Source organism: Hyperoodon ampullatus, assembly GCF_949752795.1.
Source record: "Hyperoodon ampullatus genome assembly, chromosome: 14".
NCBI classification, from domain to species: domain Eukaryota; kingdom Metazoa; phylum Chordata; class Mammalia; order Artiodactyla; family Ziphiidae; genus Hyperoodon; species Hyperoodon ampullatus.
The window spans coordinates 50,692,306-50,832,064 of NC_136927.1; the positions used below are offsets into that span (position 1 = coordinate 50,692,306).

General features: G+C 52.8%; 8 protein-coding genes across 13 annotated transcripts in view; 5 read left to right on the forward strand and 3 right to left on the reverse strand.

The window, feature by feature from the left end:
- Positions 1–23,908: 23,908 nt before the first annotated feature.
- On the forward strand, positions 23,909–24,571 carry CLDN3 (claudin 3; the record flags this gene model as incomplete). Its single annotated transcript, XM_079719393.1, has 1 exon — positions 23,909–24,571. One exon carries the CDS (start codon positions 23,909–23,911, stop codon positions 24,569–24,571), a length of 663 nt encoding a protein of 220 aa, XP_079575519.1.
- A 19,378-nt stretch (positions 24,572–43,949) lies between these two features.
- On the forward strand, positions 43,950–46,356 carry ABHD11 (abhydrolase domain containing 11; the record flags this gene model as incomplete). 4 transcript variants are annotated; one of them, XM_079719537.1, is made up of 6 exons in its annotated part: positions 43,950–44,065; positions 44,219–44,354; positions 45,035–45,208; positions 45,377–45,547; positions 45,651–45,832; positions 46,055–46,356. In XM_079719537.1, 6 exons carry the CDS (start codon positions 43,950–43,952, stop codon positions 46,185–46,187), a joined length of 912 nt encoding a protein of 303 aa, XP_079575663.1. In that variant the 3' UTR covers positions 46,188–46,356. The 4 variants fall into 4 exon arrangements, with proteins under 4 accessions (XP_079575663.1, XP_079575664.1, XP_079575665.1 ...); XM_079719538.1 differs by having other exon boundaries at positions 46,139–46,356; XM_079719539.1 differs by lacking the exon at positions 45,651–45,832 and having other exon boundaries at positions 46,139–46,356.
- On the reverse strand, positions 46,312–47,731 carry LOC307063068 (BICD family-like cargo adapter 1; the record flags this gene model as incomplete). The annotated part of the gene is made up of 5 exons (XM_079719053.1): positions 46,312–46,522; positions 46,607–46,727; positions 46,967–47,061; positions 47,381–47,447; positions 47,646–47,731. 5 exons carry the CDS (start codon positions 47,729–47,731, stop codon positions 46,376–46,378), a joined length of 516 nt encoding a protein of 171 aa, XP_079575179.1. The 3' UTR covers positions 46,312–46,375.
- Positions 47,732–58,284: 10,553 nt separating this feature from the next.
- Positions 58,285–73,847, forward strand: STX1A (syntaxin 1A; the record flags this gene model as incomplete). 2 transcript variants are annotated; one of them, XM_079720059.1, is made up of 10 exons in its annotated part: positions 58,285–58,314; positions 66,102–66,179; positions 66,557–66,656; positions 69,478–69,552; positions 70,337–70,410; positions 70,509–70,617; positions 70,708–70,781; positions 71,628–71,765; positions 73,346–73,456; positions 73,770–73,847. In XM_079720059.1, 10 exons carry the CDS (start codon positions 58,285–58,287, stop codon positions 73,845–73,847), a joined length of 867 nt encoding a protein of 288 aa, XP_079576185.1. The 2 variants fall into 2 exon arrangements, with proteins under 2 accessions (XP_079576185.1, XP_079576186.1); XM_079720060.1 differs by lacking the exon at positions 69,478–69,552.
- Positions 73,848–75,855: 2,008 nt separating this feature from the next.
- Positions 75,856–86,649, reverse strand: BUD23 (BUD23 rRNA methyltransferase and ribosome maturation factor). The gene is made up of 12 exons (XM_079720158.1): positions 86,562–86,649; positions 86,419–86,456; positions 84,974–85,069; positions 84,796–84,878; positions 84,604–84,700; positions 82,548–82,644; positions 81,725–81,775; positions 80,896–80,981; positions 80,618–80,663; positions 80,393–80,451; positions 76,296–76,385; positions 75,856–76,149 (listed from the first exon to the last, which is right to left on the reverse strand). The coding sequence occupies exons 1-12, from the start codon at positions 86,607–86,609 to the stop codon at positions 76,095–76,097; spliced, it is 846 nt and encodes a 281-aa protein (XP_079576284.1). The 5' UTR covers positions 86,610–86,649; the 3' UTR covers positions 75,856–76,094.
- Positions 86,650–86,804: 155 nt separating this feature from the next.
- DNAJC30 (DnaJ heat shock protein family (Hsp40) member C30) lies at positions 86,805–87,934 on the forward strand. Its single transcript, XM_079720159.1, has one exon. It carries the CDS (start codon positions 86,820–86,822, stop codon positions 87,498–87,500), a length of 681 nt encoding a protein of 226 aa, XP_079576285.1. The 5' UTR covers positions 86,805–86,819; the 3' UTR covers positions 87,501–87,934.
- A 7,488-nt stretch (positions 87,935–95,422) lies between these two features.
- On the reverse strand, positions 95,423–98,560 carry VPS37D (VPS37D subunit of ESCRT-I; the record flags this gene model as incomplete). 2 transcript variants are annotated; one of them, XM_079718388.1, is made up of 4 exons in its annotated part: positions 95,423–95,785; positions 96,398–96,480; positions 96,932–97,103; positions 98,423–98,560. In XM_079718388.1, the coding sequence occupies 4 exons, from the start codon at positions 98,558–98,560 to the stop codon at positions 95,423–95,425; spliced, it is 756 nt and encodes a 251-aa protein (XP_079574514.1). The 2 variants fall into 2 exon arrangements, with proteins under 2 accessions (XP_079574514.1, XP_079574515.1); XM_079718389.1 differs by lacking the exons at positions 96,398–96,480; positions 96,932–97,103.
- Positions 98,561–131,557: 32,997 nt separating this feature from the next.
- MLXIPL (MLX interacting protein like) overlaps positions 131,558–139,759 on the forward strand; it is a 9,046-nt gene continuing 844 nt past the window's right edge. Inside the window, 12 exon segments of the mRNA XM_079718888.1 lie at positions 131,558–131,614; positions 131,913–131,957; positions 132,489–132,690; positions 132,815–132,895; positions 135,924–136,093; positions 137,400–137,928; positions 138,152–138,219; positions 138,295–138,475; positions 138,478–138,713; positions 138,804–138,923; positions 139,065–139,192; positions 139,272–139,395. Coding sequence (XP_079575014.1) covers positions 131,573–131,614; positions 131,913–131,957; positions 132,489–132,690; positions 132,815–132,895; positions 135,924–136,093; positions 137,400–137,928; positions 138,152–138,219; positions 138,295–138,475; positions 138,478–138,713; positions 138,804–138,923; positions 139,065–139,192; positions 139,272–139,395 — 1,926 coding nt within the window. The 5' untranslated portion in view covers positions 131,558–131,572.

Below are 139,759 nucleotides of genomic sequence, written 5' to 3' on the forward strand. Positions count from 1 at the left end.
AGCCTTGGCTCTCTTTCCACCCCACCCCAGTCCCAAGCCTGACCAGCTGCTGCTGGGAACGGGGAAGGCGAGAGAGCAGAGGCAAACTGATATGGCAATAACCACCGCCCCCCCCACACACACACCAGCCATGGTTTCCTCAGCCTCCTTGCTGGCCTCCCACCGGCCTCACCCTCCACGCCCACTCACCCCCAAGCCCAACTCACCCACAGAAGTCTTCCCCAGGCGCCACCACCCCTACCCACCCCATACTAAAGTTGGCCGTAATCTGGCCCAGCCTTCCTCTCCTGCTTCATATCCTGAATCATATCCATACACACTGGGCTTCCCTGCTGATGGGGAGATGGATCCCCCATCCCATGTAACTCTGATACCCGGGCCTCCCTTTGGGATGAATCTGGTACAAAACAGCCCTCCCGGCTTTTTCCCTTCTTTGTGCTCTGGACAGTCTGGGGCACTCAGGCCTAGTTATCTTGGAAGACAAGGGCAGTGACATTAATAATAGCTACCTGAATGTTCATAGCAGCACAATTCCAACAGTCAAAAGGGAAACAACCCAAGTGGCCATCAGAGGATGAACTGATCGACTATGTGGGCTATATTCATACACCGGAATTATTTTTCAGCCATAAAAAGGAATGAAGTGCTGATCCGTGCTACAACATGGGTGAACGTTGAAAACATGCTAAATGCAAGTGTCAGACAAAAAGGTCACATATCGTATAATTCTGTTTACATGAAATGTCTAGAACAGGCAAATCTATAGAGACAGAAAGTAGATGAGTGGCTTAGGGCTGGAGGGGATGTGGCATAGGGTGGTAGAGGGTACAGGGTTTCTCTTTGGTGTGATGAAAATGTTCTAAAATTGGCTGTGATGATGGTTGCATACTCTGAATAGACTAAAAAACACTTTGTTATACACTTTAAATGGGTGAATTGCATGGTATGTGAATTATAGCTCAACAGAGCTTCTTTGAAAAGAATAATAATTAGCACTTGTCAAATGCCTATCAGGTGCCAGGCAGGCCCCACACAGCTTCTGTTACCCCTCAGGACCTTGTGATGGATAATAGGAGTGGATTTCTGCCCCTAAAGAAACCGCATTCATGTGAAGGGTTTTTTTTTTTTAATTAACTAATTAATTAATTTTTAAAATTAGAGTATAATTGCTTTACAATGTTGTGTTAGTTTCTGCTGTAGAACAAAGTGAATCAGCTCTATGTATACAAATTTCCCCTCCCTCTTGAGCCTCCCTCCCACCCTCCTTTCCCACCCCTCTAGGTCATCACAGAGCACCAAGCTGAGCTCCCTGTGCTATGCAGCAAGTTCCCACGAACTATCTATTTTACACATGCTCGTGCGAGTTTTTTTTTTTTAATTCAACTTAATTGGCTATTCCAAAGATTTTTCTTTTCTATTTCTGACAATTGGAGCCCTTAAGATGCACAGTGGAATTGCATTTTGCATTTTTATTTTTATTTATTTATTTGGTAAAAGGAGCAAAGCAAGGACCTGGAGATATATACTGGAACAATCTCCTTAGAAGAATTCAGCAAAGTAGAAGATAAATATTTAAAGAGGAAAGGTGGGGGGCATGGGAGGGGTGGTTAATATAGTGAATCAGTAAGTCACTTCTAAATTAAACAAAACTGGAGTTGAAGAATAAATAGGTTTCCAACTGGCTGTTGCTGTTTTCCTTTGAAAAAAAATAAACATTAAAAAAAAAGGGCTGTGACATTGAGATTTACTGAAATAGCCAACTGGCCTGTTTTTCAACTATTGTGCAGCAAGCCTAAAAGTTAGTAGAGAATAGCTTCCTGCTAGCAGGAAATCTTCATCTTGAGGACCTTACCCAGGCTCAAAGTGTCCTCTGAGGGTAACCAGGATTGAAGTTTTTTATTTCTCAGGAAGAGCTCTTCTGCATGGCAAGGGCTCAGTAGTACGAAGTAAAATGACAGTTCCTTTAGTGCTACAGGATATCCACTATAACTTATTGAGAGACCACCCCAGTTCTTTGTTTTGTTTTCTGGGTTTCTTTTGCCTTTGTAGGAATCAGACACCTTGTGTAGAAAAAATGGTTTATGCCAAGTAGAGGTGACTTTAGACAGCAGCTCCCAGGCAATTTTGAAACCCATGCCGAAGTCCCTCCCCTTGTTACAGATGGCATAGAAGTCACAAGTCTGTTAACTGGACTGTTTCGTCTCCTACCTGTTGTTCCTGCTTTCTCGATTTCTGTCTGGATAGTCAGGAAAAGATTTAATGTTTAATATTTAAACAAAATATTTAATGTCTATGCAGTAAAATTATTCAAACTTCAAACCAGTATTGAAACCAGTTAGAAACCAGCTGATAGTTTCTTAATCTCAGATTTAGAGATGAATGTAAACTGTATTCTGTTGAAACGTGCAAGTGTTTGATTCATGCTGTTTAAAAAACTCCTGCCTCCAGGTCATTGTTAATGGAACCAACTTGTAAAGTTTGTAGCCTTAAAGAAATCTCCATGCATTTGTTCTACTACAGCTCAAAAACATGAAGTGACTGCCTGGAATTTGGGGTTAGTCCCAGTGTTCAGGTGAAAGAGAGGTGACAGCTTTCCAAAGAAGGACCCAAACACACTAACACTGTCTTCTATAGGGATTGTTGGGCAGGCCTGGGATCCAGGTCTGTACAGTGAACAGAAGGAAGGAAGAGCTCTGAAACAAGGCTCTGATACCATGGGTATATGTAGGAGAGAACTAATAAGATTCTGTTAATTAAGATCCAAAAAAAAAAAAAAAAAAAGGGCTATCATCCCAGTCTACTAATGTAGATACCAAAGCTCAGAGCATTTAAGTGACTTCCCCGAGGTGACACAGCTTGTGGAGGCAGGATTTGAACCCAGAACTGTCTGAAACCACAGCCAGTGTGTAACCACCACACCAAACATCAAGTCTACTCAAGTCTGTTTTCAAGACAGCGCGAGCTTGCTCGAGCTGGGGAGAAACTCAGAAACCTTCAGGCCCTGTCTTCAAGGGTTGCTGGTCGGGCTGTGGACACGCAGGAGCAGTGAGACCTGCCCGAGATGGTATGGGGCTGGGATAAAGGGCGCAGGGACCTAGCAGAGTGGTGGAAATTCAGGGTGCCTGTCCTAGGCAACACCCCCTCTCCCCCGCTACAACCCCCTGTCCAGAATGAGCTGGGACGCCCAGCAAGGAGACAGAGGCCCCGGCAGTGGCGCTGCATCCCGGGGTACAATGGCTGCGTGTCCACCTCCCCGCCAAGGCTGGGCCCGTCCGGGCCTCTCAGGTGTCGCCCCCGTGTATTTGCTTATGGTCGCTGCAGCCTCCGCCATGTACTCCAGCCAGTGGATGGGAATTTCGAAAATCGCTCCTGCTAAAGGCGGGTGGAGGAGTGAACAGGGAGTGTTGTGACCGTCAGAAAAGTGATAGGGCCGCCCAAGGTACCCCTAAGGTGGGGTTCAGCGAAGGGAGGGGGTTCAGGGTAAATGGTGAACCATAGGGTGTACAGATTTTTTTCATCATGATGAAAAATAAAGGCTGACCAGTGCTGTGTGCATGGCAGATGCCGTCCTCCCCAGGGTGGGTCCAGCGGGGCAGGCCTGAGGTGGGCACCCTTGGGTGTCTGCGGAGGGCACAGCCAGTGTGGCCGAGGCCTTGATGCACAGGCGGAGGAGGTGGGCATGCGGGCAGGACTGTGAGGTCCACGGGAAGGGAGTAACCCATGGGGTTGGGGTGGCTGTGGCCCCGGCAGTAGAGGAGCGCCCCCCAGTGGAGGCGAGCGTCACTGCAGCCCTCCTCTAAGTACCCCCCGAGGAAAGCCCTGACACCCCATCCTGGGTCTGTCGGGTCGGATGGGGTGAGGGCGCCTAGACCAAGGGCTCCGACCTGAGAACCAAGAGCCTAGGAATGAGGAGGGGGTAGGCAGATCAGTGTGCGCCTCTGTGAGGAGAGAGAAAGAAGGGCGGCAGAGGTAGGGGCTGTCCAGGAGCCCCTGGGGTGACTCAATTCCAGAGTCACAGCCCCCTACTCTTCCCTCCTCCACATCATGCCCCTGGGCCTGGGAAGATGGCAGGAACCCTGGCCCCCATGTTCGGGATGAAATGGAGAGCCAGCCAGGCCAAAGGCAGGCTGGCTCAGACGCAGCCCGACCCTGCCCTGGGCCTCCTGCCCTCTGCATCAGCCCGCTCACCCAGTCGCGCTTCCGAGCTCACGCCCTCCCGTGCCCCCGCCCCCAGAAAATCTTAATGAAGAGACTCAGAGAGTGGAAGGGGACTCAAAGAGGGGTCCTCAGTGAGGGGAGGGGGCTCAGTGAGGGGATGGGGCTCAGTGAGGGAGGGGCTCAGCAATGGGAGGGGCCATGGGAGGAGCGGCTGTGAGCGGGCAGAATATTCAGCGCACAGAATAGACCAGGGAGGCTTCCCTGGTGGCGCAGTGGTTGGGAGTCCGCTTGCCGATGCAGGGGACACGGGTTTCGTGCCCCGGTCCGGGAGGATCCCACATGCCACGGAGCGGCTGGGTCCGTGAGCCATGGCCGCTGAGCCTGCGCGTCCGGAGCCTGTGCTCCGCAACGGGAGAGGCCACAACAGTGAGAGGCTCGCGTACCGAAAAAGAAAAAAAAAAAAAGAATAGACCAGGGAAAGCCCTGAGGGGTGGGTCCAGGCCGCCTTGTGCCATCTGGGCAGCGCTTGGCTCCGAGGCAGCCCCCGGGCTGGGTTTCGCCCGCCTGCCTGAAAGCGGAAGAGGCTTGGGCAGGGCCTCTTTATGGCTCCTGGCGAAACCTGGCCCCCGGGACAGGGAATAAGTTTCGGGGGGGGGGGAGTGACTCATTCTCCCTCCCAGGCTCCTGACACCCCAGAGCCTGGGAATTACTCCCAAACAGCCAACCAGGCCCCCGGCCGAGAGAAAACAGCTCCACCCCACCCCGGCTACTCTCACCTCAGGCCTCCCACCCTCACCCACAGGGAGGGACAGACCATGCCCGGAACAGTGGACACCCTGGAGGAGAAACACACCCTCTCACACAAACACAAACTCAGGCAGACACGCACCCACAGGCTAAACGCAGTCCCAAACCTCCGCACCCAGAAACAAACACCCACCATCCGCGACAGCCCCCAGAGCCCCCAGAGGACAGCCCACCAAGAGGCCACCGTCACTCACTCACAGCAAAGCACAGCACCCAGTGAGCCCGAAGCCCAGCTCCCAGACTCAGCCAGACCCAGGTGTGGGCCCTCTCTGCTGGCCCAGAACCAATCTGGCTTCTCAGTCGGCCAGTTTAAGAGGCTCATGAGGGAAAGAGAGGGAAGGAGCTGGGGCAGCAGAGGTGGAGGGAATGCCAAATCGGGGTGGGGGGGACCCGAGCCTCCTGCTGAGGAGAGACAGCACACACTGGGTTTTAACCACCCCAGGAACAAGCACTGTCTTATCGCAAGAATCTGAGGTGCCCCCCCCACCGCCTTCACTGCCTCCTGTCCCCCACCTTAGGCTCCATCTCAGAGAACACACATAATCTTGATGTCTCAGCACAGGTGTCCATGTAACAAGAGCCGGCTGCAAAATCACCTCTCCAAGGAGTCCCTGGAATCCCCAGCATCTGAACACATTGGCCATTTCTGCCCCCAGCTGCAGCATCTACTCCCAGTATATGTGATTACCCACCTCAGACTGAGACTTCCCAGGGCAGGGCCTGTCTCTTCTCGGCAATGTCTCCCCAAAGGCAAGGCCATGTCTCTCCAATCAGACCAGGGCCTCAGTGTTAGAGATAGCAGGTGTGCCAGACACGATTATTTTTATTGAAAGTTACAAAAACTGCCAGTGTTTACTGTAAGTCCCAAAAAAAAGGTATGGGAATTGGAGGGAATAGTTATAGGGTGAATACTGAGGTTTCTCTCCAGAGCAAAATGAGTCACCAAATTCCAGAAAAGGCATAAGGTGGAACAGCATGGGGATCAGCATATAAATATATAAATTCTCGGACCTCCCTGGTGGTCCAGTAGTTAAGAATCTGCCTTCCAATGCTAGAGACATGGGTCCAATCCCTGGTCGGGGAACTAAAATCCCACATGCCGCAGGGCAACTAAGCCCATGTGCCACAACTACTGAGCCCGCGTGCCACAACTACTGAGCCCATGTGACACAACTACTGAAGCCTGCGTGCCTAGAGCCCGTGCTCTGCAACAAGAAAAGCCACCGCAATGAGAAGCCCATGCACCACAATGAAGAGCAGCCCCTGCTCGCCGCAACTATAGAAAGCCCGTGAGCAGCAACGAAGACCCAATGCAGCCAAAAAATAATTAATTAATTAAAAAAAAAAAGAAACTCCAACGTGCTGGAGGAAGTGTTGGTTAGTACAACAATTTTAGAGAATCATTTCGCAATATCTGGTAAGGTGGATGACGTATATACATTATGACCCAGCATTTCCACTTCTAGAGAAACTCTCAGGTATGTGTACCTGGAGGACTAGGACATGTGTCACATCTTGTTTGTAATAGAAAAACAATTGGAAGCCATTCAAATGCTCACAAGAGAAGAATGGATAGGAATTGTGACATAGTCACACAATGGAATGCTCTACAACAATGAAAAAAGAATAAACTACTGACATGCACAACAACATGAGTGGACCTCACACACACTGTATTGAGTGAAACCAGGTACAGATGAGTATACACTGTGATTCCACCTATACCAAGGTCAAAAATAAACAAAAGTAATCAATGGTGACAGGAGTTAGAAAGTGGGGAGAAGGATGGGGGTGGGACACCAGGAAACCTTCTGGGGTTATAGAAATGCTCTGTATCTTGATTTGGGTGGTAGGCGCATGATGTGTTCAAATGTAAAAATTTCAAGCTGTACCTTTAAGATGTGTTCATTTCAAGGACCTCAGTGAATGTATTTTATGCCTCAAAAAAAAGAAACTGTGGACTTCCTTGGTGGTCCAGTGGTTAAGAATCTGCCTTCCAATTCAGGGGACGTGGGTTCGATCCCTGGTCGGGGAACTAAGATCCCACATACCGTGGGGCAACTAAGCCTATGTGCCGCAACTACTGAGCCCTCATGCCACAACTAGAGAGAAGCATGTGCGTCGCAACACAGAGCCTGCGCACTACAACTGAGACCCGACGCAGCCACAACTAAATAGATAAATATTTTTAAAAACTAAGCAGGATTATAATTAAAAATAATAATAATGAGATGCAACTTGACACCCACGGAATGACAAAAAGTCTGATGCTACCAAGTGTTGGCAGAGATGTGTAGCAATAGGAACTCTCTAATGTGCTGGAAGGAGTGTATAATACTAACAGGCAACAATTTTCGGGAATCATTTGGCAATATCTGGTAAGGTGGAAAGTGCATATACTCTATGATTCAGCAATTCCACTTCCAGAGAAACTCTCACACATATGCACCTGGAGGCATTTACAAGGATGTATGTCACATCTTTGTAATAGCAAAACAGTTGGAAATAATCCAAATGCTCATCAAGAGGAGAATGGATATAAACTGTGACATACTCATACCATGGAATATACACAGCAGTTTCAATGAATGAACTAAAGCTTCCTGTATACGTTTCAAAGACATAACACCATTGAATAAAGCAAATTGCAGAATGATGTGTACAATATAAGACCATCCATGTAAAAATGTTTAATATGCAAGAAGTTCTATGTATTGTGGATGAATATATACCTAAGTAGCAAAACTATGCAAATCTGAACAGGAAGATGCCATGTCAGCTTCAGGATTGTGTTACCCAGAAGAAGAGAAGTGAGTGGGATAGGGAAGGGGTACAAAAGGTCTCCAGCAGAATGTAACAACTTGCTAACTCTGAGTGGTGGGGTCCCATGGGTATTTTTTATATTATTCTTTGTACTTTCCAGGGGTTTTTTTGGGTTTTTTTTTGGGGGGGGGGGTTGGCCACACCGCACAGCTTGCAAGACAGTTCCCCAGGCAGGGGTTGAACCTGGGCCATGGCAGTGAAAGCGTCAAATCCTAACCACTAGACCACCAGGGAATTCCCCTCGTAATTTTAAAAAACATATTCAAAGGGAAGAGGGCAATTTTACAGTCTGGCTGCAAGCTGGTGGGCTTCCATCTTGGTTTCTGCAGCTGATCCCGGACTGTGCCTTCCCTCCTTCACTCCACATTTCAGCTTTGGCAGCACCAGCTGGGCCAGCATTCTTCTCCCACAGAGATGACCAGCCCTTGGTGGTCCTGCTTGGGGTGGTGGTGGTCTTCTGTGAACATTTATCACTGGTGATAGCAGAATGCAGACATCCAGGAGGGTCCCTGAGTTCTACACAAATTGCCCATGCTCCCCTCCAGTAACTGGGACTTGATTTACCCTCCGTGGTCAGAGTCAATCATCTCAGCCATTGTAGTGATTCCCTTTTGCCTGTTCTTATAGGGGGACAAGGAACACAAAACAGTCAGGGGGCTTCCTCCCTTCCAGCGCAGTGGGCCTGTTATCATGCAACACCCCAGGGGAGCAATTAACTCCACAGAGTTCAGGAAACAAAACTCTTGACAGTGGGTCATTGGGTGTACTTCAGGGTGATGCCTCCCCCATTTTTGCCCCTCAGTTCCTGGATCCTCAAATAACACTGAGATTCCGGAGATTTAATGCCACACAGGCTTGGTGTCCCATTTACAAAGCATGATCTAGAAGTACATAGGAACCCCCTAACCCCCACCCCACCGTTGAATTTTTTTTTGCTGTGTTGGGTCTTCGTTTCTGTGCGAGGGCTTTTTCTAGTTGTGGCAAGCGGGGGCCACTCTTCATCACGGTGTGTGGGCCTCTCACTATCGCGGCCTCTCTTGTTGCGGAGCACAGGCTCCAGACGCGCAGGCTCAGTAGTTGTGGCTCAGGGGCCCAGTTGCTCCACGGCATGTAGGATCCTCCCAGACCAGGGCTCGAACCCGTGTCCCCTGCATTAGCAGGCAGACTCTCAACCACTGCGCCACCAGGGAAGCCCCCACTGTTGACTTTTTTTTAACATATTTTAAATTTTTTATTTATCAATTTATTTATTTTTGGCTGCATTGGGTCTTTGTTGCCGTGTGCGGGCTTTTCTTTAATTGCAGGGAGCAGGGGGCTACTCTTCGTTGTGGTGCAAGGGCTTCTCATTGTGGTGGCTTCTCTTGTTGTGGAGCACGGGCTCTAGAGCGCAGGCTCAGTAGTTATGGCTCACGGGCTTAGTTGCTCCGCGGCATGTGGGATCTTCCCGGACCAGGGCTTGAACCCGTGTCCCCTGCATTGGCAGGCGGATTCTTAACCACTGCACCACCAGGGAAATCCCCACCATTGACTTTTTTTTTTTTTTTTTTTTGAGGCACGCCGGCCTCTCACCGTTGCGGCCTCTCCCATTGCGGAGCACAGGCTCCAGACGCGCAGGCTCAGTGGCCATGGCTCACAGGCCCAGCCGCTCTGCGGCACGTGGGATCTTCCCGGACCGGGGCACGAACCCTCATCCCCTGCATCAGCAGGCGGACTCTCAACCACTGCGCCACCAGGGAAGCCCCCCACCACTGACTTTTGAAAGATGTCAAAGTTATCAAAATATGTGGTCTACCACAAGTCAGGTGAAAACCACGTTCCCTCTCCTCTCCTCACACCCCACAATTGGTCCTAAGCAAATCTTCTAGAAGCTGCACCCCCCAAACCACTCTTTCACTCCCAGTCTAACGATCTCTGTTCCTCTTCTGCCCATCGCAACACTTTATCATGTGTATCTGCATTGCCTTTCTTCCAGCAAGCAACTCTTCCTACTTATATTCAATAAGGTGGGAGCGGGTGGGGCAAACTTGGTGCAATTATTGAATCCTCTTTAGCAGGCCAGGGGAGGAGGAAGTCTGATTACACACGTGTTCTGTCGGCAGGAGAAACAGCACGAGGTGTAAGAGCATTTGCAAGATGGCCGTCCGAGCTGCCACGCTGTTGTCTCCCAGGTGGAACCACAGCTGTCTTCAAAGGGCCATTTCATCCCCCCTGCAAGGTCAGATGCTTCTAGATGATGGGGTTCATGATAAGAGCAGGACTCCCAGGACATCACCCCATACTTCTTTTGCTGTAAGGCAACTTCTAGATCAGAAACAATATTGCAAGATTCACTAGAACAGCAAGTGAGGCATGAGTAAGTTCATGAATAGTAGTACTGGCAGAAGCATGATGCTCAAGTAAAACAAATCCACATCTCAAATGGGCATCTATCGATGTATGGACACACTGCTGATATCCTCACAACAGGAGTCTGGAGTGATGGCAGTCACATTAGGTTGGCTGGCCCCTAAGGAAGGACAGTGCCATATTGGATTCAGGATTGGTGCTACTTTGCGGCCAGAGGCCACTGGGGTCGACCTTGGTGAGAGAAAGCCCTACGTGGACTCCCTCCCTGCCGCAGTGGCCGCCACAGTCACAAGGCCATTGAGCAGGGACTGGGCTGTCTGGGGAAGAGGTTGCCTGGTACCCATAGGGCTGCTCATCAGCCAACAAAGATATTTGAGCTCCTTCAGCAGCAAGACTCTTCTTTCGGTTGGAGCTCAGAGTCGGGGCACAGAGTGCCACGGGACTGCCCTGGCTGGGGAACGTGGCCTCTGTCAGTGATAACACAGGAGGCACTAAGGGTTGAATAACCTCTGATAGAGCCCTATCTTAAATCAACTACGCTCTCCTTGGGCCTCAGAAACTGCTTTGTTTAACTTTGTGCTGTTTGCATGAAGATATGATAAGGTTCCCCAAGGTTTAAATAAACTTAGAAGTCAACAGAGTCCATTACCCTCCGTTCCGGGGAAGGGAGGCTTAGTGAGGTAAAGACACAGCACAGTGCAGGGGCTGGGGGCTGGGGTCTCACATGCCTCTCTCCTGCAGTGCCCCCAGCCCCACCCTATCCCAGCTGAGCTTCCCTGGGGTTTCTTTCTTTTCCTTTTCCTTTTTTCTCATTCTGGTTGCCAGTAGGAGACCCAGGGCCAAAACACTAAACTACAAAGGCTAAGCCAGGGGTCTCAAACTCAAGTGGTTACAGGGGCCGAGCAGGTAATGAATATGTGTACAGAGAACCAGGTGAAAGAAAACAGGTGTGTGTGTCGGGGGAATTCCCTGGTGGTCCAGTGGTTGGGACTCCACGCTTCCACTGCAGGGGGTACAGGTTCGATCCCTGGTCCGGGAACTAAGATCCTGCATGGTGTGACCAAAAGAAAAAGAAAGAAAGGAAGGAAGGGAGGAAGGGAGGAAGGAAGAAGGAAAGAAAGACAACAGTTGGGGGACTGACTCCTGAGAAGATGAAATAGACATACGTGTTCCTATTCCTTCTGCCAAGTACAGCTGAAACCCCTGGACTTTATAGATAAAACAGGCATGAGAAGATTGAAAGGTGGAGGGAAGGCAGACCAACTCGGGACCTCTGGACCCAAGGACACATGATGCCCTCATCGTTGTCACCAACCTGCTGCCCGCCCTCAGACTCCTCGTAGCTCATGGTGAGTGCCACAGCTTTTCTTTTTCTTTTTTCTCCCAGTTTTATTAAGTTATCATTGATATAGGCACTGTACAAGTTTAAGGCGTACAGCATAATGATCTGACTTACATACATCGTGAAATGATTATCACAATAAGTTTAGTGAACATCCATTATCTCATATAGACACAAAATTAAAGAGATAGAAAAGAAATATATTTTTGCTTGTGATGAGAACTCTTAGGATTTATTCTCTTAACAACTTTCATATATAACATACAGCAGTGTTCATTATATTTATCATGTACCTTACATCCCTAGTACTTATTTATCTTATAACTGGAAGTCTGTACTTTTGACTGCCTTCTTCCAATTCCCCTTCCCCCAATCCTGCTCTGATAACCACAAATCTGATCTCTTTTTCAGTGAGTTTGGTTTTGAAATATAATTGACCTACAACACTATATTGCTTCCTGTTACACAACATAGTGATATTGCTTCTTGTTACACAACATACCGATTCAATATTTCTATACAATGGGAAATGACTACCATAATAACTATAGTTAGAATATATCACCATATAAAGATATTACAAAGTTATTGACTATATTCCCCACACTGTACATTTCATACCCATGACTAATCTATTTTGCAACTGGAAGTTTGTACCTCATAATCTTCCTCACCTATTTCTTTCCTCCCCCCAACCCCTTCCCCTCTGGCAACCACCTGTTTGTTCTCTGTATCTATAACTGTTTCTGTTCTGTTACGTTTGTTCATCTTTCATTTTTTAGATTCCACATATACATGAAATCATACAGTATTTGTCTTTCTCTGTCTGACTTATTTCACTTAGCATAATACCCTCTAGGTCTATCCGTGTTGTCTCAAATGGCAAGATTTCATTCTTTTTAATGGCTAACGTTCCATTGTATGTATATACTATATCTTCTTTATCCATTCATCTATCGATGGGCATTTAGGTTGCTTCCACATCTTGGCTATTGTAAATAATGCTGCAATGAATGTAGGGGTGCATCTATCCTTTCTAATTAGTGTTTTTGTTTTCTTCAGATAAATATCCAGGAGTGGAATTGCTGGATCATATGGTAGTTCTATTTTAAAATTTTGAGGAAATTTTTTGAGGAATCTCCATACTGTTTTCCATAGTGGCTGCACCAATCTACATTCTCACGAACAGCGTGTGAGGGTTCACTTTTTCCACATCCTCACCAAAACTTGGCATTTGTTATCTTTTTAATAATATCTATTCTGACAGGTGAGAGGTGCTATCTCACTATGGGTTTTGTCTTGTTTTGCTTTTTGTTTGTTTGTTTGTTTTTAAGATTTTTTTGATGTGGACCACTTTTAAAGTCTTTATTGAATTTGTTACAATATTTCTTCTGTTTTATGTTTTGCGATCTTGGCCACAAGGCATGTGGGATCTTAGTTCCCCGACGAGGGATCGAACCCACACCCCCTGCATTGGAAGGCAAAGTCTTAACCACTGGACTGCCAGGGAAGTCCCCTCACTATGGTTTTGATTTGTATTTCCCTGATGATTAATGATGCTGAGCATCTTTTCATGTGCCTGTTGCCCATCTGTATGTCTTCTTTGGAAAAATGTCTACTCAGATACTCTGACCATTTTTTAGTCAGGTTTTGTTTGTTTGTTTGTTTTTTATGTTGAGTTGTATGAGTTCTTAGTACATTTTGGACATTACCCTCTTATCAGATATATTGTTTGCAAATATCTTCTCCCATTAATTGGCAACCTTTTCGTTTCCCTTTAGTTTCCCTCACTGTGCAAACTTTTTAGTTTGATGTAGTCCCATTTGTTTATTTTTGCTTTTGTTTCCCGTGCCTGAGGAGACATATCCAAAAAAATATTACTAAGACCTATGTCAAAGAGCTTACTGTCTATGTTTTCTCTAGAAGTTTTATTTATTTATTTACTTACTTACTTATTTATTTATGGCTGCATCGGGTCTTTGTTGCTGCCCACAGGCTTTCTCTAGTTGCGGCGAGCCGGGGCTACTCTTTGTTGTGATTCGTGGGCTTCTCACTGCAGTGGCTTCTCGTTGCGGAGCACGGGCTCTAGGCGCGCAGGCTTCAGTAGTTGTGGCTCGTGGGCTCTAGAGCGCAGGCTCAGTAGGTGTGGCGGACGGGCTTAGTTGCTCAGCGGCATGTGGGAACTTCCCGGACCAGGGCTCGAACCCATGTCCCCTGCATTGGCAGACGATTTTTTTTTTTTTTTTTTTTTTGCAGTACGCGGGCCTCTCACTGTTGTGGCCTCTCCCGTTGCGGAGCACAGGCTCCAGACGCGCAGGCTCAGCGGCCATGGCTCACGGGCCTAGCCGTTCCGCGGCATGTGGGATCTTCCCGAACCGGGGCACGAACCCGTGTCCCCTGCATCGGCAGGCAGACTCTCAACCACTGCGCCACGAGGGAAGCCCTGGCAGGCGATTCTTAACCACTGCACCACCAGGGAAGCCCACTCTAGAAGTTTTATGGTTTCAGGTCCTACATTTAAGTCTTTAATCCATTTCGAATTTATTTTTGTGTATGGTGTGAGAAAGTATTCCAGTCTGATTCTTTTGCATATAGCTGTCCAGTTTTCCCAACACCATTTATTGAAGAGGCTGTCTTTTCCCCGCTGTATATTCTTGCCTCCTTTGTCATAGGTTCATTGTCCATATAAGTGTGCATTCATTTCTGGGCTCTCTATTCTTTTCTATTGATCTAGGTGTCTGTTTTTGTGCCAGTGCCCTGGGTTTTCTTTCTCCCTCATGTATCCCAAACATGGAACTGAAGATGTAGGCAAGTGGGAGATACCACTGGACAAAGACCAAAAAACTCCAATAAAAGTCTGCTTTCTCCAGTCAAAAGACCAAGAAAGAGTCAGCCAAAAAGACAGAAAACTTTTGGACAATAACCATTCTAGGGGAATTTCCTGGCAGTCCCTCCAAACGACAGTAACACTTCAAATCAGCCTTATTATGGGGTGACAGATTTGGGGCTCTTAGAGATAGTGGTAGCTAGAAGAGTGATACTTCATCCCTGCAGTGGTTTGTTTGGGGGCGGGGTGAGGTGGGCAGAATGCAAGGAGTCATCAGCTGGAATGACCCTTGACCCTGCCTTCAGCGCCTACACAGTGCCTGGCACACAGTAGGTGCTCAATAAATATTTTTCAGCCATTTGTGGGTAGTGGGGGTTAAGGACTCCGCACTTCCACTGCAGGGGGCGTGGGTTCAATCCCTGGTCGGGGAACTAAGGTCCTGCAAGCCATGCAGCACAGCCAAAAAAAATTTTTAAATAAAATTTTAAAATAACCATTCTATATTAGGACAAACACCAGAGAAGAAACTGTGACCTCACCCATACCCACACCACAAAGGCCAATGGGGAGCCTAGGTATGAAATATGAAGACTTTTTTCAATTAAAAAAATTTAATTACAGTATATTATAACACAGTAGTACAACAGGACTCACTCACATATTCATTTGACAAGTATTTACTGAGTGCCTGCCCTCTGCTAGGCACTATTCTACTGCTAAAAATAAAGTGGTGAAGCATACAGACAAGGTCCCTACAGTCATCAAGTTTACATTCTAGTGGACACCACTTTTGAACAGAAATGACTAGAAAAGCATCTTGAAACGTATAAAACCAGATGTCAATAATGGTATCTTTAAATGGATGGGATTATAATTTTTCTAATATCCTTTTCCATTTGGACTTTCTTGTATAAGTAGGCATTCCTTTTAAACTTTAATAAATAATAGCCAAACTTGGGAATTCTCTGATGGTCCAGTGGTTAGGACTCTGCACTTCCAATGCAGGGGGCACGGGTTCGATCCCTGGTTGGGGAACTAAGATCGTGTATGGCGCAGCACCCTCCCACAAATAACAATGATAATAATAGCCAAACTCAGCCAATCAAAAAATATATATAGATATGCATTTATTTATTTACTTATATAAATAAATAAAATACAAAAGGTTTTCCTCTCTTCTTGAGTTTTCTAATTATGTTTGACAGTTGAAGCAAAAATCACAACACTGTCTGATGTGGTTCTAAATATATAGAGAGGAAGTGTTTAAGACATATCAGCATGATAAATCGGAGAGGGTAAAGGGACATAAAGGGAGGTAAGTTTTCTATACTTCTCTTGAACAGGTAAAATGATGACACCAAATAGATTGTGGTAAGTAATATACATATAATGTAATATCCAGAAAAATCACAAAAAAAATGCTGTATAAAGTGGTACACTCAAAAACATTATAGAGGGACTTCCCTGTTGGTCCAGTGGTTAAGACTCCATGCTCCCAGTGCAGGGGGTCCGGGTTCAATCCCTGGTTGGGGAACTAGATCCTGCATGCAGCAACCAAGACATAAATAAATATTTAAAAAAGAACAAACACTATAAATAAAATGGATTTCAAAACTGTTCAAGTGGGCTTCCCTGGTGGTGCAGTGGTTGAGAGTCCGCCTGCCGATGCAGGGGACACGAGTTCGTGCCCCGGTCCGGGAAGATCCCGCATGCCATGGAGCAGCTAGGCCCGTGAGCCATGGCCGCTGAGCCTGCACATCTGGAGCCTGTGCTCCGCAACGGGAGAGGCCACAACAGTGAGAGGCCCGCGTACCGAAAAAAAAAAAAAAAAAAACTGTTCAAGTAACCCACAGGAAAGCAGAAAAAAGAAAACAGAAAAAAAAACAAACAAATGAAGAGAGCAAACAGAAAACAAAAAATGAAATATCAGACTAAGCTTTAACATATCAATAATTACATTAAAATGTAAATAGTCTAAATACAGGCATCCCTCAGAGATATTGCAGTTTTGGTTCCAGACCACCACAATAAAGCAAATACAGCAGTAAAGTGACTCACCCATATTTTTTGGTTTCCCTATGCATATAAAAGTTCTGTTTACACTATACAGTATTCATTAATTGTGCAATAGCATTATATCTAAAAAACAATGTACGTAACTTAATTTAAAAATACTGCATTGCTAAAAAAGGCAATGAGCCTTTTTTATGAGACTCATGAGCCTCATGAGTCATAATCTTTTTGCAATAGTAACTTCAAGGATCACTGATCACAGATCACCATAACATAATAATAATGAAAAAATTTGAAATATTTCAAGAATTACCAAAATGTGACACAGAGACACCAAGTGAGTGAATGCTGTTGAAAAAAGGCACCAATAGACTTGCTCAGTACAGGGTTGCCACAAACTTTCAACGTAAAAAAACACAATATCTGAGAAGTGCAATAAAACAAGGTATGACTCTGTATCAATTAAAAGAAATTATCAGAGTGCTTAAAAGCATGACCCAAATATATGTTGTGTACAAGAAACTCACTTCAAATATAATAACATAGGCAAGGTAAATGGAAAAGGATATAGCATGAAAACAATCAAAGGAAAGTAAAAGTGGCTATATTTGTATGACATAAACTAGACCTCAGAGCAAAGTAAATTACCAGAGACTGAGAGGGACATTATGTAATGAAAAAAGGGTCAATCTACCAAGAAGACATAGTAATCCTAAATGTGTATGCATTATCAAACAACAAAACTGCAAATTATGAAGCAAAAGCTGACATAACTAAAAGGACAAATAGACAAAACCACAATTACAGTTGGAGACTTTAACGCTTCTCCTGCAACAATTGATGGAACAACTAGATGAAATATAGCAAAGTTATAGAACTCAGTGACACCATCAACAAACAGGATCTAATCAACATTTATAGAATACTCCACTCAACAACAGCAGAACACACATTTGTTTAAAAAGCCCAGATAGGGCTTCCCTGGTGGTGCAGTGGTTAAGACTTCGCCTCCCAATGCAGGGAACGCAGGTTCAATCCCTGATCTGGGAGCTAAGATCCCACATGCCTTGGGGCCAAAAAAACAAAACAAAAACAGAAGCAATATTGTAACAAATTCAATAAAGACTTTAAAAATAGTCCACATCAAAAAATCTTAAAAAAAAATTTTTAAATTAAAAATTAAAAACCTAGATAGACCATATCCTGGGCCAAAATGAAATCTCCACGGATTTTTTTGTTTTTTGGCTGTGCTGCTTGGATTGCAGGATCTTAATTCCCCCACCAGGGATTGAACCCAGGTTCTGGCAGTGAAAGCGTTGAGTCTTAACCATTAGATGGCCAGGGAATTCCCTCAACAAATTTAAATTAATTGGAATCATATAGTATGCTCTCTGACCACAATGGAATCAAACTAGAAATCAATAACAGAATGACAACAGGAAAATCTCCAAACACTTGGAAACTAAACAGCACACTTCTTGTTCCATAACTCAAAAGGCAGCCATAGGTCAAGGGAAATTTTTTTTAAATGCATTGAAATAAGTGAATATGAAAGTACAACATATCAAAATTGTAGAACACAGATAAAGCAGTGCTAAGAGAGAAATTTATAGCACTAAATGCATATATTAGAAAAGAGGGAAAGTTTCAAATCAATAATCTACACGCCCACATCAAGAATTTAGAAAAAGAGGAGAAAATAAACCCAAAACAAGTAGAAATAAGAAAATAATAAAGAAAAGCAAAAATCAAGGAAATTGAAAATTGAGATCAATGAAACAAAGGGCTGGTTCTTTGAAGAAAAAAAAAAACTGGTAAAAATGACAAACCTCTAGGTGACAAAGACTGACCTTTAGCTGACAGAGAGAGAGAGGGAGAAATACAACTTGCCAACAGAAATGAAACAGGAGCTATCATACAGACCCTACAGATATCAAAAGGATAATAAGAAATATTATGAACACACATAAATTCAACCACTTAGATGAAATGGTCCAATTTCTCAAAAAACACAGTTACAACAATTCACTCAGTATGAAATAGATAATTTAAATAGACCTGTAAGTATTAAGTATTTGTAATTTTAAAACTCCCAGAAAGTAATCTACAGACCCAGTTTTCACTGGAGAATTCTACCACATTAGTCAAGGTTCTCAAGAAAAACAGAACTAATAGACTATATACAGGTACGCATAATAGAAGATTTATCATATGAATTGGCTCATGCAGTTATAGGGGCCAAGAAGTCCCACAATCTGCCATTTGCAAACTGGAGAACCAAGAAAGCCAATGGTATAATTCAGTACAGACTGCCCACTGGGGAGAGGTGGGGGCCAGGCTGAGTGTGCTGGGATGGGAGAAAGGGGAGGATGCCACCACTGCAGTAGGGGAAAGGCAGGCCTTGGGGACCTGATGGCTACTTCTGGGGGGCTGAACACTGGGTGGGAGATGGGGAACAGGCTAAACTCCTAGCTGGGGGCACTCTTCTTTCAGTTCCTCTTTTTCTAGCCCCTTGCTTCTTGGAGTTACACACACACAATTCACCCCAAACACACCTAGTCACCTCCACCAGCCAAATCCTCTCTACCAGCTCCTGCCCAACCTCCTCCTACGGGAAGCTCTCCTGGACCAAGACAGCAACAGAACTCCCCTTCCTATGGTCATTCAGCCCTAACTGGAGGGACTTTGGAGCATCAGTCCCACCTTGGCTTATGGTGCTGTTTCTAGACAGGAGGCTCAGGAATGGAGGAGGGGGAGACAAGCATTGTGCTTGGAGCCCCCAAGCCTCACCCTCCTCTCACCAACTCCCACATACTCTCCATTAAAAAACAGCTTCATCCCACCCTCATTCGCACTCTCTGGGAACACACATACCACACGAATACACACTGCAGCCCCGGCACCCAGCACCATTGTGGTTTCTAACAGCTTTATTGATACAATTTACATACCATACAACTCACAATTTAAACTGTATTATACAATGGTTTTTTACAGCTTTTTGGATACAATTTACATGCCATACAACTCACAATTTAAACTGTACTATTCAATGGTTTTTTAGGATCGTCACAGAGCTATGCAACCATCAACACAATCAATTGTATCAATAGAACATTTTCATCACCCCAAAAAGAAACCCTGTCCCCATTTAAGCAGTTAGTCCCCATTTCCTCCCAACACCACCACCCCAGCACCACCACCGATCTACTTTCTATCTTTATAGATTTTCCTACTCTGGATCTTTTTTTTTTTTTTTTGGCTGTGTTGGGTCTTTATTGCTGTGCACGGGCTTTCTCTAGTTGCGGTGAGTGGGGGCTACTCTTCATTGCTGCGCAGAGGCCTCTCATTACAGTGGCTTCTCTTGTTGCAGAGCACGGGTTCTAGGTGCTCGAGTTTCAGTAGTTGTGGCATGCGGGCTGTAGAGTGCAGGCTCAGTAGTTGTGGCACAGGGGCTCTAGAGCTCAGGCTCAGTAGTTGTGGTGCTTGGGCTTAGTTGCTCTGTGGCATGTGGGATCTTCCCGGACCAGGACTCAAACCCATGTCCCCTGCATTGGCAGGTGGGGTTCTTAACCACTGCGCCACCAGGGAAGTCCTGGATCATTTTTATAAATGAAATCATATAATACGGAATCCTTTGCAACTGGTATCTCTCACTTATAATGTCTTCAAGGTTCATCCACGTTGTAACACATATCAGAACTTTATTCCTTTCTATGGCTGAATGATATTACATGTATAGATACACTCCTTTTTCTTTATTCATTCATCAACTGACATTTAGGACATTTCCACTTTCGGGCTATTAGGAATAATGCTGCTATGAACATTCGTGCACAAGTTTTTCGTGTGAACGTACATTTTCATTTCTCTTGGGTAAATACCTAATAATGGAATTGCTGGGTCATATGGTAATTCTACCTTGTGAGGAACTGTCAGAATGTTTTCAAAAGCAGTTGCAGCATTTTACAATGCCACCAGCATTGTCGGAGGGTTCCAATTTTTCCACATCCTCTGCAACACTTGTTATCATCTTTTTGATTCTAGCCATCCTCATAGGTATGAAATTTTATCTCTGTAGTTTTTTTTTTAAGATTTTTTTGATGTGGACCATTTTTAAAGCCTTTATTGAATTTGTTACAATATTTCTTCTGTTTTATGTTTTGTTTTTTTGGCCACGAGGCATGTGGGTTCACAGTTCCCCAACCAGGGATCAAACTCACACCCCCTGCATTGGAAGGAAAAGTCTTAACCACTGGACCGCCGGGGAAGTCCCTCTTTGTAGTTTTGATTTTGCATTTCCCTAATGACTAATGTTGTCAGACAACTTTTCATGTGCACCTTGGCCATGTGTATGTCTTCCTTGTCTACTCAAATGTCTACTCAGATCCTTTGACCATTTTTTTAATTGGGTTATTTGTCTTTTTATTATTGAGTTGTAAGGACCATGGACGATATTGAGCAAAACGCTGATTGAAGCTATTTGCCCAGTGTCCCTGAAGTTTGGCCCCTGGGCAAGAAGCTTTCTGTCTTGCTGGCTTCATCTCCTCACAGCCCTGCCCGGCACATCCACCTCATTCAGGCTCAGGAACAAGGTGCCTCTTCCTGCCCACCACCCCCCTAACCCAAACCCAAGCAGCTCAGAGCAAACCCCTCTTCACAGATGAAGAGACCGAGTCCAGGTGGGAAAGGACTTGCTCAAGGCCACAGGACTGATAAGAGTGGAACTGGACTCCACCTTAGGTCTGTCCAACTAAACCCTCCACCTTCTCCACAGTGTTTCTCTGCCCATTGGTTTGTCTGACCCTGGCTGTTTTCTGGTTTGCAGCACACATACGTTTCCTCCGTTCTCATCAATGCCCTGTGAGGTAGGTCATGTAGGCATCAGTCTCCTCATTTGGCAGAGGAGGAAATTGAGGTTAAGAGAGGGGACCTGACTTTCCTCAGCCTCGCAGGTAGCAAGAGACAGAGCTCAGGGCAAAACCAGCAGGAAGCCCACTCTCAGGACAAAAGCATGTGATTTCAGGCACCCACCCGATACTCAGCCACACTGCCCAAGTGTTCTGCCTCTCCTCCGACCCAAAGCCACGCCACTAACCAGGAAACTGCAGCAGCCAGCAGTCACTGGATGGACCTGGGCTTCAAGATCTTGCTCCATGGCAGCCCCCACCCAGCACCAGCGGGGCCCTCTCGCTGGGCACTCCCAGCCCTGCCCAACCCAGCCCCAACAGGCCCAGCCCAAGACCTTTGCCCCTGCGAGAAGAAGGACCCTGGTTTCCATGGGCCTCTGGCCCTGTTTACCTCACCCCAGGGCTTGGACCCTTACAGAGGAAGACATAGGCTGCATGCCTGTATTTGAGAGATGTGGGGCAAACCAGAAAAACCCCTAGGCCCGGTTTGATGAGGTTTATCATCTCGCCTGGAAGTGCCCTAGGTTCCAACTAGATTCCAAAGGCACGTGACCCATTATCAGTGTCCCATTATCAGTCATTTATGCCAGGAGGAGGGCCCCCAGGCAGACAAGGTTGCAGGAATGCAAGAAAGTGATGTTTTTGCATGAACTTTCTAAATCAACTTTCTCTTGAGGACCCAGCACTGTTCTGGGCACTGGAGATACGGCAGTTAATAAAACCAGCAGAAACCCTTGCCTGTTTGGGGACCTTCTGGATGTCCCAGTGGAGCTGACATACTAGAGCAGAGAGAGAGAGAATAAAAAATAAGTAGGAAAAATATAGAGTATAATGCACAGTGTTAAATGCTAAAAAAGAATGTAAAGTATAAAAAGGGGACAGGACATAGTGGGGTGAATAGCTGCAATTTTATTTATTTATTTGGCCGCACCACGTGGCTTGCAGGATCTTAGTTCCCCCACCAGGGATTGAACCTGGGCCACTGCGGTGAAAGCAGGGAGTCCTAACCCCTGGACCGATGGGGAATTCCCAGCTGTGACTTTATTTTTTGATTTTTAAAAAATAAATTTATTTTATTTATTTACTTTTGGCTGCGTTGGGTCTTTGTTGCTGCGCGCGGGCTTCTTCATTGCAGTGGCTTCTCTTGTTGCAGAGCACGGGCTCTAGGCACGCAGGCTTCAGTAGTTGTGGCACATGGGCTCAGTAGTTGTGGTTCACGGGCTCTAGAGTGCAGGCTCAGTAGCTGTGGCGCACGGGCTTAGTTGCTCCGTGGCATGTGGGATCCTCCCAGACCAGGGATGGAACCCGTGTCCCCTGCATTGGCAGGCAGATTCTTAACCACTTCGCCACCAGGGGAGTCCCAGCTGTGATTTTAAATAGTGTGGTTAGGGAAGGCCTGGCTGGGAACAAAAACATGGAAGGTGAAAGGAGTGAGCCATGTGGTCTCTGCAATGTCCCAGGCAGAGGACACGGCAAGAATGGGGGCCCTGAGGTGAGGGGAAGTGAGGAAGGTGGGGGACAGACCTTCCAAGGCCAACTCTGTAGGGCTCTAAGCAGAGCGAGGGATAGCCCAGGTGTGGGAGCAAGGCCATTGCAGGTAATGTCTCTGACTTCCCACTTTTGCCTGGATCAAACCTCTTTCACCACCGTTTCATTAAGGTGGATCCCGGTTCTGACTCCCCGCCCCCAACCCCGGCTCAGCGGGAGAGAGGACCAGGGCTCTGTGAAGGGAGGGGACTCAATGGAGGTGGCTCTGGGAGGGGAGAGCAGCTCAGCTAAAGGGATCAGGGTCACTGCGAGTGTTAAGAGCTGAGAGCTGGAGAGGGGCTAGAGAATCTGAGTTCAGCACTGGCTCAGAGGTGTCTTCTGGGCGCCTTTGCAGGTGGTCCCTGGCTTCCGAATCCAGACGTCCAGGGCTGGCAACCCCATGGCCCTGGATCAGGCCGGGATCCTGCGCTGGGAGCGCTGCCTCAGAGGCCGGAGGGACTGAGGAGCAGGTGCGCAGCTCCCGGGGCAGCGGCCCACTCTGGGAAAACAGCCGCGGCCACGCCCACAGTGAGCCCTCTCTGTCCCCGCGGATCCCTGGCAGCTGGCAGCGCCCCCTTCCTCACGCCTCCCGTGCCAACGGCGCTGAAAATGCGGGGGAGGCGGAGTGTCCAGCACTTTGTGCTTTTCACCACACACCCCGTAGAATTCGTTTCCGAGCAGTGGGGAACCAGGAGCGAGGGGCGGGGGCGCAGGTCTCGGCCCCTCCCTCTCTTGGCACCCCCCATCCCCGCGCCGTGAGCCACTCCTGGCCAAGTCCTTCCTCCCAGGGCGCTTAGTGAAGGTGGGAAGAGGGGCCACGTCACTGTCCCCAGGCCCGGGAGAGGGCGGCTCCGCCCCTCCCTCCCCCGCCGGAGCGCTGGGCCCGGATCGAAGACTAACCTGCCCCAGCCCAGGGCCAGCCCAGTCGCTGCCGCCCGCCTACAAAGCCACAGGCAGGTGCAGGCGCAGCCGCTGCGCGAGCGGGCAGAGCGGACCCTTTAGGGCGCGCGCCATCCGTGTGTCTTTCCGTCGGTCCATCAATTCGGGCGTCAGTCCGTCGGCGCACCGCCGCTCCCGCCCAGGCCCCAGCGGCCCCGGCCCCTCGTCGTCCCGCACCCGGAGCCGCCCTCCAGTGACGGCCTTGGACCGGCAGCCATGTCCATGGGCCTGGAGATCGCGGGCACCTCGCTGGCCGTCATGGGCTGGCTGGGCACCATCGTGTGCTGCGCGCTGCCCATGTGGCGCGTGTCGGCCTTCATCGGCAGCAGCATCATCACGGCGCAGATCACCTGGGAGGGCCTGTGGATGAACTGCGTGGTGCAGAGCACGGGCCAGATGCAGTGCAAGGTGTACGACTCGCTGCTGGCGCTGCCGCAGGACCTGCAGGCGGCCCGCGCCCTCATCGTCATCGCCATCCTGCTGGCCGCCTTCGGGCTCCTTGTGGCGCTCGTGGGTGCCCAGTGCACCAACTGTGTACAGGACGACACGGCCAAGGCCAAGATCACCATCGTGGCGGGCGTGCTCTTCCTGCTGGCCGCCTTGCTCACCCTCGTGCCGGTGTCCTGGTCGGCCAACACCATCATCCGTGACTTCTACAACCCCTTGGTGCCAGATGCACAGAAGCGCGAGATGGGCTCCGCCCTGTACGTGGGCTGGGCGGCCGCGGCGCTGCAGCTGCTGGGGGGCGCACTACTCTGCTGCTCGTGCCCGCCGCGCGAGAAGAAATACACGCCCGCCAAGATCCTCTACTCGGCGCCGCGCTCCACCGGCCCGGGCACCGGAACCGGCACAGCCTACGACCGCAAGGACTACGTCTGAGTGAGCAGCCGCGGGAAGCCTCTACCACTCCCACGAGCTGGCGCGCCCACCAGTCCTGCGTGCGGCCTTGCATCGGAAACCAGCCCACCCAGATGCCAGGCAACTCTCTCGCTGGACTGGGAGGGGACCTCCCGGCGCCCCCTTCCCCAGCTGCCACCCCTCCTCGGGCCGGGGAGCGGGATTGCGGAGCCCAGGGGCCAGCCAGCATGGACCAGGAAACCTTGCCCCTCTGGAGCGCGGAGCTGGGGTGACTGCCGCTACTTGTTCGTCCCGTCGGGCTGCGGCCTGACAGCCCTCGTTGAGCAGGGACCCGCAGTCTTGAAAAGGGCCACTTGTTATTTTTCAATAAAAACCTTTCGTTTTGCAGTTGCCTGTGCCTCCTTGTCCTGAGCGCGGACAGGCCTCCACCTCCCTGCAGAGCTCTCCCCGCAAGGGCTGGCCTTGGCTGGATTCTGCTCTCCCACCGCCCGGGATGAAGCTTAGAGAGGGACAGAGTTTCGGTAGCCGAGAAAGTGGGGTTGTAAACTGAGCTGGGTGCTCACTAGCTAGTTGGTCCTTTGGCCTGTTCACTGGGGATTCAGACGATGAAGCCCCAATCTGGAGGGGCGGACATGAGCACTTCCGGGCATGGGGGAGGTGGGAGGAGGATGTCGGGGACCCCCTTCTCCAGGGTTTGCGCCTGGAGCACCGGCCCTCCACAGCGCCCCCCGCACACCTGAATCTCCCCTGTGGTGTGTGAAAGAGCACATTCAATGCTATGATTTCATATTTGGGAAAGGAGAACAAAAAGATCTATTGTTTTGGTAAAACACACCACCAAAGGAAGCTGAGTGGAATCTTCTCACCAAGAGAAGAGATGAGAGAGGGACCTCATTTTCTTCCTGAAACCCTTGAGGGAGGGAAAGAGGGGGGGACTCAGAACTCTCTGGTGACATTCTAATGCTAAGGTAAACAAGGCTGGAAAGCACTTGTGTCTTGGAGAAGGTGTAAGAGGTTCAGGCAGTGGGAAAGGGGGCTGGTGTCCAGAGCCAGGAAAGTGGGATTCCAATGGCTGGGTAGATAGCAAGGTGGGGGAGGAAGTAGCAATGGGACCCTGGGCCCAGAAGAGGCCAAGTCATGGAGAATCTCGTGTGCAGAGTTACAGATTTTGGACCCTAATCTAATGTTATGGGAATCATGGAAGGGGTGTACCTGGTCAAATTTACACTCTAAAATAACCTCTCCAGCTGCCCCTGCGGAACTGGGACTCAAGGAGGGGGATGAAGGCAGGAGACCATCTTAGAGGCTGTGCAGCTATCCCCGTGTAAGATGATGCAGCCCAGAAATAAAGAAGGGACAGTGGGATGGGGGACCAGGCCTCATGGGGAGGGGGTGTTGTAAAAGAAGCAAGATGAGCTGAGCTGGAGAACCATTTGGATATGCAGGGTGAGGGAGTGGAAAGAGCTAGGATAACCCCAATTTTCTGCCTTAGGTCACTGACTGGCTGGTGGTGCCGTTTACCAAAATAGGACCACGTTGCTGGGGGAAGATGATGGTTTCAGTTGTGAGTGAACAGAGTTTGGCAAGCCTGTGGGACCTCCAGGCAGAGACGTCCAGGATGTGACAGGACATACATAGAGATCTGGAACTCAGGAACAGTAAACCTGGCTGTTGTTAGCATACATAGGGCAACCGAAACCAGGGAAGTGGATGAGGTCAGTCTAGAAACCAAAGAGAAAAAAAAAAGAGTTTCAAGAAGGCGGGCGTTGGCAATGGCATCTGAAGCTGCGGAAGTCGTCAGGCAAGAAGAAGCCTGAAGATTAAAAACAGCAAGGTGGTCACTGGCGGCCTTAACTAGAGGCGCGGGGGCAGATGCAGTGGACAGAAAAGTGAGTGGGAGATGAGAAGCAGAAACAGAACATGTAGACCAGGCGTCCTAGAGGTTTGGGGAATTCAGGCCAGGAGAGCCCTTGCAGGGGAGCAAGGGTCACAGAACAGGTATTTGGGATTGTGGAGGCTTGCAATTATTTCGAAGTTATTGTATCTCGAACTTCTTGGCCTGCAGCAAAGCGAAAGTGAAAGGCCCCGGGGGCAGGCAGATTTTTTCCATAGAATGCTTCACATAGCTCCCCCAAAATTCTCCTCTAGTTAAGGAACAACAGACATGTTTTTACCCTTTATGACCCAAGGAAGAGGAAGTAGGTTACCATGAACACTAAGAGTACCCTGGCTTTAGATCTTTCATTCTCTGTGAGATTCCAGGAAAGGGCTTGGGGTTGCCTTTACTCTCTCTCCAACCCAGTCCCCTTTGGGAGCCAGTCTTCTAGCCTGGGGGGAAGGAAACAGAGTGACATGGAATATGAAGGTGGGGGGGCTGCTAGTGATGGATCCTAGGGAGAGCTAGAGGGAGGGGATGTGGGCTCGGGGCAGGGGGTGGGAGGGCTCCATGGGGAGGCCTCAGGGGAAGGGGGCTTAGCCACGGGGAAGTGAGGGGAGGGAGCCCAGTAAGAGGGAAGGGACTCAGAGAAGGGGGTCAGTGAAGGGGAGGGGGCTCCGTGGGGGGAAGTGTCAGAGAGGGAAGAGGCTTAGCAGTAGAGGGGGAGGGAACTGAGATGGGATTTGGGGGTGTAGGCAGAGGACCAAGGGATTGCATCTGCCTTCACCCACCCCCACAGTCTCTTGTTCAGTGGAACCAGGGAGTCAGGTTGGCCCAAGCCAAAACTGAGGGGCACCAGGTGGCTTCTTTGTCCCAGAGGGCCCTGCAGGCAGGAGCGAGGTTATTCATTTACCACCGGCTTCAAGAGGGCAGCCTGGGTGCAACGCCTCCCAGCCACACTGTGGCAGAGCTGCAGCCTGAGGCTCTGAGCCAGCCAGCCCACTGTGGTCCATCCCCAGCACACCCGTCAGCACCCCTGAGCCAGAGAGATGTGGCAGAGAAGGTAGACAGACCCAATCAGATCCTCAGGTGGGGTGAGAAGGGCTCCCAGGCCTCAGACCCTCCCCTGGCTGCCTAGGCTCTCCCCAAGCCTGGGCTCTCCTGCGCTCCCCTAGCGGGTAGTGGTGAGGTATCCTACCCCATCCTACACCCTCCCACCCCAACTCGCACACACATCCTTGCCTGGCTTCAGGATCTGTCCTAACTCAAACTCTTCTTATTCTTTCTGGAGTTTAGGGTCTAAACAGAGGGGGTAGAGTTTGCAGCCTAGAGACCACAAACTGAGGAGGGTCCCATGTGAGGGGTCCCAGGAAATCTTGAGACTGCTAGAGAAGAGGAAGGCATTTGGTGTGACTGGACTGGGAGTCAGCTGGGATCCTCTCCTTTCCCTGTGTGACTCGGAGCAATTTCCTTCCCTTCTGGATCTCAGTTTCCCCATCATTTCAACATAGGGCTTGGACCAGATGATCCATGAGAGCCCCTTGTCTTTTCCATCCCCATTTTTATCCTTATCACCCCCTGCAGAAGAAAATTAGTCAGAACCAAACTGACCAGGTAAACAGGGCAGTTCACTCTCTGAGTCTCAGTTTCCTCATCTACAAAATGGGTATGATAATAGCACTGAGCTGTGTTGAGGATTAGCTGAGCCTTCCTCTGGATTCCCATGCAGTCTAGTTTCACCCCGTCACAGCACATACTACACTATGTTGTGGTTCTGTTTCTTGTGAGATATCCCCTGCAGAAGGTCATCTCCCAAGGTCAGGGGCACTATCCTGAGCTTCTCTCTGTCTGCAGCACCCAGTACAGGCCAGCGCTCATTTGTGCTCCTGTCTATGTGCAGGAGTAGCACCTGGCACAATGCTAGGCACACAGTAGAACGTCAGTTAACTTGAGTTGGTACGTTAATATTTTGGGGTATTCAACCAGGCAGGAGTCTGGGAACATGAGGGAGATGGCTGGGTCATGAGAAAGTCCTTGGATTTCTTCAAAATCCACAGACCCTGGAGCCCCCTGCCAGGCCCCTGGGCTCTGTCCCACCCCACCTCCCACTGTTGTGCTGCAGGCTGCCCTGGTCTTGCCACACCTGTTCTAGCTCTTCCTCCTAGCAAAACTAGAAGTCAAGTGTTTTATCAAACAAATACAGCATTTATTGTGGCTCCCTCGAGGTCTGCGGCAGGCCTGGAGGGACAGACAGTACCTTCCTTCTCCCTCCCCTGCCAGGGTTCCATTCAAGGTCATCCTTACCAAGACAAGTATGCAATGCAGAGGAGGTGAAGAGAGAGAGAGCGCATTGGCCCTACTGAGGGACCTTGGACAAGTCACTGGCCACCTCCCACTCTCCTCTGTAAGAGAAGTGATGTTGTCCCTGCTCTATTTGATCTTCGTAAGAACCCTGCAAGGTAGGCATTACACGATGAGACCACCAAAGCTCACAAGCTGATGGGGCTGGGCTCCAGGCTCTGCCACCTCCTGTCAATTACCAGCCTGTTATTATTTCTAGATACGTCCACTTCTCTTCTTCCCCACTTGTACCACCGATTCCAACCAGGCTATCACCATCTTTCTGTAACAGCCTCAAGAGGGTCTCCCATCTCCAGACTGCCTCTCCCTACCCTCAACCCTGCTCAGTCCATTTCCAAGCCATTTGGAATAGCCAAGTGACACAGTCCTGAATCTGGCCATGTCACTCCCCTATTTAAAATCCTTCCAGTCCCCCAAGCTGACATGGCTCTTAAGAGCCCCCCCAGACACCATGGCCTGCCTAAAGAGCCCCTACAAGGGCAGAGCTGTGCTTGCCTCTCAGTTTCTGCCTGCACTCTCCGCATTGCCCCACTCTGCCTCCCCACCCCGGCCTCCAAGGCCCAACCCCACTAGACAGACTTCCCTTCCTCAAAAATCGTGCTCTCTGGACCCTCAATACAAGTCATTCTCTCTTCTTGGCACAGTTTCCCCATCTTCACCTCACCCATCTTGGGAAGCTTAGAGGTCACTTTATATCCCAGCTGAGGGATGCTTCCCTGACACCCAGCCTATTCCTATAGGGTCCTGGGCATCCCGGGCAACACCATAGCATTTGTCCCTCTGTGTCAGAATCACCTATTTTTTTTCTTTTCTCTTTTTTTTTTTTTTTTGGCCGCGTTGGGTCTTCGTTGCTGCGCGCAAGCTTTTTCTAGTTGCGGCGAGCGGGGGCTACTCTTCGTTGCGATGCGTGGGCTTCTCATTGCAGTGGCTTCTTTTGTTGCGGAGCACGGGCTCTAGGCACGCGGACTTCAGTAGTTGCAGCATACCGGCTCAGTAGTTGTGGCACCCGGGCTTAGTTGCTCTGCAGCATATGGGATCTTCCCTGACCAGGGATCGAACCCATGTCCCCTACATTGGCAGGTGGACAGAATCACCTCTTAACTTGTCTTTCTCCTGCCCTAGACTATCAGCTCTGTCGCGGAAGGACCTAAGCATCCTGTTCACCTTTGTATGCCCCAAGCCTAGCAGAATGCTCAGCACAAAGCTGATACTCAATAAAGAAGAGACAAGTTAATGTCCATGGTGCCTTTTGGAGACAAAAATGACTGTGTCTTATGTGCAATCAGGGAACAGCAGCAGATTGGTTCTAGAAGAGTTCAGAGGTCATGAAGATCTGTAACAGTCTAGGAAGGCTTTGTGGGCAGGGGGGGGTCCCTGAAAAGGTCTTGAATAAGTAGGTTTTAGATGGGCTGAGCTAAGAGGAAAAGGCTTTCCAGGCAGGAGTCACTGATTGGGCAAAGGCAAGGTGTCAGACCAGAAGTCAGGAGTTGACCAAAAGGTCAACCTGGTTGAAGTACAATATTTGTATACAAGCCAGTAAGAGAAAGGTTGAAAAATTTGAGTAGGGACACGGAGTTACATTTCAACCCAAATTTCTCTGCCTGGTATTCCAGACCCTTCAGTGCCTCCTTCCCAGACCCAACAATGCAGCCACCTAGAGCTGTTCCAGCCTCCACAGTTTTTCTTTTATTGAAGTATAGTTGATGCACAGTAATGCTATATAAGTTACAGGTGTACAGTATAGTGATCCACAATTTTTAAAGGTTATACTCCATTTATAGTTATTATAAAATATTGACTATATTCCTCATGTTGTACAACATATCCCTGTAGCTTATTTCATACCTAGTAGTTTGTACCTCTTAATCCCCTGCCCCTATATTGCCCCTCCTCCTTTCCCTCTCCCCACCCAGTCTCTACACTTTTTTTTGGCCATGTTGCACAGCAGCATCAGGAATCTTACTTCCCTGATCAGGGATTGAACCCGTGCCCCCTGCAGTGGAAAAGAGGAGTCTTAACCACTGGACTGCCAGGGAAGTCCCAACACTTTTTACTATCCCTATCCTTCCACCTTTCCTTCTGTCCACATGCTAATCATTGGCAATTCATTGGGAATCCAGATGCATTAAAGGTCTAACACAACAAAACAAACAAGCAAACTAGAAAGAACTAGAAGATAATGCAGAAAGCATTTTTATGATATAAAAATGAGGAAAGCCTCCCTAAGCAAGACACAAACCCCAGAAGTCAAACAAAAAAATGATCAGATTTGAGTGCATAAAAAATATAAAATAAATAAACAATCTGAAAAGGAAAGTAAGAAAACAATTCCACTTACAATAACATCAAAATGAATAAAATTCTTAGAAATAAAACCTAACCAAGGAGGTGAAAGACTTGTACACTGAAAAGTACAAAACATTACTGAAAGAAATTAAAGAATACACAAATAGATGGAAAGACACCCCATGTTTATCGACTGAAAGACTTAAAATTGCTCAGACATCCACACCACCCAAAGTGATCTACAGATTCAATGCAACCCCTGTCAAAATCCCAATGGCACTTTTGTTTTTGTGTTGCAGAAATAGAAAAATTCATTCTGAAATTCATATGGAATCTCAAGGGAACTGAATAGCCAAAAAGAAGAACAAAGTTGGAGAATCTACACATCTGGATTTCAAAATATTACAGAACTATAGTAATCAAATCAGTGTGGTACTAGCATAAAGACAGACATATAGACCAATGAAATGGAATAGAGAACCCAGAAATACACTCTCACAAAAATGGTCAAATGAGTTTCAACAAGGATGCCAAGAACACTCAATGAGGAAAGAACAGTTTTTTCAACTGGATATCCACATGCCAAAGAACGAAGCTGGACTCTTGCCTGACAGCTTATACAAAAACTAAAACTGGATCAAAGACCTAAACATAAGAGGTGAAACAACAAAACTTTTAGAAGAATGTGGGGAAAAAGCTTCACAACATTGGACTTGGCAACAATTTCTTGGATATGACATCAAAGGCACAAGCAACAAAAGAAAAGAACAGACAAATTGGACTTGATGAAAATTTAAAATTTTGTGCATCAAAAGATACTATGGACAGAATGAAAAGGCAATCCACAGGATGGTTTTGGAATATATTTGCAAATCATATATCTGATATATGATTAATATCCAGGATATATAGAGAATTCCTAAAACTCAAAAAGAAAAAAAAAAAACAGAAAATAACAACTGTTGGCAAGGATATAGAGAAATTGGAACTTTTGGTAGGAATGTAAAATGGTACCGATGCTGTGGAAAACAGTATGGGGGTAAAAAACTTTAACTACCATATGATCCAACAATGCCACTTTTGGGTATATACCCAAAAGAGTTGAAAGCAGGGTCTCAAAGAGATATTTGCACACCCATGATCATAGTACTATTCACAATAGCCAAGGGGTGGAATGCAAATGTCCATCTATGGATAAAGGGATAAGTAAAATGTGGTCTATACATACAATGAAATATTCTTCAGCCTTAAAAAGGAAGAAAATTCTGACACATGCCATAATATGGATGAGCCTTAAAGATAAATACTAATTGAAATAATCCAGCCACAAAAAGACAGATACTATATGATTCTACTTATATGAGGTACATAGAGGAGTCGAATTCATAAAGACAGAAAGCAGGGCTTCCCTGGTGGCGCAGTGGTTGAGAGTCCGCCTGCCGATGCAGGGGACACGGGTTCGTGCCCTGGTCAGGGATGATCCCACATGCCGCGGAGCGGCTGGGCCCGTGAGCCATGGCCGCTGAGCCTGCGCGTCCGGAGCCCGTGCTCCGCAACAGGAGAGGCCACAACAGTGAGAGGCCCGCGTACCGCAAAAAAAAAAAAAAAGACAGAAAGCAGAATAATAGCTACCAAGGCAGGGAGAGGAGGAAAAAGGGAGTTGTCCTTTAATGGGTATAGTTTCAGATTTACAAGATGAAAAACTTCTGGGGACTTCCCTGGCAGCCCAATGGTTAAGACTCTGCGCTTCCACAGCAGGGGGTACCGGTTCGATCCCTGGTCGGGGAACTAAGATTTCAAATAAAGGAAAAGAAAAAGTTCTGAATATACGTTTCACAACAATATGAATTTATTTAAAATTACTGAACTATACTCCATAGTTAAGGTGGTAAATTTTATGTTATGTGTTTTTTGCCACAATAAAAAAAATTACATAGAAGGGAAAAATGAACAAATGTCAAAGATAAGCAAGAAACAGGGAGAAAATGTTTGCATCATATGTAAGAGAAAAATGGTTAAAACACCTACTATAAAGAGTTCCTGCAAATCAACAAGAGAAAGTATAGCAGTCCAAAAGAATAATTGGCAAAGGAGAAGAAGCAATTATAAAAATAACTATTTATGCTAATAAACATATGAAAAGATGTATAACTTCCCTATTAAGTGGTATTTCTCTAAATTCTCTAAGTGAAACAAATTTTCCCCCCTTTTAGATTGGCAAACTTTAAAGATTAATTGTATCACTGGGGGCCTGGCAGAAAGCAGACAGCATGCTGGATTTTATTCTATCTATTTATTTATTTATTTTTTGGCCACGTGGCCAGCGGAACTTCCCCATCCAGGGATTGAACCTGTGCCCCCTGCATTGGAAGGGCAGAGTCTTAACCACTGGACCACCAGGGAAGTCCAGCATGCTTGATTTTAAAGAGACTTTATTGGAGGGACTATGTACAGAGAGGTATGGGTAGAGCTAGGGAATTCAGTAAAGGATATTGAGATACCAAGAAACTAACAATTTTAAAAAAAAAGGAAAGAGGGCTTCCCTGGTGGCGCAGTGGTTAGGAATCCGTCTGCCAATGCAGGGGACACGGGTTCGAGCCCTGGTCCGGGAAGATCCCACATGCCGCAGAGCAACTAAGCCTGTGCGCCACAACTACTGAGCCTGCACTCTAGAGCCCACAAGCCACAACTACTAAGCCCACGTGCCACAGCTACTGAAGCACACGCGCCTAGAGCCCATGCTCCGCAACAAGAGAAGCCACTGCAATGAGAAGCCGCGCACCACAACGAAGAGTAGACCCCGCTCGCCGCAACTAGAGAAAGCCCGCGCACAGCAACGAAGATCCAACGTAGCCAAAAATAAATAAATAAACAAACAAACAAATAAATAAATAAATAAATAAAAAGAGTTGCATCTCCAGCAGCATTAAAAAAAAAAGAAAGAAAGAAACTAACAATAATGAATAGTGGGGAGCCATTACACCCCCCCAAGCCTAAAGAAGCAATGGGAGGAAACCGAGTTACAGGGTTGAAAGAGCCATGGGAAACAGGGTTGCTGGACAGTAGCCACAGCTATAGAAGGACACACCCTCTGCTGGAACCACAGCAAACCTGGGAGCAGCAGGAGAAACAAATAGTCCAGCATCTCTCTCTTCTCACCCTCAGAAGCCAGAAGACAAGGCTAATACAGCCTGCAAAGGTGAGCCTCCCAGAGGCGCAGTCAAGAGCGGAGAAAGGATCTGTGACACTAATCAGCACTTTGATGATATCCCATATGAAAGAAAATACTAGTTAACAATTTCTAAGTGTAAGTGTTGACTGAATAGTGGTATTATCATCATCATCCCCATCTTATAGATAGGAGAACTGAGGCACAAAGAAGTTATACTAGTTGTCCAAAGTTCACACAGACATTACACAGAGACGCTGGGCTTTGAACTCAGGCATCTGGTCTTCTAGAGCCCAAGTTGTTAAGGACTGCACTCCTCCGCCTCTTGTTTTCCTTTTCCCTTGTTGGTGAAGTATATATTGATACAATAACCAATTTTTTGGAGGGCAATTTGACCACTTCTACAAAAAATAAGGTCCCTTATAAGTATAAAAAAATAGTCTGAGATCCAGTAACTCCACTTCTAGGTAACATCATTCAGAAATATTCAGTGTGCAAAGATATGGGATATTCATTTTATGCCTCTATAGGTAACTAGAGCAGACCCCCACCCCCAGCTCCAGTGATAACTCCTGATTAGACTAAGCCAATCATGGTGGTTGGTCTCTTTCCCTCCATGGTGATTGGCTCAGACTGGGTATGTGACACTTTTACAGCCAGTGAGACAGGAGGGAAGGTCTGTTGCCAGGCCGCAGGACTAGGCTTCCACTTGCCTAGGAAAGAAAGCACCCCATCTTCCCCTGGACGTTGTCCTGTCAGGTGGTGACATCTGGAATTCTATGCCAGCTTGAACCTCCAAAGAGAATGAGCCCGAGGACTGCGACCAATGATGAGGACATCGATCTGGAGAGGAGGAACCTGGAGCCCTGGAAACATTTTCTATCCAGTAACTGTCTTCTCTTCGGGGCCCTGAATTCCCTCTAGATCTCTTGGTTGTAGGAAATGCGGCTTTTCTTATTGGTTAAGCCAGTTTGATGTGGGGTTTCCAGCCAAAGAGGTCCTAACCAGTACAACTTGGCTGCCGTAAAAGAAGAATCAAGTACAACATCTCTTGTGGAGTACACGTGCAGAAAAACAAAAATAAAAATAGCAAATAAATAAGTGAAATCTGAATCTAATCAATCTTCTAGATCAGAAGATCAATTTACAGCACATGCAAAGGAGAGAGGAACACATATACCCAGAATACAGTCAGCAAAATCCAGATGTGGAGAACTCTATAGGACAAATGGGTCCTTCAACAACAACAAAAAAAACTCAAGGGAAAAAATGAGATGTAGGGACATATGGATCAAAAAAGAAGAAACACAGGACATATCAACCAATCACAGCTGTGGATCTTAATTGTTTCCTGATGCAACCTGTTAAAATTTATGGCATTTGTGAGACAATTAGAAAAGTGAACATTGAGTGTATAATTGATAATATTAAGGAATATTAAGTGGTCCAGTGGTTAAGACTCTGTGCTTCCACTGCAGGGGGTGCAGGTTCGATCCCTGATCAGGGAAGTTCCACATGCCAGTGGTACGGAGGGGAAGAAAGAAAAAAAGTATGTAAATGATATGCTGGTTTATGTTTAAAAAACAAATAGGTCCTTAGCTTTTAGAGAAACATACTGAAATATTTACAGATGAAATAGTATGATGTCTGAGGTTTATTTCAAAATAATGCAGAGATGGGAGAGGAGATACATAGGGTAGAGATGAAACAAGATTGGCCTTGAGTTGGTAATTGTTGAAGCTGGGTGATGGGTGATGGTGATTCTATCTCCCTTCATATATGTTTTAAATTTTTCATAATAAAAAGTATTTTTTTTTAAAGGTAGATCCAGGGAATTCCCTGGCGGTCCAGTGGTTAGAACTCTGTGCTTTCACTGTCTTTCTGGGTTCAGTCCCTGGTCAGGAAAGTAAAATCCGGCAAGCTGCACAGCACAGCCAAAAAATAAAAGAAAATAAAATTTAAATTTTAAATTTAAATTATAAAGAAAGGTAGATCCAATAAACTAAATTAAATAATAAAAATAAATTAAATTTTTTTTAAATTTTAAAAATAAAAACTAAAAAAGGTAGATAGAAAAAAAATCTCCCTCAGAAATACCTTATTTCTCTTGCATTAGCAAATACCACCCACTCTCTACTATATCCTTCACATCAACATATAAACATGTTTATCTCCCATCTTAAAAAAAGAAAGTTCCTTGACTTCACATCTACAAAGAGATGCCACCCCATTACTCTGTTCACCTCAAGAGCTATCTCACCCTTGATTTTGCTTCCTCCCTGCCCACATGCCAATCAGCCCCTCCTGTCTGCTCCTGCCCCCACCCATTCACCACTCCAGGCTGCTCCTGGCAAGGTCCCTGGGGCCTCCAGGTTGCCATGGCCAACAGTCACTTTTCCATCCAGAGTTTACTCACGCCTTTAGCAACTGTTGACAGAGGTGACTGCTCTCTCTCCTCCTCAGAACTCTCACTTGTCCTGCTCTTTGAGACACCACCCTCGCCTGGCCTTCCTCCTCCTTCTGTGCACTTCCTCCATCTCCCTTCCTGCCATCCTCCAAAGGTCCTCTGTCTTAGGCCCTCTTCTCTTCCTCCAATGCACTTTTATCCCCTGTGAGTGTCTCCTCCATTTCCACGGCTTTAACATCCTCCAGCTCCCAGGCCTCTCCTCCGAGCTACCCACTCATGCATCCCCCTGCCTCCTTGAATGCCACGAAGACAGTAGAGGACACTGGTTAACAGCATGGCCCCTGGAGCCCAACCACTTGGGACTGGATCCCGGCCCTGCAGCTTCCAAGCAGTGTGATCGTGGGCAATTAATTAACCTCTCTGTTGCTCAATTCTCTCAGTTATTAAAGGAGGGATTAAATAATACATGTACCCTCTCACAGTCATTATGAGGAGTAAATGAGTTAATGGATATACACTTAGAACAGTGCTTGACATGTTAAACTCAATAAATGTTAACTATTATGCTATCTCATGGGCATCTCAAACTTAACATGCCTCAAGTGGAACTCTAGATTCTCCCTTACCACTTGTACCCTATAGAGGGGGATATCCATCTAATTCTTCATCCAGGGAATTCCCTGGTGGTCCAGTGGTTAGGACTCTGTGCTTTCACTGCTGAGGGTGCAGGTTCGATCCCTGGTCGGGGAACTAAGATCCCATAAGCCACGCCCTGCAGCCAAAAATAAAAACTAAAACTAAAAATAATTGTTCATCCAATCCTATTAATTCTAACTCAAAATATATCTCAAGTCTATCTACCTCTCTCTATCTCCACGACCACCTCACAGTCAAAGGTTACCATCTTGTCTCAACTAGATAATACAGTAGCTTCCTAGCTGATTTTCCTTCCTCTCCTCCACTTCCCCTCTAATCTGTCTCTCCAGCCTTCTCCTGCATAGCCAAATAGTCTTTGTAAAATGGAAATCATGTCTCTCCCCGCTTAAACCCTTACTGGCTCTCATTTCTCTTTAATAAAGACCAAATCCCTTACCAGGCCCCTACATGGACCCACCCCAGCCCATCTCTCTTTTTTTTTTTTTTTTTTGCTGTACACAAGCCTCTCACTGTTGTGGTCTCTCCCGCTGCGGAGCACAGGCTCCGGACGCGCAGGCTCAGCGGCCATGGCTCACGGATCCAGCCACTCCGCGTCATGTGGGATCTTCCCGGACCGGGACACGAACCCGTGTCCCCTGCATCGGCAGGCGGACTCTCAACCACTGCGCCACCAGGGAAGCCCTAGCCCATCTCTTATATGCCTTTTTCCCCTTGCTTTCTCTGATCCAGCTTCCTCTGCCTTCCTCTCTGTTCTTCTAACAAGGGGAAAGTCTTGTGTACTTCAGGGCCTTTGCACATACTATTCCCTCTGCCTAAAACACTTTTCCCCCTGGTGTTTATATGACTGCCTCCTTCTTATCCTCCAAATTTCACCTTACCTGAGACCTTTCCTTACCACCCTACTTAATATCTCCCACCCCAATTATTGAACACAGCACCCTGCCCACTTGAAAGTAGAAATGCTGGGGGGGGGTTGGTTTTGGCTTTTTGTGTTCCTTGAGGAAGAGGGCCATGTAACTGCCATATCCCTGACTCTAAAATTCATATTTAGCATCCGCGGGTGCCCAGTAAATATTTGTCAAATGAATTATTGGATTGTTGATTTATAAAGAAAGTCCGTGTATATGGCATTGTGGCAATTATGAAAGTCAGTTCATAAACTGAGCCATGAAATAACATTATTCCCTTGATGCTCCATTCTGCTGAGGCAGTGGCTGGGCCACAATTCCAGGACATTCAGCAGGGCCAAATTTGCTGGGGGTGTGGTGGATGGGGGAGATGAGGGAGGAGGCTGGGGGGAGGGTGAAATTGGACAGTATCCAGCCCTCAGGCAACAGTGATCACTGCTGAGGCATCACCATCTTGTCTCCATGGTCCCTTTGGTCCTGTGGTTTGTACTGTGTCTGCTTTGGGCTCAGAGCTGGGAACAATTTTGCAAGCTGCCTATGATCCTGCCTGCCTAGTAAGCCCATGAGCCATTCCTTTCTGGGGACCCTGCCAAGAAGTAAGTGGCAGACCCCTCCCATTCTTGGCCCAAAGACTTATCTCTACTGATGCTTCCTCTTCCCCTCTGGGCTTCAGCTTTTGAAACACAAAAACCAGATTTTCTACTCTTTGGTCTGCCACATGCATCCCCAGGAGCATTGAACACAGAACCCAGAGCACAGAAAAATAGGAAAATGTAAAAAGGAACAAACTAGATTAACATAGAAATATATTAGATGTTTGGAAAAGATCAAGCTGCCTACTATGTAGGGAAAATACTAGAAGGGCCAAAATGGACAGGTCCAGTGAGAAGGTGGTGATGGAGGGGCGAGATGGGGCCGTGGAGATGGACAGAAGTGGATGGCTATCAGAGCTGTTTGAGAGATAAAAATCAACAGAACTAGGTGAGGGATTGGATGGGGGTGGAGGAGGTAAGGAAGGAGGCATCAGAAATGACTCCTGATTCTGCCTTGAGAAATGGGATGGCTTTGTCATTGAACATGGTGTGCCAACTTCTGGAACACCCTCCTCCACTGTAACCCCTTCACCTGGCCGATTCCTACTCATCCTTCAGATCTCCATTCAAGCATCACTTCTGCAGGGCCAGTCGGATTCCTCGGTTTTATGCTCTCACTTTCCTTTGCATATTTACTGGGTGTGTGATCACACATCCATTCGTATCTTCCCCAGCAGACCGTCAGGTCTGTGAATTGATCTGGGCTCACCCCTGCATCCCCTGTGCCTGGAACATAGCGCTCAGTAAATGAAGGCTCCAAAATGCAGGCAGAGGGGGCTGGTGTGCAACCTGCAGGCTGCTGTTTCTCAAGAGGAGTGAAGGCCGCTGGGTTTCAAAATACACAGACTCCCTCCACCCAAAAAGAGGAGGTGTCCTCACCCCACCTACTTTAAGAATGTGTGCCTGTGATGAGGCTGTGACTGGGGGTACAGTGACTGTGCACGTGAGTCTGGAGGTAGGAAAAATGTTGACAAGAGTTAGCAGGGCTGGGACTTCCCTGGTGGTGCAGTGGTTAAGAATCTGCCTGCCAACGCAGGGGACAGGAGTTCGAGCCCTGGTCTGGGAAGATGCCACATGCCACGGAGCAACTAAGCCCGTGAGCCACAACGACTGAGCCCGTGTGTCACAGCTACTGAAGCCCGTGCACCTAGAGCCCGTGCTCTGCAACAAGAGAAGCCACTGCAATGAGAAGCCCACGCATGGCACCAAAGAGTATACCCTGCTCACCGCAACTAGAGAAAGCCTGAGCACAGCAACGAAGACCCAATGCAGCCAAAAATAAACAAATAAATAATTTTTTTTTTTTTTTTTTTTTTTTTTTGCGATACGCGGGCCTCTCACTGTTGTGGCCTCTCCCGTTGCGGAGCACAGGCTCCGGACGCGCAGGCTCAGCAGCCATGGCTCACGGACCCAGCCGCTCCACGGCATGTGGGATCTTCCCGGGCCAGGGCACGAACCCATGTCCCCCGCATCGGCAGGTGGACTCTCAACCACTGAGCCACCAGGGAAGCCCACGAATAAATAAATTTAAAAAACAAATAGTTAGCAGGGCCTGTCGGGGGTTCTGGAGCAGAGAAGCAAGTAGGTGAAAGCAGGAGATGGAGGATCTGTGGGTCTGGTGGGGAGCTTGGAGGGGAGGAGGTACACGTAAGGCCTGGAGGTGGCAGAAAGGGTCCCCAGAGGTGTTCTGGACACCAGGGCTAGAGGATGATCACGCACAGTGTCTGTCTTCTACACGGGGTCCCCAGGAGCCTCCCCAACCTGCTCCGAAGAAAATAAATACTCCACACCATCCACTGTTGTGTGGCTCATTAGTCTGTTGTCTTGTTCACTGGCTGTCTCTAGAAAGGTGCCTGTGTCTAGAAAGGCATGAGGCCCCAAGAGTATCTGTTGATTGTTGAATGAAAGAAGGCAGGAGCAAATGTTCTCAAAGTGTTCCCTGAGTCGGGGGGAGGCACAGGGGATTACCACCACTCCCACGCAGAACAGGCTGCTGTGCTGATTAAACAAGATAATGCATACGAAAGTCTTGGCAGTTTAATAAACTCAGGTTCAAAATCTGGGAAGAGAGAAGTTGGGTTGGGGGTGGGGTGCTATGGGAGTATGCTGGATGGGAGTCACTTGAGGGGGGCCACGGGGACAGCCCCAAGGGAAATCTCGAGGGGTCTTCCAGGAGCCCCGGTGACACCCGCCTGACCGACACCCCTGCCCCACCTGGCGGCGGGCAGGAATTTGCCCTCGTGACCTCCCCAGGCGCCCTCCTGTCACCATGGTGACCAATCGCGGAAACAAGCAGCCTGATTGTCCCTGCTCAGCGGGGCAGGTGAAACCCTGGCCACGTGACCGATACTGAGCCAGGTGCGGTTAAGGGACACCCGCCACCTCCCTGTCTTAACCCATTCAACGCCGCCGCCACCAGGGTGCAGTGTTCCTGCGGCCGCAGGCCACACCCCCTTGGCTCTCAGTCCCCAGCCAGAAGGGCGGTGACGAAATACTCAGAGCGCTGCACTAGGAGTCACACAGCTGGGGAAGGACTTCGGGTTGCGCCACACGGGGGCTGCATGACTGGAGTTGGGTGACTTCACCTCCCAAGTCTCCATTTTCTCAGCAGTAAAATAAGGATGCTAACACCTTCCCAGGTTGGACGGCTGGAAACAGAGATGCGGAAGTGGAGAGTCCATCACCGAGGTGGAGCGTCCTCATTCTGTGCCCCATTTCTCCCCCTACATCAACCTCAGCATATCAGGGTCTTGACACCCCCCCAAGTAGGAGACCCTCACCAACCACCAGCGAGGCCACTGGCCTGTTCCTGACAAGATGGGAGGGGTGGACGGCCCTAAGGTTGACCCCTGCCCAACACCCCATCACCAGAGTCCTTCCAAGGTAGCAACAACCCCTCTCCTGGCCCCACTGCTTCTTCTGGAGTGTTCAAGTGAAAACCTCAAGCCGTGGTTTTTCTGCTTGCCAGCCAGCCAGGTCCTGACCGGCCACGTGACACAGCTGGGGCCCTGGACTCAGAAACGTCTCAAGACTGCTTCTGCCCATAGACCCAGGACTCTGGCTGGGGGCAGATGGTCAAGGGTTGTGGGCCAGGCTCAGGTTACCCAGTTAGACAGCAGGCTGGGGTGGGGATGGGGGCCCACCTGAAACCACCTTTGAAATGCTACTCTTCTGAATCACCACCATGACATCAACCCCCTTCCCCTTTATCCACCAGTTCTAGAAAAACTTCCTACCTGATCTCCTCCAAGGACCCCTCCCAGGACTTGGACCAACCCCTCTCCAGGGCTCAGATGTTCTCATCATGCCCCTACTGACTATACTGGCAACAAATGATCACACCACCTGGTGTGTTTAGAGTCCCCAGCGACCTCAAAGCCCTCCTCAGATTAGAAAAAAACACCTGCCCATCACCAGGCTGGCTCAAGATGGGGGCCACTTCATTAGGCAAGGCATATATGAGGCCATGGAGTTAGGATGCATCCTACTGTACTGATTCCATCAGGCTTGTCCTAAGGAGGTGGGGGAGAAGCCAGTGGAACCCTGGCTAGCCCAGGTGCCATGTCCTGGAGGGGGCACTGACCCAGCTACCAGCTGAACCTACACCTAAGCCTCGGCTAGTGCTTGAATCTCTCCATAATCATTCAGTAAAATTACTATTGCACTTTGCGCCAGATGAACAAAACATGACCCAGGTCCTTCAGGAGCCCCCAGCCTATGGTGGACACATAGGAGTCCAGACTCTGACAAATGTTTTGAGAACATGTGGTGGAAGAGATTAGTTTCAACTGGGAAAAGCTGGGAAGGCTTGAGGAAGAGGTGGCAGTTATCCTGGACCTTAAAAGACATTGAGGACTTGGGCAACTGGCTATCTGGAAGTGGACACAGCATCCCAGTGGGAAGTGGTGTGGGAAAGGACCTGAAGGGAGGTGTGCAGTATAGTCCTTGGGGGTGCCTGGCACTGCGCAGCTTGTGGGATCTTAGTTCCCCGACCAGGGATTGAACTCGGGCCCTCAGCAGTGAGAGCACGGAGTCCTAACCACTGGACCACCAGGAAATTCCCCCTGACCGTTTCTGAGCAGAAGAATGCTGTAGAAAGAGCAGCTACTGTTGCAACTGCTGAAGGCTGGACTGCTGTGGAAGCCAGCTGAGACCTGAGACAATGTCGCCACTGCCACCGCTACCCCAGACTGGTCAGAGAAGATGGCAGCCAGTCAGTGCTCCAAAAGGAGGCGGCTTCCCTGCACGATGTGCTGAGGGGGGTGGGAAATAAAGGTCTTATTTATTTCTCTGCTGGTAAATGGGGGGCGGGGGTGAGCACATCTGAACCATGTCAGCTCAGTGCAGCAAATGCCCCCTTTAGTACAAACACCTGGCCTCCCACCTTGACTCGCAGACCAGAGGTCACGTTATACCGCTTGTAAAAGTTATTTGCCTCAGTTTCCTCATCAGTAAAGGGCGGGAGCGGGGGTCGAAGAGCGGGTTGGAAATGACCTCTAGAGTCTCTCCTAGCTCTTTCTAGAGTAGACTTCAGGAATGGTAAGAGGTGCTCCATCCAGCCTGCCCGGGCCCGCAGCTGTAGAGCACGGCGCCTCCAGGCTGGCACCTCGACGACGGGAGCCACTCATGGCGCCTCTCGCCTGCGACCGCCAGCGGCACAGAAAATACAGCATCCGGAGCAAGCCAGGTGCGGGGTCCGCAGCGGGCCCAGGCAGCGCCTCCTCGGCTTGCCAAGGATCTGCCCCGCGGCCAGAGTTCAAGCCCCAAATCCAGTACGTCACGAGCTGCGGGAACGTGACTCCCAAAACTCAGGCTCCGATTCCCGCAAGAATTCTGCGCGAGGAGGGGCCGGGCGGAGCTTAGGAGGGCGGGGCCAGGGTATTGGTTGGCTCCGCCCAGGGCGTGGCCAGGTGCGGTGCTCTCGCCTGTGGGCTTGGTGCCCACAGAGTTTCGTAGTGACGCAAGGGGCGGAGCCTCGGGGGACAGTTTTCCGGGATTACGTAAGGAAACGTGAGCGAAGGAGGGGCGCTCCGCGATAGGGGGCGGGGAGAAGGCGGGGCTCCAGTCGGAATTGGGCGGGGCTCTGAGTGAGGCGGAGTCGGGGGACGCCACGAGGTGCGCGCCGGGAAGGAGATCCAGGAGATGCTCCGCTGGGCCCGCGCCTGGAGGCTCCCCCATAGGGGCCTCGGCCCCTCCAGTCCCAGCTTCTCCAGAGTGCCTGTCGCACCCAGCAGCAGCCAAGGCGGCACCGAGCCGAGGTCAGTCAAGGGTGTCAGGTGCAAGTTCGTCCTTCGCCCCTCCCCCTCCAGTCCAACCCAGATGGCTCCACTTCCTCCGCTTGGGCCCGCCCTCTCCCAGGCCGCTTCGCCAGCCGGCTCAGACCCTTCCCCTACCCTTGCTCCTCCCGCCAGGCCGGTGCCGCTTTCCTACAGACTTCTGGACGGGGAGGCAACCCGCCCGCCCCTCGTCTTTCTGCATGGGCTCTTCGGCTGCAAAACCAACTTCAACTCCATCGCCAAGGCCCTGGCGCAGCAGACAGGCCGGAGGGTGAGCTTCCGGGGGAGGTGGGGACCCGAGGGAGGTGGGGCCTGGGTGGGCGGGGCCCTAGAGGAGGCCGAGGTGTGGCCAGCTTCTCTGTCCTCAACGCTGGGAGTGGCAGGTCCTTCTCGACAGAAATGAAAGAAGAGATTGACCTTCTAAGGCTGGAGGCCCCAGGGTAGACCCAGGCCCTAGATGAACCCCATTCATTCCCTCGTGCTTTCACCCATCCTGTCCTTCATTCGTGTTACAGGTCTGCGTGCTGCACCCTAACCTAGGCTCTGCTGTCAGATGCCTAAGCACCAATACTCTACCCCCTAAGGGGGCCAGACCCTGCTTGTTCACCAGGGATGATACGGGGCTTTTCACCTCGTACAGCAGCCCGTCCTGCTGTGCTCCAGCTGTTGCCAATTCTTGGTGTCTGCTTTCTCTGGAGTTGCCACCCAGCTAGGCCATACCTCCAGAGACGTGGTCACACTCCTTGGGCCTTCTGGCACAGTGGCTCCAGGTTCGTCATCTGGGCCTCCAAGTTCTGAGAACTGGGCCTTCTCACCTTTCGGGCCCTTCTTCCCCTTCTGGATCTCCCCACCACCCCAGGCTCTCCACCCCCCTCAGACTGCAGATCTGCCAGGCTTTTGGCTATGCCCTGAATGTGGATGCCAGAGCTGCCCTCCTCGTCCACTCCCCAGGTGCTGACAGTGGATGCTCGGAACCATGGTGACAGCCCCCACAGCCCAGACATGAGCTACGAGGCCATGAGCCAGGATCTGCAGGACCTCCTGCCCCAGCTGGGCCTAGTGCCCTGCGTCCTCATTGGCCACAGCATGGGAGGCAGGACAGCCATGCTGCTGGCACTTCAGAGGGTGAGCCGTCTCTATCCAGGGCTTCTTCCCATCCACTGTAGACCCTGAGTGCCCAGTAGGCAACCTGGAACTCCACTGAGCCTTGGATGGCCAAGTTCAGGATCCAGGAACTAGGCCTGAGACCTGCTATGCCTGCCCTAAGGTCCCCAGTCTGATTCTCTCCCACAGCCAGAGCTGGTGGAGCGCTTGATTGCCGTGGACATCAGCCCAGTAGAGAGCCCATCCAGCTTGAACTTTCCAAACTACGTGGCAGCCATGAGGGCCATAGACATCCCGGATGTGGCGTCCCTCTCTAGTGCCCGAAAACTGATGGATGAGAAGCTCAGCTGTGTTATCCAGGTAATGCACCCAAGCCCCTGTATGGTGTTGTGGGCAAAGGAAGAGTGGCGGCCCCGGGCCTCACACGGAGTCCCTCCCACCCGCAACTGCTGGACCCCCACAGAGCATAAGCATGCGGCAGTTCCTGCTCACCAACCTGGTGGAGGTGGACGGGCGCTTCATGTGGAGGGTTAACTTGGATGCCTTGGCCCAGCACTTGGACAAGATCTTGAACTTCCCACCACGACCAGAAACCTACTCTGGGCCAGCCCTCTTCCTCCTGGGTGGAAACTCTCAATTCGTGCTGTAAGCCAGGCTGGGTGGTGGGAGGGGCATACCTGACTTACCCAGCCCCCAGCCTGGGGAGGGCTGGGGTGTGGGCAGGGGGCGCCTGAAAACCCAGAAACACCACTGGGCAGCTGGACTCACGTGGCTCTCCATCCCTCCCTGCTTGGCCTCCACTTCTCTCCTTCCCTCTCCATCTTCCTACTTTCACCCCCTCTTGGTGGCCTTCTCTCCGGCGGACAGTCCCAGCCACCACCCTGAGATTAGACGGCTCTTCCCTCGGGCCCAGATGCAGACCGTGCCTAACGCTAGCCACTGGGTCCACAGCGACTGCCCGCAGGACTTCATGGCTGCCGTCCGAGACTTCCTGGCCTAAGAAAGGCCAGAAGGAGACACGAAACCCCAGGCTTCAAGGCCCTGCGGGCTGCTCCTTGTTTCTGCACAGAAGGACTCAGGTGGGCACTGAGAGGGCACTGAGAGGGCACGAGGATGCGTGGGGGGTGCGTCAGACCTTAAACTTTAATGAATAAAGTTACTCCTCCCAAGGTCTTGGGCTGAGCTCTCTCACCGCCAACGTCCCCACCAACTCAGGGAGAATCTGACCCAGGGGGTCCTGGCAGTTCCAGGGTCCATGGGGGCTCCCAGAGCGCCCCTGGACTCTCTCTGCAGCTGACTCTCGACCTGCTGCCTCACCAGCCGCTGCATGTCGTCCTGGAGGCAGGAGAGCAGGTTCAGGGGCCAGGCTTGTGCCTGTCTGGCCCTGCCCCCTGGGCCCGGCCGGCAGGTCCACCCTACCTCCCAGGCCTCCACCTCCTGCCTCAGTCTCAGCTTCTCCTCCAGAACTTCCAGCAGCTGGGCCTCCACAGCTCGCAACTTGGCTTTGAATATGTCCAGCTCAGCCTCCACTGCCCGCTTCCTGAGGGGGCAGAGAGAGCAGCCTGGGCACCAGGCCCTGTAGATCCGGTTCTGGGCCCTGGGGGTGGACAAGTATGGCCACAGCCCCCGCCTTGTGACAGAGTGGATATTTGTGTGTGTGACAAAGTGTGGCTTTTCTTCCAGGAATGCCTGACGTCCCCCCTTCCCCTCCTGGCAGGACGGAGCCTGAGGGTGAGCCAGCCACCACCCTCCCGTCCCCCACAAGCAGCTTCCTCTCACTTGGCAATGGCTTCATCCCGCTCCCGGAGAACCTGGTCCAGCGAGGGCTCTGTCTGGGTATCCCCCAGTGCTCCAGCCACTTGGGATTCTGGGCTCTGTGGTAGGGTGACAGAGGAGAGAGTAGTGGTTTGCGGCTTGCCTGGACAAGGTGCCCCACTTGGCCCTTCCGCCCTGGCCTTGGCCCTGATGCTGATGTCAGGAGGGGAAGGGTCTGAGACGTTCTGTACCTGCCCCCCAGTGCCCCGGTCTCATGGGCAGGGACTGCATCATGCTGAGGGGTTAGTAGGTGTGGCCCCTTCCTACCTAAAGGAAAGCAGAAGGGGCAGGGTTTTGGACCCCCTCCCCCCAGAGGAGGAAAGGAATTCTCACCTGATCCCCAGGAAAGAGACAAGGTGGGTTCAGAAGGACACTTACCCCTCGAGGGCCCCAGACTGAGAGGGTGGCCTGGTGACTGGGACTCTTGTCAGCAGGGTGGGGCAGGCTGGGGCAGGCGGAGGAGGTGGCCCTTTGCCCTCCCTTCCTGTCAAGGCACTCCCTGTCAGGCCCCGCCCCGGGTAGGCTGACCTTGTCCCTGCCTCCATTCCTGGATCCTGGAACCCTCCAGCCAGACCCAGAGTTTCCTCACCCATTCCTTGCCCAGGTATGCGTGCCCCTCCCCTCAAGGGGGCGCTCTACTCACGTCAGGAGATAAGAAAGGAGTGACAGCCGGATGACGCCAACGCTGAGAGACAGGTGCCCCAGTCCCCCATGCTGAAGAGTTGGCATATTGGAAGCTTGAGTGGCATCACCACCCATACAACCATAACCTTAGCTCAGCAGAAAACAGAAGGGCAAAAGTTCAACCGTTCCTGGCAAATGGCTCCTAACATCTTGAACGGTCCGTCCCCCCCTAGCAATATCCTCCAGTATTCCCACAATAGTGCTCATTATTCCTCCAGTATTCCCAACATTCTGATCCTGGAGTGTGGGTGGAGGTGCTGTGCTCTGAGTGGGGGGTTGGGTAGGGGAAGTCTCAGAATCTCAGTATCCCACACCCCCCTCAATGTGACCATTGAGAGCACAAGTGACCTCAAACGTGTAAGAGGGCCTCCCCATTGAGAGGCCTTTGCAGCAAGGTTCCATCTTGGGGATTAGACCCTCAACCCCACTCTAAATAGTACATACTTCCTCCAAGACCCCCCAGGAAGCTCCCTGCAGACATGACTCCTGGTTGTCTGGGTCCCACTCAGCCAGGTGCACCTCTAACAGCCAGACTCCAGTTTCTTTGGTTGAACCCAGGTGAAGAGGTGGAATTGAGCTATACCCCCAAAAACCCCTTTTGTGGAGGAGATTCATTCAGTGTGTTTCTGGAGGCTGCTGTATGTCATGATCCAGACAGGACCTCTGCTCTCAGATCTCTGGGGCTAGCAGGGATGAAGCACAGATATAATCAGAAAAGGGTGTCAGGGAGTCAGGAAGAGTGGAAGCACAAAGGCCCCTCACATCCAGTCACGGGGGTTCCACAGGAGCTTGTCCAATAATGAATCCCACAGGCCAGCAGGAGTCAGTCAGAAAGGTCTAACACTCGTGCCAGGCATTTCTTTTATCTTAACTTTTTACTTTGAAACAATTTCAAACTGCTCTTCAATGTCAAAAAATATATATACATATATATATATATCCTTTTAGAGTTAAAAAACTAATATGGTATCAAACATTGCACCCAGTTGTCACATCTCTCTGGTCTCCCTCAATCTAGAACAATTTGCAGCCTGCCTTTTAATTTTGACCTTAACATGTTTGAAGATTACAGGGAACTTATTTTGTAGACTGTCCTTCAATTTGGGTTTGTCCATTTCTTTCTCACAATTAGACCACTGTTACATATTTTGGGCAGAAATATCACAAAAACGATGCTGTGCTTTTTTTTTTTGGCCACGCCGCACAGCTTGCGGGATCTTAGTTCCCCGACCAGGGATTGAACCCAGGCCACGGCAGTGAAAGCACTGAGTCCTAATCACTGGACCGCCAGGGAACTCCTGATGCTGTGTTCTTGTATTCAGTATCATTTGGAACCATGACTGGTGTTGGTAATGTTGATCACTTGATCATAATTAGTAGGTATTGGGGAAGGGAGGTACTTTAAGACTATGAAACATCCTTTTCTTTTTTTTTTTTTTTTTTTTTTTTTTTTTTTTTTTTTTGTGGTATGCGGGCCTCTCACTGTTGTGGCCTCTCCCGTTGCGGAGCACAGGCTCCGGATGCGCAGGCTCAGCAGCCATGGCTCACGGGCCCAGCCGCTCCGCGGCATATGGGATCCTCCCAGACCGGGGCACGAACCCGTATCCCCTGCATCGGCAGGCGGACTCTCAACCACTGCGCCACCAGGGAGGCCCTGAAACATCCTTTTCTTCATCCCACTTTCACTCATAGGTTTCAGCATCCATTGATGTTTCTTGCCTGAATTAATTATTAATACAATGGTTTGCAAATGGTGATTTTCCAATTTTATCATTTCTTCTACATTTATTAGTTGGCCTATTATAAAAAACTTTTTCTTCACCCCCATTTATTTATTCATTTACTTATTTATCAGATGAACTTGTGATTGCCTATTTTATTCAATAGGTTATAATCCATTCCTGTCATTTATTTTGATGCTTAAATTGTCCCAGGATTGGTCGACGGGTACCCCTTGCTGACCTTGTCATTTTGATGCGTCGCATCATTCTTTGGACACGTCCATTCTTTCTGGCTCAATAAGATAATTCCAGGGGCTTCCCTGGTGGCACAGTGATTGAGAGTCTGCCTGCCAATGGAGGGGACACGGGTTCATGCCCCGGTCCGGGAAGATACCACATGCCGCGGAGTGGCTGGGCCCGTGTGCCATGGCCGCTGAGCTTGCGCGTCAGGAGCCTGTGCTCCACAACGGGAGAGGCCACAACAGTGAGAGGCCCGCATACCGCAAAAAAAAAAAAAAAAGAAAAGAAAAGATAATTCCAGGTTCATCTTGTTTTTCCCTGCCCCAGCCCTGGAATTAACCATTTCAGCAAGAATACCTGTTTCTTTTTGGTGGAGAATAATATTGAGAAACCAAGATCTGGGTGTTAGTTGTGCTCAATGCAATTAGGGTAACCTCTACTGCCAGGCCCACTCAGTAGACACATGTTTATATATCCACATAAACATACACATTTATACCTATGTTTATTCCTTTATCTGTGTGATGGTTAATTTTATATGTCAACCTTACTGAGCTGCTGGATGCCTAGATACCTGGTTAAATATTACCTCTGGGTGTGTCTGTGAGGGTGTTTTCAGAAGAGGTTAGCATTTGACTTGGTGGCCTGGGTAAAGCAGGTGGCCCTCCCCGATGTGGGCGGGCATGATCCAATTCACTGAGGGCCTGAATAGAACAAAAAGGCAGAGCAAGGCTGAATTCTCTCTTCCAGATTGTTGAGCTGGAATTGGTCATCTTCTGCCCTTGAACTGGTACTTGCACCATTACAGCTCCCTGGTTCTCAGGCCTTCTGTCTGAGTCTGGAACTCCACCACCCTGCTTTCCAAGTCTCCAGCTTGCAGACAGCAGATTGTGAGACTTCTCAGCCTCCATAATTGCATGAGTCAATCCCTCATAATAAGTCTCTTTCTCTATATTTATCCTATTGGTTCTGGTTCTCCGAAAACCCGAACTAATACAATTTCCATATATTGAAAAATAGTTTCCATTCAGACCTTAAATTCCAGTGGCACAGGGTTCATCCTAGCTTTCCCCCTTTCCAGATTTTTACTTCCTTTTCCCCAATTGTCTTCAATATATTTTATAATTTGTTCAGTCTCCCTGTAGGTAGCTAATCCTCTGAGACAACAGGCTGCCCCCGACTTAGATGTCCTCCTTACATGGGGGTGGGTCCGGCAGGGCTGCCTTTCCATCCCACTCCAGTGCCATCTGCATGCATGGTCCTGGCTGCCACTGGGCTATCAAACATTTCTAAGACTTTTATATTCGTTCATTCTACAGATATTTACTGAGCACCTACTATGCTTCAGGCATGTTTCCAAGTGACGGACATAAAACAGGAAGATAGACAAAGTTTCTTGACCACCGGAGCTCACATTCTAGGGAAGGGAGATAGACAATAAACAATAAACAAATGAGTATACCAGATGGTAAGAAGTGCTGTGAAGAAAAAGAAAGCAGGGCAAGAGAATGATAAAAGACTAGGAGATTGCTATTTTATATAATTCTGTACTACCCTAGGGAGATCACAAATATTAACCTACCACTGAGATGAAAAATGACCATTCTCATGACTTGGAATAATTTTTCCAGCAACAGCATCATTCATGGATTCAAAAAGCTCTGGGTTCCCCTGATGGTTCAGTGATTAAGATTCCGCACTTCCACTACAGGGGGCACGGGTTCAATCCCTGGTCAGGGAAGTTCCGCATGCCATGCAGTGCAGCCAAAAAAAAAAAAGTTCTGTATTTCCAAGCACAAGTGAAGATGACACATTCAAGAAAACTGTATTAGAGAACTCAAAGGAGATGCTAGGGATGACACATGATATGACAATGAGAAGCAGAAATGCAAGTGAAGGGTTTGAACTTTCACAAACCATGAGCGTGGAAAAGAATTGTTTCGAAATAAAGTTATTTGTAAATATATGTGATTTAAAGTATTTCCATTTTAAATGTTTTCACTAAATATCATTACTAGGGAGCCGCTTATTTCATTTGCATCCCTAAATGTTTTAATTAGACTATTGGGCCAAATTTCTTTTTTGAAAATCTTCTCATTGGGAAAAGGAGGGCAATGTATTCAGGCATATAGTCAATGCCATCACAAATACCTTAAATATCACACACTGAGCACTGAGGCTCATTCCCCAGCTGCCTACTGCCCGTATCTCCCTCCTCTGCTGCGCCCCCAGGATGGCTGAGCCCAGGCCTCAAGACTGAGCTACAAGATGGTGGGCTGGGGGTGGGGAGTCTGGAAGAGGGAAGGAGAGCTGCCTGCTGGGCAGGGCTGGACTTTGTGGTCAAAACAGCTTGGATTTGCAGGGCTAGGTGGCTTACAAACCATGTCACCCAAATTTCAGTACCTGGTTTGTGTTTACCTCTCTGAGCCTCATCGTCCTCATCTGTGAAATGGAACTAAAGGAGGGCCTTCCTGATAGGGTCACAGTAAGAGTGACCCTTACACAATGGCCAGCACTTTGTACAATAATGGGCCAGGGCCAGACTTCCCAGGGGAGGAGAAAGAGGGAGTAAATCTGCCAGAAAGCAGCAGAAAAGCCACAACAGGAGAACATCAACACACACACACACACACAGACACACACACACACAGATGGACACGCACTCTCCCCAGCCTCGGAGCCTGGGTTGTCTGGCCCTTCCTGCTCTGAGCCCCTCACAACTCTGCCCCGGGGACAGAATTCCTGAATTCTACACAAGCTGCCTCCCCTTCCGCCTCCAGACCCCGAAAGCCCATATACTTCCACATCATTGTCCTGTCACTGTCAGGGTGTCTCTCACACCAGCCTGAGAGCTTCTGGAGGACAGGTAGTGACTGTCATCATCCCAACCTGGGCACACAGGTGCTCAGCCGTGAGGGCGTGGGCAAGGCAACACCGGCCTTGCCCAGCAGGTGGCAGCAGTTCCCAATATTAGGGATCCCCACTCCCACCCTCCCAGCTGTTGGGATGGAAACCCCAAACCGTGCTGGGGCGAGGGAGCTCCCAGACGCCCAGCCTTTCCTTCAGTGCTCCTTTATAGGAACACGCCTCATTCAAGCATCCACGTGTTTATAACTCAGTCTGCAAACACACTTTCTGTGCCAGCCCTGGGGAATCAACAAGAACATGACCCCGTTCCTTCGCTTTATGTGTCCCCATCTAATGAGGGGACAGACACTTAACACACACTATCTGCTCACAGGACAATAGTGCTATAGTCGGGATAAATACAGGCCTTGGTGGGACCACTCAGAAGGAGTCCAAAGCTCATTTTTGGGTGGTCAGAGACAAATTCTTGGAGGAGGTGATGTCTAGGAGGGAAGGACTAGAAGTCATTGGCCAGCTGCATGCGGAGGAGGAGAAAAGAGGGAGGAGAGGGCCCCAGGCATGTGCAAAGGCCTGAGAGGAGGGTGCGGGTCAGGCATTACGGAGGCTGCTCACAGGGTGGGAGGGAAGGCGGCCTCCAAGAAGCGAGGCAGGGCCAGACCACAAAGGACCTGGAAAGCTATGTTGTGGTACCAGCATTTCCCCCACTCCTCAAGGAAAAAAGGAAACCTGAACAAGTAGAGGGGTGCAGAATGCCAATGTTGGGGCACAGTGATGCCCCTTTAATGAGAGTGGGGAGAGGGCTCTACAGAACATTGGTCTGGACTGAATCTCCATCAATTAACCACATTAAAGAATGCGAGTGATGTGTGTTGTGGGGACTGCCTGGTTCCCACAGGGACTAAGCCCTGCTCTCTCACTGTCCATGTCCTTGTTCACAGCTTTGCCCCAGAATGCCCTTCCCCCATTCTCCACCTGGCCACCTCCTACTCATCATTTAAACCCCAAGTCAAATGCCCCACCTCTGTGAAGTGGTCCCTGATCCCAGGGAGGTGGCTGCTCGGGTACTCATGGCACCTTGTGCAGCAGCTTCTACTTTAGCTCCTGCCATGGTTCTGGCTCCTCCGTCTCTGGCCATCCCTCACCTGTCAGTTTCATCTTCAGACCTTCACCTTCTTCCATAGACAAAGACACACACACAGACACACACATATGCACATACTTCCCTAGACTGTGGCCCACAACTTCCATTTCCACCCCAAGCCAGACTCCTCCTGCCTTCCAAGTCTCCAGCCTGTGTGCCACACTAACGCCTCATTGACCGTCTGCCTGTCTCCTCTGGATGTCAGGGCAGAAACCTTAAATACTACACATCCTGGTCGAAACCCTCCCCCAGGTGCCAGTTCTGTGCTATCTGCACATGGTCAGTCACAGGGCCTGTGGCTTCTAGTTCATAATATCTGTCACTGTTTTGTTTTGTTTTGTTTTAAATAAATTTATTTATTTATTTGTTTGTTTTCTTTTTTTGGCTGAACTGGGTCTTCGTTGCTGCCCGTGGGCTTTCTTTTTAGTTGCAACGAGTGGGGGCTACTCTTTGTTGCGGTGCACAGGCCTCTCATTGCAGTGGCTTCTGTTGTTGCGGAGCACGGGCTCTAGGCATGCAGGCTTCAGTAGTTGTGGCACGTGGGCTCAGTAGTTGTGGCTCAAGAGCACAGTCTCAGTAGTTGTGGTACACGGGCTTAGTTGCTCCACGGCATGTGGGATCTTCCCGGACCAGGGCTCGAACCCACGTCCTCTGCATTGGCAGGCGGATTCTTAACCACTGCCACCAGGGAAGCCTCTGTCACTGTTTTAATGTTTTACAACAAACATATTCTTTTCATAATTGAAATAAAGTGTAGTCGTATTAAATAAATCTCTCTCTCTCTCTCTCTCTTTTTTTTTTTTTCTTGGACACATGGCTTGCGGGATCTGAGTTCCCTGACCAGGGATCGAACCCGTGCCCCCTGCAGTGGAAGCAAGGAGTCCTAACTATAGCTACTGGACTGCCAGGGAATTCCCTTAAATAAATCTCTTGAATGCCTTTGACCCTTCTCTCCAGCCGATGGGTCCTGCTCTTGTTCACACAGTCCCAGTCTCTCTCCTGGACAACGCAGCAGCCTTCCAGCTGGGCTCCATGCTGCTATAGATGAGCCTCTTCCCTTGCTTTAAGACCATCTATGCTGGCCTCTTCCAGCCTGGACCTCTCCCACAAATTCTAGATTCCTATGGGCAGTGGCCTACTTGCCATCCCTGGTGGGATGTCTAATGGGCCACTCAAACTTAAGGGTCCAAACCCCGAATCCTATTACCAGCTGCCACCCACCTGCCACCTGCTCCTTCTCTAGTTTTTCCTCCGTCTTTGCAAATGGCAACACCATCTTTCCAGGTATTCAGGGCAAAAAACTTGACTCCAGGCATCCTTGATGCCTCTTTTTCTCTCAGTTGGCTCTACCTTTAAAATGTATCCAGGGGAGCTCCCTGGTGGTCCAGTGGTTAGGACTCGGCGCTTTCACTGCTGTGGCCCAGGTTCAATCCCTGGTTGGGGAACTAAGATCCCGCAAGCCACACGGCACAGCCAAAAAATAAAATAAAATAAAATATATCCAGGATGTAACCACTTCTCATCACCACCATTATATCACCTTTGGCCCAGCTGCCTGCGTGATCACAACTTCCTAAATACGTCCCTGCTTCCTCCCGTGTTCCCTTCCGTCTGTTCTCCACTCAGCAATCAGAGCAATCCTGCTGAAGCCCAAGATGGATCAGGTCCCTTCTCTGTTCAAAACCCTCTGGGGGCTCCCATTACCCTCAGAATCAAAGCCAAGGGACACACAGTCAATTCCAACGCCCCTCCCTTGACTCCTCTGACTTCACCTCCTTGGAGCTCTTCTTCACCCACCACACTCCAGGCATCCTCACCTCCTTGCTGTCTCTCCGATATGCTAGGCACACTCCCTGCTCCTGGTCATTGCACTTGATGTTTCTTCTGCCCAGAATGCTCCTCCCCCAGAGACCTACATGCCTCACTCCCTCACCTTTATTTATTTATTTAGAAAATCTTTTTCTTTTAATTTTTTTAAAATTTATTTTATTTTTGGCTGCGTTGGGCCTTCATTGCTGTGCGCGGGCTTTCTCTAGTTGCGGCGAGTGGCGGTTACTCTTCGTTGCCATGCGCGGGCTTCTCATTGCTGTGGCTTCTCTTGTTGCGGAGCATGGGCTCTATGCGCGCGGGCTTCAGTAGTTGTGGCATGCGGGCTCTAGAGCGAAGGCTCAGTAGTTGTGGCACACGGGCTTAGTTGCTCCATGGCATGTGGGATCTTCCCGGACCGGGGCTCGAACCCATGTGCCCTGCATTGGCAGGTGGATTCTTAACCACTGCACCACCAGGGAAGCCCCCCTCACCTTGTTTAGATATTTACTCAAGTGACACCTTCTCAGCAAGGCCCTCCTTGACCACCTGATTTAAAACTGGAATCCTGCCTCAAACCCGGCACCTTACTCCTTCTGTCCTGCTTTATCTTCTTCATAATATGTTATCACCATTATGTATATTATTTGCTTGTTTATCATCTCTCTCCTCTACTAGAACCCCATGAGGGCAAGGACTTTGTCCGGTTTTCTGCCATGTCCCCAACATCTAGAATAGTCCGCACATAGTAGATGCTTTTTGATTAAGGGAATGAAAGTCGGACCCTTGATTGCCTCCCCCCTTGTCTGCACAATGAAGTTTAACGTTCAACGTCTCCCTCACTGGACTCATCTCCCACCCACGCTCATCCCCATACCTGAGCACCGCAGCAGGCTCCTGAGGTTCTCCAGTTGCTCTCCACCCTCACCCCAGCGTCTGGGCACACTCCTTCTGTCCTGAATGCCTGCACCACTGCCTGCTGCAATGCCACTCCTTCAATATCCAGCTTGAACGTCACTGGCTCTGGGAAGCCACCCTGAATCCTTCACATACTGAAACCATGTCTGTCTCTCCCACCACTCTAGGAGCACCTTAAGTGCAGAACAGTGTCCCCAGAACATGCATTCCCAGGTAATGTTTGATGAATGAATAAATAAATGAGAGTAAGACCTGTATCAGAAAGGCAGTTTAAGTTGAAGGGCACACATTCATTCTCTATTCATTTTTCATGCTACCATTTAATATTCATCTCAATAAGTGATGCTGGGCATGACACCAAGATTCTCTGAGGGCAGCAGCTGTGTCTCCCCTTCCTGCCCTCTCCCCACAGGGCCAGACACTGGGCTCTGGGGCTGCACCCATGACTCACCCCACTGAGTCACCCTGCACAGGGGAGAGTACTCTGAACCAGGAATCAGCAGCTTCCCTGCCACCTGTTCCCTGTAACCCTGGGCAAGTCCCTCTAGCAGGTGAGTCCTGGTCTCGCATCTGTCATATGGGGCACCACCAACACTTGCTCTGTGGGACACTCAAGGTTGAGGTCTGGACAAGTGGAAGGGGTGTGGCTGCCTCTCATGCTAGGCTACATCTGAGCTAGTCTTGGACCAGACTTTCCAGGGAAGGAGGGATGGCTGGAACAGTGTCTCCAGCCTGTCTGCCAGCCAGCTAACCTGTGCCCACAGTATGGGAGAAGTGCCGGGCCTGGACACACTGGTCAGCAGGGGGCTGGCCCAGCCCCAGAGCAACACCTTGGCAGCCCTGGGGAAGGGAAGGGGGAGTGCTTGGCTTGAGGTCAGAGCATCTGGGCCAGGGCACAGAGGGGGCAGCTGTGTGTGTGTGTGTGTGTGTGTGTGGCTGCCGCTCAACAAGATGCTGGCAGGAACCAGAAAAGAAGCATCTGCTACTGACTAGCCCCCACCCACCACCCCTCCACAGTATTGAGAAGACCTTCCCATTAGTCCAGAGGAGCTCGGCCCTTGCTTAGCTACTCCCAGCTTCTAGCTAGGAAGTAGGATCTCAGGCCCGGGGCTGGGATGCAGGGCTGGGAATACAGGGAAAGGGGAAGGAGATGGGGCTATAACTTAGATCACCTTACCCCAAAATATAGGGGTGCCTGCATCTTGCTGGGAGTGGAAACTAAAGGAAAAGTGGTGGTCACTCAGCATCGGACTGTGAACTGAGGAATTCTGGGGAAAGAAGGGGCCAGAGCCTGAGTCTGGATGAGACACTGGGAGAAGGCAGGAAGGGTAGGGGCTCAAAGGCTGGAACTCTAGAGGGTTTTTGCTGGAGGAGGCTTTTGGAGGGGGATGCTGGAGGTCCCAAGGCAATAAAATTAAGGAGGGAGGTGGGGTCTAACCTCTAGCAAATCCCCGAGGATATGAGGGGCTCTGGGGGTGAAAAGCCAGGGTCCAGAAGGAGGGATGATGAGCGGCTGAGTCGAGGGATGGGACGGAGGGAGGACGGAGTTGGGACGGGAGGGAGCAGAGACTCTGGGAACCGACCCCAGGCAGGGATCAGGCGGGCGTCGAGAACGCAGGGGGATGAGGTCCCAGGGCTGTGACCCTTCGGAGGACCTGATTGGGTCGGGGGGAGGGTGGGCAGTGGGAGCGGGGCGCCAGGGTCCCAGAATTGGGCTCTAGGCTGGGACCCGCCAGGGCGGGGCGGGCGCGGGGCGGGGCCGAGCTGGGGGCTGGGGGCTGGGGGCTGGGCCGGGGTCCCGGGGGCCGGGGCGGGGCCGGGCTGGCGCTGCGCAGCCGCGGGGCGGCCGCCGCGCATGCGGGGCTCACAGGGCTGCAGCCGGTGCCGCTGCCACTCCCGGGAGCATGAAGGACCGAACACAGGAGCTCCGCACGGTGAGTCCGGCCCCTGCGCGGCGCCTCTCGCTGCCCGCGCCCAGCGCCCGGGCCGCTCCCCGACCACCTCTGGCGACCGCTGGGGCGATAGTCCCTGCGTCCCTGGCCAGGGTGGGAGGGAGCAGTGCCGAGCCGTGGACCCCCATCCGGGTCCCGCCCCTTGGACCCAGTGGGGTCACGGGCTCGCGTGAGCTCGGCTCCGATGGTTCGCGGACTGACTACTGGAGCCCGGGGTCCTGGATAAACTTTTCGGCGCCCCCTTCTTTTCGGGGGTCGGAGGGATATTCTGGAATATCGGTGGCGGGACCGAAGCCTGGCCTCTCGCTCGCCCCGCGGAGCAGGTCCCGACTCTCTCTCCCCACGGTGCCTCATCACTGACCCTCCTGCCCTCCCTCTGGTTTAGACAGACGGCGGGACCGGTGGGAAGGGGCCGCGGGCGGTCCCCTGTCCAGAGCCCCGCTGCAGGGCGCGCTGCGGAAACGGGGCGGTCGGGTGTGGCCGGACTCCTCCGTTGGGCGCTGTTTCGTGGGGCGACCGCCGCCCCCATCACCTTCCATCACCTGTAGCTCCCATCACCTGTGGCTCCCCACTCGGTGGCGATCGGCATCTACTGCCCGCCCTGGTCCGGGAGGGGTCAGACCCGCTCCCGGTCCACATTCCTGGCTTCCGGGCAGCCCGGGCCGGCGTTTCCAGACCCTTCCGGGGTTCCCTGGTCTGATTCCGACCTGAACCTATTTTTCCACCTGTGTTTCGGAGGCCCCTGGGGTGTGGCTTCTGGGGCGGGGTTCCGGTGGGGGAAGTAGAAGGATGCTCAAAGGTTCTGAGTCAGAGCCCGCCCTCTCCCAGCCCTGACAGAGACCCCTGCCGCCTGCTCCTCATCATCAAGGCCCCCCTCCCCTGGCCTCTGCTATTAACCAGGGTGTTCGCACCTCTCCCTTTAAAGGTGGCAATCCTGGGGTAGGGGGGCTGGGGGGGACAGAGAAGGAAGGGAAGCCTGCCTGTGAGGAGAGGGGCATCAGGGCTCTAGACCCAGTTGAGGCTCCTCTGATGCCCTGGCTGACCCCCCTCCTGGGAGGCTCCCACCTGCTGATCTCTGTGGTGGGGACGGGGCTAGCTCAGTGTCTCCCCAGAACACTTCCCCTGCTACCCACCTTAGAGCCAGAGACCTGGGTCCCCTTATATGGAAAGTTCCAAGGGTCCTTTGGACTTTTGATCCCAGGGCTTGTCCTCTCTGCCCATAGGTTCCCTGCATTTGTGCCTGGGTCTCCCACCCGTTGTACCAGTCTTGTCTCCTGGGCAGCGTGGGGCTGGAACCTGTGCTCTCCTGCCTCCGTGTCCCCCTTGCTCTGGCTGCCAGCCCCCACTCTCCTGTCAGACCTGTGTTATTCCTGGCTGAGTGCCCAGCCCCTGGAGGAAACCCCACAAGGTTTCAAAGGAAGAAGATGGTCCCTCATGTCGTGTATGGTGTCTAAACACTTCCCCCGCCAGCCCTTGTGGTTGCCCTCAAGTTTCCTGTGCTTGGTTGAGTCAGAGGGAGTGTGGTTATCTTGGTGATGAATGGCCGTGTGGTGCATTTGCTGGTGTTTGGGTGCCTGGTGGGTCAGGGGAGGGCGTATGTGGGAACCAGGCGATCAGGGAGAGCACAGTCCTTTACATCTGACATCCTCTGACTCATCAGCTTCATCCCCTCTGCTGAAGGGAAAACTGAGGCACAAAAGAGATGTGGCTGGCCTGGAAGATGAAGTGGGATGGTAGAAAGGGGCTTCACCTAGTCCTAAAAATAGTCACACTCAGACCTGGCTGAGACCTAAGGCCTAAGAGATCTTGGGCTGTAGGAAGCTTGAAGCCAGCTCTTTGCTCTGGTGTGTCTGTGATTCCCCCCTTCCCCCCAGCCAGCACACATACACGCACACACACTAGCCAGAGTGGTCTTTAGGTGGTGAGGCCTGGCTTCTCTGAAAGTAAACTGAGTCTTCCTCTCCAGACAGGCCCCCAGTCCAGGCATTCAGCGCCCATGCAGGCTGCTGTACTCATGGCTGGGTGGCTCTGCCCCTTGGGGGTTTCTAGCAGCCTTGAGGGTCCGCTGGCAGGAGCCCACATCGGGTGGGGTGGAACCATTAGTATGGGGGGCTGCGATTCCCACAGGTCTACGTCTGGGCTGCATAGATTCCTATCTATGAAGTGGAGGTAGGAAAACCTAGAACCCAGTTTCTCAGGGCAAGAGGGGTGGTCACAGGTCTCCTGACTCTGACTCCATATTTGGGGGAGACCTTGAACCCCAGGAGCCAGAATCCCCAGGAACTGAGACTCCAGTGCTAGCTGGGCTGGACAGAGGGTGGCGCTTGGGACAGCCACTTGCACCACAGCCAGCCTCCCTCCCTCCTCCTCCCCCCTCCTCCTCCTTCCCCACCACATTTGGAAGGAAGGCGAAGGGAGCTTATTTATAAAAGTCACACTTGGGGAAGGAGCTAGCACGTTTCCTCAGCGCTGCAAGCCAGGCCCAGCCCTCCAGCCTTCTCCAGCCCTCATCTCCCCTGGAGCTGATCCTCTCATGCAGAGGGAGAATGAAGGGGTCCTCACGGGCCGGTGTGGGGACCTGAATACTCTCCACAGCCCTCAGAGATCAGATGGGCAGCCTGGAGGCCTAGGACGGGTGAAGACCTGGGTCACCAGAGTATGCCGGGGAGACTTTGGGGACGAGGTGTCCGCAGGCAGCCCCGCCTGGCCTGCAGCTGCCTCCTTCCCCCAGTTCAGAGGCCTCCCTGGTTTTCTTTCCAAGAACTCCTTGGAGCTGACCCACCCCTCCCTGGGCCCAGAATGGTGTTTATCTACATTCTGGGCCATGTGAGACACAGAGGGGCCTGCAACAGGAAAGAGGAGGGAGAATGGGGTAGCCAGACCCAGGAAGAACCTTCCTGGAAGGAGAGGACTTGGGATGGCCCAGAAGGAGGAGTTGGATTTGAATGGGAGGAGGGAGGGTGGTCCAAAAGAAGGGACCAGTATGAATAAAGGCAGAGGGGCTAGGATGCCCAACCGAGAGAGAATGGTGGGTGGGCCTGACATCTGGTCTAGAGCAGGGCCCAGCTCACCAGGGCAGCACTCTGCTGACCGGTTCCCTTTTTCTCTCTCACTGCTGGGAAGAGACTGGGGGTTCCCGGGGCAACAGCAGGCAGGTTGGTGCCTTAACCTCTCCATGCTCATTTGTCTGTACAGTGGAGCCAGCTGGCGTTGCCCTGCAGAGCAGAAGAAACGGGGGTGTAAGAATAGACCCAGGCTAGGGGCCCCCTCCTTCCTTCGTTCCTTCTCATCACCTCCTTGGAGTTTCCCCACAAAAAAAAAAAAAAACAGTGGATTTGGGCACGTGTTCATCTGAGGTACAGATGGCCTCCAGGAACTATTTAGTCCAACCTGCTATTTTACAAATGGAAAACTGAGGTCAGAAAGGGCCAGGAGTTTATCCAAGGTCACACAGCACCTGGAGGGAGGTAGAGCTCAGCCCCTCCTCACAGCCCGAAGCTGCCTCCCTGAGCTGCTCTGGGGCCCTGCTAAGGGGTAGACCTGGCTGAGGACAGGGATCTGGGGGAGGGGGAGGTTTGCAGGATGGGGAAAGGAGGAAGGGGTCAGAAAGGAGAGCCCTGTCTTTCTGGAGACCCAGCTCGGCCTCTCGCACACCCCTGACTCAGCTCTGGGCCTCTCTGCTTTAGTAATACTGGCTTTGATTAGTCATTAAAAAGAACAAGGGGAAAAAAAAATAGCCCTCGAGACAGACAACAGCAACTCCTGCTCCAGCAGGAATGAATCAAGCCTGCCTGCCCGCCTGCCGCAGTCCCCCAGGACGGGCCTGGAGGCTGCCTGGCCTCCGCACCCCTTGGAGGATTCACACTCTTACTTCCAGGAGGGTATCCTGGAATCCTGGAGCCTCTGCTTGGAGAGACCACCAGGGCTGCATGCGTGGTGGTTCTAGTGGGATATTCTCTCCCCTGTTGCAGCAGGTCCCTGTGGTGGGGCAGTGCTTGCTCACTTCCGCCCCGATTTTCTCTTCTGATTGCTCAGGCTGGAGGTGATGATGCTGGAGCCGAGCCAGCCAGCCAGCCAGAGAGGAGTGAGACCAGACCAGTGGTTCTCAATCCTGGGTGGGGGGGGCGCTTAAAAAAACTTAACCTCACCAGCCCCATCCCCATAGATTCTCATTTGGTCTGGAAGCTGTTTTTTTTTTTTTTTTTTTTAATCCCCCACCGAGGGACTCAGGTCCTGGGCCAGGGTTGGGAACCCGTGAACACTAGAACCAAAAAACAAACGCCAAGACAAATTGGATGTAGGTTGGACTTGAGAGGAGGAGGAAGAGTGTGGATGCTCTCCCCAGTTTCTGACTTGGGGGACTCTTGAGAACGGGGTTTCTGAGCAGGGGGGTTCAGAGAAGGGGGCTCAGGAGAAAGAGGTGGAACTTAGTTTTGGCCAGGTGGCAGGCAGGGTGCCCATATGATGCCTGGGTGGGTTTGTCCAGAAGATGTTTGTACCTTTGAGTTTATAACTGCCTCACGACTCCAGCTGCCGCCTCCACGCTGCAGCCTCTCAAGTCCCCAACTCTAGTCCAGCCCTCTTTCCGGAGCTGTGACTGCCACTTAGAGAGGGTTGGCGGATCCCCAAGGGAGCTGGGGCCCTAATCATTCAGGGCTTTGGCCTAGATGTGGATGAAGTTGCAGGGGGCAACAAAGGCATAAACCATCAGATTCTCACAAACTGAAGCAAGGATCAGAACAAATGAAGATCCTTCACTTGAGCCCAAAATCCAACCAAGTAAACAGGGTGGGGAAGGGCTTGGGGGCTTTCCTTGGCAGGAGGAACTATATCATCACTTCTGTGATCCCTGGCTGCATTAACAGAGGTAGACTATGTAGAAAGAGGGAGGTGATGGGTCAGCTCTTTGGCACTGCTCAGGCCACAATCAGCGGCAGATTCAGTTTATATCTTGTACTGCTGGAGAAGACAGAGGCTGAGTAGAACAAGTCTGGGGCAGGGGCTGCAACTTAAGGCCTCTGGGAAGGATCTGAAGGGGAGGGAATGATCAACTTGAGAAAACCGAGGAAGGATGTGGATGCTACCTTCAGATCTCTGGCAGGGCCAGCCCAGGGAGAGGGCACCAACAGGTTCTTTATGGCCTGGGGCCAAACCGCAGGAAAGGGAAGGACTTTCTAACAGTTGGGGCTGCTCCAGATAGGCAGAAGTGCCTGGGAGAGCTGGTGTGCTCTCCATCCCCGGAGGTGTGAAAGCTGCAGCTAGATGCTGCGGCCAAGGTGACTTTTCAGGTCCCTTAGGGACCTTGAGAGTGTGTGCCTGTGGCTCCAGTAGGGATGTGAGTAGGGTGTGGGGAACCAGAGGAGCAAGATACCCACCCCAGGGAGCTGGGGAAGGCTTCCGAAGGAGGTGGCATCTAAGGATGAGGGGAATGTCAGCTTCATGTAATTGGCACTGCCGGCAGAGGGAGCCACATGGGGACAGCAGGGAGGATAGTGGGTAGATTATAGGGGCAGGGAGATGGTTATAGGTTATAGGCGGAGTGTGGTGAGATCAGATTTCAGGCTGGGGCAGTGAGATGAAGAGGGGGGTGAGAGTGAAAAGGTCCTGAGGAGGAAGAAGTAGTAGCACTTGGTAAGGAAGGGTGCCCTTGAAGCATCCCCTCCATGTTTTGCTCAGAGCCACAGCTGTTTGACCCAGGCTGTGAGGTCAGGCCCTAAACCCTCCAATTGATAGAGAGCAAGGAGGAGGGTGTGGCATCTCTCCCGCCACCCTTCTGTTGGAGAAGCTACTCAAGTCCAGCCTCTGTGCAGGGAGGCTGTGCAGGTAGCAGGTCAGAACTGGCTGGATGCCTGGGAAAGATAAGTCCGTTTCACAGATGGGCAAGCTGAGGCCCAAAGGGAGGCATCAGCCCCGGGGTCCCTGGCAGTGACTCCCGTCTCCAGTGACTCCGCCGCCCTTGTCTTTGGCTCTAGCTGGTCATCACTCCGGAAGGGAAGGGAGCTGGAAAATTCTCCTTCTGCCTCTTCCCGTCCACCCGTATCCTTCTCTGGGCACCAGAAGGACAGAGAAGCCAGGATGCTGAATGGCAGGAACTCCTGGGGCCACTTCCCAACCTGGCAGGCTGCCGGGGAGCGGGCCCTGGGGTTCTCCAGGCTGCACCCTGCCTCAGTGTCCCTAGGGAGCGCTCCTCTGGCTTGGTTCCTGGGCCTTAAAGTATGGAAATGGCTCCTAGATTCTCTGTGGCTAAGGGTGGGCTTGGTGGGGGATGGAGGCCACCTGGCGGCAGCCACAGGCACTTGTGGAAGCGAGGATTTATTTCAGCTGCTGGGGGAGGAGGTGTGATCTCTTGAGGAGGGGGGCCGCCTCCATAAAGCTCCCAACCAACCCCCTCTCTTGGTTGGTCCCACTTTGGTGGGGTAGTGGGACCCCGAGAGCCCCAGGGCCACAGCCCTTTACAGAACATGCTGGGCTTCCCCATCCATTCTCAGCCCGCCTCCCCCAGCATGGCGTCACTGTCCCCATTTCATAGAGGAGCAAACAGACCCAGAGGGGAAGTCCCTCAGCCAGTCAGTGTCTGTGCTGGGCCCAGAACTCGGCCCCTTCCCCAGCCGGCGGGGGCCCAGCCTCCCTGGCCCCACAGCCTCCCCATCCCCTCAGCCTCCCCATCCCCTCAGCCTCTGCCTGCCTCCATCCTCGCAAGAGAGCATCAAGGTGAGGGCTAGCGCCTCCTCCCTGTGGGATGCTGAGAAATGAGGAGGCATGACCCAGCCCGAGAACCCAGGTGACCGTCCTGCTCTGAGCATCTGGGCCTTGGCTGTGGAGAGGGACCTTGGCCTTACCAGCAGAGTGGGCCGACCATGGCTGATTCCAGGTGTGGGGCGGACAGTAATGAGCATGGCCGGCATGCTGGGAGGTCAGAGGCGTAATCACCCCCACCTCCTGATGGGCTGGCTTTTGTGCGGCTGCCCCTGGGGCCGCGGGGTGAGGCCTGCACCTGCAGCTGAGGCAGGCCCTGGGCCAAGTGGCAACGTGACTGGCCTCTTGTGCCTGCCGGACCCAACTCTGGACCTGGAAGGAAAGAGGATCAAGGTCAATGTCAAGACTAACAAGGAGGGAGAGTTCCCCGAGCGCTCTGAGGGAGCAAGCCTGGCGGATCACAGAGGCCCCTCACGGGCAGTAGCTCTCAAGCCGGCCTGGGTGTTGTGGGGATGGCCCATATCTGAGCCATTCCACCTTTTGGCAGGGAGGTGTTTGTGGTGCCCAGGCCTCCCCCTGCATGGCCCTCTGCTGAGAGGGAGCTTGGAACTCAGGGCCAGCTTGGGAACTCCAGGCAACCTGTCTCAGGCAAGGTGTGAGCTAGGGCCAGTGGCCGGGGGACTAAGCCCTGAGGTTTGCTTGCCTAGCCTGTGGCAGGGCCTCCCCAGCAGCACCCTAGGGTGAGGGGTGTGCTGGGAGGACCCCAGTCCTGTGGGGGAGGGGAGGCAGCTGAACAGGGGAAGGAGTGCCTGGCACGGAGGTGGATACTTGGCCCTGTCACCAACTTGACAGGCAAGGCCTCTCTCCATGATCATGCTGGGTCCCCAGGGATCCTCCAGGTCTCACTGCGGCTGGGAGCTGAGGGCACAGCCAGGCCTTGTCCCTGCCAAGGGCCCTGGAGCTGCAGCCTGCGGGCCTGCTGTATGTAGATGCTGGGCAGTTTGGGTGTCCAGGTCCAGTGGGACCCAGTGGTCCTAGCACAGATCCGCTCATGTGTGCACACCCCTGTGCAGGCCAAGGACAGCGATGATGATGATGATGTCACTGTCACCGTGGACCGAGACCACTTCATGGATGAGTTCTTCGAACAGGTGGGAGCAGCACACCTGCCTCTCCCCAAACACTGGCAGACCCGGGGTGGCCACTTCTCACCTCTGAGGCAGGCCAGGGCTCTTACACACCTGCGCCTGGCTCAGCAGCCCACAGGCGCCAGTTAATGAGCCCATTTTGAGAGTGAATAGACTGAGGCTCAGAGGGGAACAAAGTTTGGGATGGCCCATTCCTCCCCACTCCTACCCCGGTCTAGAAGGATCCTTGGAGCAGCCCCGCCTCCCCTCACCTACCCCCTGAAGCCCGGCCCAGTCTGGCCCTGAGCCCTGACCTCTAGCCCTACTCTGGGCAAGCCCTGGGCCCAAGAAGCCCCCCTCCCTGGATTTTTGCCTCCAGACCACCTGGCCTTGGTCCACAGGTGGAGGAGATCCGCGGCTTCATTGACAAGATCTCAGAGAACGTGGAGGAGGTGAAGCGGAAGCACAGCGCCATCCTGGCCTCCCCCAACCCTGATGAGAGTGAGTGTGTAGGTGTGAGGAGCCCCACAGGCCTCCAGGAGGGCGCTGCTGCGGGGAGGGCCGCCCTTCATTGCTGGCCGGCTGAGGGCTGCCTGCGCCTGGCCAGGCTGGGGAGGGCTCCATGGGGAGCCTCAGGAAACACAGCTGTCCCAGGCCCGGGGTGGGGGGGTTCAGTGCCCAGTACCACCTGCGGGATGCCTGGTGAGAAGGGCGGGGTCAGGCGCCAGACCTGCCCTCCCCAGGTGAGCTGGCTGTTTTCTAAGGCAGCACGGCTGGCCGGCTGTAGCCCTGGGATTCTGGGAGGGAGCAAGGAGGGAGGCAGCGGCCTCTGATCAATAGAAGGCCTCTCAGCCCAGCCTCTCCCTTTCCCTCGCCTCCCCAGGGGAGCAGATGGCAGCTCTGAGGCATCAGCGCTGTGGGAGGGCAAGCCGGCCAAGCAGGCAGAGTTTCCGGAAAAAGCTGGCAGCCCTGGCACTTGGCCATTGGTACCCCAGAGCTGGGCGTTCTCAGGGCTCCAGGAAGTGACCTCTCTCCCTCTGCACAGGGAGGCTGTGTGGGTCTGCGTTTCACTCTGTCTCCAGACGGGTCCCACTGACCTGGCTGTCACGATTCCCGTGGAGGTGTTGATTACTACTACACTAACATGGGCCAGGCTGACAACATGCAGGCCCGTGACCCCCTCCCATAGAGGGGGCTCACCCTCAGCCCTGGGGAGGCAGTGACGGGCTGGGGCCCAGGTCAGCCACCTGGACTCATCAGATTGGGTGTGTGCACTGCTTGCCTGTTCTTGCGGCTTGCTCACCTCTCTCCCTTCTCCAGCTCCTTTGGAAGGCGCCAGCCTATGGGACCCCAGGACACAGCACGCGGGAGGGTCTGGCTGCTGCCCAGGTGTTCATGGGATAGGACCTACGGTCCATAGCCCACCACCCAGGCACCCAAAGCTTGATTTTGTTCTCAACTCCAGCACTGCCTCCCTATCCATGGCCTCTCAGCCCCAGGCCCACAGGCATCCTCAAGCACCCAGAATAAATCTCTCCACGGCCCCAAAGTGTGCTTGAACCTGAGGCCAGTGTCAGGCCCTTTGAAGGCAGAGTGAGTCAGCTGGGAGCCGGGGAGACTGTCCCAGGAAGAGGTGGAAAGGAAAGAGGGACACCCCAGAGCAGGGCACACATCCAGTGCAGTCGCTGTGTCGTGCTGCTTTGCCCCTCTCCCTAGAGGTTTGTCTGAGACGGCGGTATGTGACGTGGTTTGTCCGTGGGCCCGTGTGTATCTGGGTCAGCGCCTGTTCCTGGTGGGTCACTCCTGGTGAGGCGCAGGAGGGGGCTGACTGTGGGGCGAGACTATAAAGAGCTGGGAGTTGGCCTCTCACCTGCTGGAAGGTGGGGCAGGCGGGGGGCGACAGGACTGCCCAACTCCCCCAGCCTTGGCTGCCTTGTGCCACCTTCATCAGACTTCACTAGTGACCAGTTTAGAATCGCCACCCATGAGCTGGGCAGCCAGGACCCGGCTGACAGTCACTGATGTGGGCTAACCGGCACTCCCCAAGGGGAGGGGGCTCCCCATTAAGGGTTCTAGGGCAGAGGCGGAGCAGAGTTGAGGGGGCATCACACAGAAAGTCGGCAGTGAGTGGGGGGGCTTTCCTGGGCCAAGGCTTGCTCTGCCTCCTCTGGGGGCTGCCATCCAGGCTGGGCTATTCTGGGTCTGAGCAAAAGAGGCTGCGACGTCAGAGCAGCTGGTAACCGAGTCTGCCTTTGTTCCTATGAACAAGGCCTCTTCCCCCGCTCCTGGAAGCCCCCCACTCCACCTCATTCACATTCCACTTGGGAAGTGGCCCTCCCACTTGATCAGCCACTGTAAATGCCCCTCCCGAGTCCCCTATGGGAGAAGCCCCAACCCCAGAAGCAAGCACAGAGTGGATGAGAAAGGCTCCAGCCAGGAGCTCAGTCCTGGTTTCTCCAGGGGGTGGAGCCATGGGGGGCTGCCCTGAGGCTGGGCTCCACCCAGCACCCCAGGGGGAAGCAGCCATCTTGCCCTGCCTTGCCAGCCAACCCCTCGCAGGGAGCAGGGCTAGCTGGGCACCTCCATGGCCTCTGCCAGCTTTACGGAGATGGTTCCAGTTGGAACAAGGGCCAGAAACTACGCCACAGCCCTCCCCGAGCTTCACCCCCTCATAGGCCCCGCTCCATGCTACCTCTAGAGCTGACTGTACCCCAGGGGCCCACCTCTTTGAAGCTCTTCTCCCAGCTCCCACCTGGCCGGGTGCCTCCAGCCCCCATCCACCTACCAGGCACTCAGCAGCTGGCCTTCACTGAGCTCAGCACCTGGGGAGGGGGGCTTTGTGAAGAGAACAGGGTCTGCCCTGCCCAGGGTGCTTGATGGGGGCTGGCTTCTGCCTCCTTGGCCCCTGGCCCGCATCAGCCCATCAGCTGGATGTTCACCCCCAGAGCCACCAGGTAGCGCTAGGTGAGCCCGCACCTCCACTTTCGACTCAGGCAAGTTATCAAGTAAATGTTCCCCAGTGCCACCTTCGGCATCACCAGCTGCTCCACAATTACTTCTGCCTTAAATTTAGCCCCATCTGTTATCTGCAGGGGGTTGGGGGGAGCCAGCGAAGGCGGAAGGGAGGCTCCTTGGAAGGCACACGAGGAGGGGTGAGGCTGCAGCTGGTGTGGCCCCGGCCCGGGATTGGAGGGGCAGGCGGACTCTTAGCCAGGGGACGAGGGGAGACCAGGGTCTGCCCAGAGCCCCCTCGGGCCTGAGCCTGAAGATCAGGCATGGGGGAGCCCAGGGTGTCTACCCGCCACCCCTTCTACCTCCCCAGAAACCAAGGAAGAGCTGGAGGAACTCATGTCTGACATAAAGAAGACAGCAAACAAAGTTCGCTCCAAATTGAAGAGTGAGTCTGGGCTCCAGGCCTTGTCTGGGATATGGGGGGCACTCCAGGCCTGCTTTCCCCACACAGCCCATGGAATTTCACTGACTCTGAGGGGTACATTGGGTCTTGCTTTCCTTTGTGAGGGTGCCATCACGCGCCATTTACTCAGCAGCTACCTGGCAAGGCCTGTTTGTGCCAGGCTCTGGGCTGGGCCTTGGGACACATGCCTGAGGCTCCGTCCAGGGAGTGTTCCACTCTGGGCACTGTCAGCTAAAGAGAGTTAAAGGAGTGGCCAGCAGTGCCTGGTCCCACACAGGAGCCCCCATGCGCTCACGTGAGCACAGGCGTGCATGCCCCGGAATACACAGGCCTAGGGGTCCCGTGCCCTGTGGTTGTGGCCACCTAGCCCTGCCCACCCCCCGGCCCCCTCCACGGCATGCCCCACTCCTCGCTCCATGCACAGCCTTCCTGAGCAGGAGAGAGACAGGGTGGGCCTGAGCCACCAGGCCTAGCACATGGTAGGTGCACACACACACAAAGATACACAGCTTGGTGTGTGCCCGAGGCCTCACAGGTGTGTCTGTGTGTGTGTGTATGCACGCACCCACACACACATCGTGCCTGGAAGAGCCCTTGTTGGCCCCTCCATCAGTGCCTGGAGCTCCCTCTTGCTCTGCTTCCTGTGTGACCCCACTCAACAGACAACACACGTCCCCCCAGGGGAGGTCCTGAGCCAGATCCTGGGTGTGTGGGTGGCGAGACAGCGGTGAATGGGGCAGGTTATCAGCAGCTGGCTGTTCCCCAGGCATCGAGCAGAGCATCGAGCAAGAGGAAGGCCTGAGCCGCTCATCCGCTGACTTGAGGATCCGAAAGACACAGGTGTGGGCGGGACCTCTGGGGCGGGCAGCCAGGCACCTGAGGCTCTGGGGCCCCGTGGGGCTGGGCCTAACACCTGCACCCTCATCTCGGGCCCCCAGCACTCCACACTGTCCCGGAAGTTTGTGGAGGTGATGTCCGAGTACAACGCCACGCAGACTGACTACCGCGAGCGCTGCAAGGGCCGCATCCAGAGGCAGCTAGAGATCAGTAAGCTAAGGGGGTGGGGCCAAGGGGCGGGGCCGGGCTGCTGCTGACCACCCTGTGGAAGGCCGGGCTCAGCGTGACCCCTGCTCTCAGCCGGCCGGACCACGACCAGCGAGGAGCTGGAGGACATGCTGGAGAGTGGGAACCCCGCCATCTTTGCCTCTGGGGTGAGTGTGGACCCCTCCCCATGGGGACCCTGGTGTGCGTGCAGAGCGCTGGATCTGGGCAGTCTTTGGACACAGCCACCTGTGAGGCAGGTTTTAGAAGAGAAGGCCGAGTCCCAGAAAGGGTTAGGGACCAGGCAGAGGTCACACAAATGTTAGGGGCAAAGGGGGAATTAAGACCCGTCTCCCAGTTCCTCCCAGTTGGGTCCGCTTCGTAGCTACCCCTGCTCATTTGCCACCAGCTAGGGGCTCCTTCCACCAGCCTCAGGACCTTTTACCCCTCTTGGAGGACACGGTGCCCTTGGCCTCTCTACATGCAAGTGAAGCTCCATGTTCTACCCGGCAGGGGGGCTTCCTGAAGGAGGTGGCACACAGGTAGGGGAGGCAGCTTGGGCGTGTGGTTCTAGGAGGGGGTGCCAGCTACATTCAGTGTGGGAGGAAGAACAGGAGGAGAGGGGATGGGAGAAGGGCCGAAAGGCCGTTCAAGGCCTGGGCCCCTCGGGGCAGTCGTCTTGGGCTCCTACAGCGCTGGTGGTAAGAACTACCACTCAGCTGTTACTATGCACGGGCACAGGTGGGGAGTGTTAGCCCCGTGTTACAGGTAGGAAATCTACAGGTAGGAAATCAGGTCTCTGAGAAATTAGGTAACAGCTAGTAAGAGCCGAGCAGAGAGTGGGGGGAGAGCTGCGGCTGAGGAAGAAGCCTCAGGCTCTGCTGCCAGAACATTCTGCTCAGGCCACTGCCCATCCCAGTGGCCTGCTTCCACCCTTGGCCTCTTGCTGTCCCAGTCCCCACCCCCGCTCCCTTCAGCCGGTCCCTGGGTCCCAGCCCACTGCTCCCACCCTCTAGATCATCATGGACTCCAGCATCTCAAAGCAGGCCCTGAGCGAGATTGAGACGCGCCACAGTGAGATCATCAAGCTGGAGAACAGCATCCGGGAGCTGCACGACATGTTCATGGACATGGCCATGCTTGTGGAGAGCCAGGTGAGTGCCCGGGGCCCCACCATCCCTCCCCCAGCCCCCAGCAGCACCCAGGGCTGCAGTAACCCTACCCTCTCTGTCTGCCACGCTGCCCTGCCCGGGAGGAACCGAGTCTTCAGGTAACTAACCATGTGCTGATGAAACTGCCGTCAGGGTCCTGCCCACCTGAAGGATCCTCTCTGCATGGCTCTGCTTGGCCTTCTAGGACCCCAGGCCCTGCATGGCCCTACCCACCTTCACCCAGCCTTGTCCTGTCTTGTTCACCAGCTGTGTGTCATGTGGGCACTGTGGATGGGCACTTTTCTAGGAGCCGGAGGTATAGCCGTGACCAGGACAGCTGAGGGCCTGCTCCCTGAGAGCTAATGTCTGTTGGGCAAAAGGGCAGCATGAGTAAACGATGAATGGCATATTCTCCAGTTGTGCCAGACGTTAGAAGGAGGCAATGTGACAGCAGCGGTTCTCAAACTTTAAAGTGCTCAAGAGCCACCAGGAGGGCTTGTTATACGTTTCCCTATTCTGGTCCCCATTCCCAGAGATTGGTAGGTGGGGTGGGGGTTCATAAGTTTGCATGTCGCACAAGCTCAAGGGTGATGCCGACGCTACTAGTCCAAGGGCCACACTTGGAGTGACACAGTCACTGCAGTGGCCACTTTGGACGGGGTGGTCAGGGAAGGCCTCTCTGAGGAGGCGGCATTTGAACTCCGAAGACTTCCCAGGGGAAGAGTGAAGAGTTGGCCCAGGCAGAGGGACCAGCGGCACCACAGTCCTGAGACCAGCAAGAGCCTGACTTACGTGAGGAGCAGAAAGGAGGTCCGGGCGGCTAGAGCACGGGGAGAGCTGGAGATGACAGAGGTGGGGTCTTGGCAGGCAGTGCTGGGCTGCTGGAGTCTCTTCTAGATTGGAGGGTCTTAAGTGTGGGAGTGGCATGGCCCGAGTTAGGAAGCAGGGAGGGCTTGAGGAGGCTGCTGCTTTCACTGGAGCGAGAGACCATGTTGCTGTGGACGCCTGTGGGTGCAGTGGGCTTGGAGAGAGCGGCCAGCCCTCAACACGCTACTGCTGGGAGTCCTGGGCATTGTCATGGTCGAGTGGCCTCTGGGGGCTGCCTGGGACCAGACTGCAGGGCCCAGGAGGCCTGTAGGACTGGGCAGGGGGGTCTTAAAGGTTGAAGACCAAAGCCTGTCAGGGCTGGACGGAACCATCATGCCTGGGGGGAGGATGGAGTGGGGGGCTCACCATCGTCACTATGGCCAGACTCCAGCCCACCCACTCCCGCCCCTGCCTTCCTCTGCCCCGTGCTGTCCTCTGCCCAGCCCCGGGGTCAGGGCCCCTTCTGAGCGTCCTCTGCATGGTCCCCGCCCCCTTGGCTGAGGCTGCATGGCCAGTTCCCGCCCCAGGATGGCTGCATTTCAGGGAGCTGCGCGGGGTGCCTGGCAGAGGCAAAGGGCACAGGTGAGAAGCTCTACCCCATCCCCCTCACACTCCCCTTTTCTCTAACCTCAGGCTGCTTTCCCGAAATCCTGCCCTGGGCCCCCTCGTAACCCTGAGGGGGGCCCTCTGGAGCTCGGGTGCCCCTGGCCCTGCAGGGAGAGATGATTGACAGGATTGAGTACAACGTGGAACATTCGGTGGACTACGTGGAGAGGGCTGTGTCTGACACCAAGAAGGCCGTCAAGTACCAGAGCAAGGCTCGCCGGGTCAGTAGCCCCAACCTTGCCTGAGCCCACGTCCTCACGCACGCAGAGCCCCCGGACCGTCACAAAGCCCTCCGCACTCTGCCTGCACCCTCCCTCAGCTCTGACCAGAGCCTCCAGCGCCCAGTTAAAACCCCACCCAGATACGTTCCAGGCCATCACTTTCTCCCTCATTCAACCCCCCAGACTCTCCAACCCTTATCCCTCACCAGAGCCCCTCCCCAGCCGCCCCACAGCCTCAAAGCTCTGCACAGAGGCCGAGCCCCCCTCCTGGCCCCACCTCCGCGCTGAGGCCTCTCCCTGCCGCCCTGTGCAGAAGAAGATCATGATCGTCATCTGCTGTGTGGTCCTGGGCATCGTCATCGCCTCCACCTTCGGAGGCATCTTCGGGTAGAGACCACCCCACCGCCACTCCGCTCTGGACGGCCCAGCCCAGGAGGCCGCCTGGCTGCTGCCACCTTCTGGCTCGAGCCCTCTCCTCCCCACCCCATACCGCTCCTTTCTCTGCACAGGGCCCCCCATCCCCACCCTGCCCTGAGCCGTCGTGTGCATGATCTTTGTGACAGTGTGCGTCTGTACAGAGGAGGCAGAGGGGAGCCAGGCTGGGAAACAGCCAGCCCGGTGGGGATGGGCCAGCAAGGGACAGACTCAGGCCCTGGCCCAGGCCACTCCCCTTATAGGCAGGGCTGCCTGGGGTAGTTAGCCATGCTCCCCTCCCCCGGCCTTCAGTAATTCCACTCCAGCCTGGGGTCTACCCTCTCCTGGGATCAAGGCTCTCTGGACCCCAACCTTGCCTCCTACTGGCCAGCCCATCTGCCCCATCCTGTGTCCTCTCCAGCTGTCCCCATAAGCCAAGCCCCCTGAGGGCTGGGGACCAGCTGGCCACATGGTGCTGCTTTTCAGGTTCGGGGAAGGGTGGCCCTGAGAGACAGCCCAGCTCTAAGCCTCTAACAGCCACTCACTGCCAGGGAGGCTCAGGGTGCCAGTGGCCGGGTATGGCTTCTGGCCTCTGGCCGTGTCAAGACCAGGCTTCCTCCCCTGCCTCGGGGCAGAGTCCAACAGGTCTTCAGCTGCCTCAGCCTCCCTTCCCACATTCCTACAGCCCCAGGAGCAGCAACCCCTTTGGGCTACGCCTGACCCCAGGTAATATTCTGGAAGAGGCTGACTGGTGCCTGGTCCCCAGCCACCCTCGGAGGTAGGGAGGCAGAGCAGGCCCTGGTCAGGCCTCTGCACTGGTGAAGCCCACGGCCCGGGCCAGCCACTCTCCCCGGCAGGCCCTAGTCAGGTCCTCAAGCCATTGTGTGTTGCATGTTTGGGACAGTGGTCCCTGCTCTCTTGTGCTCGGGAAGTCAGCGTCCCTTCAGGCACCCGCAATCTCGTCCTGCCCTTGCTGCCCCCCACTGACGTGCCACGTGGGTGTCAGGTGTCTGGGATGCAGTGTTCAGCAGCCAGCCAGGGAGGGGCACCTCCCTCCTCCCCACTGTCTCGGGACTTCTCAAATCTGAGATGTGCCCCCACCCAAAACCCGTCGCCCGCTGACAGGCAAGGAGCATGCATGCGAGCGCATGCGGCAGGGGCCGGGGCCAGGTCTGGGCCCCGCCTTCCCTCGGCTTTGCTCCTGCCCAGTGACTGTGACCGCTGTCCGTGTTGCCTTCTTGAACAGCGACTCCCTTCCCCCTCCTCCACCCCTTCACCAAAGGTCTTGGTACAACCAGCTGCCCATTTTGTGAAATTTTTATGTAGAATAAACATTTGTACCTGTACCACGCCTCTGTTCTACACTTCTTCGTGTCACGGCCTTAGGACTGGGGCTGATCGTATGTGGCACCACGGGGCTCAGAGGCCAAGGATCCCAGCCGCCTCACTTGGCCTTCACCTCCCAGACCCTCTGGCCCCTCCGCCCCAGCCTGAACACCTCTCAGCTCCTGCTTAGCACCTGACGCCTATTCTGTACTGTGGGCCCAGTTCTACCCCCTCTTCCCACTGGAAGAGGCACCACTGGATCCCCTCTCATCACCCTGCTGGACAGTCCCCCCCGGGGCCGAACCTGCCCTTCTGACCACTAGTGATTGGAGAGAAGACAGGCCCCAGAGGCAACCAAGTGCTGGACTGGTCAGCTGATGTGGCGGCTCGGGGTTCCAATGGGTACCACGGATACCTTTCATTTCATCCTGCCCATGCTTCCCAACTTTGCCTGGTGTTGTAATACATAATATAGTCTCACCTAAGTCACATATAAGCAGCCCTAAATTAATCTACCTTGTTCCCTGAAGGTTAAAAGAATGCTTTCAAACATTAAGTTCTTTAAACCTAACTCATAACCTGGGAATCAAGCCCCCACCAATAGAGGAACTTCAGAAATCTGTTTAGGATCACAGAGCTGGAAAATGCCAGAGCCAGAGTTGCACAGAAATTCGTTTACTGCTTTTAGAACAAAATAAGATGCTCTCAGAACTTTTTTTAGTGAAGAAAATACTTTTAGAACTTTAAACCTTTTTAGAACTTTTCTAAAACACTTTTTGTCAGCTGATAAAGTAGGCACTTCAATATAGAAAACCCTCCAGAAGCAAGTGCCTGGGCTGGATGGCACAGCTCACAACTGTGTGGTCCCCGAGCTGTCCCACTGGATGCGGCCGCCTGCTCAGAAGCGGGGTTTGCGCTTGCGGCCGGTGTACTGAGTGTCAGGTCGGACCTCCCTGTGCAAAGAAGTAACAGGGGCGGGAAGAACAGAACTGTCTCAGGAAAAACAACAAGATCCCCCAGGACCCCTGAGGCAGGTGAGCCCCCGGGCCCTGGGTGGCCAGACCCTCCCCCTACCCCACCCTGCCCCACCTGCACTCACTTGCCCTGCCGCCGGCGGCGCTCCTTCTTCTCCAGCACCCACTCTCGGCTCTTCCTCACCACCCCCCGCCTCGCAGTCCTGTACGGGACCCTGTGCAGGAGACACGGCTGTGAGCAGGTGGACAGAGTGGCCTGGCTGGCACCCAGGTTAATCCCGGCAGGTAAGTGTGGTGAGCTTCCCCCGAGTCAGGTGGCCTCAGATGCCCCTTCCACAACAGAAGTCCCCATTCTGGACACCCACTTCCTGGTGACATCTGCTGGGGCCAGAGCGGTTGTTTAGGAGGAGGCAGGAGAGGTGGAGTCCCCCCTTCGCTCGCATCCACATGGTTGACCACGTGGTTAGGCATGCATACATACCTGCCTGTGGGGCAGGCAAGGGCCAAGTTACTTTTGGGGCTCACAAGAGCCAATCCAAGGAAAGCAGGCCCTAGTCTGGCTGTGAGGCCAGCATGCTTGGTACAGATCAAGTTGGGGCTCCCAGCAACTACAGGTGTCTGAGGTAGGAAAACAAGGCTGCCCCGCTTGTGACAGCCCTGACAACGATCCTCAAAGGGTGATCTTGGCCTCCAGTCCTGGCTGAGGAGAAAAGAGACCTTCCACAGCTCTATGGGAGAGAGGCCCTGAGAACAGGGGAGCCTGGGCCCTCAAATCACATCCCCACCTGGCAGTTGGAGTCCAACTGTTTTCAGCGTTGAACACACCACGGAGGCTGCTTGCCCTCTGAGTAACCATTCCCTGAGTACCTGCGTGCACGGCCCATGGATGTTCTACAGTGGCTATGAACCAGCCCTGCCCCTAAAGAGCCCAAGGCTGGGCTGTGGTAGCGACCACCCGCGTGAGGCAAAGCAAGTGCAGAGAGGCCAGGAGCTGCTAAGGCAGTGATGGGTAAAAGGAGAGGGCCACAGAGATAAGCTGCTTCATGCAGAAGGTGGGCCAGTATTCCAGACAAGAAGCAATACATGAAAATGAGGCACAGGGAAAGGACTGAAGAGGAAGGTTAGGGAGCAGAAGAGCCCTGTTGCCTGGAGTCACTGAGTGTAAGAAGGGGAAGGGTCCACGTTGAGACTCTGAGGGTCAGCTGAGGATTGAGTCATCCTCGTAAGTTTCCTCCTCGCCTGAGGACCAGTGGAAGCCGGACTGCATGACACACCCTTCCGGCTGCTACTTCTCATCTGTTCTAACCTAACAGTAAAAGATTAAAAAAAAACACCAACTCAGAACCCCACCTGGCTGGTCCAGTTCATGGAGGTGTGAACAGCAACCAGCAAGGAGCGTGCTCTCTCTCCAGGAAGCAGCGAGGCTTTCTATCGAAGGAGGAACACAACATGTCCTAGACTTTGGAGTGTGCAGAGATAGCAGTGCACGAAAGAAAGTTAAGAGGGCCTACAGTGAGGGGGCGGGAGTCCGATGTGCCAGGTGCAAAGCAGGCTGCTGCAGATGCAGGACTAAACAGATGCAGGACTGATCCCCAGGAGTCTCTAAGGAAGGACAAGCTCTGGGGTAGCACAGTGAACAGGGGGCAGGATGTGAGCTGCAGGAGGGACGATGGGAAAGAGTCATCAGGGGAGACAAAGGGAGCAGTGAAGACGGTGAGCGACCCCGACCACAGGTGCCAAGAGGGAAGCGGAGTCCACAGTGCAAATGCCGGAGGGGACGGAGCCTTTGGAGAGAGCAGCTGACTGAGTGGTAGGGTAGAGGCTGGGTGGCGAGGATTAAGGAATACACAGGTCAAGCAAAGTTGTTGGGGGGTGGGGGGAAGAAATTAGAGATAAGTCAGGTAAAGGTTTAAAATACTTTTCCTCGATTTACCTATTTATTTACAGTAAGTGGCCTGAATGTGATCAGACAGAAGTGACAGCACCGGGAGAAGCCCGATCAGCCTTACAGTAGACAAAGGCCTCCTCCCACCCTCCTCAAATCCGAGGACTTCAAGAGGAAGAGCCTGTAGGGAAATGAGATCCGCGCCAGGCACTGTGCTGAGTCCTGTACAGACATGCCCTCGACTCAGCACACTGCCCGAGAGGGTGGCACATCCCCCCCAATTTTAAACAGTCGAGAAATGGATGATCAGGTCCCAAAACTTACCTAAGTTTACAGTTAGGACACGTCGTCTGTAGACATCGGCGTGAGGACAAGAGGGAGCCTAAGATGGACGGAGGGGAAGCAGGAGACGGGGCCACTCCCAGGGAGCAAGCGATGGGCACCTCAGAGCAGAAACGGCTAGGAGAGCCCCCAAGTCCCCACGGGGAATGGGCTGAGGAAGCTAAGGGAGATGACCGCGGAGGGCCAATGGGTCAGAGGGCATCAGTCCACGGTGGACACGAGGACTGCACTCATGATTTTCACCACAGGTGGGCCTTCCTAACTCATCCATTCTCGGCTCATTTTTCCTCTTAAACGTCTTAAGAGTCTGAAAACCTTTCACCCCTACCAATCAGAACTAAGAAATCACCTCCTTCTTCACTACCTTATAATCAACTGTTCCTTCAATACTGAACACCTTTTGCAAACAAGACACTATTCTGGTGTCAGGGATACAGTGCAAGTCCCCACCAAGTTTTCATTCTAGTTGGGGACAGAAGTAATACCAAGTAAACGAATACTTATGATTTAGAGCAGTGAAAGGTGGTAGGGAAAATAAAGGTAACGAGAACTCAACTGAAGATACTGAACAGAGAAATGGCAAGATATGATTTACGTTTTTAAAAAGTAAAAGAAAAAGGGAAGTCTCCGTCTTGCTGCACAGCAAATGAATTCAAAGAAGCAAAGTCAGAAGTAAGGAGACAAGTGAGGTAGCTTTCAGTAATCTAGGCAGCAAAGACAGAGACCAGGTAGGAGTGGGGAAAAGGGATGGAGTGACTAGATGTGAAATGTAAGGAAAACAAGAAGGGCTGAGAATGGAAAGAATGGAGGGAGGAAGTTCGGGGATGAAGACCAAGAGCTCTGTTTTGTCCCAGAGCCCCGTGGGAAGTCCAGGTATGGATATTTAGGAGGGGAGGTGGTTTGGAAAGCAGAGGTGGGATTGAGACCAAGGATAGAAACCTGGAGGTTCTGAACCTGTAGCTGGTGTCTAAGGCAGCAGCACAGAGAGAAAAGGGGTCCAGGGTGGGCCCCAGAATGGACCGAGAAGGAACAGCCAGTGAGGTTAACAGAAAACCAGGACCGTGGGTGGGAGGCCAAGTGAGGAAAGCATTAGGGGAGCGATCGGCTGCATCAGCTCCTAATGAGCGGAAAAGTTACAATGAAGATGGAGAAGGAAAAAAGACTGGGAAGTGACCATGGGTTTGGCGAGACAGCCTGGCGGTGGCCTTGATCAAGAGAGCAATTTGTGGGGCTTCCCTGGTGGCTCAGTGGTTGAGAGTCTGCCTGCCGATGCAGGGGACATGGGTTCGTGCCCCGGTCCGGGAAGATCCCCCATGCTGCAGAGTGGCTGGGCCCGTGAGCCATGGCTGCTGAGCCTGTGCTCCGCAACGCGAGGGGCCACAACAGAGAGAGGCCCGTGTACCGAAAAAAAAAAAAAAAAAAAAAAAGACAGCAATTTGTGATGAGACAAGCAGGAGCCAGAGGAGGGGACTGAGAACGGCAGGGGAGGCAGTGTGAGGAGTTCGGTCATCAAGGGAAGCCGATGAACAGAGTGGCCGCCAGGAGCTGTTATGGGGTTAAGGGAGGACCCTTTTTGAAGACAGGAGAAATAGCGCAGGATGTTTGTGTGCTGATGGGGATGACTCAGGAGGGTAAACATGAGGATGTGGGAGAGGAAAGGGAGCCACAGGGGCCAAGTGGGGATGGGGTCCGGGACGTAGGTGAAGGAGGCAGCCTTGGGAAGAGGGGACAGCCTGCTGGGTGTGGCAAGAGGGCAGGCAGAGAGGAAGGCTGCCCACAGACCTCCAGAAGGGCTCCAATAGCTCAGCCGGAGGCAGGTGCAGGCACAGGTCTCAAGGGTTCCCAGGTCCTATTTCCGCCTTGGTGTCTCTGCCACACCGGACCCTGACAGACTTGGTGAAAGCAGAGGGAAATGGAGGAGTCTTGCTGCTGTGTCTAATGAACCTGGTGGCAGCAACCGCCTGCACCTTAGGCAGGGCTGAACAACAGCCTTACCTCTCAACCGTGAACGTGGACTCCCTGGCCTCCTCTTCCTCCTTATCTTCGTTCTGGGCCTGCAGAAACCAAAGTGCTCTCAGATCACCCTGGAGATCTCTCAACCCACCTGCCCCGCCCCAGAAGGCCTGGCACCCAGGCCTGAGCCCTTCTAACAGGTAGATGGCCCGGCCCCACAAGAAGGGAAGCCAGAAGAGATGGGCCTACAAACTCAAGGTCCCTCACCATTGGTATAAAGGTCGAAGGTCCAGAAAACAAACAGAGGTAGAACCTGAAACAAGAAAGTGCAGAGTGAGGGCTGGGCTCAGAAAGCCTCACAGAGTAAGACAAGTCCTCCCCCTCCCTGCCACAAACAGGTACAGACACAGCCAGGCCTCTTGCCTGCCCGGGGCCCCAGTGACCCAACCCAGCACTGCTCTGGTCCACGCATCAGTGGCCTGTGAGAGCCACACTGCCACCCTCTCTCCTGCAGCACAGGCAGCACCCTGGCCCCCGGCACTCACTTCTTGGCTCTGGCGCTGTTGGGGTAGTCCACCAATACACCACCAGTGAAGCCGGCCTTGGTGGCCTGGGTCGTGATCAGCTCCAACTGGGGAGAGAACAGTGCGCAGTCAGGCAGGGTGGCTGGGGGAACAGCAGCTTCCTGCCCCCTCCCCTGGCCCCCGTCTGGTCCCAGAATGGACCTTGTCTGGGAGAAGTGAGGGTCTTTATCAGACTATTCCCAATTCTGAGTCCCCGAAAGCCATGCAGAGAAGGTGTGGCCTAGAACCAGCAACAGCAGATACCTCCCTCGGGGGATTACAGAACGACCAAGTCCCCCTGATTCTCACTTTCTAGCCCAGGGACCCACCTCCCCACTCAAATCTCAGGAGATGAATGGCCACCAACTGCAAGGCAGACTCATTCATGTTATCAGTCAGGGACAGCTCGCCACTTGTCAGTCAGAGTCGGTACCTCCTACCCCTCACTGCTCATGCATCACACTCCACAGAACAGACAACCGTTGATGTCTTCTCCACCACCCCCAGTTATTTCTTCGGTTATGGAAATCAGTAATATCAGATGGTTTATCTCTCAAGAGAAGACAGACATCCTACCACCCCCCCGCCCCAGGTACCCCTCTTCCTTAGGACATTAGGTCATAAAATGTGCCAGCAGGGGCCACCGGTGACCACTCCCGGGAACTCAGCCCCTCCCTTCCCACCAAGCAGCCTAAGGTTGCTTGTTCTGTCACCTCCCAACAGCAGGAGGGCAGGTGGGTGAGGAGCAGGACAGTTTACCTATTCTGGGTCCCTCCCCCTTCCCTGCACCTCCACTAGCCAAGGGGTTCACCTGCTCTGAGTTCTCAGGGTACAGCTGCAGGACAGCCCGAGCTCCATGCACCTGCAACAGAAACATGGCTATCTTTCAAATACCCCATGGGGTCAGGACCCAGACACGCCTCCCTTCCTTATTCACGAGATATTTATTGAGTTCCCATTATGTGCAAGGTATACTGTTCTCAGGGCTGGGAAACAGCCATGGACAAAAGAGACAGCCTCTGAACTTCTGCAGCTCACATTTTAGTGGGTGAGGTAGCTAACTTACCGTAGTGATTAAGCGCCAAAAAGAAAAGTAACTTAGGACAAGGGATGGTGCATGACAGCAACTATCAAGTTTACTTTTGGCTCAAGGAAGGCCTCTCTCTGAGGGACGCTGGAGCAGAGACCCGAATGTAGTAGAGGGCTGGCTATTTAAATGTCTGAGGGAAGAGCATTTCAGCAGAGAGAAAACCAAACACAAAGGCCCTCAGAACTTCAGGGTTAACCCCAGGACCTGAGAGGAAGAGAAACCATATAACGCCCAAGACCCAGCAATCTGCCAGAACAACCCACTCTAAGAAAGCCAGGGGTGAGGTGAGAGGACTAAGGGGACCAAGAAACACCTAGATCCAAAAAAAAAAAAAAAAAAAAGTGAAAGAACTCACTTTTAGGACTTAGAATCGCAGACTATCATCTAATCCTAAACAGTGGAAATCAACACCATCACTTCTAAAGACAAGATGTGGTCCCATCTAAATGGCATTCCCACGGGGCACCTCCACTTTATCATGCTATCTGCAGGGCAAGGGAAGGACAGGCGGCCAGCCCAGGTGGGAAGGAGATCTCATACTCACCAGAACAGAGTAAAGAGCAGAAAAAAAGCAGTAGAGGCGCTTAGCAGGAATGTCGGACTTCTTGTTAGCATTACAGAGCCACTGCACCGCAGAAATGCTGAAAGAGGAAGGGACCTAGTCAGGAAAGGCAACGATACGCAAGGTTCGATCTCCAGGCGAAACCCTCCTGCCCACGACTCTTTGTTGGCACGTGCAGGTCCACTCCAGGTCACTATTCTACAATGCTGGACCAAATAGGGTCTACAGAAGGTGAATGTGAACTTCTCGTGGCCAGTCCAAGGAAACATTTCCTCAACCTTACTTCTGCACACATCTCAAGTTTAGCATTACTCAGCAGGTCAAGGCTCTCCCTGCCACCTACCCCTTCATTCCCTTCCTCCAATCAAGGGAAATATGCTTTGGACTTACACAAAGCCATTCGCTCTCCTCCTAAATCACTTCCTTCAACTGTACCTGCTAACTGTCTCCACAATCCCCAGACTTAAAGCCTCAAGCAGCTAGTATGTCCTCCTTTCCGACACTCCCCTCCTCACTGCTGTGCACATACATCTACAGAACCCCAAACCCTGCTGGTGTCTCCGACCGCCATCTCCCAGCTTTTACGTTCCTCCACTACTCTCCTTGGTCAGCACTCATTACCACCTCCATTGCTTCGACAACCTAACATATCTCTCCTCTCGCGTCTTCTCTCTTCTTTTAAATAATCCTCCAACACAGACCCGATCTCGTCACTCCCCAGCTCCCCATCAACTACTGAGTAAAACCCAAACTTCTCAGGATGGAGTTAAAAGCCTCTGGGAACCGACCCCACACAATCTCATCTTCCGTAGAATTTCTCATTCCTCCCTACATCTATGAGACTCCTTTCCCCACCCACTTCTGTGCCTTTGCTCACACTGTTCCCTCACTCTGAAACCCCCTCCTTGACTATCCAAATTCCTCCCAACCTCAGGGCCCAGCCCCGGCCCCTCCTGCTTTCCTGTGCTCTTACTTCTCTTCATAACTCTGGTGGGTCCCATGATTCCCTAGTACACACCCCACACTGGGGCTCACATTTAGTAACTTGGTCCACATCTTACAGCACCTAAAAAACCATGGAGTCTTAAAAACAGGGACCTTTATTTCCACAAACAGCACAGCACCTCGGACAATTTCTTGCAGGTAACACATGTTGAAAAGAAAAAGCCTGCCATACCACCCCTCCTCTTAAAAACAAACTAAAAATGACTATTTCCTCCTGAAACATACAAGACCAAATTGCTGGCCTTTGGTTTTCTGCAGCTTAGAACATCTCACCTGATCATTACTAAAAAGCAATTGCTATCTTTGCAATGTTTTTTCTCCCCTCCTGTTTTGTTCCCACATGTAAGCTAATCCCATACCCTAAAAAAAAAAATCTTCGAATGCAGATTTGTACTCCTCACCCAGATTCCTACTGTGTATTGCTACAGCTCAATCTATTATTACAGGAGGTCTTCCCCCAGGTAATGATTAAACTATGACTTCCTACCCTAGTCCCTACCTCCACCCCACCAACAAAACAATAAACCAAATACTAAACAGAACTTACTACAGAAGACAAAGAACTTCACATTTCTAACTGTAATTTCAGTGTTCTAAGATCTGTTATCAAAGTGCTACATACACATTCAAAACTTGAACCTGACGCCACAGAAAGGACTCCTAAGCCACCGAAGAGATTGGAGCAATTGGGGCCACTCTCCACTACAAAGTCCTTTGAAAAGAAGTCAACAAGATGGCTGCTGGGACCCACAAAAGGGCTCCTAGAGGCTCAGAAGACCCCCCCCCACACACACACCCCCACACACAAAGCAGAGAAACTTATACCATGGTGCCTGAACCTGGCAGTGCGAGATAATCACAGGAGTAGTTTTGAAATACAAAAAAATACATATTTGGGGGCCTTGCTCTGACCTTATACATCTGAAAATCATGGGGGATGTGTATTTTTAAGTATTCTGTGTGATTCTGCTGCACAGCCAGGTTTGGGAAGCACTGGCCTGCAGGACTAAAAGGAGGACCTGAAGACTCTCACCTGATACAACCATCAAAGGAGCCCGGTTTGAAGGGGATGCCCTGACCCATGTCCCCCAGAAGCAGGTCTCCCTCCGTTTCTCGGTCCAAGGCAGCATCTACATTGGAGAAGAGTAGGTGAGGAATCAATCTGCATCACTGTTCCATACTCATGCAGGGGAGCCCACTCCAGTGCTAAACAGGACATACTTACCCAGCATGGCAGGGCTGATGTCAATGCCCACCCAGTAGTGCCCCTCATCTGAGAGGTAATCTCCACTCAGCCCAGAACCACAGCTGGAAGACACAATCAAATGGGGACTCAACAGTGTGAGTAGCAAAGACATCCCACCACCTACCTGGACTATCTGAACTGAGCCCCAGGATCTCACCCAATATCCAACAGGTAACAAGGCTGATCCTCAGGCAGACAGAGGAGCTCCAACGCTCGCCCAGCCATCTTGGTTTGGACATCAATCATCCGTGAGCTAAAAAGGCAGAAACACAAGCAAGTGGTAAAGGAGTTCTGGGCTAAAACCTCACCCAGACCAAAAAAAGCCAAAGAAAGAGAAAAAGGAACAATCATCCTGAGGTACCCTTTCCCGGTCAACAAACTGGACTACAACTATTTAAAAGTGACCCCAAAAGTCCATGTAATACAACGTGTTATTCTGTTCTGACACAAATTAAAACTGTAGTAGCTGCAGAGCTAATGTGAAGTTAACAAATCATTTATCTAATGACCAACCATTGGGTATTTTCAACTCTACCAGGCTTTGACATTGTATTACTTAAATACATGTTTTCTAGAAGAATTATCCACTGTAGCTACTCCCATATAGAAGGGTGAAGAAGACACAATAAGAATTATAGCAGTGCTGTCCATGAGAAACATAACGCAAGCCACTTGGGACATTCTAGAAGCTACGCTTAAAAAGAAATTAAATATGTAAAGTTAACTGTAGTAATAGTTAACCCAACATACTCAATATTACACTTTATTTAATCCAGTATACTCAAAACGTCATTTCAATACATAACATAAAAAACAACAAAGCATTCTACATTTTCTTCATATGAAGTGTATCAGATTAAATATGTTTCAATAGATGGCTGATGATTACTGGTTACCATATTGAACAGAAGAGGTCTAGAGTGTATCTGGCTTTCCCAAGATCCAGGGAGGGTCACACGTACCAGTTTTCAAAATGCCTAACACAGGGCTCTGCAACTGGAAAAAAGTTTCTATTTGCTACATAATGACAACTGACCAAAGGGTTTTTGCTGACTCTGTCTGTACTCCAATTTGAACAAAAAAGAGAAAAGAGGTATCTGCAGAACTTTCTTACAGAGTACTGTATCGGAAAAAATAGGTTTGGAAGTCCTTGCTCTAGCCGTCATCTGTTAACTGACTTCATAATTATACAAAAAACTCTCCTCTACAAAATTCAGATACTCTACCAACAGCTGTCCTAAGGATTTACTGAGATAATGTAAACTGCAGCATACAGTAAGCATTCCATGAATATTATTTCCTTCCCCCCAACAGCACTGATCCCTTACACATCTCCACTGCGTCCTACCTGTTTTATCACATGCTTAAAATAAGCTGTCGTATGAGACAAAGTAGGCGTGATCCCTCCCATTCTGATGCTAAGGTTACTGAGACCCATTCGAAAGTTTAAAATTGACTCTTCCAGTGTCAAAAATGGGATCAACTCAGGTCTCTTCCTTCCCCCACCCCCAAATCCTGCGTGCTTTCCAAGCAACCTCCGCAATCAGGGCAACTTGCTGGTTCCCGACACCCGACGCCTCGCAACATCCAGGCTCCCCTTACTTGCGCACGTATTTCCGGGCTTCATTCTTGTCGTAAAACTGCAGGGACGAGAAAAAAAAAAAAGGGTGGCGAGTCGAGGAAGAAATCAAGACGCGGAGGCCCTAGGAGAGGAGAGAGGGGTGTCCGCGGAACACAGGCCTCACCAGCTCCGGAGGCCCGCTATGCTCGGGTCTCTGCCCACGGGACGCCATCGCCACGCCTCAGCAACAGGACTCGTGCGATTTGTTCCGGGAGTCCGGCTTTTATGTCCTCGGCCTGGCGCCCTCCTCGTAATACGCATGCTCCACCCATCTCCCCGCCTTCTCTTTTACTCGATTGGCTACAAGGGCAGACGGGATGCGGAAAAACGCACGCCTCCCATTGGCCAGTTCATCTTGCACCGCCCGCCTGACTCATTCAAGATGGCTGCGCAGCGCGATGTGAGGTGGTCACGGCTATTACTGTGGAGGTTGTGGCAGGCCCGGGGGGTTCCACAAAACTTGGGATCGGGCCTGGGCCTAAAAGCGAGAACTTACTCCCGGAGCGACGGCCCGTACTCGCGCACGGCGCTCTATGAGCTGCTCGGCGTCCCCTCCACGGCCACGCAGGCGCAGATCAAGGCGGCTTACTACCGGCAGAGCTTTCTCTACCACCCGGACCGCAACGCCGGGAGCGCCGAGGCTGCCGAGCGCTTCACGCGCATCTCCCAGGCCTACGTGGTGCTGGGCAGTACCACCCTGCGTCGCAAGTATGACCGCGGCCTGCTCAGCGACGAGGACCTGCGCGGCCCCGGGGTCCGGCCCTCCAAGACGCCCGCCGCCGAGCCCGACTCGCCCCGCACCCAGCCGCCTGCCTCTCGGACCCAGGGCCGCGGTCAGGCCTCGTCGGGAGCCAACCGCACCATGTTCGACTTTGACGCCTTCTACCAGGCGCACTACGGCGAGCAGCTGGAGCGCGAGCGGCGCCTGAGGGCCCGGCGGGAGGCCCTTCGCAAGCAGCAGGAGGACCGGGCCAAGAAGGGCCTTCGCTGGGACGAGACCCGAGACACGGCTTTATTCTTGGTTCTGCTCACAGTTTTCATCATCATGGGCTTTCGTTTTTAATCGGAGAGCGGAGGGAAGGGGAGCAGCCGCGCCACCGCCCCCCCACCCCCAAGAAAACGGCCTTTCCTGTCTTCTTGAACCCGTTGCCTCCATTGTCTACTGTTGTCTACCTCTACTGAGGTCCGAAGGAACTGCTCTCCCCTTTCCCTTCCCCACCCGGCCAGCTTAGCCATTGACCTGCATATCCCTACCCCTCTGGTCCAGAAAAGGAGGCTTTTTGATGCCCAAGAAAAAGGCTCCCAATGAGGAGTCCCGAAAGCCCGAGTATGAGGGGTTTCCTGGAGGCCCTGGGGTTCCTGCTTCCAGATGTCAATTTCTGGAACACTTGCTGTGGCTTTCCTGTAAAGCTCCGAGCAAGACTCGTCTGCTGCTGCCCCACGTGTGTAGCGTGGGGCTCCTCTGTAACCTTGAAACGTGCAATGTGACCAATTGCGACTGCCAAAAGAAAAATTCTGGGGTTATAAGAAACTTGTCTTTCTGTGAGTTCCCCAAGCCACAGGTGAGACCCAGTGTAGGGTAAAGATGTGATCTGTGGGAACCTGGCCATTCTTTGGTGGTCAGACCCCACTCCGCCTTCTGTTGGTGGTGAGTGTGAGTGGGAAAGAAAGCAAGGTCGTGAGCGTAAGGAATGAGCCTTCCTGTGCCCATTCTTATCTTATGTATGACCTCGGAGAGGTTACTCTGTGGACGTGATGGCAGAGGAGCAAATCGTTTGCTCTCTTTCGGTCTGTCACACTTGATTATCCATGTTCTAATAGGTTCAGTGATTAAAGTATGATGCCAGGGACTTCCCTGGCGGTCCAGTGGCTAAGACTCCGTGCTTCCACTGCAGGGGGCGCAGGTTCAATCCCTGGTTGGAGAACTAAGATCCCACATGCTGCAGCAGCAGGGGGGAAATATATATATATATATATAGTGCCAGTAGAGTCAGATTTGTCCTTGGGACACTGTGCCTGGCACCTGGGCATCCCTTGACCAGCCAGCCCCATTGCTAACTGTGCAGCTCCTCCCTCCCAAAAATAGAGCAACAAACTGGGAGTTTTGAGTCACCTGAGTGTGGCCCAGCCTCCTGTTTCGCTGGCAGTGCTTATCGCAGGCCCTACAAGCCAAGTCCTTGAAACATGGCTACTTGAAGCTGTGGGAATTGGGGGAGTTTGAGTAGACCGGACTGTTGAGTAACAGGAGGCACAGGATGGAAGCGCACTTCCTTATTCAGAGCTGGCTGAGGGTTTTTTGGTTGTTGTTCGTTTCCTCTTTTCCTAATTGGTGCAGTGGGTTGTCACTTGGCTAGAGCTGTGGTAATCCAGTTCTCTTAACCGTGAATCACTGCACGTGGGGTGTGGCTTAGCTGTGAGATGGTAGGTACTCAGGTATGTACTGTGGAGCGTAAAGCTGTGGGGTAGGAAAACCTTTGCGGGAGATCTTCTACAAAGGTAAGGGCCTAAGTAGGTTCTGAACAAAGCCAGAGGTGCTTTGCTATATTAACACCAATTCCTGCACTCAATCTTTTGTGGCGGTCCTTGGATACATTGGGAGAAACCCGTAGCTAGTGCAACTTGGTCTCTTGGGAACCATTCTGTTTTCTCTAGCCTTGGAGGTTGGAGGCAAACTCTTAGTGGCTTTGCAGTGACCATATGATTCAGTAGTAAAGATTTAAGCCTACTCTGGTTCAGACATGCTGGGCTCATGGAGCCTTGGTTTGGGGGCAGGGGCATATATGTACTTTAAAAAAGAACATTTAATGTTATTATGTTTCATATCTGGAAAACAAGAGGGAAAGTCTTTTCAAACTGCAGGAAGTGAAGCTTAGTAAAAGGTACAGAAGCTGGTGATTCTCAACCAAGGAGTTGGGGCATACACAGAGTGTCCTTGGGGCAAGATTCTATCAACGTTTCGATCAAATGGGGTTGGGGTTCTTTTGGGTCTTGTTTGTAAAAGTACTAGTGGTCTGTGATAATCTGGGATCTTTCTCATGGGCTCTTTGACATAGATCTCTCAAGTTTGTTTTCTCTCAGTGAAGATCACAGTGAAGAACATTCCCTCGGGCCCCAGAACATGGAGATAGACCCAGAAGGTTTGGAGTGGTGGGGTCCAGACTCTGTGAAACTTCTGGAATACTCCATGCAACTCCAAACAGGGTAGTCAATAAAATTTATTAATCATCCAACTCTAAGCCTCTCCTTAGGCCTAGAACTAGGCCCACTCTATTCTATAGTGCCATCCTGGCTGCCTCTGGTTTTTGTTTTTGTTTTTTACGGTACGCGGGCCTCTCACTGTTGTGGCCTCTCCCGTTGCGGAGCACAGGCTCCGGACGTGCAGGCTCAGCAGCCATGGGTCACGGGCCCAGCCGCTCCGCGGCATGTGGGATCTTCGCGGACCGGGGCACGAACCTGTGTCCCCTGCATCAGCAGGCGGACTCTCAACCTCTGCGCCACCAGGGAAGCCCTGCCTCTGATTTTTTTAGGCCAGAGCTAAACTCTGAGAGACCCCACTCCCTACTGTCCCTGAAACTCAATCTGGGCTCTTCATGGGAGGGGAGATGTGTGGGAGGCTTTTTGAAGGACCCTCCCCAGCTGGCTCCTGTTACATCATTTCTCCCTTTCTGGCCCCCCGGCAGTTGTCCTTTCTCAGCTTCTTACCTGCCCTGGGGAGGAGAGGCTAAACCAGGCTATGGACATTAGCCCCTGCCTTCTAGGGGCTGCTCCCCAGTTCCTGATAGAGGAGGAAGGCTGAGACATGGTCAGCTTCAGTCCCTTTTCTCCCTTTGGTCACAGACTGAAACAAAACTATAAGTTTGTACCTAGGAAGAGAGACTTTGGACAAGAGGGGCCCAGCTTGCTCCATGCTGTGCTCATTGGGTAAGGGGTGAAGAAGAGTACCAGGCTGAGTGAGCAGCACACACAGATCCTAAATGGGGAGACACGGACAAGAGGATAGGAATCAAAGGTGTACATGTCTAGGCAATTGTGATATTGTCTTTGGGCTTGATCAGGACTTCATTTTATTCCTCCTGAGCCTAACTGTTTTCCCCTCCATTGTCCTTTATTTATTGCTGGGTGAAAAGATCCTTTACACATTCCAGTGCTGAAGGAGTAAGATTTCTTGCTTTCTTCTGCGGTTCTGGCATTTCATTCGCTGAGTGCACCTTGCCCTCTGTAATGGTCCCAGCATGAGCCAAGGTGAATAAGAATAGCCTACCTTAGGCCAGTGAGTTGTCCGTTGGTCATTACTGACCATGTATGTATATCTCCATCCCTTATAGCCACAGCCTGAAGCTGAGACACCAAGGGTGGAGCCCAAGTGAGTGGCCACCACACCTGCTTATGGAAAATGGCGAGGAGTAGGGGTCTTGTCTCGGGCCTTTGGGCTTCCAGGAATGTCACCAGATCCCATGAAGGGAGGCTGAGAGAAGGGACAGCTGGTAAGTAGCGGTGTTACTTCACTCTCTGGAGTTAAGTGCTCTCTCCTGGCCTTTGCCCTCTCAGTTCCTCAGCCCTGTGATGAGGTCACACACTGTCTCCTGCCTCTGAGCAGGACTGTAGAAGGCGCGCCTTGCCTGCCCTCAGCGGCTTGGCTCTCAGGCCAGGCTTGGAGCCCTGGGGGCCATCAGGTTTGTGCAAAGCAGCTGGGGTCCCTCTGTTAGTGTTTTAGGGTGATAGCAAGACCTGAGTCTGGACCTCATGAACTTGCATATGCTGGGGATTGCTAGGTGCTCTCATCCCCCAGAAGCAGAGAGCTCACCTTCACCATCTGTTGTAAGGTCATAGCATCACTATGGATCTAGCCATCTTGCCACTGTCTCTTAAGGCTATACAAACCTGGGGCCCCGTCGCTAGTCTTGAGGTGGGTTGGCCCTCCCATCCTGCCTCTGCCCTGTCAGTGTTCACATCCTCGGTCCTGGGAGGGGACTGCTGCTAGACAAAAGAAGGCCTGTTTCTGGAGGACGAAGAACTGACCGAGATTTGTGGTTCACAGGCCACAGCTGACCCGCACACAGCGTTCGGCTGCGGCTAGCACAGTGTCTTAACTTTAGGCAATATTCAAAACTTGGAAGACTTTGCATAAAAATCTAGATTTCTGACTTCTCAAAAGAATGAGAAAATGTGCCACCATTGAGATACTTTCATGACCGCCTGGGAGAAGCTGTAAGGTCTGCCTTTCAGATAGGACCTTGCTCCCTGGGCTGCTGCACTCTCACCAGCAGAGGGGATGTGTCAGAGGTCGTGATGCACACACTTGCACCATTTGCTCTTAGTAGAGAAATCTCTCTCTGTATCCCATGTCTATTAAGAGGAAAAACAGAAAAAAAGCGGGGGGTCATGCATTTCCAGGAAAATGGGGGAGGGTGTACTTTGTGGAAACAGCTGCTTTGCACTGTGACCTGGCCCCTACAGGCATTTGAATTTGCAGATCCCTAGGTTACCTCCTATGTTATTAAAAGAGCTCACACTTTATGCAGGGAGGCAGAGTATAAGTCTTATTTTCATTGTGGGACAAGAAGAATCTTTTGAGAGGTCTACAGCAGTGGCAAGGTCCCAAACAAAGCCAGAGGTCCCTTGGTACAATAACACCGATTCCTGCACTCAATCTTTTGTGTAAAATCCTTGTATAAATTGGGATAAACCCTCAGCTAGTCCAACTTGGTCTCTTGGAAACGATTAGATTCTCTTTAGCCTGGGAGGTCAGGGGCAAGTTCTTAGCGATGGCTTTGCAGTGACCACATGATTCAGTGGTAAAGGTTGAGCTCAGTAAGCCTTGATTAGGGGGCAGGCAAAAGTACATTTAATGTTACTATGTTTCAAATTTGGAAAACAAGGTGGGAGGCTTAGGAAAATATGCAGAAGCTAGTGATTTCCAAACAGGGAGGTACACCTTGTTTTTATCAAAAAGGAGTGAGAGTTTTGTTATTTGGGCAATTTTTTTTTTTTTGGCTTTGTTGGGTCTTCGTTGCTGCGCGTGGGCTTTCTCCAGTTGCGGCGAGTGGGGGCTACTCTTCATTGCGGTGCACAGGCTTCTCAGTGCAGTGGCTTCTCTTGTTGCAGAGCACAGGCTCTAGGCACGGGGGCTTCAGTAGTTGTGGTTCACGGGCTCTAGAGTGCAGGCTCAGCAGTTGTAGCGCACGGGCTTAGTTGCTCCACTGCATGTGGGATCTTCCTGGACCAGGGCTCGAACCTGTGTCCCCTGCATTGGCAGGTGGATTCTTAGCCACTGAGCCACGAGAGAAGCCCTTTGGGCAATTTTTGGTTTTGATTTGTAAAAGCACTGGTGGCCTGCAATAGGTAGGACCTTTCTCATGGGCCCCTTGAGGGTCTACCTCAAGTTTATTCTCTCTCACAGAGGATTATAGCCAGGAGCATTCCCTGGGACCCCAGACCTGGAAATAGAAAGTTCCAGAAGTGATCTGGCAGGAGGGCCCAGACTGCCTGGAACTTTCCAGAATATTCCATGTACCTTCAAGCAGAGGGGTTAAGCAAGTTTATTAACCATCCAACTCTAAGCCTTTCCCATGGCCCAGAACTAGGCCCATTCCACTCTGGTGGTATCTATACCCACCTGCCTCAGGTCTTTGGTGTTTTTCATGCTGGAGCTGAATACAGAGGGGCCTCACTCCCTGCGTGCTCTAAAACTGAGTCTGAGCTCTTGAGGAAGGTGAGGGGTGTGGAAGGCCTTTTGAAGGACCCCATCTGGTTCTCATGGTAATACTTTTCTCCCTTCCCAGTCCCTCCCTTGCCTGGGTCATTCCTTCCTCTTCTTCTTACCTGCCCTGGGGAGGGGAGGCTGAACCAGACTGTGGACATTAGCCTCTGCCTTGTAGAGGCCGCTCCCCAATTCACACTAGTGGAGGGAGGCTCAGGCATGACCACCATTAGCCCTTCTTCCTTTTGGTTACAAACAAAAAACTCCCTAGAAGCATGGACCAGAAGTGGGAGGCCAGGCCGAGAGGGGCCCGGCTTGCCCCAGGCTGTGTGGAGAATGTGGGAGGTCTTCTGGGGCTGTTCAGTCTTCTGTCATCTCAGGCAGGCACCTGGTGTCCTCCCCAGCGTCCCTTGTCTCCAGCACGTCAAGCGCTAGCAGTGAGGAGCAGGAGAGCCACGGCCGCTGTGGGGTGAAGCTTCTCAAATGGGCACTGTCAGTGCCTTGCCCCTGCTGGGGGTGAATCCGACTGCACTTGAGGGGCTTCCAAGAGCTCGGGTGGGCCAGTCCCTCTAACTATCGCCTGTATTTCTTAAGAGCTCATCAAGCAGTCACTCAGGTGCTGCTCACTCATCTTTAGGGATGGGGGCCAGCCTACCAGAGCCGTAGCACCCGTGGATCAAGGGCCTCATACTGAGCCAAAATCTGGCTCCCAGTGGTTTCCACCCCTTGGTCTTGACTCTAACGTCTCGCTCTACGTGAAGCAGTCCTTTAGAGACTCAAAGGCTAGCCACCACGTACTTGTATGTAACACAGATCCCTCAACTGTTCCATAGGGGACTTAGCCCCAATCCTCTTTCTCATTATACTCCAAAGGTGCTGTTTTGGGGTTCCCTTAGAGTTTAAAACTTCAGTAAAAAGTAAAGCCAAACCAGCAGTTGCCTCATTCTAGATGGTTATAGCCCCACTAACATGGACCAAGATCACATTAGCTTCTACAGCACTCTGACTGTCCCCTCTTACTTGCAGGACCTTCTGTGACTTCCTGCCAAACTTCCTCTCATTAGACTTGACCTAAGCTGATCCAAGACATATTCCCACTCTCCCATCTTCTTGTCCCACAGTCATCAGCCAAGCTGGCCACCTAATGTTTACCCGAGCTGAAGACAGGTAGCTTCAGCCCTATGGAACCCTCTCCATCACTCAGTGGGGGTGGTCATTTGGCAGGCCAGAGAAGGAGCAGGTACCATCCTGATTGGGCTTACAGGCCACCCAGGAAAAGAAGGTGCATACAGGTGAGGCAGTTGGAGAACTGTGATGGAGCAGAGTGTGCTTCTGGCCAGAAGTGCTGGGAAGTTTAAGAGTTAGGGAAGACTCCCATGGGTTGGTAATCAGAGAAGGCTTCATGGAAGAGGCAGAAGCAGTGCTGGACCTGAAGGACAGCCGGGCTTTGGATGGGCAGAGAGGAAAGGAGGGCATCTCAAGAGTAGGAAGCACAGGAGCTGAGATGTGGAGGCTGCAACAGCAGAGTGGCTGGATGAGGGAGCAGAGAGGAGTCAGGCAGCATCGTCATCCTCATCATCACATTTATTGACGGCCCCTGGGAGGCGGGGCTGGGGACAGAACATACAAAGACAAGGACCTGCCCTCAAAAAGTTTCCATTCTAAGGAGACGGGGACAGAAAAATACAGAATGGTCTTTCCGGGGGAGGGCCCACTCTCACCTGGTGTAGGTCAGAAGCCCCTGGCCTACCTTGCCCCAGGGTCTGGAGCATGAGCCGGGCAGGTAATAGCCCCATGGCCCTGCCCCACAGCTGGGGCCTGACCACCTGGCTCCTAGGTGGTGGACCCCAGAACTGGGGGAAAGGTAGGCTCAGGACATGATGGAAAACACTCCTGTCAGCCTTGGCATTGTGCGAGCCTAGTGGAGTGGCAGGGGGCGATAGGCCCCCTAGGCAGGGCCCTTGAAGGAAGTGGGCATCTTCCCAGGCCCCCATGAGTAAAGTTCTTTCACTGGGGCTGGCCCATCACCCGGGAGGCCCCAGCCGGGGAGAAAAAAAGGCGGAGTTTCCTCAGCGGCAGAGGCATAATACCCCGCCCACCCCACTCCCGGCCCTCTCTGGGCATCTTCCAGGTGACCCTCCTCCCCAGTTCAGCCTCCGGGGCCAGGGCCTGTCTAGGGCCAGGGGGAGGGGCCTGCCCCTCCCCCCACCCCGGCGATGGGGGAGGAGGAGGAGCCACGCATCAAGTTTGTCTGGGCCCCCCAGTGGGGAGCCATACCCTGGATCCTACCGGTGGGGGGGCTCTGGCTGCGAGGGCCGAGGGCTCAGCAGAGGGGCTGGGCCTAGAGGGCACCCGGGGGAGCCCTTCAGCGGGGGCACTGGGCGGGAGTCCAAGGGGGGCAGGCTCCGGGGCACTGCTGGTGGCCCCCGGGCGGCCCCAGTGGGCAGGACAGCGGCAGCAGGGAAGGATTTGGGGGGATCCGCAGCAGCAGTGGGGGCTGGCTGGCCAGACCGCTCCCGGCGCCTCAGCAGCTCCTGCAGCTTCTCCGCCTGGGTCCGCCTCAGGTGGGCCAGGGCACGGCCTCGTTGGAAGGCGGGCAGGAAAGCCTCCAGGCTCTGCTCCCCCAGCAGCAGCTGCTCCATCTGCTCCTGGGACAGGAGGGAAAGGACAGTTTGGGAGGAACATGACCAAAGACTGAGGGCTGGTCCTCTCTCCTCCCACCCTGAATCCCTCCCGATGGCGACCACCCACAGCTCGGGCATGGGGCACCTGAGTTCCAGCCTGGGCCTGCCACTTGCTGAGTGACTGAGGATGAACGTCCTCTACTCTCAAGCCTTGATTTCCTTACTATCACCAGACCTGCTGGGCCAGGGATGAGGCGGGATCAGAGATGGAGACACACTTGAAGTAGACAGGTGTCTCTCATCAGGGCCAGGGCCTTCCTCCTCCACCTCTTCAACTCACTGAGCACTGTGCTCCCAACCCAGCACTGAGACATCTGTCCCAGCTCCTCTGTAGACCCAGCCTAAGCTGCCCTGAGATGTTCACAGGAAGTTGGGGGAAAAGTTACAGGTGGGGACGGTGGGCCTTGTGTCCAGTGAGGACAGCAATGCAGCGGGCACTCCTGGGAGCCAGGCACTCAGGGCAGGCTTCCTGGAAGGGGGGCTCTCAAGCCTGCAATGTAAGAATTGAGGGGAGGGGGATGATGATAGGATGGGACACCCCTCCCGGTCCCCAGGCCCAGCTGCCCCTTCTCTCACCTCAGCCTCCTGCTCAGCTTCTTCCAGCTCAGCCTGCAGCCAGCCCAGCGCGCAGTGGGGGCTCCAGCGGTGCATGCTCTCCTCTGAGGGCCACAGAGGGACAGAGTGAATTAGCCCCTGCCCTCAGGGCCTGTCACCCAGGGCCCAGACCTGACTCTCACTGACCCTGTGTGTGATTCTACGCTTCCCCTCCCCTCTCTGGAGCCTCAGTTTCCTCATCTGCACAACATGCCCGTCGGATCCATTTATGCTCCTCCCCCCAGTCTTAGTCCGAAAGAGGGAGCAGGGCCTTTGTCTCCTAGGGCACCCCAGGCCCTTGGGTTTGGGGCCCCATTTTGGCCTCTGGAACCCAGCTCTACCCATCGACTGCTCACTTTCCCAACTCGTACCTTTTCCAGCAGTAGCACCCCTCAAACTTGCCTGGGGAATAGGTCTGCCCAAGTCCCAACCTTCAGAGCCTGGCACTTCCCAAGGCCACCCAGCCAGATGGCCAGCTGCCCCCCACCCCAGGCAGTTCTCCCAGCCGTCCCTCACCCAGTCGCTGCAGCTTGTCTGCACAGCTCTCGGCCACCTCCCGAAGCTCCTGGTACTTGATGGCCAGGGCAGCGCGGCCCATCTCCAGGCGGGGCCGCAGTGCCAGGTTCTCCTTGGCTAGAGCGTAGTTGGAGGCCAGGCATGCCTCGCGCTCCAGCTGCAGGCCCTGGAACTGCCGGCAGGGAAGAGCCCAGAGGCCCATTCAGGGAGTGTCTGCCCATGGCCACCTACTGCCACCCTGGGCGACAGTGCCCACGGGCCAAGCCGAAAGCACCCCAATCTCAGGATGGCGAGCCAACAGGTGGAGGGACGATAAGAGCCCAGACCCCACTTTGCCTGTTTCCTCTTCCACAAAGTGAGCTAAAAACATCTACCTTATAGGGTTGTTGTGAGACTTAAGTGAGGAAAACTACGAAGGCCTCTACAAATGTTAGTTAATTTTTAATTTTCAATTAATATGTCTGCTCAGGTCCCCGAGGAGTCCCCCTCCCTCCTCTGTCCCATTTTCCATGCATGGGCAGCTTCCCTCTCATTCCAGGCCTTTGTCTGTTTCCTCCTCAGGTGTTTGTGCCGAAAACACTCCCACCCCCTGCTCTTACTCTCCAGTGATGTCTTCACCCTGTCCCTGCAGAGCACCCCCTCAAACCCCCCTCCCTTCCCTCGCACCCCCTCCTCTGCCCTCCAGTGGAATCCCCACACCCCAAGGAATACACACCCCCTTTTCCTCCCTGATCCCCTAGCACCTGCTCCCAGCTTTCCTTCTCTTGCAGAAAGCAGACCCCTTTCTTTCCTGGCCCTGGAGAACGCTGTTTCCTTCTGTTACTAGGCGGGCCGAGCCTCCACCCCCTGCCCCTGGAGAACGCACTACCCTCCATCTGTCCCCTATAGGATGCACACGCCCCTCCTGCCTGCCTCCCTCCAATGTACACTTTCCCTTTCTGTCCCCCCCCGCAGACAACCAGCCCGGGCCTATCTCCTGTGAAATATACAACTTTCTCTTATGGTGGCCTATGGAATACACGCCTCAGCTTTCAGTACCCCTCCCCACCGGAAGACATAAAGCCCCCTCTTACACCCCCAGACCACGGACGCCCTCCCAACGGCCCCCCCAGGTGTCACACAGGCCCCTAGTTCTCCCCATGGAAGGCGCCTCCCCTTTCTGGCCCTACAGAACGTGGGTGTGCGAACCAGGGCCCCCACAAACAGCCGCCCCGCGCCCCCCGGAACACACCTCCCTGGAGCAGCCGCTGTAGGACACGCCTCGCGGCCATCCCGGGGGGTGCACGGACGCCTCCCTTGGTCTCCGGCGCCCCACCCGCCCCAGGCCAGCTCAGGGCGCCCCCTCCCCCGGGGGCGGCTCCGCCGGGCCCACTCGTACGTGCCAGGCTCCGGAGGCCCCTCGGCCCGGCCGGCGCGGCCCTTCGGTCGGTTGGCAGGTCCGGCAGGCCGCGGCCCGTCCCCCGCGCCCCCCGCCCGCGCCCCCCGCGCTACCTTCCTGCTGAGCCGCACGATCCGGTCCAGCTTGGGCTCATCCTGAAGCAGGTCCCGGAGCTGCCCGGTGCTGAGGATCCCAAAGCGCCCCGGGCTGCCGGGCTCCGGCCCCGCCCGCGCCGCCCGGGCCCGGTACATGCCGCCCGCCCGCGCCCCCAGCTCGGCTGCTGGCTCGGCCCGCTCGGCCCGCTCCGCCCCGGCTCCGCTCCGCTCCGGCTCCGGGATCCGGCTGGGGCTCTGGCTCCGGCCGCGCGCCGCTCCGCCGCTAGAGGGCGCCCCGCCCGCTCTTAAAGGGGCCGCGGCGTGGAGGCTGGGGGTGGGGTGGGGAGGGGGCAAGCCGCGCCTCTTTCCACCCCGGCCGAGCCGCGCCTTGCCGTGCCTCCCGCATCCGCAGATCGCCTGGCAACCCATCCTCTTCACGCCGTCCGGATATCTAAGGCGCCTCTCCTTTCCTCTCCTCCCGGCCATCATTCACCACGCCCCCAGGCGCGGACTCTCCCACCCCAGGCCTTTACAGTTTGCAAGGCTATTTCACATTTACCCCGTGAATTCGCACAATTTTCTGAATTTGGCCGGGTGCCAGGAGCTCCTGCCCGCTGCTAACTTGGACAAGTCATTCACTTCCCCCAGCCTCAGTTTTCCTTTCCATAAAATAGGATGATGATAACACAATGTGAGGATTAGAGGTAGTGAATGTTGTGTCCCTTACCTGTAGTTAAATGAATACCTAATACGAGTTATTGTTATTTTAAAGATGAAGGAACAGATTCTCAGAGATGATGTCACCTCCCCAAAGTCACATTACAAGTAAACGACAGACAATCTCAGTTCTTCCTGTATGTGCAGTGTCCAGGGAGCACACGATGCCTCCATGCTGGGCACTGGGCTGGGCACTGTCGGGACATTGTCTCTACCCTCTAAGAGCTCATGGATTAAGTCAGAGTCACATTCTCACTCAGCTTACTTTAGTACAAGACAGAATGGTGGGTGTCATGGCTTGATGTCTTCCTTTGTGAGTCCCATGTGATGCCTGAAGATGTCATGTACCTTATCTTCACAACTAGGCTTGGCCAGTGCCATTGTCAGGAAACAGACACTCAGAGATTGTCACCTGTCTAAAATCAAACAGTAGCGAGTGAGCTTTTTCCACTTCACCACACTACTAAAAAAGCACCAAGGTGGCACCAGGGCACAGAAAGGCTCACCAGCAGAGGTGACATTTGAGCTGGGTTTTGAGGGATGAATAGGAGTTCTGAAGTTGAAGGAGAAAATAGTGAAACCAAAGAGAAGTCCATAAGCCAAGGCATAGAAACTGAAAGTGCCCAACAAGGACTTTCTCAATCCAGCCAGAGCACAGGGGGTGTGGTAGAGATGTCTGAGAAAGAGACAAAACTGATGGAGTGGGGCAAGACAGGCTTGCTGATAGACTGTGAAGGCAACACTTCTTCCACATTTTTATGGCAACTGAAATTTGGTTTTCCTTTTCAAGACTCAGCTGGAACATCACCACCTCCAGGAAGCCCTCTCTACCTCCCCAGGCTGCATTGTGTGCCCCACAGTCCCTGATGTCCCTCCACCACGGTCCTGGGTATTATCAAGAGCTCTTCCACACTTCCCAGTTTCCTGGCTATGATCTCCCTGGTTCTGATCTGCATCCTCCAGACCCACTGTTTCCACTAAGCTTCCAGGGGTCTCCTAGACACTCCCCCTGTCCGGCCCTCCTTTGGCTGGGCAAGAGGCAGTCTTCACTCTAAGAGGCCCTGGTGAGATCTGATGGGAGCTCCTGCCTTGGCTTGTCCCCTCTTCATCACCAATCCCCCTTTGTTCAGCCCAGTGGGCCCCCTGTGGAATCCCACAACAACGGCCCCTGTGAACCTCCCCTACACTCCTCAGACCTCCTACACCCAGTCCTACCCCCTCAGGAGGTGACTCCACTGCCCGTCACATGGGAGAGCTTCTGCCACTTCCTGCCCCACCTCTTTGGATCTTCTCTGCACCTGCCCCAGTGCCCTTTCTTCTCTCCTTCCTCCAGGAGGAGGAGCCTCCCCTCATTCCAAAGCCAGCCCAGGTACCCTTGCTGTGGGTCTCACCTTCACCTGCCCCTCCAGGATGCCTCCCCCACTGTGGTAGTTATGTCTCTTTCTTTGTCTCTTTCACCTTTAATTTCTGCCTTTAGACTGATACCTTCCTTTCACCACCCCCACCCAATATTTTGAAAGTACCCTGTTATGAACTGAGTACTTCCCCCAAAAACTGATATGTCAAAGCCCTAACCCCAATGTAATGATATTTGGACATGGGGCCTTTGGGAGGTAATCAGGTTTAGATGAGGTCATGAGGATGGGGCCTGATGATGGGATGGGATTAGTGCCCTTAGAAGAAGAGGAAAAGAGACCAAAGTTCTCTCTCTCTCCACCAGTGTGAGGTCACAGCTAGAAGGCCACTGTCTGCAAACCAGGAAGAGAGCTCTCACCAGAAGCCAGATCTGCTGGCACCTTGATCTTGGGCTTTCCAGCCTCCAGAATTATGAGAAATAGGTATCTTTTGTTTCAGCCACCCAGTGTGTGGTATTTTGTTAGGGCAGTCCAAGCCTACCAACATACCATCTAGACTCTGTACTCCCTGCATCCATTTCCTCATACCCGCCCCCCCCTTATTCCTTGACTCAGTCTGACTTCACCCCCCCCACCACCACCACTCCAAGCGCACTGCACTAGCCAAGGTCATGGACTGCTTCTTACTGCCAGGGCCCTTCTTTTTCACATTCAACGCCATTGACCATCTCTTTCTTGACCGCATAGCAGTCAGAGTCCAGACATTTCACAGGTGTCAAGTTGGCAAAAATTAAAAAGTCAGATAATATCAAGTGTTGGTGAGGATGGGAAGTGACAGGAATGCTTTTGTACTGCTAGTGGGAGAGAGAATCAATTCACTTTGGAGGGCAGTTTGACAAACTCGTGATTCAAAGGTGTTCATATCACACTACCCAGCTGTTCCCCTCTGCAGTGGACAGAATAATAGACCCCAAAGGTGTCCACATCCTAATCCCTGGAACCTGTGAACATGTTACCTTCCATGGTGAAAGGAACTTTGCAGATGTGATTAAATCAAGGATCTCGAGATGGAGAGATTATCCTGGATCATCCAGGTGGGGCCAGTGTAATCACAAGGGTCCTTATAAGGGGGAGGCAGGAGGGTCAGAATCAGAGAAGGAGGTGTGACAGTAAAATCGGAGGGTCAGAGTGAGAGAGAAATTTGAAGACACTACGTTGCTGGCTTTGAAGATGGAGGAAGAAGCCACGAGCAGGCAGCCTCTAGAAACCAGAAAAGACAAGGAAATTGATTCTCCTTTGCAGACTCCAGAGAGAGTGCACCCCTGCCAATACCTTAATTTCAGCCCAGTGAAACCCATTTCAGACTCCTGACATCCAGAAATGTAATGTGTTGTTTTAAGGCACTAATTTGGTAATTTGTTACAGCAGCGATCGGAAACTAACACAAACTCCTAGGAATTTTCGCTGTCTTGGACTAGGAGACAAGAGCGGGAATGTTTGCAGTGGCTCTACTTGTAATGATGAAAAACTGGAAACAACCCAAATGTCCAATACAGTGGAACACTTCATACTACACAGCAACAGAAATGGGCAAATTACAGCTACACATGTCAACTTGGCTGAATCTCACAAACAATACAGTGAAAAAAAGACAGCCTCAGAAGACTACGTTCAGTATAATACTGTTTATGTAAAGTTTAGAAACATGCAGAACCAAACTTTATATTATTGCTTGGAGGTACGTACAAAGTACAAGTACAGGAACAATAAATACTAAATTCGGCAGTGTGGCTGTCTGGCAGAACAGGGATGGAATCGGGGAGGAGACAGAGGGGACTTCAATGGCATTAAGAGATAGTTCAGTTCTTAGGCTGAGTGAGAGTACACAGGTGTGCACTGTATTATTCGTTATATTAATACTTTGGGGTAAGCCTGAAAACTTCTATATAAAATTAATAATTGTTAGGGTCAATTTTTAGACCTTAGCGTTGAAGTCAGACAGACCCGGGTCCCATTCTGACCTCTGCCACTTCCTATGTGACCAAGAGCAAAGTCCTTAATTCCCTGAATCTCAATTATATCATCTGTAAAACGGGTAGTTGAAGGATTAGGTGACTTGATATGTGTCTACCACAATGCCTGGCACTTAGTCAGTTCTCCGAAAACAGCAACTGCAATGGCTTCCTCTTTCTAGAAATGATCCATTGGATTTAATTTATGGGGTACCTACTGTCTTCCAGGGGCTGACAGGAGAAAAAGAACACTTCATCTTCATGGTTCTGCTCCCTGATTCAGTCTTTTTTTTTTTTTTTTTTTTTAATTTATTTATTTATTTTTGGCTGCGTTGGGTCTTTGTTGCTGCGCGCGGGTTTTCTCTAGTTGCGGAGAGCGGGGGCTACTCTTCCTTGCGGTGCGCGGGCTTCTCATTGCAGTGGCTTCTCTTGTTGCAGAGCGTGGGCTCTAGGCTTGTGGGCTTCAGTAGTTGTGTCGCGAGGGCTCAGTTGTTGTGGCTCGCGGGCTCTAGAGCGCAGTCTCAGTAGTTGTGGCGCACGGGCTTAGTTGCTCCACGGCATGTGGGATCTTCCAAGATCAGAGCTTGAACCCGTGTCCCCTGCATTGGCAGGCGGATTCTTAACCACTGTGCCACCATGGAAGCCCAATTCAGTCTTTAAATTCATTACTCTCCAAGGATTCAATCACCACCCCCTCAAAAAAAAAAGTAGCTTTATTGAGATACATGCCATACAATTCAACAATTTAAATTGTACAATTCAATGGTTTTTGGTATATTCACAGAACTGTGGATCCATTGGCACAATTTTAGAACATTTTCATCGCCCCCAAAAAGCAGCTCTGTGCACATTAGCAGTGACTCCCCATTTCCCCCAGATCCCACCCCGACCACCAGCCCCAGGCAGCTAAGCTACTTTATGTCTCTATAGATTTGCCTGTTCTGGACATTTCATACTAATGGAATCCTATAATATGTGGTCTTTTGTGACTGGCTTCTTTCATTTAATATAATTTTTAAAATAAATTTATTTGTTTATTTTTGACTGCGTTGGATCTTCGTTGCTGTGCATGGGCTTTCTCTAGTTGCAGCGAGCGGGGGCTACTCTTCATTGCAGTGCATGGGCTTCTCACTGCAGTGGCTTCTCTTGTTGTGGAACACAGGCTCTAGGCGCGCGGGCTTCAGCAGTTGTAGCATGCAGGCTCAGTAGTTGTGGCACGTGGGCTCAGTAGTTGTGGCTCCAGGCTCTAGAGCGCAGGCTCAGTAGTTGTGGTGCACGGGCTTAGTTGCTCCGTGGCATGTGGGATCTTCCTGGACCAGGGCTCGAACCAGTGTCCCCTGCATTGGCAGGCAGATTCTTAACCACTGCGCCACCAGGGAAGTCCTAATATAATGTTTTAAAGATTCATTCATGTTGTAGAATTTATTAGTAATGATTCCTTTTTATTTTTTTTGTGGTACATATGTGACATAAAATTTCCCATTTTAATCATTTTAAAGTATACAGTTCTGTGACATTAAGTCCATTCCCCTTGTTCTGCAGCCATCACCACGATCCATCTCCAGAACTTTTTTATTTTCCCAAACTGAAGCTCTATGTCCATTAAATACTCCCTCACTATTCCCCCTCACCCCAGCCCTGACACCGACCATTCTACTTTCTGTTTCTATGAATTTGACTACTCTAGGTGCCTCATATAAGTGGAATCATACAGTATTTGTCTTTTTGCAACTGGTTTATTTCACTTAGCATAATGTCTTCACGGTTCTTCCATGTTGTATAGCATGTCAATATTTCCTTCCTTTTTAAGGCCAAATTATATTCCATTGTATATCTATTGATTCCTTTTTATACCAAATAATATTCCATTTTATGTATGTACCACAATTTGTTTATCCACTCATCACTTGGTGAACATTGGGGTTGTTTGATCTTTTTGGCTATTACGAATAATGCTGTTATAAACATTGGCATACAAGTTTTTATGTGACATGTTTTTTCCTCTTGCTTATATACCAATGAGTGGGTATATGATAATTCCATGTTTAATCCTTCTGAGGAAAGGCCAGACTGTTTTCCAAAGCAGTTGCGCCATCTTACACTTGCACTAGCAATGTATGAAGTTCCAATTTCTTCACCAACACTTGATATTGTCTATCTTTTTTTCTTATAACTCTCCTAGTGGGTGTGAAGTGTTATCTCATGATTTCAATTTTGCATATCTCTGGTGACTAATGATGTTCACCATCTTTTCATGTGCTATTGGTCATTTTTATATCTACTTTGGGGAAAAGCCTATTCAGACACTTTCCTCATTTTTCAGTTGGTTATTGGTATCTTTATTTTTTTTAATTAATTTATTTAATTTAATTTATTTTTGGCTGTGTTGGGTCTTCTTGCTGCACACGGGCTTTCTCTAGTTGTGGCGAGCGGGGGTACTCTTCATTGCGGTGCGTGGCCTTCTCATTGTGGTGGCTTCTTTTGTTGCAGAGCATGGGCTCTAGGTGCACGGGCTTCAGTAGTTGTGGCACATGGGCTCAGTAGTTGTGGCTCACGGGCTCTAGAGCAGAGGCTCAGTAGTTGTGGCACACGGGCTTAGTTGCTCCGTGGCATGTGGGATCTTCACGGACCAGGGCTCGAACCTGTGTCCCTTGTATTGGCAGGCAGATTCTTAATCACTGCACCACCAGGAAAGTCCCATGTCTCTTTATTTTTGAGTTGTAAGAGTTCTTTATATATTCTGGAAACTAGTCCTTTATCAGATATATGGTTTATAATTTTCTCCCATTCTGTAGGTCGTCTTTTCACTTTCTTGATGGTGTTCTTTTCTTTTCTTTTTTTTTTTTTTTTGGCTGTACGTGGGCCTCTCACTGCTGTGGCCTCTCCCGCCGCGGAGCACAGGCTCCGGACGCGCAGGCCCAGCGGCCACGGCCCACGGGCCCAGCTGCTCCGCGGCACATGGGATCCTCCCAGACCGGGGCAGGAACCCACGTCCCCTGCATCGGCAGGCGGACTCTCAACCACTGCGCCACCAGGGAAGCCCCGATGGCGCCCTTTGATGCACAAAAGTTTTTATGAAAAGTCTGATGAAGTACAATTTATCTATTTTTTTCTTTTGTTGCTTGTACTTTGGCACCATATCTAAGAAACCATTTTCTAATTCAAGATCATAAAGATTTATTATACCTTTATGTTTTCTCCTAAGGGTTTTATAGTTTTAGCTCTTCCATTTTGGTCATTGATCCATTTTGAGTTAGTCTTTGTATATTGTGTGAGGTAGGGATCTGACTTCATACTTTTGCTTGTGGATATCCAGTTATCCCAGCACACACACACACACACATACACACACACACACACACACACACACACACATCCCTTTTAAAATCTGGACCTCAGGACTTCCCTGGTGGTGCAGTGGTTAAGAATCCGCCTGCCAATGCAGGGGACACAGGTTCGAGCCCTGGTCTGGGAAGATCCCACATGCTGTGGAGCAACTAAGCCCATGCGCCACAAATACTAAGCCTGCGCTCTGGAGCCCGTGAGCCAGAACTACTGAGCCCACGCACTGCAACTACTGAAGCCCGCGCACCTACAGCCCGTGCTCCGTGATGAGAGAGGCCACTGCAATGAGAAGCCTGCACACCACAACGAAAAGTAGCCCCTGCTCACCATAACTAGAGGAAGCCCACGTGCAGCAACGAAGACCCAATGCAGCCAAAAATATAAATTAATTAATTAATTTTTTAAAAAGTTCCTTTATGTTCTTTTGTATTCACTCCCTCCAGTCTCTCCCACACCCCTCAACTCCATCCCCAGATAACCCTGATCTGCTTCCTGTCATTGCAGGTTAGACTGCATTTTTGAGAATTTTACATAAATGGAATCATACAGTGTATACTATTTTTCTTATTTGGCTTCTTTCACTCAGAATAATTCTTTTGTTATTCATCCAGACTATTGCATTTATCAGTTTGTTCCTTTTTATCTCAGTATAATATTTCATTGTATGGATATACCACAATTTGTTTATCCATTCGCCTGTTGCTGGACCTTTTGATTGTTTCCAGTTTAAGGCTTTTTTTTTTTTTTCAGTTTGAGGCTTTTACAAACAAAGCTGCTATTAACATTGCATATGTCTTAGTATGGACATAGCCTTTCATTTTTCTTGACTAAATACCTAGGAATGAAATGACTGGGTCAGGTGGTAGGTGTCTGTTTAACATTTTAAGAACCGCCAAACAGTTTTCCAAACTGTTTTAACATACCCACCAGCAGTATCTGAGTTCCAGTTACTCCATATTCTTACCAACACTTTATATGCTTACTCTTTTTCTTTTTAGCCATTCTAACGGGTGTGGAATTCCTTTGTTTTGTTAAAAATAGTTTTGGTATATAGACACAGGAGTCTAAACAACAGATCATTTGTAGCTGTTTTGGACCTCATAAAAAGTGAAGGCTCTGACTTCAGCTGTCTTATCTTTCTGCTGAAGGGGACACTCTCCTACCATATTATGAACATGTTCCCACAAGCATGGGGCTAGGTACACGGGAGGTGTCAATCCAGGCTGAAGAAATAAGCAGCCTGATACCCCCAGCAGCCTCAGAGCTCCACCATCTTCCTTGTGAGAGGCTCAGACATTACCTGCCATCCTGAGGACAGCAGCCTCCTGGACGTCACCCCACAGCAACCCTTCGATGCACTATCTCCCACCTCTGCCCACAGTCAGTTTCCCCCATGCCCCCTTATTTGATTTAGACAGTCAGCATCCTACCAGGCACTTAGGCTCAAATCAGGAAAGCCTTTCTCACCCCTAAACCTTTGACCTGTAGACAAATCCTCTTCACCCAATTCTGCCGACATTTACAAGTGTGTTATTTTGTTAACAAAGGTCCTGTTCTGGGGCTGGATCTAGAGTTGAATGAGACCCAAGACCTTTGGCAAAGTGACAGTCAGTCCCTTCAGCTGGGCAAGTCCTCCCTCCACCTCCCCAAGGCAGTTGTGCAGTCCTGGCCCAGCTGAGGCAGACATGCCACTCCTGGGCTGAGTGCCCCCTCCCCTCTTTTATGGCTCCCTGTCCTCTCCCGGATGGGGTCTACATTTCTTTGTCTAATGTCTGTGTTCCTCTATGATTTTCTTCCTTTTTCCTTTTCCCCCATCTCATGCTTGCCTATAGACCCCCTTCCAGTCAAGCCAGACTCTTGACTATTCCCCAATCTCACACTGCATCTCTACACCTCTCCTGCCTTTGCCCAAGATGTCCCTCTACCTAGAATGCCCTTTATGGGAATTCCCTAGTGGTCCAGTGGTTAGGACTCCATGCTTTCACTGCTGAGGGCCCGGGTTCAATCCCTGGTCGGGGAACTAAGATCATGCAAGCTGCGTGATGTGGCCAAAAATAAAAATAAAAAGAATGCCCTCCCTCCCAATGCCTTGTTCTAAAACTACTGAAGAACTGACCCATCCTTTTGGCCTAGCACACACCTCCTCCTCCACAGGCAGAATCAGTCCTACCTTCCCAGCACACTCTGTCCCAGCCCTGATCCCAGCCTGACCTGTACCAGAGTCATTAAAGACTCACACATCCCCACTCCTTGCTAGACTAGAGGTCCCCTGTGAGACAGAATTTGTGTCATTTTTCCAATCCCAGCCCCCAGCACAGGCTCTATTACATGGCCGGTGCAGGGCCAGGACACCTGGACTCAAATTTCACTGTATGAACCTCAGACAAATTACTCAGTATCTCTGTGCCTCTGTTTCCTCATCTGTAAAATAAGGAAAAACACCCACCCCATTTGGTTGTTGAAGGGATTCAATGAATAAACCCACATAAAGGGCTTAGGAAGTGTAGGCAGGACCCTGGCAAGTGGTCAGTGCTTGACAAATCTTAGCTAGAAATGGTAGTAATTTGTTGCTGAAATGAGACCCTGTCCTCACTCTATAGAATCTTCATATAAAGGGGGAGATATCTTCTACTTATCTTCAGGAGACTTCCTTAAATGAGGAGACCCCCAACCCTCCCCAGTTTCCATTAAGGGAGGGGGAGCCATCCACCAGAGTCATTTAACTCACCTCCCTTCTTTCTCAGCGTCAAAGTAACCATGAACGTCCTCCTCCTTCAGGAAACCTTCCAGGATTGGACTGCCTCAAGGAACTTCTGCTTCCCTCTGTCTTTCTCTGATGTGAAGGCCATCCTCTCCACCCCGCTTCCCACCTTCACCTTGCTCTCCTCTTATTCTGCAAGGGATGTAACATCCTCCAGACCACTTCCAGGTCAACCTGAGGTTTTTCTATAAGTGTAGCTGGAGCTAAGAGGGGCCCTGGAGAGAGAAGATCCTGTCGGAACTTCCCTGCCTCCCCTGTTTTACATATGGGTAGGCTAAATCTAGGATGCTCAGTTAAATCTGAATTTCAGATAAACAGTATGAATAATCTTTTAGTATAAGTATACCCCAAATATTGCATGAGACATACTTAGACTTAGTGGTGGGGTTCAGGGAGAGGGCAGAGGCATAGGAGGAGACAGGGACCCAGGGGAGAGAAAGGAGGTCAGAAAGAGGTTCCAGGAGGAACCGGGAGCTCAGGGAGGGTAAAGGGTGTGGAAGGGGAGGGCTCCATAAGGGGCGGGGTGTGTGAGAAGGGGAGGGCTGCTCAAGGAATGGGAGTGGGGATCGGTGAGGACGATGGGAAATCAGGGAGAGAGAGCAGGTCTCAGAGGCAGGAGGGGGCTCAGGTCGGGGCACGAGTGGAGCTGGCGCTCAGGGAATGAATGGGGCTCGGTGAGCAGGATGGGAACTCAAGAGAGAAGAGGGGCTGCGGCTCAGGGCGTAACCGAGGCTGTCCCAGGCTCTGCCTCTGCCCACCTGGGCCTGGCTCCTCACCTGTGGCTCCTCCCTTCTCCAACCCAGCCCGCGGGTTGGGAGCCGGGCACTAAGCCCCGCGGAGAGGGAGGTTAAAGGTGAGCGGCACGAGCGGGTCGCAGACGGGGATTGGCAGGCGCCTGGGCTCATGGCCCGGGCCAGGGCTGCCCCACAGGCCGCCGGCTGGGTGAGCGGTTGCCACCCACGTGCTAAGGAGAGAAGGAGGCACCGGATCAAGGGGCACCCTGAGGGGGCGGGACGGCGGGCGCCGGGCAGTGCCAGCGTCCACACCCGCTGCGTAGACAGCGCAGAGCCCTCTGCCGCCGGCGCAGAGAAGACACAGAGAGCAAGTGGCCTTGGCCCGGAGCATCCCGCGTGCGCCCCGGACGCCACACGGACGCAGCACGGGAGACCCCGTGGCCCTGGCTGGGAGCCACCACGCCCTCCGCACATCGCGCGGAATCCAGGTAAGGGGCGTAGAGGGGGTCGGGGGCGGGGGCAGGTGCCTAGCCCGAGGAGAGTCGGAGCCTCCGTTATGCTGGACCTCAGTCTCCCCACCTGTCAAATGGGGAGGGGCGCTTCTATGGCTCTGCTGAGCTGAAGGGGTTAATACTCTCGTGTACCTGCACCCCTCACTCAAGCGGGGGGGGGGGGCGGGTAGCGAAGAGGCAAGCTCATACCCCAGAGAGGGCTCAGGATCAAGAATCCAAGAAGAGTTCATCCTGCCTGCCCTTCCAGGAGGCCCACAGGCTCCCACTGCTTCCTCGGTCCCACTGGCTGGGCTGGGATTGAATCTGGGTCCAGGGGGCTCTCCATGGAGCCGAGTGTGGGTCCAAGAAGCCAAGAGGGAGGGCCTTCCTCCCTGTCATTCCTCCCTGTCATTCCCCCCTGCCCTGGGCAGTTGTGGGTGCCAATAGAGAAGCTGGTTCCAACTGGGCCCTGGATCGGGGCAAGGACCCAGACTCCTCCTGGCTGGTCAGGAAGAAGCCAGCTGTCTCCGTGGGGCAGGGAAGCCATATGGATTCCTAGTCACCAGGCTGCTAGTCAACAGGTAGGGACTAGGGAAGTGGTGAAAGGCATCCCCACTGGTCTGGCTCAGGGAGGCCAGGGCTCCCTGCCGGCTCCCAGCCACCCTTCTCCCAGCCACCCTGCCCCCAACCCCAGGTCTCCTGAGTCCACCTGCGGGGCCAGGAAGCCAGAGTCAGGCCTGGACTGGGTTTAGGAGCTTCGAGCTCTTGTCTGTGTCTGGCTGTGTGACCATGGGCATGTTACTTCCTTTCTCTAGGCCTGGCTCTCCCTCTGTGACATGGGGAGGCTTGTTCCTGGGCCACTGGTATGGAGACAGGGACAGAACAAACTGGGACACCAGAATGCTTTGGGGTACAGGGCAGCCCCCTCCAAACAAGGTATCTCTGGTCCGTCACAAGGAGGATGATGTGACAGGGTCAGTTGGATCAGGTGGCAGGTGAGGCCAGGGATCTAGCCCTGGCCTCCATCTTGCCCAGGTTCCTCAGCATCTGGCCCAGGTTCCTCAGCATCTGGCCAGATCCTCAGAAGAGGGGCCTGGGGCTCTCAGGCCTGGGAACCTGAGCACTGGGCTCAGGCCCACCCCGGGGAGGCTCAGCTCCTCAGCCACAGGGCAGAGACAGCTTCTGGGGGAGGAGGGGGGTTCCAGCAGAGGAGCTCTGAGCTGTGACAGCCAGGATTCTCCCTCTCTTGAGAGGGTGATTCTTCTGAATGTGCCCCTCCACCCCTACCCCCTTACCCTGCTAAGGACACAATCTACCTTAGACCTGGGCTCAGTTTGGAATCGTGCTCAGGGCTCAGGCTGGGATCAGGACTCAACCTGGGCTCAGGTGAGAGGGCCGCTGAGAGCTGGGGTCAGGGCCCCATGTGGGGTCATGGAACGCTGTGAATGAAATCCTCTGACACTGGTGCGGGTGACTTTGTAAGCTGAGGTGGATGGGAATGAGCTTTGACAAACTGCAGAGTGGAATGGAAGTGGGAGGGGCCGTGCTTTGGAGGCTCCCACGACCTCACCTGCCCAGACCCTCAGACTCCCCTCCCAGGGTCTTCCCTCTGAGGCTGCCCTTGACCCCACTGCTGGCCCTGTGGCGGGCAAAGGCGGGCTGAGACCTATGTTGGCGCTGTCGGGCTGGGAGGGGCCCGCCTTAGGCCAATTCTCGCTCCCTGGTCAGGGCTGAAGAAGGGGTTTGGGCTCAGAAGCAGAGGAAGGAGAAGAGAAGGTCAGCTGGGAGTGGGAGGAGGAACTGAAACTCGCTCTGCACCTACTGTGTGCCAGGCACTGTGTGGGGGCTCTTCTGTCTCTGTTTCCTGCTTCCTAATAACCTGATATGGAAGAGGATATTCTCTCCACTTTAAGGATGAGGAAACAGAGGCCTAGAAAAGTCAAGGCACTGGCTCAAGGTCACACAACCTGGAAATGGCAGGGCTGGGTTCAAACCCAGGCAGCCTGATTCCAAAGCTCTGGTTTCTGTTCCCACTGCTGCCTCTGACTCTCCTCCAGGTGACCCTGTCCTCTTCTGGGCCTCACTCTGCTCATCTGTAACCTGGGCCTAAGCATTCTTACCCAGACAGTTGGGCAGCGGCTGTGGGCGAGTGTGTGCTCTGCATTCAAGGAGCAGCACACAACAGGGGGTGTATTCCTGGGTGCTCATGGGTGTCCTCATGGCCTGTGCCCACCTCATCCATTTCTCCATCTGTCTTTCCTGCTCCTGAGATACAGGGGCAAGGCAGCTCATGTTTGTCTCTCCTTTGTGAGGTAAGCTAAGCTGACCTTGTGTAGGGGACCCTGACAGACCCCAGCAGGAAGGAACAGAACATTCCCAGGACAGGGCCTGGCACCAATAAATAGGTGACGCCTCCTCCTGGCTGGCCCTGAGTTACGGAGGTCAGCAGGCAGGTGAGTGAGCAAGTGACAGTCAGCTGCTGGGGGCCCCCAGTAGCCCCATGACTCTGGGTGAGAGAGATGTGCCTTCCTGGGACCCCCTTTCCATGTCAGTCCAGGAGTCTGAAGCCCTGATGAGGCTGGTGTGGGACCACAGTTGGTATGACTCCTAGAGCTCCCAGCACTGAGGAGGCCTGGGGATTCTGGGCAGGGCCGAGCTGACTGTCGCCCACCCACAGCTGGTTTGAGAGGGCTTTTTCCATCCCTGAGTCCCCTGGTGGAGGTTGTCCCCTCATTGTCTGTATCCTGCAGCACCTGGTTCTTTCTCTAACACCATACCCAGAGCTGTTGGCTAGGAAGGAAGGAAAAAAGAAAAGGCAAGGGTGGGAGAGGCAGAGAGAGAAGAAAGAAGGAAACCCACACTTACCATGTGCCAACCACTGGCCATCATTCACGTATTTCACTTAATCTTCACAACAACCCCCTAAAGTAAATATAACATCATATCACCACACCCATTTTAAAGATGAGAAACCAGGGTCTTCCCTGGTGGCACAGTGGTTAAGAATCTGCCTGCCAATGCAGGGGACACGGGTTCGAGCCCTGGTCCGGGAAGCAGCTAAGCCCATGCGCCACAACTACTGAGCCTGCACTCTAGAGCCCACAAGCCACAACTACTGAGCCCTCATGCCACAACTACTGAAGCCCGTGTGCCTAGAGCCTGTGCTCTGCAACGAGAGAAGCTACCACAGTGAGAAGGCCACGCGCCGCAACGAAGAGTAGCCCCCGCTTGCTGCAAGTAGAGAAAGCCCGCGCACAGCAACGAAGACCCAACGCAGCCAAAAAATAAATGAATAAAATAAATCTATTAAAAAAAAAAAAAAGAAAGATGAGAAACCAGTGCTCAAAGCCCATTATACCATTCCCTCCTTGTTTAGGGGTCGCACTCAGAGAGGACCCCAAAGTCAAAGAACAGGGGCAGGTGTGAGCACTACAGTACATGCCTCTGTGCCAGGGAGCCCTGGACTGCCCGGGCATCATCTGACTCTGACATTTCTCAGGCAGGCAGGGGTCTGAGCGGCCAGGGAGGTCCTGGCCTTGACAATCATTCCACCCCCCCAAGGCACCCCCATTCTACTCTCCGGGGACTGACTCTGGGCAACCACACCCACACCCCACCTCGACACGCAGAGGTGGCCAGAAATGCACAAAGAAGGAGGCTGCACTGCCAGGCGCACCTGCTTTCCGGCCCTCTGTTTCCTCCTCTGTAGAATGGGTCGACTAACACAGTGGGCCCTGTTCTGCCTCTCCTGGCCCGCTCTCGTGAGACTCCGATGGTGCAGCTTGCAGAGCTGGGAGGCAGGAGGCCTGGCGTGGTCACTGACATGACATGCTGGTGGTCTGAGACAGCCCCTGAGCCAAATCAAGCCCCGCTTTCCCTCTGTGTAACGTGGCCTGCGGACATGTGGTCTGCAACCCTCTCCAACTTACAAACTTCTAGGTCGTGGATATGAGTCTTGAGCAGCTGATGAGACCCTAATCCTCACGCCCCCTCCTGGAGAGCATAGGGAGAAGGACTTGCCAGTCCTTCGTTGACTCAGCAAGTATTCACAAAGCACGTACTGTGTGCCAGCTGCCCCTTCCACCCTGGCACCTGCACTTCAGCTCCATCTTGGGTGGGCTTATCTGATACTTGATATTTAGGGGCGGTCAGGTCATTCTTCAGTGCCTCTGAGCAGCCCAGTGGAAGGACACACTTGGGCTCTGCCATCGGACACACCTGGGCTCAGATCCAGGCTACACTACTCATTAACTGTATGACCTGGAATGACTGTCCTACTCTCTCTAACACACGTAAACAAACAACTCCCTGAGCTAGGTGTGATCTGTAAACTGGGGACCATTGGCCCTATGTGACAGGTGTTTGGGTGGGTTGATTAGACACGACAACCAATGTTCAGGGCCTGGCAGGCCACTGGGAGGCCTGGTTGTGGTACAGTGGGAAACATACATATCTAGTTTTTGTCTCTGGTTCCTAGCACACAACTCCTAAAACCCATGGAATCTTCAGAGTGATAAGTGTCTTTTGTATGCTAATGAGATGACTGGTGGCCCCCTAGATAGTTTTGAGCTGGTCACTAGGAAGATCAAGGCATGATTGGAGGACTGGAATTTTCAGCCCCACTCCCTATCTCTGGGGAGGAGAGATGGCTGGAGATTGAGTTCTGTCACCAAGGGCTAATGATTTAATCCATCGTGCATATGTATTGAAACCTCCATAAAAACCCCTAAATGAAGGCGTTTGGAGAGCTTCTGGGTTGGCGAACACATGGAGGTGCTGGGAGGGTGCGTACCAGGAGAGGGCATGGGAGCTCCGTGCACTCTCTGCTCCCATACCTTGCCCTGTACGTCTCTTCCATTCAGCTTTCCTGAGTTGTCTCCTTTATGCTAAACTGGAAAGTGTAAGTAAAGAGATTTCCTGAGTTCTGTGAGCCTTTCTAGCAAATTATGGAACCTCAGCCAGGGATCACAGGATCTCCCGATTTATAGCTGTTTGGTCAAAAGTACAGGTGACAACCTGGACTTGTGATTGATGTCAGAAGTGGAGACAGGCTTGTGGGACCGAGCCCTTAATTTCTAACTCCAGGTAGACAGTGTCAGAACTGAATTGAATTGGAGGACACCCAGCTGGTATTGGCGAATTGGAGAAGTGTTGGAAAAGACATCACGCATTTTGTGTCAGCAGTGTTGTGAGTAAAAACTGCCCACTGGCAAATGGCAGCCATCGGCATTTTTACAGACGACAGACTCTTGGTGAAACACCAACTCCAGGCTGGCCCCCATCCTTTGCTCTGCTGTGACGCCAGTGGCACGTTCTGCTCCCCTAGCTGTTCACAACACACAAGAGGCTGGGCTGCTTCTGCCCATGTTACAGGGAGGGCAGCTGAGGCCCAGAGAGGGCAGATGGCTTGCCTGAGATGACCCAGCCTCCCTGATGAGCCAGCCTCCTGGGCCTTATGCCCTGAAGAGAAGGTGTCCCCATGGGGTCCTTGGGCCCTGCAGAATGAGAATAAAGTGTCAGACAAGCTGGGGTGGGAAGCTGCACCCCCAGCTTCCCCAGCGTCAGATCGGCCAAACAGGGAGTCTTTCCTGTTGTTTAGGCAGCTTTGATCTCTGGACTTCGGGGTCCTCAAAAAGAGGGGAGGGGTTCCCATACCATCTTCTACTCCTCTTGTTTTCTTTACTTTTTTGGAGGATTTTCCCCCCGGTTTCAAAAGCCGGGTATTACCCAAAAGCAGGTATTACCCAATTTTAAAATTTATAGAAATTTATAAAGTAAATATCTCTATTACCCATCCCCCAAAGACTACCAGTGTCATAGTTTGGTGCCTGTATGTCCAGACTTTTCTTCTTTTTTCATATGTGTGTTTACTATTATTAATTTACTCACATGGGATCACACTTCACCTATTGTTTTATGTTTCCTTTTTAATCAGCATTGCGTCTTAGTGATTTTTTCCTATTTCTGCAGCTGTAACAATGATGACAGCTAGCATTACTGTGGAAGCACTTTGCAGGTATTAATTCACTTAATCCCCATTAAAAACTATGAGAGACAAATCCTGTTATCACTATTTTACAGATGAGGTTGTTAACAGCTACATAGTATTCCACTGTAGGGACTTATCAAAATTTATTCAACCATTCTTCTGTTTCTCAGTATTATAAACAGTCCTGCAAGGAACATCCTGGTACATCTTTGCACACTTATGAAGATATTTTTATAGGACAGATTCCTGCAGTTGAAGTTCGTGGGTCAAAGAGTACCAACATTTTTGGTGTAATAGATTTTGCCAAATGGTCCTGCAAAAATATAGTCCCATGTTACTGGTCCACCGACAGAATAGGAAAAAAGCCTGACCTGGCCCACGTTATTCCTGCCTCTCCCTGGCATGGGACAGGGGTTCTCAGGCTGCCCAGGAAGCAGCCACAGTGCTGGATAAGAAGTTTCTGGGCAGGGAATTCCCTGGCGCTCTCACTGCCAAGGGCCCGGGTTCAGTCCCTGGTCGGGGAACTAAGATTCCACGAGCTTTGACCAAGGCCGGAAAAAAAAAAGTTTCTGGGCAGATAACCCCTCCAGTTATGCCACAGGCCACTCGAGAAAGCCCGCACGAAGCAATGAAGACCCAATGCAGCCAAAAATAAATAAATTTATGAAAAAAATGTATGAACTGGGACGGACTTCCCTGGTGGCGCAGTGGTTAAGAATCCACCTGCCAATGCAGGGGACATGTGTTCGAGCCCTGGTCCGGGAAGATCCCGCATGCCATGGAGCAACTAAGCCCATGTGCCACAGCTACTGAGCCCACGTGCCACAACTACTGAAGACCGCGCGCCTAGAGCCCGGGCTCCGCAACAAGAGAAGCCACCACTGTGAGAAGCCTGCGCACCACAATGAAGAGTAGCCTCCTTTCGCCGCAAGTAGAGAAAGCCTGCACGCAGCAACGAAGACCCAACGTGGCCGAAAAAAAAATGTATGAACAATATGACACTACTTGTAATATCACTATATGTAAATATAGAAGCAGAAGGTCTATAAGCATGAAGTGTACTTTTCCCAAAGAGAAGTGACTTTTTTCTTTCCTCATAGGATGAGACCCGTATTTTTTATTTATTTATTTATTTATTTTTTAATTTTTTTGCAGTATGCGGGCCTCTCACTGTTGTGGCCTCTCCTGCTGCGGAGCACAGGCCCCGGACGCGCAGGCCCAGCGGCCATGGCTCACGGGCCCAGCCGCTCCATGGCATGTGGGATCTTCCCGGACCGGGGCATGAACCCGTGTCCCCTGCATCGGCAGGCGGACTCTCAACCACTGCGCCACCAGGGAAGCCCGAGACCCGTATTTTTTGATAGAATAACTGGGTGCTTCTGATATGAAAACTCATCCAGTCCAACTTCCTCTTTGATGTAGTCATATTTATCAATTGTCTCTTCATGATTTGTTCATCCATTTTTCAGATACAGAAACTGAGACCCAGACAGGGGAAATGACTTCCCAACTTGCTGCCGGTTAGACACACAGCCAAGACTACTCTTTCTCACTCTCATCTACCTCTCCATCCTCTATTCCCTCAACTCACTCAACGATCTCTGCCCCTGCCAAATCCTCCTCTGGGCCTGATGCACCGTCGCTCTCCCCACCTCCTAGATGCCTGATGCACCCCCAGCCAAGGCAGGCTTCCGTGAGGCTGCATGTGCGCGTGCAAACTGAGTCTCTCTTTTAAAAAACTTGTAAGTCTGACGTCCATATAGAAAGTGTACACATCATAAGTATCCAGCTCAGTGAACACTCACAGTGAACACACCTGTTACCTGAACCCAGATAAAGAGACAAAATGTTAGCAGCCCCTTCTTGATCCCTTCTAGTCATCCCAAGGCTAAAACACAGCCTAACACCAGAGATTAGCCCGTTTTGGAGCTTTATGTAAATGAAACCTTACAGCATCCACACTTCCTTGTCAGGCTGCTTTTGCTCAACAGACTGTCAGTGAGATTCATCCATATGGTTGCATCTGGTGGTAGAGCGTTCATCTCATTGCTGTGTTAAGATTCTGTAGTGTGTCTGTGCTGTGATATATTTATCCGTTCGCCTGTTGATAAACATTTGAGCTGTTTCCAATATTGAGCTAATAAGAATAATGCTGCTCTGAATACTCTTGTACATGTCTTTTGGTGCACATACGTGCACGTTTCTGTGGAACTGCTGGGTCATAAGGTACGTGGATGTTCAGCTCTGGTAGATACTGACAAATAGTTTTCCAAAGTAATTGTGCCAAGTCACACAGTGGTGGTGGCAGTGGATGGGGTTCTGTGCACACCACATCCTCACAAACAATTGCTAGTCCTTTTAATTTGAGAAAGTACGTATTTGTAAGGCAGGCTTCCATCAGATTGCCTGGGTTTGAATCCCATTCTCTTTTTTAAAATTTTTATTTTATTTATTTATGTTTTATGGCCGCACCACGTGGCATGTGAGATCTTAGTTCCCTGACAAGGGATCGAACCCGAGTCCCCCTGCAGTGGAAGTGCGGCGTCTTAACCACTAAACCACCAGGGAAGTCCTTCCCATTCTCTTTTTCCCTTGTGACCTTCAGCAAAGCCTGTTTCCTTGTCTACAAAATGGGTTGAAAGTCATGGGGCTGTTAGGAAGATTCCCTAGACTGAGTAGGTTAGGCTCCATAAACATTAACTATTTATAGTTAATTCTCACAACAACCCTCCTCAGTTTCCCCTTCCGTAAAATGGCAATAAAAATACGAACACACCCACACACACACACACAGTGGGGAGGATTATCAGTAAGTGAAATAATATATTAAATGCCTAATTTTTTTTTACTGAGATGTAATACACTTATTATCAAATTTACCCCTTTTCACTGGCTTTTAGTATTTCACAAAGTTGTGCAAACATCACCACTATATAATTCTAGAACATTTTCATCACCCCAAAAAGAAACCCCATACCCCTTGTAATCATTCCTCATTTTCCCACACCCAGCTAGTCTCAACCCCTGGCAGCTGCTAATCTACTTTCCATCTCTATGGATATTAAAAGTACCAAATCTTTGCTTTTCTATATGTTTTAACTTTCGCAAAAGTGAAATACCTAGCACTGGGACAGGCGCATAATGTGCACTTAATAAATGTTATCTATGTGTGTGTATGTGGATGGATAGATGGATAGATAGATAGACAGATGGATAGGTAGAGCACACTTAGTAGATAGATATAATATAAACTCATTCACTCAACAAATACCCATTTGCACTTGAGAGGAAAATGGTCCATTTAGAGAAGTAAGATGTGATTCTTGCTTTCAGGGAATTTGCCATCTAGTGGGAAGAGAGGTAGGTGCATGTGAACGCAGGGCAGAGTGAAATTACAGTTGTATCTGAACAAGATGCTAGAGGAGGAAGTGGCATCTAGGGTCCATCTAGGATGGGTAAGCTTTCCTGACGTCGAATGGCAGTCTGGGGGAGCAATCCTGAGAACTAAGGCTGGGAGACAGGGAGGGTTTGGTGTCAGGCAGGACCTCTGGGACGGCCACGTCTTCACACCCCAGTCAAGACCCCGTCCTACATCTCCACAGCTGTGAAGAAGACTTGTCTGTAGCGAGAGGTTATAAACACTGGGTGATACAGGCCAAATGGGAAAGGAGCGAAGGGGTGACCTGGGCTAGTGCACGCAAGTCTGCACTGTCATCTGGGCAAGGACACTCTGAACTGGCTATGCCCTTGGTCTGTGGAGAGTGGCAGCCTCATAGGTGTAGGAAGCAGGACTTCCAAGTCAGATCTGCCTCTGTCTTTTCTCAGCTGGGGACCTCGAGCAACTGCTTCCCCTCTCTGAGCCTGTCTCTTCAACTGTAATATGAAACTAATAACACTTACTTCAGTAGCATTAGAGATGATGGTTCAAAAGTGTTGGACACAGTGCCTGGAATGAGGAATACATACTCCCTTAAATGGCCATACAGATAGGTTGGGGGAGGCTGGACAAAGTGAATGAAGCACACATTCAAGGCCTCAGGAAGGTTAAGGCATTTAGAATACTTTTAGTTTATTTATTTATTTATTTATTTATTTATTTAGACTAGTAATGGATTGTATTTATTTATTTGTTTATTTATTGCCTGCATTGGATCTTCGTTGCTGTGCACAGGCTTTCTCTAGTTGTGGTGAGCGGGAGCTACTCTTCATTGCAGTGCGCAGGCTTCTCGTTGCAGTGGCTTCTCTTGTTGCAGAGCACGGGCTCTCGGCGCACAGGCTTCACTAGTTGCGGCGCGTGGGCTCAGTAGTTGTGGCTCGTGGGCTCTAGAGTGCAGGCTCAGTAGTTGTGACACACGGGCTTAGTTGCTCCGCCACATGTGGGATCTTCCCGGACCAGGGATTGAACCCATGTCCCCTGCATTGGCAGGCGGATTCTTAACCACTGCGCCACCAGGGAAGTCCCAGAACACTTTTTAAAATTTAGTAATTGATATACGTATTTTTAAAATTGAAGATGTCATCATGGGAGAAATGAGAATTTGTGGACTGACTTTTATTATTCAGATAAGTGAGTTTTTTTTTTTTTCCAAAATTCATTTGGGTAACTGTTTTGTATTTTTTGTGTCATATTGTTTTTTTTTTTAATTGAAGTATAGTTGATTTACAGTGTTGTGTTAGTTTGTCAGGTGTACAGCTAAGTGATTCCATTTTTTATATATATATTCTTTATATATATATATATTTTTCATATATATATAGTATATATTCTTTTCCGATTCTTTTCTATTATAAGTCATTACAAGATATTGAATATAGTTCCCTGTGCTATACAATAGGTCCTTCTTTATCTTGGACTTCCTTTTATTTGTTGTAGTGTTGTTTTGTTTTGAATTATGTGCAGAGGGATTGTCTTTTCAGTTCTTAAGCCTCCAAAGGTATTATCAGGCCCTCAGGAGGGCAGAAATGGGGTGCAGATGCCTGTGGAGGGTTAGGGCAAGGGGTGAGGGAGATAATCCACCCTACTGAGAACCAGCTCAAGGGAAAGTCTTTTGAACCACAGAACACAACTCTGAGATTTTCTCCTGGGGACAGGAGGCCTGAGGAGCCTGGGAGGGTGAGCTGGAATGCTGATAGCAGGGACGGAGAACCAAGGGTGGTTCAAGTTGCAGGACCCTAAGAAATCACTGAATTCAACTTCCCCATTTTACAGAGAGACAGATCCCCAGTAAGACAGAGACTTGCCCAGGGTCATTCATGGAATTAGTGGCAGAGCAGGATCAATTCAGGTGTCTGCTTAAGCCAGGGCCCCGGAAGCTAGGAGGCACCAAGGGAGAGGAGGCCCTGCTTCCTACTCCTACCTCCACAGTACGTTCCCCAAGTCCCTGGGTGCCCAGCACGGGGGCTCAGATACTCTAGGACGCAGTTCTGCCTCAGGGCCCGGAGGCCAGGGGAGAAGTCAGACAGGCACATAAGGGAAATCCACTGTGCCAAGGATCCCAAAAGGGCCACTTAGGGAGGGCCCTCTCTCCAGAGGAGGCAGGCTGAGGTGGGCACACGAGGAGCCCCAGAATTTGGGAGAGGTGGGCAGGGAGAATGAACCCCCTGCAGAGAGCAGCAGGGGGCAAGTGGAGCAGGGCAGCTGGGGCTCCTGGGAATGTGAGGTGACTGTTTGTCAGGGACAGAGGGAACCTGTCCAAGGGACGTGGTGTGTGGAAGCGCTGGCCTGTGACCAGCCTGGGTAACCATTTCAGCACCTCAAGCGGTCCCAGGGGCCCTCGGGGCACTGCCATTTGATTGTGGGGGCTGTGTGATCCTACCATGGGATGGAAGAAAGTGTGTGGGGGAATCTTTTCCAAGCCTTCAGCCCCCAAATGACCACTTCCTCCCCTTTCCCTCCTGTGACTTAACTAGGCCACACCCTCTGCAAAACTAAGGGAGGTTAACATTTGCCTCCAGCCCTCACCTGCCCCCGCACCAGAGATAGCCCTGGGTGGGAAGGCCGGAATTCTTCTAGACCAGGCTTTGTGACTGTCCCTCTGTAGATACGTGGGCCTGTTTCCACTCCTGTGGACTCTGGTGCCCCCTCTGATGTGGGGCAAGAACTCTTCCTCTAAGGATTGTTAAAGGCGCCAGTGAGGTGACAGGTGTGATTGCCTCAGACCCAACAGCCTAGTTTGTGTCCTCTGGGTGAGAAGAGGGCCTTCAGAAACAGGAACACAAGGTGGACCACTGGGTTGGTGAGAGGAGGGGGCCCAGAGCAGATGGCCTGCCTAGGGGATGTCCAGGGGAGGGTGACCAAGGCTCTGCCTTGCCAGCGATTAGCCATCACCACCGGTAACGATCCTGCGTGGCCAAGCAGGATTCACGCTCATCTAACCCCCAGGACCTCTGTGCAGGTACAGTGATGATTATAATGGTAACTGGAGGTATTGAGACCTTCCTGTGGGTAGGCCACGCGAGACTTCTGAGAGGTGGGTGCTTCCAGCTGCGTGGAGCACTGAGAGGGGGTGAATGTGAGCCGGGAGATCCAAGAGAGCAGGGGGGCAGTAGTTAGGTAAGGGGCTTCACGGGAGGGCACCCCTGGGGGCAGGAATCCCTGGCACTGAGGCGCTTTCTGGCTCAGGTGTGAACGACTCTTCTTGAGACCCCTTTTGGGTGAAGTAGGGGCGGTTCCGCCAGGACTCCAAGTGGTCACAGCATAAGGAAAGACGGGAGGGGACATAGGGACCTCCTCCTCTTCCAAACTCTAGACCCGCGGGAGCTCCAGGCCAGCGTTCTCACACCTGGCGCATTGATTATGCTAATTTAAGCCAGCCCCGTCCACTCCTGCAAGCCACGAGGCTCCGCCCCTTCGAGCGACCTATCGTGGTTGGAGGGCGGGGCTATGCTAATGATCCGGCCTGGCCCCAAGGGCTGCGCGGCCAGCTGCACCTAGCCCAGGCGAGGCGGCAGCGGCTATGGCCACGGCCGGAGCGCTGGCGGGTCTGGTCGCAGGCTTGCAGGGCCCGCGGGTCGTCCCCAGCCCGGATTCGGACTCAGACACAGACTCGGAGGGCCCAAGTACCCGGCGCAGCGCAGGCGGGCTGCTCCGCTCGCAAGTCATCCACAGCGGTCACTTCATGGTGTCATCGCCGCACAGCGACTCGCTGACCCGGCGGCGCGACCAGGAGGGGCCCCTGGGGCTCGCCGACTTCGGGCCGCGCAGTATCGACCCCACACTCACCCGCCTCTTCGAGTGCATGAGCCTGGCCTACAGGTGAGGGGGGCTTCGGGGCCGACGACCTCGGCCCTCCATGGCGGGACCGCGCTCTGGGGCCCCGGACACCCCACCCGGCCCCCAGCCTTGGTCCCGGCTGCTCTCAGAGACTCCGGCCACATCCTGGATACCCTCCTCTCCCCAGCCCGGAGCGTCCTGTGACCCCGGCCCAGCCCACTGCCCCCCGACATGCTTGCGCGCCTCCTGGTTCCCATTCCTCAGCACCAAGGCCCCTTCCCTAAGGCTGGGATCTCCTGCCCTCCACCTCGACCTCCGTAGGCCCACCGCGGGCCTCTCTCCCCCGTCCCGACCCCTCTGCCCCCAAAGAATGCCCCCAGGGCATCCTTTGCGCTCCCAGGACCCTAGGCCATCCTAACATCGCCACCCTCCACTCCGGGGGCCACTCCACCGGACAACCTGCAGCCTTCCGCTCCCAACGCGGCAGTCCCCGCCCAGGCCCGCTCTATTCTTGCACCCTCGCGATACACCTCGTGCCCATGATTGTCCCAATTCATAGACAACGTCGACTGAAACCCAGTCTCTCGTCCACCCTGCACCCCTCAATTGCTGGGACACCTGTTCTTGACCTGCTAGGTCGAGGTTGGCGGGAGAAGGGTGCCCCGGCCGGCCCAGAGGGGCGCAACTCTTAGTTTCCCAGCCGTGGTCCGGCAGGGGGTGTTGCAGGCCGCGCGGGGCTGGTCTCCGGGAGGCCTGGCCTCGCCCACCCGGGTCGCCACGCGAGGTTGAGCGCCTAACGTTGCCTGGAACCCCTGCTTGACGCGTCGCAGAGCACGCCGGCCGTGCCCGGCCCCAGCTCCACGCCTGTGTCCCAGGGGAGGGCGCGAACCGGGGTCCTGGCTCAGTGCCCCGGAGAGCAAAGTTCCCCGGAGCGGAGGGACCAGGATAAATTATCAACCGAGAACCGTAGGGGAGAAAGGGGGATCGGCCAGCCTTGATCTTTTCTCTGTGTAAATATTCCTCTTCCTCTGCGGCGCCTCCTCCTCTTCTGAGAACCGCTGGCTACAGACCTGCACTTGTTCTGACTGGGATCGAGAGCTGGGGTGGGGATTGGGGGGGAGTGTTGCCCACCCCCCACTGTGGCGCCCAGCCTCAACTCCATTGGCTGGACGCTTTGTAACCTTGGCCCACACGCTCTGGCCCCGGGCCCAGGTCGTGTTGCAATCTGATCATCCAGAGCACCAGACCTGTGTGGAAAGTTCAAATTCCCATCCCTTTCCTCCCTCCCCTCCTCGGACATCAGGGGACCTCCTGGGACAGGGCATCTCAGGTCATGGTACACCAGATTTGGGCACCCCTGCTCCCCAGACTCCCCCAGGGTCCCCCTTTTCCCATCCATTCCCGACTTAAGCTTTCTGCTTTACATTACACACTGCTCTGCCTGGGCTGGCCCATGCCCCTATCCCAGACCACAGTGACCAAAAGGGGAGGTTCAGGGGAAATGGCAAGGCAGGGGGCGTTGCGCACTCCAAGAACCGCCCACACTAGGAGGCTGACAGGAAGCTGATGTGACCCCATTCAGGGGCAGCTGGGGTAGAGAGGGCTGGGCTTTCTCCCTAAACCCCCAGAATATTCAACCTCTGTGGCCCGCCCCAGGTGGGGTCCTAAGTGCCAGGGATGTTAGTGGCTCAGTATCAGAGGAGTCTTTGAGTTCCCCCATAGAGGAAAAAACTGAGGCTCAGACTGGGACAGTGTTTTAGCCCTTAAAGACCCCTAATTTTAGGGGTTCCTTGGAGGGGAGAGGATTGTGGAAGCTGGGGTATCCCAAGAGAGTAAAGAGATGGGCAGGGACAGCAAGGCAAGGAGTCCAGAGGTGCCAGGAAGAACTGGCCAGCTTGACCCGGAGGACAGCCTGCAGCTTGGCCCGTGTTCCGTGGTTCTGTGGGTGGAACCCTCAGGGAGGCAGGTTCTGGAAGTTCCAAGAAAACACTTGTTCATGGTCAGAGCTGGCTAGCTATGGAAAGAATGGCCTCGGGAGTGAGGGGGAGCAAGCAGGACTCTAAGGAAATTTCCAGGGAAATTTCCACAAGGTAGATATGTGTGTGGGGGTGGGGGAGGGCGGGGTGTTCTGAGTTTTCTCCATCCCATCCCCAAGATTCCCAGAATTTCTATTGGTCATAAGAATTCCTTGAACCCTGGTCACAGGCTTTTGGCTCCCGGCTGGGCCCCTCTCCTCCCCTCGCAGCCAACAGGCCCAGCACAGACCAAATCCTTTCCTCCTGGGCGTGGATGTCACTGTCTCACCTCCCCCAGCCCTGCCTGGCTACCTCAGCAGGCAAATGGAGGAGAGACGGCAGGCAGGCTGGGGGTAGGGTGCTGGGTGATCAGAGTGGGCTGGGAGGTTGCTGGGATACAGGCTGGGGCAACAAACTCAGGAGTCCCCGCAGGTGCCACATAAGAAGCTGGCCCAGGAGGTATCAGAGTGCCCCTACCCCGTGTGTCCCTATTAGACAGATGGTGTTTATCTGCCTTAGGAGGGAAAGGGACCAGCCAGCAGACCTGGGTGCTTGGGCCATGTACTCTATTTGGGTAATGAGGCCTGTTGTGCCTGGGGGTAGCAGTCCCCCCCAACCCCAAAGCAAACACAGGAGCTTGGAGACCAGAGAGTAGAGGGGACCCAGTGACCCATGCACTCAAAGGGCTGCAGGAGCCAGACTGCCACCCACCTGCCCCTCACCCCCAGGAACTGGGAGAGGGCCCTGGAGAGAGCAGGCCTGGTGTTCTGAAAGACAGCCTTGGGGCCTCAGCCTTCCATGTGAGCAGGGGTTGGAGAAGCTGGGCCAGAGGGGACTCATGCATAACCCCAGCTTGTGAATCATGAGGAGCGAGGGAGGAGGGAAGAGGGAGGGACCAGCAGGGGTCTAAGACCCTGAACATCTTGGCCTCAGCTCCCCGGGGGTGGCAGACTTGGCCTGTGCCCATCAGGACCCTAAGAGTCAAGCCCCTCACCTGGTAGAGCCCTTCCGTCTCATGGATTTGATTGACTACTAGGGTTAGAGTCAGGGTCAGGGTTAGGGTCAATGTGCCCCCTGCCCATCACTCCACCATCCTAGCTGCCTTCCTTTGGGTGGGCCCTGGTGGCTATTGTGTTGCGCACACCCCTGGGAAGGGGCGCACCTTCCAGGTCAGTACAGATTGCCATCCTGGGATTCTGGGCTGGGCAGACACCAGAAGGGCAGTGAAAAGGCTGTGGCTGGCTGCTTGGAGGCTGCCTCTGGTGAAGAGGCTCTGTCTCTACTCAGACAAACCTTACCCATCCCCTAGGCCTAAGGGGGCCAGTGAGACTGGTGGAGAAAAAGCCACAGGTCCTGAGTGAGTCTCCATCATGTCATGTGACCTTGGGCATGTCCCCTTCGTTTCTTTTTTTTTTTTTTTTTTTGCGGTACACGGGCCTCTCACTGTTGTGGCCTCTCCTGTTGCGGAGCACAGGCTCCGGATGCGCAGGCTCAGCGGCCATGGCTCACGGGTGCAGCCGCTCCGCGGCATATGGGATCCTCCCAGACCAGGGCACAAACCCGTGTCCCCTGCATCGGCAGGCAGACTCTCAACCACTGCGCCACCAGGGAAGCCCCCCATTCGTTTCTTTTTTTTTTTTTTGCGGTACGCGGGCCTCTCACTGCTGTGGCCTCTCCCGTTGCGGAGCACAGGCTCCGGATGCGCAGGCTCAGCGGCCATGGCTCACGGGTGCAGCCGCTCCGCGGCATATGGGATCCTCCCAGACCAGGGCACGAACCCGTGTCCCCTGCAGTGGCAGACGGACTCTAAACCACTGCGCCACCAGGGAAGCCCCCATTCATTTCTTGACCCTCAGTTTCCTTAAGTAAGAGGCGAAAACCCTCCTTAGCCAGCCTATGAGATAGATGCCTGTGAGGCCAATGGGCATTGTCTTTCTGACACCTGAGCTGATAAACAGATTTCAGCAGGTCTCACCAAAGAACACAGAGGCCCCAAGTGGGGACCTGGGAGAGTATTTTAAAGGTCTGCCTCTCAGGGTAGGCATTTCAGGCAGATTAGAGTGAGGGGCAGGATTTGGGAGGGGTGTCCCTCAAGTCGCCCACCATAGATGAGTGCCTCGTGCATGGAAAGAAAGTGGAGCCAGCCCCCTCCAACCATCCCCTTTCTCCACGCCCCCCCTGACCCAGCCCTCTCCCTCTGACAGTGGCAAGCTGGTTTCTCCCAAGTGGAAGAATTTCAAAGGCCTCAAGCTGCTGTGCCGGGACAAGATCCGCCTCAACAACGCCATCTGGAGGGCCTGGTATATCCAGTGTGAGTGGGCACCACAGGCCCCAGCAGGAGGACTGACAAAGGGGCTGCCCCAGAAACCCCCAGGGCCCTCAGGGCCAGCAACCACAGAGAGCTTTGGGGGAAGCCAGGTCCCCAGCATCAGGACCCCTCAACAGCTTCTAAACCCAGAGGGTCTTGGGGGATGTGTCCCAAAGGGTGCTCTCCACTGTGAAGTTGGACACAGCAGGGGTCACCCTTCGGAAGTCCTAAAGTGAGCTGAGATTTGGGGAACAGTTCAAGGCCCATTCTGCATCCCATTAGTGTAGTCAGGTGCCTCAAATGCCAGGGTAGAAAGAGGCATTCAATACTATCCGGGCCAATCACACCGCTTTGCAAAGGGGAAACTCAGATCCTGGTGGGTCTCCACCAGCCTTCCATTGACGTCCTTAGCTTCCCCACCATGGAGATTTGGGGGGAGGGGGCCCAGAGAGGCCACGTGGAAGGGACTCTGGTCTTGGAGTCACCCAGAGCTGGTTTCCCACCCTGGCTCTGCCCCTTGCTGGCTGTGTGACTGCAGGCAAGTTGTCTAACCTCTCTGAACCCATTTTTTCATCTATGAAATGAGGCCAAGAGTCCTAACTTTGATGGCTGGCATGGGGATAATGGGTATGAACAGGGCTGGCACAAAGTTGGTGCTTAATAAATGATGGTTGAATCCGATGTACCCTTGAGGAGGTCACGGTCATTCATTTGGGGATACAAAACCCACCTATGCCCCATGGCAGGGTAGCAGAGGCTGAGAGACCTGTGCTGGACCTTGTGCTGGACCTTGTCCAGCTCAGTAAGGTCCTCCTGTAGGATCAAAGGCTGCGCTGAGCTGGGAACACAGCGTAGGAGGGACCACACACGGTATTCTCTGTAGTGGCCCCGCTGGATTCCACTCAAGCAGAGAAAACAAGTGGGTTTTTTTGTTTTGTTTGTTTTTGGTTTCTATTCATCTTTGTGCCTGGCACTTTCCTAAATCATCTTATTTAAGGCTTCTTAGCAACCCTGGGAGATAGGTTTTATCACCCCCATTTTATGGACGAGCAAGTGAGACCCAGAAGGCTAGTGACTTACTCAGGGTCACTGAGCATAAAAGGAGCAGAGCTATGACTGGCTGTGAAGTCAGGGCTCTCCAGCTCGGCCCGGCGCCCCTTCCACTGCTCCCAGCTGGCTGGCTTCCAGCCCTCGCCTGAGAATGTTAAGGATGGGCCCTGCCCAAACCAGGAAGCTGATAGGCCGGGGGGAGAAGGTGTCTCTAACTCCCTCACCCTCCCACCCCACCCCGAGTTTTCACCCTCTACCCTTTCCCCTCAAAGCTGGATGGGGTGCAGACCCTTCTCTCTGCAGAAGAAATTTCTGATGCCACCCAGGGGTCCTCACCCAGCTTGTGGCACAAGTTGATGGAAGGACTCCAAGTTCTAAGTCAGAGGGGGGTTGAGTCAAGTTCTAGCACACCCTAGCTGTGTGACCTTGGGAAAGTTCCTAGCCTCCCCCAGTTGGTGCTTGCTCATCTGTAAAGTGGGAATCATAATAGATCCTATTGCTGAGGTTTGCTGTGAGTTTTCAGCGAGATAGATGGTCCACATCTCAGCACAGGGCCTGAAACACACAAGGGCTCCCTGAAGGTGAGCTGCTGGGATTTACTACTATTATTGTGATAATAGCAACACCAGGCCTCTAACAAATGTCAGGATTCCTCCTCCCTGAACACGGAAGGTTTGCAGGGGGGCTTCAGGAAAGGGGGAGGAGTGGGATTGCTGGAGGGCTGCCTGGCTCCTCCCCCTCACGCCCCCACCCTTAGGCAGGCTCCTGGCCTCCAAGAGCCCTTCCTTTTCCACACCCCCAAGTCATCTTGATTTCCTCTGATATCCCAGAGCACCTCTCATGAGCTGACTCTCCACCTTGCTTTAGCTCATGTGGTGTGTGTGCTTTCCTTGTCTCTCCCACTAAGCTGGGAGATTCATCCCCGATTCATTCATGGATCCCCTGTCCCAGCATCTATCCCAGCATAGGTGCAAGGGCCTAGGAGGCTGCATGAATGGATGAACTTATCATTGTTAAATAAAGCATGTCCCAGCTCTAAGAAGCCACATGACCCCTGCCCTTCTGTCCAGAGCACAGGGTTGCCAAGTGGGGAAGGGCAGAGCCTGACCAGGCCTGCTCAGCACTGACTCTCTGGGGGCCCTGGGCAAGCCCAGTCTTTCCTGGTGCTCATATCCTCAACGAGGCAGCCAGAAACAGATACTCTGACATCCTCCTTGCTCTAACCCCCAGGAGTCCATGCAGCCTGGACTGCTGTGTGCCAAGCTCTGTGCCAGATGTAAGGATTTGGGGCTAAAGGGCACAGCTTCTGCCTTCACTCCCAACGGAGAGGCCAGCATGTAGAGAAATGGCCAAGGCAGGGTGGAAAGTGAGGCACATGGGACCATGGGGTTTCAGACAAGGGAAAGCTTCCTAGAACAGGGGCAGCCCTAGGCTATCCTGATGGGAGGGCAGACGTGATGAGGCAGAGGGAAGGGAAGGGGATTCTATGTAGAATAAAACCAGAGGGCTGTTGGGGGTGGGGGTGGGGGTTAGGGTCTGGCTTCAAGGTGGGGCATATGAAGGCGATGGAAAGGCAGGAGAAGCAGTGGGGCCAGTCCCGGAGGGCTTGGAAGCCAAGCTAAGGGGTGTGGGCTTTATCCTGGAGGTTCAGGGAGCCATGGAGGGGTTTAGGCCTGTACTGCCCTTTAGGAAGAATTGACTTGCCCGCATCAGGAAGATGGGCTGGAGAGCATGAGGCTGGAGTCAGGGAGGTCTAGGCAAGAAATGACACCAGACCAGGGGGAACAGTGAAAATATGGAGGGGAGGGGACGGTGGAAGAAATGCCACACACCCTTGGGATTGAGAGGGTTAGTCCATGGATTAGATGGGGACACTGGGCGAGGGTGGGGAGCTGGGAGAATGGGAGGCAGTGTTGGCAGTCCAGAGGAGGCTTGGGATTGGGAGGGAAGTTCCCAAACATCTGAGAGTGATGTTTTGAGACATCCTAGTGGAGGTTCCCCAGGCAGCTGGAAGATGGGTCTGAAACTGGAAAGGAGCAGGGTGAGAGAGGCTAGGGGGAGTGGGCCTGGCAGAAGGGCCAGTGAAAAGTGGTCAGGGAGGTAGGAGAACAGAGGGAAGGCTCCCGGGGCTTAGGGAGGAGGAGGGTGCCCTACAGCCAAGGTCTCGGAGGACCAGACTGGGGAGGGCCAGAGCCTTGAGTTCAGGAGCTGGGCCAGCGGGGTGGGTGTGCGGGCAGATGCTGAGGTACCGGAGGTGACAGTGCAACTGGGAGGGCAGAGGTGGATGTGGTGTGCCAGAGTCTGGGAGGAAAGCAAAGGGGTGACGGGAAGAAATTTAGCTTGTTGGGAAGCAAAGGAAGGGGAAAGTTTGAGAGGTAAAGGAGAGCCTGGAATTTGTTTATAGGCCAAAAAGGAGCCTGGAGAGAGATGAGGGTTGAAGACAGGGATGGGAGTGGAGGAGGCAGAGAAAGGGCTCAGGCAGTGGCCTGAAGTGGGCCAGCAGTGGTTCTCTGGGATGGAATTGGGCATCCTGAAGCAGGGGACCAGGGCTCTGGGCCTCTAGCCCGCCAGCCTGACCAGGACCTTCTTGGGGCAATTAACTTCGTGTGGCCCAACAATGCCATTCAGCAAGCATTGCCTGCACACCTACCAGGCTCCCAAGGGGGCAGATGGGGTGTGGGAGGTTTGTTTTACAGGGTCTCATAGAAGAGGGAGATCTGGGAGAGCTAGAGCAGGCAGCAAGGCTTCCTGGAGGAGGTGGCACTTAATCAGAGCATGGAAGGCCAGGCAGGCAGGATTTCATAGTGTGGCACTTGAGTCCCAGTCCCTTTGGAGTGGGAGATGAGGGAGCTGGACACCCCTGACCTGGCGCTCTTCTCTCAGATGTGGAGCGGAGGAAGAGCCCCGTGTGTGGCTTCGTGACCCCCCTGCAGGGGCCTGAGGCTGATGAGCACCGGAAACCGGAGGTAGCTGAGACCACGGGACCAACCACCTGCCGCCCCACCAAGCCAGGCCCCTCCTGCCCATCACTCCTCATGCTGAGCGGGAGGGGCTGGCCCAGAGGGAGACTGGGTGAGGGGTGGGGTCAGTGCCACCCCTCGCACTGAGTCCCCTATCCGGCCCTCCTCAGGCCGTCGTCTTGGAGGGGAATTACTGGAAGCGGCGCATCGAGGTGGTGATGCGCGAGTACCATAAGTGGCGCATCTACTACAAGAAGCGGGTCAGTGGGGGGCCCTTTCCCCTGCGACTTCTGGCCACGGCCTCTCTTGCAAGAGCCCCGGAGGGCTTCCCCCCAACCCCAAGCCCTACCCTGTCCTCCATTAAGACCGAGGCCGACAGCGCCACCCAGTGGCCACAGGGCCTCCTCGCAACCTCCTTACCTCCCAGGGCCAAAGAGCTTCCATGGGGAAGTGAGGGATCCGGTTGATCTAGGGGAGCTAGTGAGTACGGGAGGCCTTGGCGGGGAGCGATGGAGGAGCGGAAGGGGATCCAGTGTCCACCTTTGTGTGTTCCTGCAGCTCCGTAAGTCCAGCAGGGAAGGGGATCTCCTGGCCCCAAAGCAGGTGGGTGCTCCCTGGACCCAGAGAATGGATGCTTCCCTCTGGGTGCGCGAGGCAGTGGTGGTGGGGTGAGGGTGGGACGCGAGTGGAGTGGGTGTGTCCTCTGGTTGATTAATTGAGCTTTTCACCTCTTGGGAAGGGCAACATTGGAGCGCAGTGGTGGGAAGACCCCAAGCCTTCTGGTTCACTAAGCAAGTGGTGGGGAAGCATGGGGGAACAGAAGGCTCTAAGAACTGGGGACCCAGGTAGGGAAAAGTGTAGGCGCAGGAAGGGACCCTCATCTCTTCAGCAGGCCACCCCAGCCTCTCTCCTGGGAGGAGTTGTTGGAGGCCAGTAGGGTGACCCTAGCCTTTCAGGCAGCAAACTGGGTCCACCGGAGAGAGGAGAGGAGGGGCTATATGCAGAGAGGCCCTCTGGGTGGCTGACCACTTCATCCCCCAGGCAGGGGGCGGCGGGAGGCCCCTGTGTCTCCAGACTGGGAAGGAGTAGGGCAGTGGAGCCCGCCTGGGGCTGCTGACAGCTCTGTCTCCTCAGGGGGAAGGGGGGTGGCAGCCACCGGAGCGATGGTGCGAGCAGCTCTTCACCAGCGTGGTGCCCGTCCTGCTGGCGGGCCCAGAGGAGGAGACCGGCGGGCGGCAGCTTCTGGATCTCGATTGCTTTCTGTCCGACATCTCCGACACACTCTTCACCATGACTCAGCCTGGCCCTACACCCCTGCAGCTGCCCCCCGAGGACGGTGAGGGGCTGCGCCAGGAAAGGGAGGCCTAAGGGGATCCAGGCAGTCAAGGGAGGATGGCCGGGCATGGGTGCCCCCACTCCGTCCTGCTCGATGCTGCTGACATCACCACTGCCCCCTCCAGCCTATGTCGGCAACGCTGACATGATCCAGCCGGACCTGACGCCTCTGCAGCCCAGCCTGGATGACTTCATGGAGATCTCAGGTGGGGCAGGTCCCTCCCCCTGGGTGAGTGGCTGGTCAGGGTCAGTGGGAGGAAAGCCCCAGTACGCTTGAGACCTCAGGCCAGTCCCAGGCCCCTCTGGGAGGGCGGATGATCTGGGTGATTTCTCAGGGATCTTCCTGGTCTCCCTTTGTCTGGCCTTGGGATGCAGGTGCTGTGGCCTCAGGTGAGAGCAAGCCAGACAGGGTACCTAGCAGGGGACGGGGGACCAGGAGCATTGAAGCTGCAGGCTCTGGGGAGTTCCCAGGAGAGCAGTAGATGCTGGGACTGTCTCAGGGGAGAGAGGGACTTTGATGGCTCTCCTTTGTTTGGGTCTATTTATTAGTGTTTATATAATTCATTAAAAAAAACTGTTTATTAAAGAACATTTCAAGCATACACACAGGTAGGGAGAGAGGGTAGTTCACTGACCCTCATGGAATCCTCACCAACGTCAACATATATCACCTCTTGGCCATTCTTATCTCATCTAGACCTCACCCAATTCTTCCCTCCTATGTTATTTTTAAGAAAATCCCAGGAATCGTATCTTACAAAGCATTCTTTAAAGTAGCCCTTGGCCCTGGCTCCCTCTCCTGAACCCCAGGGCCACCAGTCGCTGGTTTCTCATGTCCCTCCAGAGATACCATGTCTATATAGCACATGTGGACCAATGTCTCTTTTTGTCTCTGTAGCAGCCTGTTTCCCGCGTTGCTTTCTTCACTTAGCTGTAGACCTTGGAGACTGCTGCTGATAGCCACACACTTAGGGGGCTCCGGAGCCATGCTGGGGGTCAGACCTGGAGGCTCAGCCTGTCTCAGCAGAGGCCTCGGGCGCAGAAAGGGGGTTCCTGGGATAAAGGCTCGCATTGGGTGACCCCTCCACTCCTTCCTGACTGGCAGGGTCCTGGGCCTGTCAGTTAAGAGGTGGAGGCCTATGGGGCGGGGACGAGGGAATGAGGAACCACCCCCATGCCTGCCTGGGTGGGGGCTGGGGGCTGCGGGGACAGCAGTGTTGATGGCAGTGCCCTGGGAGCAGACCAGCCTGGGAGGGCAGCAGCCCCGTCTGGGCACACAGACCCCTGCTGCAGGTAGGAGCCCAGCCGCTCCCCGCCAAACCCGGGCTCTGGGCAAAACCTGACCGACCGGGGCTGGGAAGCGACTTCTCTCAGCGCAGGGTGGCTGCCAGAGTGGGGGCCAGCGAGGGCAACCTACGGTAGGGGTTGTGGGTCACACAGGGGAGGCGGCTAGTGTGGCCCCCTTAAGCGCCCCGTGAACTGGGAGGGCAGGGAGCGCCAGGGCCGTCAGGGCTGTCGCTTGGTCCCCAAGAGCTCCTCACTTGAGAGGAAACCTAGTGAGGGGGCCATAACTCTGTGGAGGGAGGGGGCTTGGTGGAGGGGCTCAGGGAGTGGGGAGAGGCTGGGTGAGGGCCACTCGGGGAAGCACGGGGCGGGGGAGGGGCTCAGCCAGGGGATGGCAGGTCAGTGGGGGCGACAGGGTGGGAGGGCTCCGCGGGTGGCTGGGACTCGGAAGTGCCTTCTGCCGGCGTGGGGTGGGGACACGCCGTGGTGACTCAGGCTGGGCTGGGCTTGCTGCTCTGTGAGCCCCTCCGGGTTCTGGGGAGTGGGCGGCATGGGGAGCAGCAGCTGCTCTGCGGCCCTGAGCCTCCTGGGGCTACGTGATGAGGCCCATGGTTCCTGGGGGCCGGGGGTGGAGGATCGGCGGCCGCTCACCCGCTACCACCCAGTCCTTCTGTTGAAGGGAGGCAGGAGGACAGCAAGAAGTTCCCTTCGGACCTTGTGGCCGAGAAAGACACACAGACACACACAGAGGTGGGCACAGGGCAGACATGTACACACTGAGCACCTCACACCAGGGCAGGTGCACACGGACTCAGACAGAGCTCCAGACAGTGGGACCGACACACAGGGAGGCAGACAGACAGGTGCTACATGAGACTGACACGCGCAGAGCCGGCCATCCAGCAACACACGGGCCCCCAGTCACATGAGATGCACAAATAAGACCCAATCTGGCTCGAGGTTTGATGCTGGCTTATCCCACTCCTGAGTTTCCTTCAAGGGGCCCCCGGGAGAAAGGCCTGACCAACTGTCTTGGCCAGGGGGCTGGGGTCCATCCAAGGCCAGTGGGGTCACGTCTGACCAGACCAGGAGGCCTTGGAAGCTGGTGCAGACAGGAGGCTGTTCAGGGTCAGAGAAAGGTGCCCGGAAGGGAGCGGGCGGGCGGGCGGCGCCCAGGCCCGGGATGTGGTTAGGCCTCAGGCAGCTGCTTCCCAAAACCAGAATAGCCTGGGGCTTACACAATCCGCACCTCGAACAATCTGGCTGCCCCCATCCCTGCCAGCTCTTCCAGACCTTCCAGCACCCCCTCACTCCTGCCCCCACTCTGAGCCCACCCTCTGACCCCTGCTCTGACCCCCCTTAGTCCCTTCACCCACACTCCTGAGCTCTGTCCCTGTAGCCCTACCCATTGACCTTCCAACAAACCCGACTTGTCCCAGACCCACTGACCTTCTGACCCCTCTCACCCCTAACTCACTCCGTGAACTCCTGACACCATGATGCCCTTTTCCCCATCCTAGACCTCCTCCCCTTGGACCCCACCCTTTCCCTGCCCGGTAGTCTCTAGTACCACCCCGCCCCGCCACGTCCCCAGCAGAGCTGGTAACAGAAGCAGACAAGGCCTGGGATTCCCAGGCCGGGAGTGGGGAAGAGGGGCCTCTGGAGCCAGTTTTGGGGCTCGGTGGGAGGGCTGCTTCCTGGGGTGTCCCACTGACACCCCCGCACATCCCCCTGCTGTCTCCCACTCAGGCCCATCCCACCAGAGCCTCTGCTGTGGCTTCCCCTGAGTGAGACAGAAACTCTCCCAGTTTCACAATCTCCTGTGGAAGGCCCCCCCTCCCTTGCTGGCCCCCACCCCACTGCCAGCCCAGCCTGGGGACAGGGCCAGCCCGCTGCTTCCAGCCGTGGCCTTAGCCCTGACAGCTGCCACCCTGTGTGTCCGAATTACAGATTTCTTCACCAACTACCGCCCCCCACCGACGCCTACACCCTCAAGCTTCCTGGAGCCCCCCAGCTTCGGCCCCATGGCTGACCCTGTCCTCAGCAGTGGGATCCTGGGCTCGGAGGTGCCCTCTGCCTGCTCGGGCATGACCCACCTCTCGGGACATAACCGCCTGCAGGTGAGCTCACCCTGCTCAGCTCACCTGCCCACACCCCGGAGGTATTCAGGGTACTTCCTGAGTATGCTCAGTCCATCGTAAGAGACTGGAGGGGGGAGAAAGACCCCATCTGTGCCCTCCAGGAGGGCACCGTTCAGCTGGGGAGGAAAGACCCTCGTGAAGCAGAACTGACAAGATGGTTGGGGGGGAGCCTGAGGACAGAGGAGCGTGGAGCTGGGCTGCTTGTGAAGACTTCCTGGAAGAGGGGGTAGTTCTGGGCCTTAGTGAATGACTTGGGTCTGGGCAGAAGAAGAGACCAGCAGAGGGGAGGAGAAGCAGGAACGGAAGCATGGAGGCCGAAGCTGAGCATGTGCATTTAGGAAACAGTGACTCTATCATTTTGGTTCAGGAACTCCCAGGTGCACTTCAGATGTTGCCTCCATGATGCTAGGATAGTTGCCTTTTCCCTCCGTTATCAGACTTCTCAGGTACTAGCATAGTTCATTGTTTGAGAGGTCTCTCTCCTTGACTAGACTGTGAGCTCCTTGCTGGAAGGGCTATGCTTTACTCACAGCTGCATCTTCTCATACTTAGCACAGTTCAAGCACATTAATGGCACTGGGTAAATGGTTGCCCAATGAGTGAGCAAGTGAGTGAATGGATGAGTGTGTGGATGGATGGGTGTGTTGGAGAATAGATCGCTGGGTTGTAGATGGGGGTAGATGCTTACATGGTTGGTATATATATAGGTAGGTGAGTGGTTGGTTGGATGGATGGGCTGGTGGATGAATTTGTAAACGAGTAAGTAGTCAATAAATGGGCTGGTGGATGGATGTGCAGCTGGTGAATATACAGATGGTGGATAGATGGACAGACTATGGATGGGTTGGTGGGTGAGTAAGGAAGTATAGGTGGTTGGATGGATTGGTGAATGGGTTAATACCTGGTAGGGTGGTAGAAATATAGGTAGATGAGCTAGCTCATAGATGAGAGCATAGATAGGTAGGTGAATGGATGGAGGATGGATGGATGGATATGGATGGATGGATGGATGGATGGATGGATGGATGGATAGGTTGGTAAGTTATTTGGTGAATGAATGGGCAGGCAGGAAGATTAATGCTCTTTCTCATGCCTAATTTGTGCATAAATTGATTCCACTCTTTCCCCTCATTAGAATATAAGTTTCCTGGGGTGTGTGTCTGAGGCCAGGAACCATTTCTCCCAACTCTCCCAGTGCCCAGTCCAGAGCTCAGCCAGGGCAAGAGGCTGCCTGGGAGGCCTCAGAAAGGCTAGCTCTCTCCCCTGCTCTCTGTCCCCCAACCAGGCTCGGAGCAGCTGCCCTGGCCCTCTGGACTCCAGTGCCTTCCTGAGCTCTGATTTCCTCCTTCCTGAAGACCCCAAGCCCAAGCTCCCACCCACTCCCGCATGCCCACCCCTCCTCCAATACCCCAGCCCTGCCAAGGGGCTTGGCCTGGAGCCCAGTGCCCCACCCCCTTTCCCTCCCATGGCTCCACTGCCTGCTATGCTGCAGCAAGAGCCTCTCTTCTCTCCCAGATTCCCTTTCCCTCCTGTCCCTCCTGCCCCGGGAGTGTCCCCACCGTCTGCTCCCACGGCCTTTTCACCCACCCCCCCGCTGGGCCCAGGCCCTGCCCCCGCCCCCTTCCCCGTAGACCTTCTACCCTCGGGGTACTCAGAGCCCCCGTTTGGGCCTCACTTCACCGTGCCCCAAGGTACGCGGCCCAGAGGCAAGCCCTCTACCCAGTCCCCCAGGGGACGGAGACCCAGCCCCCCGACCTTGGCCCCTGCCACTGCCGGGGGCAACAATCCCTGCCTCGCACAGCTGCTCACAGCAGGTGAGCTGGGAAGGGGGCTGGAGACCAGATGCGGAGTGGAGAGCCTGTGGGATTAGAGGGTGGAGGCTAAGGGGCAGGCTCAGCCGGAGGGCAGGTGGCAAGGAATGAGGGACCTGGGCCCTGAACCCAAAAGCGGTGTGGGCAGTGAGGAGGGGAGGGACGGGGTCTTGGGAGATGATGAGATGGGGGCCCCAGCAGCCCTCACAGTTCTGTCTTTGCACAGCCAAGCCTGAGCAAGCCCTGGAACCTGCGCTCGTGTCCAGCGCCCTCCTCCAGTCCCCAGGGTCCCCGGTAAGATGGCGGGCACTGGGAGGTGGCGGTGAACCCCGGGGCTTCACCCCGACTCTCTGCCCTTCTCCACCCCAGCAGGAGATAGCCCCCGAGTTCCCCTGCACCTTCTTTCCCCCGACCCCGGCCCCTACACCGCCCCGACCACCTCCGGGTCCAGCCACATTGGCCCCTCCCAGGCCCCTGATTGTCCCCAAAGCGGAGCGGCTCTCGCCCCCAGCACCCAGCGGTAAAGAGGGGTTGCAGGGATCGGGGAGCTCTGTGGGGGGAGGGAGGGGAAGGAAGAAGGGGGGACTACATCTGGGGCCAGGATGAGAGGGCCAGGGCAATGGGACCCTCTCCCCTGTGTTGGTCTGTCTGTGGGTCTGTCTGTCTCTGACACAGGTGGTGAGCGGCGGCTGTCTGGGGAGCTCAACGCCCTGCCGGGCCCGGGGACTCTGAGCATGTGCATCTCTTCCCCTCAACGCATCGTAAGCCGGGGCCATCTGGACAACAAGGTGGCACCATTTCTCACCCTAAGGTCTGTTTGCTCCCCCCAGGCCCTCCCACGCCCCCTCCTAGGCTCACCCCACTTTCTGCCCCCTCAGACCGAAAATAGGCGCATCACACACATCTCTGCGGAGCAGAAGCGGCGCTTCAACATCAAGCTGGGGTTTGACACTCTGCACGGGTTGGTGAGCACGCTCAGCACCCAGCCCAACGTCAAGGTGAGTCTCCAGCCCAGGTTGGCAGCCCCGAGCCCCAGGGCCCTCCACACACCTGGTTGCCTCCTCCCATCCCAGTGCCTCAGTGGGTCCCAGGGTGGGGGAGCCCCAGTCCCTGAGCCCAGCCCTACGGTGCTGCTGTAGATGAGCAAAGCCACCACGCTGCAGAAGACGGCCGAGTACATCGCCATGCTGCAGCAGGAGCGAGCCGCCAAGCAGGAGGAGGCCCAGCAGCTCCGGGACCAGATCGAGGCGCTCAATGCCGCCATCAAGTGGGTGGGGGGCCCTGCAGGCGCTGGGCCAGAGGGCCTGCTGCCTGACTCCCCGCCCTGACCTGCCCCGTGCCCCCAGCCTGTGCCAGCAGCAGCTGCCTGCTACGGGAGTGCCCATCACACACCAGCGGTTCGACCAAATGCGAGACATGTTCGATGACTATGTCCGGACCCGCACACTGCATAACTGGAAGTTCTGGGTAGTATCCTCCCTTGGCCAGTGGCGGGGTGAGCGCTGCAGCCGGACCAGGCTGGGCCCGACACAGGCTCCGCTCCCCGGGCCAGGCAGGGTCTCAGAGCTGATCCCAGAGGAAAGGGCTCCGATTCTACCCCCTCCTTCAAGGCCCCTGGCATCTTGGCCAGCAGCATTACCCAGTGATGGGCTGGGAGCAGAGGGAAACTGAGGGGGAGCCCCCTGGGTGAGGGGACCACGGCCCTGCCCTCAGAAAGTCCCAGGGGCAGTTTAGGAGAACCTAAACTTGGAGTAACATGACTGGGGTGGGCCTGTGGGAAGACATAGAATCTCTCACTCCCTTACCTGGTCAAGCCCTTGACTGAGCCAGGGCA

Bases quoted from the DNA above. Each gene is read 5' to 3' on its own strand.
- BUD23 (XM_079720158.1), bottom strand. From the start codon at position 86,609: ATGGCGTCCCGTGGGCAGAGACCCGAGCATAGCGGGCCTCCGGAGCTG. The intron at 80,452-80,617 runs GTGAGGGACCTT...TGGTTTCTGCAG, and splicing joins CTTCGACCTTTATACCAATG to GCCCAGAACGAAGATAAGGA. The intron at 76,386-80,392 runs GTAAGGCTGTTG...TCTCCTGCACAG, and splicing joins TCCACGTTCACGGTTGAGAG to GGTCCCGTACAGGACTGCGA.
- DNAJC30 (XM_079720159.1), top strand. From the start codon at position 86,820: ATGGCTGCGCAGCGCGATGTGAGGTGGTCACGGCTATTACTGTGGAGG.